At 44.6% G+C, this 132,976-nt stretch overlaps 8 protein-coding genes, 1 long non-coding RNA gene and 2 pseudogenes across 9 annotated transcripts; 5 read left to right on the top strand and 6 right to left on the bottom strand.

Annotated features, from left to right (window-relative positions):
- Window positions 2,725–3,315, bottom strand: LOC8062659 (putative cyclin-dependent kinase F-2). Its single transcript, XM_021462122.1, has one exon. The coding sequence runs from the start codon at window positions 3,313–3,315 to the stop codon at window positions 2,725–2,727; it is 591 nt and encodes a 196-aa protein (XP_021317797.1).
- LOC8071968 lies at window positions 6,331–9,187 on the bottom strand (annotated as a pseudogene).
- On the top strand, window positions 44,317–46,953 carry LOC8071967 (putative serpin-Z5). Its single transcript, XM_002450966.2, has 2 exons — window positions 44,317–44,769; window positions 45,784–46,953. Exons 1-2 carry the CDS (start codon window positions 44,317–44,319, stop codon window positions 46,684–46,686), a joined length of 1,356 nt encoding a protein of 451 aa, XP_002451011.1. The 3' UTR covers window positions 46,687–46,953.
- LOC110435681 lies at window positions 54,050–68,695 on the bottom strand. Its single transcript, XM_021461564.1, has 4 exons — window positions 68,026–68,695; window positions 67,568–67,729; window positions 67,262–67,484; window positions 54,050–54,290 (listed from the first exon to the last, which is right to left on the bottom strand). Exons 1-4 carry the CDS (start codon window positions 68,359–68,361, stop codon window positions 54,265–54,267), a joined length of 747 nt encoding a protein of 248 aa, XP_021317239.1. The 5' UTR covers window positions 68,362–68,695; the 3' UTR covers window positions 54,050–54,264.
- LOC8062658 lies at window positions 68,644–71,406 on the top strand (annotated as a pseudogene).
- Window positions 71,819–74,564, bottom strand: LOC8071966 (TORTIFOLIA1-like protein 2). The gene is made up of 3 exons (XM_002449702.2): window positions 74,429–74,564; window positions 72,636–74,080; window positions 71,819–72,483 (listed from the first exon to the last, which is right to left on the bottom strand). Exons 2-3 carry the CDS (start codon window positions 74,043–74,045, stop codon window positions 71,962–71,964), a joined length of 1,932 nt encoding a protein of 643 aa, XP_002449747.1. The 5' UTR covers window positions 74,046–74,080; window positions 74,429–74,564; the 3' UTR covers window positions 71,819–71,961.
- Window positions 88,488–92,793, top strand: LOC8062657 (putative pumilio homolog 8, chloroplastic). Its single transcript, XM_002450964.2, has 6 exons — window positions 88,488–88,696; window positions 89,480–91,047; window positions 91,130–91,292; window positions 91,591–91,754; window positions 91,916–92,171; window positions 92,240–92,793. Exons 2-6 carry the CDS (start codon window positions 89,558–89,560, stop codon window positions 92,369–92,371), a joined length of 2,205 nt encoding a protein of 734 aa, XP_002451009.1. The 5' UTR covers window positions 88,488–88,696; window positions 89,480–89,557; the 3' UTR covers window positions 92,372–92,793.
- Window positions 93,597–95,812, bottom strand: LOC8071965 (putative H/ACA ribonucleoprotein complex subunit 1-like protein 1). Its single transcript, XM_002449701.2, has 4 exons — window positions 95,514–95,812; window positions 95,263–95,411; window positions 94,585–94,700; window positions 93,597–93,958 (listed from the first exon to the last, which is right to left on the bottom strand). Exons 1-4 carry the CDS (start codon window positions 95,668–95,670, stop codon window positions 93,796–93,798), a joined length of 585 nt encoding a protein of 194 aa, XP_002449746.1. The 5' UTR covers window positions 95,671–95,812; the 3' UTR covers window positions 93,597–93,795.
- On the top strand, window positions 103,513–109,828 carry LOC8062656 (formin-like protein 14). Its single transcript, XM_021461593.1, has 3 exons — window positions 103,513–104,565; window positions 108,018–108,313; window positions 109,303–109,828. Exons 1-3 carry the CDS (start codon window positions 103,544–103,546, stop codon window positions 109,650–109,652), a joined length of 1,668 nt encoding a protein of 555 aa, XP_021317268.1. The 5' UTR covers window positions 103,513–103,543; the 3' UTR covers window positions 109,653–109,828.
- Window positions 111,493–112,070, bottom strand: LOC110435272. Its single transcript, XR_002452907.1, has 2 exons — window positions 112,002–112,070; window positions 111,493–111,751 (listed from the first exon to the last, which is right to left on the bottom strand). It is a non-coding gene; the product is annotated as an uncharacterized LOC110435272 (long non-coding RNA).
- LOC8062655 (bisdemethoxycurcumin synthase) lies at window positions 128,014–129,593 on the top strand. The gene has a single exon (XM_002450962.2). It carries the CDS (start codon window positions 128,143–128,145, stop codon window positions 129,355–129,357), a length of 1,215 nt encoding a protein of 404 aa, XP_002451007.1. The 5' UTR covers window positions 128,014–128,142; the 3' UTR covers window positions 129,358–129,593.

Here is a 132,976-nt window from a genome sequence, read left to right as displayed (position 1 = left end):
TGTGCTGCTGCAGCGCAAGGTTGTGCCTGCGCATGGCTCCAACCTGCTCCTCCTCGTGACTTCTCTTCAGGGTTGCACGCCGCTGTTGAGGTTGCCCCTGGTTGCTTGAGTGCTCGTCCATGGTTGTTTGCTCGGATCTGAGAGGAATCAAAGGAGAGAGAGAAGGGTGCGATCGGGTGGTGCACCAAGCGTGATAGAGAGGAGGGGTGTAGGTGCGGCCGCGTTAGGCATGGTGGAGGGGTGGCCACTAACTGCACTAGGAGCAGCGGGCAATGGAGGTGAGTTCGGCTTGCGACTCGGAGTAGCACACCTCACTCACAGTCATGGTTGCGGGAGATTGGGAATGTGGCGCGGGGGTAAGAGTAGGAAAGCTAGGGTTTTGGTGGAAGGGGGTGGGATGGGCTTTAGCACGCTATTCCTGGTACCGGGCCGCATCGGACCTTTCACTAATTTATGAGCCGTGCCACGCCTGCCCGCGGACCTGAGTAGCGGCCTAGGCATGGCCTGCTGCCTCGTGCGGGCCAGCCCGAGCCTGATGAAATTCGGGCTAGGCCAAATTTAAGGGCCTCGTGTCGGGCTATCGGGCCTCGAGCTGCTTGGACAATTATACGTGGAACACATCATGGGGAAGACTGATGCTCAAGAAGTGGTGGTGCTGTGGAAGAATAGGACCAGGCAATGATCCGAAATTGCAGCAATCCTGAAGGAGATAGAAGAGATAGCTTCGGCCTTCACTTCTTTCAAGTTAATTCATGTAAGACGGGAGGCAAATTTTCTACGCAGCATTTTGCGTCTTCTTCTCGATTCTCATGGCCCCCCTCCCCCCACCCCACCCCAGCTTCCAGTCCAATTGTAATGAACTCACCTAAGTAATGAAGCTTTCCCTTTTGGGCCCAGCTGCAATGTGAGGAGACAGCCAATGACGTACTCTCCACGATGAGCAATAAATTAGAAGTAATTAGTTTAGAGATATCCAATAAAGGATGGAAACATTTTTATTGTTTGAACTAGTGTCATGGTCGATCTATAAGACTATGGCTTTCTCTAATTTTTGTACAAAACTTTGTAATAATGGGCTGTGTACATCCCTGGATGTAGAGGCCGGATATTGTTTAATCCATTATCTAAAAAAAAGTAATGAAGCTTTTGTTCAAAAAAAACATTTATGTTCACTGTGGTCACGTGAGGATGGGGCAAGCGTGGTGGTGCACGCACTGGCACTGCGAGCAGATGGTGGCTATTGTGGAGGGCCACTGTGCGCAGGGCATCCACAGCAATGTGTTGCGCGAGTGCAGTGTGCGGTTAGTGGTGGCAACGGCGGCGGCGGGACAGGAATTCCTCGGGCAGCCGGTGGCGGCGTGGCGGCGCAACCTCGACTACTTGGACCTCGTGCGGCGGGGTGGGGAGGGGGAAAGGTGGAGGTGGTGGAGGGCCAGTGGAAGGCGCCCGCGGAGGTGAGGTTCCCGGCGAAGGCAAGCAGCGCGCGGAGGTCGTCCGGGTGGCACAGCGCCGGATCCGGGTCCGGGTCGGCGGCGGCGCGGGACTGCGGGACGAGCGCCGGAGGCAGGACGAGGAGGAGGAGGAGGAAGAGGAGAGGGACGCGCTTGGGTGCCATGGATTCGGGTTCGGCGGCCGCCGGTGCTCCGCTCGGCCGCCGCTGCCGCGGCGCACGGGCTGGCGGGCACGCGGAGCAGCTGCTGTGGCGCTGGGTGTCGCAGTTGGCCGTGCGGCGGGGTGGGGAGGGGGAAAGGTGGTGTGGGTCCCACGTGTAGGGGGCTGCCAGATTTGAGGGGCTCATACTAAAATTTGGGGGACTTGTAAAATGAGGGCTCAAGTAGGGACTCCATTGGAGTTGATTTTTTGTCAAAACTCCTAAAATTTAAGGTAGAGGTTCAAGTAGGGGCCTTGGAGTTGCTCTTAGTCGACGATGATGCTGCGGGCTGCGGCCGCACCCGCACCCTTCTCCCTTGGTCACGCCATCGTGGCCATGGCGGCTTCCTCCATGGTGGCGCCATGGCCATCCAGGGTTTCCAGTCAGCATCCTGCATCCCTACAGAAGGTAGTCGCGACTTCACCAGTGCCCCTTACTCCATTGGCACGACAGCGGCAGCTTCGTAGACAGGTTGTTACCGTTCCCGACCGACCGAGGGCACATCCTTCTGATGGTCAGGGAAGGGCCGTTCCAGAGTGGCCTGCTCCCTGCTGGGTGCTTCTCCCCGGTGCTTGATTACCTTCCTTTGGAATTGTTGTCTAGACTGATTAATGTCTGATGATTTTAGTCTGTTAGTCTTTGTTGGATTGAGAGGTTATCTTGTTTTATGGATATGGTAACTTCTGAATTTTAGCCTTTGTTAGTGGCTTTTGTTTTTCTGGTAGATAAGAGAAGAGTCAGCAAGCTAGCCAGTCAAACTCACTCAAACCAGTTATTTTGTACTAGCTGTACAATGTGATCTATGCATTTTTTTATGACTAAGTGACCTAATATAATTCTTGCTGTTGCTAATTTGCCAATTAGTGCTGATTTCTGTTGTTGCCCTATGCGAACATGTAGCTTGGAATTTCAGAGAAGTTGAACAATGTTTCTTCTTTTTTATTAATGTGAGTTCTTATTTGCAAATGTTAACTGTATTCAGATTATTAACTACGCCCTATCAATTTGGACAAACCCATGATACATATTCTACAAATTCAGTTTGTGCCGATGCTGTCATCATGACTCATGAGCTAGCTAGGCACTCCTAGAGACTTTAATTTGCTAGCTTTGACGTCCTCCTCGGTGAACCAGCGGTGTTTGAGTGCGTCTGCCGCGGCAGGCCTCTCCCAGGAGTCGAAGTCCAGCAAGCCAGCAAGCAGGTCACGCCCGGCGACCGACAGCTCCACCATGCCGTCGAACGCCTCCACTCCCATCGTGACAATGTCGTCTCTCAGGTCGATTGTCTGCTCCAGCAAGCCCTCCTCCGTGTCCGCCGAGAACAGGGGCGCGCCGCGGGTGAGGAGCTCGGCCATGACGCACCCAAGCGCCCACATGTCCTCCTCCGGCCCGTAGCGTGCGATGCCGCCGTACAGCTGTTCCGGCGAGCGGTACCGCATCGTGCCCATGGGCGGTTCCGCCTCTCCGACGACGCGCCTTGCCGCGCCGGGCTTCGTCGCCGTCGCCGTCGCCGTCGCCGCCGTCGTCGTCGCGCACCCGAACCCGCAGATCTTCAGCGCGTTATCATCATCGTCGGGGCCGACGAGGATGTTGTCCGGGTTGATGTCGCGGTGGGTGACCCCGGCGCCGTGCATCCTCTCCGCGGCGCCCAGGAGCTTCCTCATGAACGCTCGCGTCTCGGCCGCGTGATGAGCCGGCGACGGAGGGTGCACCAGGTGCCGACGAGCGGCTCGGTGACGATGAACAGGTCCCCGGTGTTCTCGTCGGCGGCCACGCTCTTGAGCTGCAGGACGGAAGGGTGGCCGCGGCAGGCGGCGAGGCAGCCGGCCTCGCGGACGACCGCGCAGAGGCTCGCTGCTGCGCCGTCGTCGCCGCCCTCGCTGGGACGCACTCGCTTGATGGCCACTGTCTCGCCCGTGCAGCGATCCCGCGCCCTGACGACGACGCCGCCGCACGACGAGCCGTCGGAGTCCTCGAGCATCTCGTAGTCGTCGATGCTGTCGAACTCGTAGTCCTCCTCTACCGTCTCGTAGACGTCGTCATCGGAGCCGTGCAAGTTGAACCCGTAGTAGTCGTCAGCTTCCTTGACCGTCTCGTGACTAAAGCGGGCCCTCTTCTCGCCGGCTTCTGCTGCAGGACAGACTTCGCCGTCGTCTGGCGCCGGGCGCTTCCGATGTACCACCGCCGCCGCCGCCGCCATGAGCGAAGCTGATGAATCGGTTGGAGGCTGGAGCCCTAGCCCCTAGCTAGCTAGGGCGCGGCGAGAGACAGTTCTGCGGCGGGCATGCACGGCCGCATGGGCCGTCGTCGAGTCGTCAAGATTTATATATGCTGGCCGACCGGTGTCGTCTTGTACTCAAGTCCGATCCTGGACTGGACGCGCGCGCGTCGATCATATCGGCGGACGACGGACGTCGCGGTGGGTCGACTCGTTGTGATTGAGAATCGTGTACGGCAGGGGCGATTATTGCGCTTTGGACGTGAGATACACACAGGCTCCAAGATTTTTGTACGCCTCTCGATCGGACTCGAATCTCTCGATGTAACTATGCTAATAATTAGCTAACTATTAGTGTTAGTGGATCTAAACAGACAAACAGTTCCTAAGTATACATATATAGTTTCACTTCGTATATAGGCCAACAACTTAATTAGGGCCTTGTTTAGTTCTTAAAAAAATTGCAAATTTTTTCAGATTTTTCGTCAAATCGAATCTTGCGACATATGCATGGAGTATTAAATATAAATAAATAATAACTAATTATACAGTTTGTATATAATTTGTGATACGAGTCTTTTTGAGCCTAGTTAGTCTATGATTGGACAATATTTGTCAAATACAAACGAAAGTGTTACGGTGTCTATTTTACCAAAAATTTTGGAACTAAACAAGTACATTACAGCCCACATGATTCTCTTGTTGTTGGGGGCTTGGGGCACACACTAAATCAAGGAGCAAAGAGGAAGACAAGTAATAATTTGCAGCATAGAAAATGAATTTCCCCTCCCAATTGGTGATGAGATTGAGATTAGATTTCACCTAGGGAAGAAAGAAGAGAAGAGAAGCACATAGTATACCAAGGGTAAAGATGTCGAGGGTACTTGCCGACCACATGATGGAGAAGAACTTCTAGTGGCAACAGCTGGGTGGGCAACAAGGGTGGTTGGTAAGATCCGGCTTACTTTGTATGTAGCTTACTGAGGAGGAATAATGCAGCAACTGTGGCAGCGAACACGATGAGCGGCCCGTGGAGGTAGAGTGGCTTTGGGGGCGGATCCATCTGTTTGCTGGTCTGCAGCTTCATGGAGAGCCCAGACGATCATCGTGGATAAGATTCACATAAATCCAACAAACACTACCAAAATGTTGGAGTTCTCCTAGTGTTTTTAGTTAGTAATAAAACACTACCACTAGTCAAAACACTAGGGAATCCTCACTAGGAGGTATTTACTAGGGAAAGTTTATACTAAATTTTGAATGCTAAAACACTAGGAGAACCCCACACTACTAGGAGAAATTGAAAAATCTGGTTGTGAAAGGTGATGTTGGGTAAAGAAGGATGCATAGCGGCAGGCAGGCGAGCTCGAGATGTGGAGCGCGATGGCGGTGAGGCGGAGGCATATGGCGATGCAATACCGACAAGGCAAAGACAAAGGATTGGTCTATTTTGCGTGTTGTATAGCCTACGAACCATGGCCATCTGAAACTGAAACGACAGAGCTGACTCCAAGACTTAATTTTCCGAGTTCTAAGGGCTTGTTTAGCACAGCCCAACTTCACTAGTAAAGCTGTTTTTTAGAAAATAGCTTCATGAGTGACTTTCTAGATGAAGCTGACCTGTTTTGGAAAAAGTGTTTGGCAAAATAGCTTCACCAACTACTTCATACATAGTTGAGAGGGAGAAATGAGGGAGAAGCTGCAATAAGCTACTTTTTTCCAACTTCATCCAACTTATGTTTTTGTGAGAGGAGGGGAAAAACAGTTTCACCTAAGCTGTTGTGAGCTGTACCAAACAGACCCTTATTTTCAAAACAGCTTCATGGGTGAAGCTGTTTTTCCCCTCCTCTCACGGAGATATAAGTTGGATGAAGCTGGAAAAAAGTAGCTTATTGCAGCTTCTCCCTCATTTCTCTCTCTCTCAACTATGTATGAAGTAGTTGGTGAAACTATTTTGCCAAACATTTTTCCAAAACAGCTCAGCTTCATCAAAGAAGTCACTCATGAAGCTATTTTCTAAAAAAACAGCTTTACTAGTGAAGTTCAGCTGTGCCAAACAAGTCCTAAGTGTTTGGTAAAAAAAACAGCTCACAACAGCTCATGAAGCTGTTGTGAGCTATACCAAACAGGACCTAAGGTCTTCTGGTTGTTCAAGGAACATAATTTTTTGCTTTGTATATAAATATAAGTGATGTCTACATAATGGTAATAAAGAAGAAGGCTCAACCTGATAATGACGAAGGTTCAAATTGAACAACAGTCCCAATGGAGTTATTATAAAGAAAACAACGAACGATACTAGTAAACTGATATGAATGGGGTATTATTTATTGAAATGTTTCCACGCATACATATATGTTTCTTGCTACACGCATGCCTGAATAATCAAACATTCAACAATGCGGAAACATGCATATGCTCCTACGAGTACTACCATACATGCATACCGTTCCGCCTGAGCTCAAGATGTGTCGGCGACGAAGTCCCGAACGACGGTCCGAACGGCAACGGGGATCCTCACCGAGTGCTTACCATCATCAAGCCATGTCAGGCTCCCAAACGCGTAGCCGCCCTGCACTCTCTGCTTCGCCACGAACGTCACCTTAAACGTCGCGTTCCTAGGGCCACCTTTCACGAAGGCGATCACCGGAGGCTCCACGGTCATCCTCACCCCCGCCGGCGCCTCCACCACGGCCCGGTACGTCGCCGCCGCCTTCGCCGGCCCGATGTTGGTCACCGTGCGGGTGAACGTGATGGAATTCTTGAGGTTGGGCACGGCGATGGAAGGGAGGTTGCGCTTCTCAATGTCTACTTCGTCGTTGATGTTGTTGTAGTCGTCTGGTTTGATGTCGTATACTAGGCCAGGATCCATGGCCTTGTCTGGCTGTATGTGGCCGCCGCCGAAGTCGAAGGGGTCGGCCGGTTTCCTTTGCACTGAGTTGGCTTGGATTGGCAGGCCGAATCGATCGGTCACCGATGCTGAAGCAGACAAACAGTAGCTTGTTAAAGTTAGGCTGACATGCATGAATAAATTGGTTAATTAGTGTGGTGAGGTTTCGGTTGAATCAATGATTAATTACCTGTGGTAACAATGGCGGACTTGATCATGGCCGGAGATCGCGGAGACATGAGGGCATGCCATGGATGTCCCGGACAGGAGCTCGTACGAGTCACGCTTGGCTGCCAAGATGCTCACTCCAGGGGCAGCTATGTCGGGCTGTCGTCCAAACACAAACAGAGAAGCCAAAGATATGCTCATATTTATCATTTCATTCAGGACAAAGGTCGATCAATGCATCACCCAATCAAGAGAAGGTATGTACATATCACCTTGAGTATACCAGGGAACTGTGCACTCGGGCCCCTGGAGGAGAACGTGGCGACTCTCGGTGAGGCAACATGTGCTCCGACCATGGTCGCCGCCGGAGATATCTTGGCCACCACGCTGGCAAAAGTTACACATGAGAAGAGGCCGGAACAGGAGAGGCCATCAATCATATAGTGGAGGACTAACTGAAGAAGAGTGAAGACGTACCTGTCATTACTTTGGATGATCCTGAATATGGTTTCTTTGTCCACCACGACGCAGGGCATGTGGCCTCGGCAGAACATCTGGTACTCGAGGAGGTCGGTGCTGTACTGCTCGAAGATGATGCCCTTGGCGCCGCCGGCGATGGCGGCTTGCGTGGCCCTGACAAACTCCACCGGGGGTGGATAGGTGGAGTGGAACGCCTGTGCAAAGCAGGCAAGGATTTTCCCGGTGATGTTTACGGACCCCAAGTTCTCCTCGGTGCAGCTGATGCAGGTGAGAGGATTGTGTTTGTTTAGTTATTATTACTCTCTCGATTCCAAATGATACGTCGTTCTCGTTGTTCTCTATGTATGCTCGGGTACTCCTCTTTTTCTAATGGACCAAGATCTTATTAAGGGCATCTTCAAGAGTATCCTATTTTTTGTTCCAAAAAACATATAGTTTTTGCAATTCCTAAAAAGGTATGGGAGGAAACAAGAAGGTCATCTCCAAAAGATTCTAATAATTCACTCCTAAAAATAGAAAACAATTTTACATCAGGAATTCTATTCTATTTCTAAATTATCACAACCACTTTTGTATATTCTCTCTCTTGTATATTTACATTAGGAAACCTTTCTTCTCTCTATGCTTTCTCACACCCTTCCACCTTTAGATTGACCAAGAAGACGACACGGGGAAGAGCGATTTGTGCAAGAAAGGCCGCGAGTATACTTTTACACATGATGCCGACTTGTTTGCCAATTGCCAAAAGATGAGGAAGGGATATAGGGTACTCTAGGAAATGAGTTTTTCTCTTTTTTCCAAAAACATGGATGGGGAAGCAATATGGAGTACACTTAGAAATGCTTAGCAAAAGAATAAAAATAAAAAGTCATTTTAAGCAAAAACACCTAATGTTCCTAGTAATAAAGGGCTCAAGGCAGGATGTATCTCTAACACACTAAAAAGTGATTTTTGGAGACAACTCGTTATTTCAGTTTCAAACAAAGGCGTAAAAGACCCATTTTTTAAAATAGACCAGTATATTACACTACTACAAAAAATATTTTGCGAGGCGTTTTAGAATGGGCCTCAGATGCGAGCAAGATTTCTAGCTGCCTCGGTTAATGCCTCAGATTAACCGAGACGGTCATTTTTTATTAACCAAGACAGTTACAAAAACCCGTCTCCTAAAATCTATTAACAGAGGCGGGTACTATAATATAACCGCCTTGGTTAATGCCTATTAACCGAGGTGGGTATTATAACGCAACTGCCTCGGTTAATATATTAACCGAGGCGGTCACATAACAAGGCCCGCCTCGGTTGAATAGAGGCCTAGACAGCCCATCCAGAAATGAGACAAGACCAACTAGCCCGATATCACTACCTGAGAACATATACAGTGAGGAAGTTAGAAACCCTAGCTTTTTCCTCCCCCACAGGCGCACCCTATCTCTTTGTCTCCTAGATGCGCTTGGCCTCTCCACTCGTGGCGTCTCTCTCCCTCCCTTCCCTCTAGACGGTAGCATCCATTCCCCTCCCCATCCTAGTGCCCCTCCCCTCCTGGTGCCCCCTTCCACTCCCTACACCCCCTACTAGTGGCGAGCATAGGGTGGATGCGTCCGCCAGCCTTGCACGGGCAGCGCGCAGTGGCAGAGCAGAAGCGCAGAGGAACAGCAGCAGCGGGCACCTTGGGTGATGGTGGCTCCTGGCAGCATGGATCCACGGCGCCCAAGCTGCCCGGTGGTGGATCCAGCAGGCTGTGTGCCCTGGCAGCGGATCCAGGCCAGCTGAGCTCCATGGCGGTGGATCCAGGAGGACGGTGTTGCGCACCAGGCATGAGGCGGAGCCATGGAACTCGAAGGCAGCGCACCAGGCATGGGGTAGCAACGTATCAGTGCCTACGGTAGCGTTGGTGGCGGCACACCGGGCATGGGGCGGCGGCAATAGTGGCATTGGGCTTGGTAGGCCCGTCGATAGGCTCAGTGAGCTCATTGGCAGGATTTTTCTTTTTTTATTTTTTCTGACTTATTTATTGAGGTGGACAAGAAACCGCCTCGGATAGGCCTGATTAACTGTGACCTTTTGTCTGAGGCAATTGCAAAAACCACGGTTAAGGCTTTTTGGCCCCCACGGTTAAGATCTATGTAATAGTGTTAGAGGCAGGGTTTCTAAGTAATTGTCTCTATAAATCATGTTTTTAGAGACGGGTGCGTATGTTAGTGGCGGATCTAGTGGTATGTCTAGGTGTGGTCTAGCATACCCTAAGAAATCCCACTAGACCCATGTATCACTTAGTAAAAGGGGGGGAAAGAAACACTTGCTAGTTTTTGTCCCACCCGCTTCCATTAGTCTCCTATGCTGACCTGAGTGATGACGATCAGAGAGAGTCTGACCAGTGGCCAAGTGCCATCGATCGAGGATCACATCGACTTCCCAAAGCTCTGCCTGGTGTATACAACTTTTTCCCACCCTTGGGCCTCTTCCTCCATGCATCTTGCAAGTTGCCCAACTCCTAAGTACCTAACCCTATCTGAAGTTGTGGGCAGCTATAAAACCGGTGTTGGCGCCTCTCTTTCGCTTAGTTATTACTCTTCCTTACCCCATGTGTAGTTGTTGTGGACCATGGAGGTGAAGTACTAGAGTGCCCCCAACTCTCTAGACTCTAAGGTATACATATAAACCTAAGTCCTTACCTTATTTGTTATTTAATTAGTAACATGTTTGTCCTTAAAAATTACTTCAATTGTTGTAAGCTTATATGGTGTATGGCTTTTTTATCCATATTTCCAACTATTAGCACATTGTTTTAACTTTCTATTGAAACTTATGCAAACTTGGAAATTCACTGTTGAATTTAAGACTTATTGTATTTTTAGTACTTTATCCCTAATTGTAGAGCAAACTTAACGATTATTTACTGAATTGCCAATTAAATGGATTTTTCCACACCGCAAATAAAATTATAGTGCGACAATACCCCATGAAAAAAAATCCTAGATCCACCACTGGCTTATGTGGTCGCCTTTGAAAACACCACTCTCTTTGTCCTGGTCTCTCCTTCATTCTCTCACCGGCAATGCTCCTCTCTCTCTCTTGATTCCTCATGGCGAGGGTGCTGACGGCCCTAACGAGGCCATCGAAGCCATAGTCTCTCTCTTGTTCTCCAGACAGTGATGCAATATGAGACAAGGACCGCAACTCACCAATCTCGTCCTCTCCCTTGTCACACAAAGTTGATGAGGCAAATATGATGGGAGCGAAACTTGTGCACGAGCTGAGGAGGTAGTGATGGATTTCATGAATGGGACAAGGAGGAGGAGGCCAAGGCAACTGATGAGGAGCGTTGTAGGCTTAGGAGCACCATGCTATCAATTGTGGTAGGACAAAACTCTATCGAGGTAAATGATTGCGTCTACATAAGGACAGTCCTACTCTCTCTCTCTCTCTCTCTCTCTCATACTCTCTACTCCTTTGACCATTGATGGGATTTATGCAACTCAAAGCTTGTTCTTGTCGGGGATGTCTTTAGAGCTGCCAACCTCGGCGATGGCGCACTCAAGTACTTGGCCTTGCTGGAGCCTCTAGCTCGATTGGTGATCGATGCTGTGGCGGCCCCCAAGATTGACGTAGTTAGGATTGATGCTATCGTGAGGCCTTGCCGTGAAGCTTAGGGAGAAAAATCATCTCGTTGCCGAAACCCCACCTAAGACAGTGCTGGTATTCAGGTTATATTTTTTTTATTTAGAGACTAGAGAGATAAATGTCTGATTTTTTACGGCCCGTGGATTAGAGGTGGTGCATCACTGTTTGGATAAATGCATGATTCCACCAGCAGTAAAATGACAGTTTTTTTTTGTGTTATATGATTTAATGTCTCAATAAATCTGTTTTAGCTGACTCTATAAATAATTTTCTGTAGTAGTGTACATAAGAATGGAGTAGTCGGTCGTTACTTTATTTTTGGATTTTAAACACCACAACCTTTATATACCTATTATTCATTGCACTTGGTTTGCCTACTGGCCCTGTTTGTTTCCACGATCGGCCAACCCGTGGCCCGATTAAGCGAACGCGTGCGGCTTTGAGGCTAGAGCCTTGTTTACTTCCGAAAAGTGAAAAGTTTTCGATACTGTAACACTTTCGTTTGTTTGTGACAAATATTATTCAATCATGGACTAACTAGGATTAAAAGATTCGTCTCGTGATTTACAGCTAAACTGTGTAATTAGTTTTTGTTTTTGTCTATATTTAATGTTTTATGCATGTGCCACAAGATTCGATGTGACGGGGAATCTTGAAACCTTTTTGGTTTTCAGGGTGAACTAGATGTGAAAAAATTTTAGATTTCGCTATTGTAGCACTTTCGTTTGTTTGTGGTAAATATTATCCAATCATAGACTAACTAGGGTCAAAAGATTTGTCTCGTGATTTACAGTCAAACTGTGTAATTAGTTTCTGTTTTCGTCTATATTTAATGCTTCATGCATGTGCTGCAAGATTCGATGTGATAGAAAATCTTGAAAACTTTTTGGATTTCGGAGTGAACTAGACAAGCCTGTGTTTCGGTAATCGTCCACACCGTAGTTTTTCTGTTCCACCTCATTGGTGACTACTAGACGAGCATTTGTCGCTGTGCGTTCCGTGGAATTATTCTGCTTTTCTCGCTCAATCGCAACACCAATGACGCCATCCCAAACACGGCCAAGAACTTGTTCAAATGGCTAAGAGATGTAATAGTCTATTCTTTGAGATATTATAGTCTATTCTCAACAAGAAGACTAATTAAAACTGCATAATCTTTGAGCTACTCATAATCTCGGTAACTGGGAGGGGTATCCAATGCAAATAGGCATCTAGTTGGTGCACGGGGGGCCACTGTACCTTTGTTCAAAAATGGGAATCTTTCAGTTGCTGGATTTGGAGTGTTTTGCATTGGTTTGCTCTTTCAATAACTAATACTACTTCATCCCAAATTATAAGTCGTTTGACTTTTTTACCCCAAGTTTGACCACTCATCTTATTCAAAAAATTTGTGCAAATATAGTCAAATTTAAGTCGTTCTTGAAGAACTTTTATTAATAAACCAATACACAACAAAAAAAAGTGATATTGTGTACAAAACTTTGAATAAGACCAGTGGTCAAACTTGATATTAAAAAAGTGAAACGACTTACAATTTGGATTGAGTAGTGTTTTGCACGTGTGTGTTGCTGCTCTCTTTTTTCAATATGTAATATAACATAATATGGCTTGTGGGTTGCACTGGTTAGCAAGATTTGCTGGCTGTCGGCTTCGAGAATTTAAATGGAAGGTACCCGCTCAAAATAAATCAACTCCTAGAATCATTCTAAGTTAAATTGTCTTGAGTTTGATTAATGCTCTCTTTAGCCTGTTCGCTTGGCTGATAAGACATGGATAAAGCACTTGCTGATTTATTGCGATAAAAAAATTATTAAATGACTGACAGATTCAACAGATAATCTAAATCGAACAAGCTACATTTCTATCGCTTAAGCTTATAGGCCAAAATGGCTTCACCTTTATCATTTTTAGCTTAGTTTTGGCATCGAAAACCATTTACACATGTGAATATTTGGCAGGGCTTATAATTTCCACAAATCTATAGGAGCCACATATAAAGTCCCTTTAGAAGACCTGCGAAAGAATTAAGGACCTAAATTTATTGTGAAGAATAACAACATTTATTATGACATGAAAATATGAAATACATAGATTATTTTATATATATATATATATATATATATATATATATATATATATATATATATATATATTTCATGGTCTATCCAGTTATAATAGTTTGATGTCATAAATATTAGACGAAATTTGTCAAATTTGCTCTGGTCACTGACAAATAAAGGCCTTGTTCAGTTTCAAAATTTTTTGAGAAATCGACACTATGGTACTTTCGTTTGTATTTGACAAATATTATCCAATCATGCACTAACTAGGCTCAAAAGATTTGTCTCGTCAATTCCGACCAAACTGTGCAATTAGTTTTTATTTTTATCTATATTTAATACTCCATGTATACGTTTAAAGATTCGATGTGACTGAGAATCCGAAAAATTTTACAAAACTTTTGGGAACTAAACAAGGCCCAAGAGCATGCAGCCGCAACAACACTGGTTTTGTCAGAAGGATAACATAAACATAAGCCAACACGAAGAACCTAGCTAGCAGAAAATAACAGCTCACGAGAGGGGAGAGAGAGAAAAAACGCTGCCGTTTGCATGCACTTCTGGCTCGAGAGATGGGATCGTAGTCTTATTTTTTTCGTTAAATACGTGGAGTCTCACTCGATCGTTGTGCGTGCCCTCATGGGGTGTGTGCGCACGACGAGCCAAAAGAGAGCCCTAGCCGCAGCTAGCTTTTGTAAAGCTAGCCATGGCCTCTGCCTCGCTCGATCAGGGATCTCATGGATCTCGATCTCACGCACCAAGGCCGTGTTTAGTTCGTGAGTCGAAATTTTTTTTGCGATATTGTAGTACTTTTATTTGTTTGTGGTAATTATCGTCCAACCATACACTAACTAGGCTCACAAGATTCGTCTCGTCAATTTCGACCAAACTGTGTAATCAGATTTTATTTTTATATATATTTAATATTTCATATATATATATAAATATTTGATGTGATGAGAAATCTTAAACAATTTTAAATTTTAGGATGGAAGTAAACAAGCAATAAAGCCGGCCGTCATGACATGGCCACATGCACACGTGCATGCGTGCATTAAGGTGGCGGCGATCGAGAATGCGCCGTATGTTATGGCCGTCCAATAATAGAGCACCAGCTGGACGTCCACTGAAATGGCATGAGCAGGAAAGTCCTTGCTGCACACCTATATATTTCTGCCATGAATGAACAAATAAACTTTAATTTGTTAGATGAATTTTTTAAACTTAATTAGTTTAAAATTAAAAATATTTATTAAATATAAATAACAATATTATAGTATCTATTTTGTAAAAAAAAATATAACTAAACAAAACCTAGCTATGTACAGCTCCTGCAACTTGCGATATGATACGGCCGTTACACTTACAACTCCTGCAAATGTGCTAGCAATGACTCTGTTTTGGTAGTACATGATTTTACAATATACCAACCGTGTACTAGTATAGTGTACATTCTTATTAAGCCGTAAATCCAGAAGTTTGGTCACGTGACACGATAGGACCGTAATGAGACGTTGCACTTGCAAAGCCCGAGGCATTTTTTTCTAATCCCTTTTTATTTTATATTTTCGCACCAGTCTGGGTAGCATGATAAAATCACGCTTTAGCGCCATGTGCGCTGATGCATATGTCCCGGTAGTGTAATCTTGTCGTGTCAGCTAGACTAGCACGAGGTCTTGTTTAGATTAAAAAAAATTAGATTTAGATATTGTAACACTTTTGTTTGTATTTCGTAATTATTTTTCATCTCATAAATTACAGATAAATTATGTAATTAGTTATTTTTATCTATATTTAATATTTTATGTATGTGTCACAATATTCAATATGACGGGATTCCTGAAAAGTTTTTGGATCTTTAGGTGAACTAAACCAGGCCTGACCCGACAAATAGATCCCTAAAATTTTTCTAAGAACTGTTATTATTAAAGGATCTGTCTATGTGATATTTAGTTGTTTTAGCCCCATTTGTCAACTGAATTTTTTCAATTCACTTACACTGTCATCTAATTATATTTACACTGTTTTATTACTACATCTACAATAATTTCTTCAGTGCAATTTATTTGACATAGTAGTGTAATTTGGGTATAATACAAATAGGATATGTCTAGATGATATTCAGTTGTTTTAGCCCCACTTGTTAACTGAATTTTTTCAATTCACTTACACTGTCATCTAGCCCCACTTGTCTAGATGATATTCAGATTGTATAGGATTGTTCACTCGGCAGCATAGCACAGACACAGCGCAGCACGCAGCAGCGATGCCATGATGGAGCTCAGTGTGCGAGGCACCGGCGCCGTGAACAGGCCAACGGCAGCGAGCAGCGCAACACGTCAGGGAGGGAAGGAGGCACAACTGAATTCAGATTGGGTCACACAGGGGGCAAATCAAACCATCCAGAATTTGGTTGATAGATCAACCAAAATCAGTCGGTCGACGTATAGAAAACTGTTATTAAAATATTGAATAAAAAGGATTAGAAATTAGAAACAAACATCCGCCGGGAGGAGTGTGGTACGGTACAGGCCAAGTGCATCCAGAGTTTAACGAACGATGTTGCGAATCATCGAGGAGAGAGAATTTGTCGCACGCACTGCACGCTGTCACGCTCAAAAGGCGGTCGTTTCCGGGACCTGTTATAGTCCAGCCATTCGGACAGGAACCACTGGCCAATGACTTCCCACGCAAAGTTTTGGCATACCTCGGCCTTGTTTAGTTCTAAAATTTTTTTACAAAATCGACACTGTAGCACTTTCGTTTGTATTTGACAAAAATTGTTTAATCATATACTAACTATATACTAACTAGGTTTAAAAGATTTGTCTCGTCAATTTCGACCAAACTGTGCAATTAGTTTTTATTTCCATCTATATTTAATACTTCATGCATGCGTCTAAAAATTCGATGTGACAGAGAATCTGAAAAATTTTATAAATTTTTTTGGAACTAAACAAGTCCTAACTCACCCACTATTCTATCTGTACAAGCGACGTCTGATATAACGCTGATTTTTTCGGACAAAATGGTCTGCGCTGGTCGGCAAAATTTTCGTACCTAATTAACTTGCGGTTGGCAGAGTCTGGTTCAATTCTTTGTTATTTCCCGGTGCTTCCAAAGCACATTATTTATGGATGGATATAATATATTAAAATAATATGACAATGCATGGTTTGCTACAAAATTTAAAAAACTATAGTTTACAAATTAAACATCTAAACTGAATTTCGATTACACCATTGTGTTCTTGTAATAAATCCTTCAAAACAAGACTCCACATGGATATATTTAGATAAAATTTTATTATCGAACATTTATTTTATAAAGAGAGAACATTCTATTTTATTGAATAGACACGATGTTCTAGGTTTAGCAAAAAAATATGACATCTTCAAGGTATTCTAGATCTTGAAGAATAAATTATAAGGGCATGTTTGGTTATGGACGGTAAAGTCTACCGTCCGTCACATCGAATATTTGGATACATGTATGAAGTAATAAATATAGACTATTTACGAAACTAAAAATATGGTTACAGAGTATTTGTGAGACGAATCTTTTGAGCCTAATTAGTCCATGATTGGACACTAATTGTCAAATAAACGAAAATGCTATAAACTTTAACAATTCTAACCAAACACCATCTAAGTTCAGAAGATAATAATATATATGATTTATATTTACTATCTTGTATATAAAGTTGAGTCCAACAATAATTAATGTTTTAAACTATTCACGAAAATATTTTAATAAAGAGCAACATATAAGGGAAACACTAATAAAAAAATACGAGATAGAAGAAGAAAAAAGAGCACAGAAATATTATTTGAACAAACTAATTATATCATATAACATCTCATGAATACTATATAAACACACACAAAATAATCGTGGAACATCCCATTTATATTATGTGATTATTCTAAGATGTATCATAAAACATCACATATATATTTTAGGAATATTATGCATATATCACAAAACATAGAAACTAAAAAAGAGTAAAATAAATAAGAGGACAAAAGAAAAAAGAAATAACAAAATGATATGAATATATTGAAAGAAATAAATAAGTTAATAAAAGATTAAACAAAACATAAAAGAGACTATATCACAGGTACTATATAAAAAAGAGAAAAAGAATACACAAGATAAAGAAAAAAAATTATCACATCAATAATACTTGCATAAAATAGAATATAGAATATATCAAAAAATATTGTATGATTACTTGAAGGTAATTATAGAACATCTCATTTATACAACATGAACATCTTAAACACATTGTAGAACATCACTTATATATTATGTGAATGTCACAAAATACATCATAAAACACCTCATTTATACTATATGAACATCACAAACATACATCATAGAACATCACATGTATACGATATGAACATCACCAAGACAATTGTGCACGTGTGAGTATGAGGTGCTCGATGCATGGTGGGAAGATTTTTTTTGTTCACTTGATTTGCGTGCACTGACATCATATATGTTTACAACTACAAAAAGTTATAACTACTAATCTGACCATCACTAAAAAATCACTTTACAAAAAAAACAAGAACACGTAATAGACAAAATAATTAGAAGAACATAACATGGATACTTTCTTAACACCTAATATATACTATAGAACATCATATGTACTCTTTTCAAACATCTAAAATATACTATAGAACATCACGCATTTACGTTGAATAAACAACATTAAGTGCATCATAGAACGTCACGAATACACTATAGAACATAGCAAATATATTACATGAATATCACTAAATACATCATAGAATATCACATGTATATTACATGAACAACATAAAAACATCATAGAACGTCACATATATGTGAACATCCCATGTATACTTCATGAACATCATAAAATACATTATAGAAGATCAAATATATACTATGTGAATATTACAATATACATAAAACATCACAAACATACATTATAGAACATTATATGTATATTAGAGAAACATCTCAAAATACTCCCTCCATCCATGAAAGAATCAATTCCTAGAATCCGTGTGAGTCAGCCTTTTTTAAGTTTGACTAACTTTATATAAAAGAGTAACCACATCTATGACATAAAATGTGTATCATATGAAAATATATTCTATAATAAATCTAATGATACTAATTTGATACCATAAATCTTAGCATTTTTTTCTAGAAATTTAGTCAATATTTAAAAAGTTTGACTTAGGACAACTCTAGAAATTGATTCTTTAGTGGACGGAGGGAGTATACCATAGAACATCATATGTATACCATGTGAACATCACAAAATATACCATAGAACATCATATGTATACCGTGTGAACATCACAAAAACATATCATATAACATTGCATGAACATAATAACATCACATGGAATACAAACAAATAAAAAATTAAACATAAAAACAATTTAATTAATTTCTGTAAAAGAAAAGGAAAATAAAAAATCTATAGAAAACATAAAGGCAAAAGATAAAACAAAAAAAATGAAAAATAAAAAAGAATAAGACATAAAAACAAAAAGTGAAAATAAAAATATAATAAAGAAAACATCACATATATACTACATAAACATCATAAAATATATCATATTTATACTATGTAAACATCACAAAAAATATTGTAGAACACCATAATCAAATGTATACCATACAAATATCGCATAATACATCATAAAACTTTGCATTATGTGACACGAACATCACATTTATATTACGTGCACACAACATGTATCTCATATAATATACAAAATATATAATATAAATATAAAATTAATTAATTAGTGTGAATAACTAAGTACAAAATTCACATAGAAAATGAATGTAAATAAAAATATATAGAGAAAATAAAATCAATAAATAACTTAAATAAGGAAACAAAAAGAAAATTTTGAAATACAATAAGATACATATATATATATATATATATATATATATATATATATATATATATATATATATATATATATATATATATATATATATATATATATATATATATATATATATATATATATATATATATATATATATATATACACCGCAAGTCTAAACTGAGTAGAAAAAAATACTAAACAGTACTGGAGAGTGTTCAGTATCATATTGTCCAACACCCAGGACCACGAAATACTCAACAATACTAAAACACGAATACTGAATTTTGCTCAGTATAACAGTTCGGTGTAGAATAGTATTTTACACCTAGGGTGTAGAATAGCACTTATATATATATATATATATATATCTTATGTAACATATAAAATAAAAAAAAATAAAAATAAAAATAGTTCATCAAGCAACTAAAAATGAAACATCGGAAAAACAGAAAAGAAAAGGAAAAATAAATAGAAATAGAAAAAAAGGAAATGAAATATAGAAAAAAAAGAGATCACAAAAATATAAACATATCAACCAACGGGTGAATATAGAAAAAAAGAGATCACAAAAATATAAACATATCAACCAACGGGTGAACATAGAAAAATAAAAATGAAATAAAAATAACTAAAGTAAAATAACAAAATAATAAAGAGAATAAAGAGAAAATAAAATAATAATAATAATAATAATAATAATAATAATAATAATAATAATAATAATAATAATAATAATAATAATAATAATAATAATAATAATAATAATAATAATAATAATAATAATAATAATAATAATAATAATAAGAAAGCAACTTAAGAAAACAAAAAAATATAAAAACAGTCAAAGAAGAAGCCTAACAAAGCCTACGTGGGAACTGCTGCTGCCCGTCGGACACCCGTGCACACACGCGTCTACACTCGACACGCGAAAAAAAGAGCAGGAATCATTGGTGGAAGGTTTCCGTCCGAGCGTTCGGACGGAAAGAATTCCGGTCGTTTTCCTTGGCCGCACAGCCAGCATCCGCCGCTGGGCAGGGTCGCCCGAATTAAAATCTTCTTGTCACCACGCCGAATGACTGTCCACCGCTCCACCGCAGACGCGCCTATGCTAAGGTCATGTTTGGATTATAGAACTAACAACTAGTTCACTAATTTTTAGTCCCTAAACATATAAATAGTCGCACTAGATATTACTCCGTAGTTTACTAGTCCGTTTGGAGAAACCAAGACTAGTTGTTAATTCCTAATCCATCCAAACAAGACTAGGTCTTATTCTAAAGTTGGATTTTGAAAAGTCTTATGATAGAGTGAGATGGAGTTTTTTAGAACAGGTTATGGTGGGTCAAGGATTTCCGGCTCTTTGGATTTCCTGGGTTATGAGTACAGTGAAAGATGGGAAGGTTTGCATCAATGTTAATGGGGAAAGGAGTCCCTATTTTAAAACTTTCAGAGGTTTAAGACAAGGGGATCCTCTATCTCCTCTCCTGTTTAACTTGGTAGCTAATGTCTTAGAAGTGTTTCTTGATAAGGCTTCAAAAAAGGGTCACATCCGAGGAGTCCTTGAGCACCTCATCCCGGGGGGCATTACTCATATCCAGTACGCGGATGACACAGTAATCATGATTGATGGGTCTGTTACTTCTATTACTAACCTGAAATTAATTTTGTACTGCTTTGAATGGTTGACTGGCCTGAAAATCAATTACCACAAGAGTGAGGTGTATGGGTTTGGAGTTTCTCAAGGAGAGAAAGAAGAAATGGCCAATATGTTGAATTGTGTTCTTGGGGAACTTCCTATAAAATATTTAGGGATTCCTATCAGTGATCACTACTTAGCCATGGGGGCCTTCAGCTTTCTTCCACAAAAGATGATGTCCAAACTTGATCCTTGGAAAGGGAAATTTTTGACATCTGGGGGGAAACAGATCTTAACTAACTCCTGTCTAAGCAGTATTCCTCTTTATTGTATGGGCTTCTACTGGCTCATGGATGGGATCCACAAGAAAATGGATAGCATTAGGGCTAAATTCCTTTGGCAAGGAGCCGAGGACAAATTTAAATACCACATGGCCAAATGGGAAATGGTGTGTAGACCAAAGGACCAAGGAGGTCTAGGGATTATAAATACTAGAATTATGAATGACTGCCTATTAGTTAAGTGGATCTGGAAGATTTTTCAGGAACCTGAGGAACTTTGGTTCAAAATTGTCAAAGCTAAATATATGGGTGAGGGGGGTTTCTTTAAATCTAAAACAAAAAGGGTCTCCCAATTCTGGCAAGGACTACATAAAGTGAAAAATCTCTTTAAATAGGGTGCTGTTTTTAAGGTAAGAAATGGGAATCACTGCAAGTTCTGGGAAGATTGCTGGGCCGGGGAAGTTCCACTAGCTGTTAGCCATGAACACCTTTTCAGGATAGTGAGAGATCCTGGCTGTTCTGTCTCAGATTGTTGGGATGAAGGGGAATGGGTTATGGATTTTAGGCGTTCCTTAACCACAGAAGAGTATATCAATTGGGTAGATCTTTCTAACTCTTTACCGGGGGTTTGCTTGGAGACCCAAGATTTTGATATGGTTTTCTGGGCTTTAGAGACAAAGGGTCAGTACTCTACGAAATCTCTTTATAGGTTCCAAACAGATCGAGGTATGCCTAGTAGAGTTGCTGGAGTTATTTGAAAATGCAAAATTCCTTTGAAAATCAAGTTCTTCCTTTGGCAAGTTTTCCACAATAAACTCCAGGTGGCTGGTAATCTCATAAAGAGAGGTTGGAAGGGTGATATAAATTGCTGTGTTTGTGACATTGTTGAAACCATCAATCATTTGTTATTTGGTTGTCACTTGGCTCGGTTAGTTTTGGGGATTTTACAGGATATCTTTGAACTAGAATATGTTCCTAGATCCATAGAAGATATGTCTATGACCTGGTTATATGGCACGGGGCCTTTACCTAAACGGTTGATGATGTTTTTCTTCGCGGGTTTTGCCTGGGCGTTATGGATTACGCGAAACAAGATGGCAATTGAGAGGACTTTTGTTAAAATGCCAACTGATGTGATATATGTGGCGATATCATTCTTGCAGAGATGGAGTATCCTTTTGAAGGAAGAGGACAAGGAGCGCGTGTGGCAGGTACTGGAGGCAATTAGAAGCTGGCTGAAGAACTTCCAACCCAAGACCTCCACTGCTACGGATGTCGTCGAAATTTAACAGCTCTGTTTTAGTTGTGTTCTAAAAACTGTTGTCCTTTCCTTCTTAGTTGTGGGCTGAGTTAGACATGCTTTGTACTGTGGCTGGTAACCCCAGCGAACCTGTTACGTTGTGCTTTCTTAAAAGCAGAGTTAATTCTCTTTAAAAAAAAATCCATCCAAACAAACCCTAAACCATGCACCGTGCTAGCTAGACCAAGAATCACGTACGAGTGCCTGGGCGGCTGGGCACTAGTGCAATGCACCGGCGGTATTTCTTGTTGTTCACATTACGTCCATAGCCTTTCCTAATCCATCCAAAGAAGGCCTTAATTATTTCCCTTGTTGCTGACATTACGTCCATATATAGCCTTTCCAAAAAACAATTTAAATTCATATTGGACGTGAACACGTGGATCCAGTCCATGACTTATGTAAGGAATTTCGATTCACTTAATTTTGCCCCCCTTTTTTTAGAAATTGGCCATCTAATCTTTTAATAGATAGAAAGAGATAATTTAGCACTGCCTTCATTGATTTGGTTTGTTAAAGTCCTTCATTGGTGTTGAACAACTCTGCTCCTGATTTTCAATAGGCTCCATGTAGCAGAGAATCTGTGTTACACTTAAAAAATACCGACGCCTTTTTTCATTCGTCTATGTTTTGCATGCAGCTGGTTGAGAAAGAGAGGGACAACTGCTTTGCAACTGTTCAAGGACAGAACATCCTCGCACCTCCACAGCTCCACTTCATATCTCTGTGATGAACTTGAACACGCACGCTCTCTCGGCTCAATAAGGTCTTGTTTAGATGCAAAAACTTTTTGGATTTCGCTATTGTAGCACTTTCGTTTGTTTGTGGCAAATATTCGTCTCGTGATATATAGAGTCAAAAGATTCGTCTCGTGATTTACAGACAAACTGTGTAATTAGTTTTTATTTTTATCTATATTAATGCTTCATGCATGCGCCGTAAGATTCGATGTGATAGAGAATCTTAAAAACTTTTTGGTTTTTGGATGAACTAAATAAGGCGACCGTGCATCGAGCAGCTCCAGCGTCTGCCGCGACCCCGCTGGCGAGGAGGTCGCGCCAAGGTGACGGCGCAGGTCCGGCAGCGGCAATATACTCCCTCCGTCCTAAAATAATTGTTGTTTTAGGTTGGTATCACAAGTTTAACTAAATTTATAGAAAATACATACAACATTTGTATCTTCAAATAAATTTATTAAAAAACTAGATTAAAAAGCTCTCCGGTGATACTAATTATGTACCATAAATATTAATACTTTTTAATATATATTTGAAAAAAAGTCTATATAGCCCCCAAAGTATCTAGAGTAGACTACTTTACCCCTTGGCTTGGGAAGATAAAAAAAATAAAAGTGTTATGACAACAGGTGCGTCTAAACTTTCTAGTGACATGTAGGAATCGATCCTTTTGTAATGGCCACTACTGGAAACTGCCTCTTTGCCGAGGGCTAGAAGCCCTCGGCAAAGGCCCAGAAGCCCTCGGCAAAGGCTTTGCCGAGGGCGGCCCTCGGCAAAGGGCTCTCGGAGAATTTTTAGACAGCAAAGATGGCCTTTGCCGAGGGCTGTTTGTCGGACACTCGGCAAAACCTTTGCCGAGGCCATACATGGCCCTCGGCAAAGAAAAGTAACCATAACGGCGCCGTTTCTCGGGATGGAGTCTTTGCCGAGAGCCTCTACCACCGGCCCTCAGCAAAGAAATTGAGCAGAATTTTTTTCAAAAAATTCTTTGCCGAGGGCTACAGGGAGGCCCTCGGCAAAGATCCCGTCTTTGCCGAGGGCCTCCTCTTGCGGTCCTCGGCAAAGAAAATGGCCAGTTTTTTTTTAAAAAAAATCTTTGCCGAGGGCTACAAGGAGGCCCTCGGCAAAGAATGCACGCAGAAATTTTTTTATAAATTTCTTTGCCGAGGGCTCTGGCGAAGGCCCTCGGCAAAGACCCAATCTTTGCCGAGGGCTATGGTCAAGGCCCTCGGCAAAGAGACAGAAAATTTTATTTTTAATTTGCTTTTTACATTCCATCGACATAAACATTATATATATATATATATATCAACCATCACATATGTATATCATGCACAATCCAATTTCTCACAATATATCACAACCATAATTATGAACCACAAATCATAATATCACAACCATATTACAAGTCTCAGCATGCTCATCATCATTCACATGTTTATTACAACAAGTTCATCAAATCCAAACACAAGTCTCAACTATAAACCACAAATCACGCTAAAGTCCAACCACATCACCTGCCACGAGTCCTCATCAAGGTAGCCTATGAGACGATGGTGAAGGAAAGGCCTGATCACCTGGTGACGCATTTGCAGGATGATTCGAACCCGCGGACGGAGGCTGCACAAAGAAGCAGAGATTGCATGTTTGAGTAATATGGGAAAACAATATTAAAAATTTTGGCAGCACCTCCCCTGAACAGAGAGGTTTACAAAACCTGCAAAAACAACGGCACGAAGGCCGACATCCAGAACGACACGAACGCCGACATCCACAACGGCACGAAGGCCAACATACATGCAAAGACAAGTGAAAAGCGGACTTTTATACTTACAGGAGTAGCTGTAGGAGTAGGAGGTGGAGGAGCTGAAAACAGCACAGGTACACCCTATGCTTGCCCAAGACTTTGCATGATCACCATCATCTCCGCCATCTGCTTCTGCGCTCCCTCGAACGCGGCCTTCTGTGCCTCTAGCTATGCGGTTAGTGCCGCGGTCTGCTCTTGGTTTTGCCTTTTTGTTTCTTTCAGCTCAGCCTACAATATTTCACTCCAATATATGAGTAATCTGCTTGTAATTTTGGTGTGTAAAAATGAACATACGATATCCATTACCTGGAGTGCTTCAACCTGCTGCAGTGCTGGAGTAGGGCGTGGGCGTATGGCCTGGCTAGAGCTCGTGCTCCGTGCTCGGATAGCGTCGAATTTTCGAACAGTGGAGGGGTCAATGGCACCATCTGCAATCCACAGTCACCCGTGCTTCTTGCCTCCTCCGAGCCTCATGATTGCCTCTGCATCAATGGGCTCAGTGCGCACATTGTAATCTTCCCCATGGATCTCCCTTACCGCTGACGTGTACTCTTGAACTTTAGTGTACACGTTCGGGTCGGAGTACACCTCTGGGGGGCAGCTGGATTGAAGGAGACAGAGGACAACGCCCTACCCATGTGGGACATAGCCCACACAGAGAACTCTGAGACCTCCTCGCCCGGGTGCGCAGCCTCCTGCAAGAAAGGCGGGAAGATGGTGAGAAATCTAGCATAATTGAGTCTCAAAGGAAATGAAAAAATCACTTACATATGCTTGTTTGTATGCAGGGAGGCTGCGGCTGCCTTGATGGTGAGTCGGACCTTGCCTCATAAGACGTTGTTCCCGCTGCCTCTCGTGTGTGTCAACATAGTCCTGTGACAACCATTTGTCCACGATCATGGCCCAGCACTCGGGAAACGATCGGCACCACCAGGGAATGACCTACAAATCATCAACAGAGTATTTGACACATTAGAAGATAAAATTGAACCCACTTAATATCAAAACGAATCATTGTGAATGTTATTCACCTACCTCAAGGTACTGGTCTCAGGTCAGCGTAACCTGTCTTGCTTGAGGCTTGGGGAGGGACTGGTGAAGTACCGACCTGTAGTAGTCTATGTGGGACTGGATGCGCGCATTGTGGTGCATCTCGGTGACGTACTTCCTACAAGCTGTAGTAGCCGCCCGATCCGCCTGGGCCTGAAGTCCTTCTTCGGCCTTGAAAAATTTCTACATACAAAACCAATGTATCCATTCATTATTTCAATAAAAGTTTTAACCAACGAATATGATGTATTAAGCAATGTTCTGCGAGAGAGACTTACCCAAAACTCTGCTAATACCCACTCCTGCTTGTTGCGGTAAGTGTCATCCGTGGCCAGCGCGTACCTATCCCAGTTGGAGGCAGGCTCCCGCACCACCGGCTCCTCGGACAGTTTCACAATGCCGGGGTACCATTTCCTGCACAAAACACCGAGGACGCTCGCAGGGGTGCGTGCTGTAGTACCCGACAAAACCAACCAAGTCCTACACAAGTGATTAAGAAAATTTATTAGTTTCTCTTATGATTTCCAACATATCTTATGAAGTAGCTGTGATGACATCTATAGTTACTTACCTCTTTGCCATAGGCCGAATCACTGCGCGGTTGTGAGGAAGCGGTACCGGAGGTAGGCTCGCAGGACCTCGCTCGTAGGGAGTCCAAGCAGTGGTACCCCCTCCATCGCCCTCGAGCGCCTCGCCTCCCTCGCACTCAAGCGCCTCGCCTCCCTCGTCCTCGGGCGCCTTGCCTCCCTCGCAATCAGGCACCAAGGCTCCCTCACCTTCCTCGCCCGTCTGCTGACCTGCCTCGTCCCCTGACGTGTCTATGGTCGTGGCCGTCATGTGATCCTCCTCCAGCACAAGCTCGCGTGGTGCTAGAGGAGACCGCTGCCTCCTACGACGGCTGCCCCTGGTCCTCCTCTCGTCACCTCCTATGGACGCTGCCCCGGACGAGGACCCCTCACCTCGAAGGCGCGGGCGGTCTCTCCCGTAAACCGAGGGCGTCTCACGGCGTGGACGTCTGCTCGCCATCTTGGTTCGTTCACCTGCAATCACAAATAATGAACAAGATTAATTAGTACATATATTAGAAATAGATTCAGAATATATAAACAAAACACAAAATAAAGAAATATAGTATTACAGGTATTAGGAATAATCTTCATGATTGGGATCATAGGTCTCATCATCACTGTCAAAATTGTCCAAATGGGTAACACTATCCGAAGGTTCTATGTTGTCATCATCATCATTGCCTAGAAGTAATTGCTCAAGCATTGCTATGTCCTTCGCATTTACCACCACATCTCCATCGACCTCGCCATCAACCATTTCGTTGTCCACTTCCATTTCAATTGGGCTAGGTAAGACGATCTCAAATGTCCCTGGTAGCCCATCTTCTTGATAGAACTGTCCATCATATGTGTTTGCATTGAAGTTGTAATCATCATCATTTGGTGCAGGTAGTTTACCAAGTGGACGGCCTGGACGGCCTGTTGAGCCACAATGTATACATCTTTTCCAGGATAGATGGAATCTTCCCGAATCTCGACTAGCCCAAGATGAGAGGTTCGTCTTGTTGATCGTGGATCGAACCAGTGACATTTGAACATGATAGGTTTAAGAGGTTTGTCTCCATGAAACGAGAGCTCAATGATTTCCTCAATTCTACCATGATAGTCGAGGCCATCCGTGCATATGTTTCGGCCACTAGGAGGCTGTATATCTTGGTTTGGTCTATCGCACAATATTGCTAGGTCCACTCTAGCCTTAACGTTGTCCTTAGACTTATCAGTGTCCATGAGTGTTCCCCAAAGCGCCTCAGCGATATTCTTTTTAGTGTGCATTACATCAATGTTATGTGGCAGAAGAAGGTCATCGAAATAGGGGAGCCTCGTCAAGCCAGACTTATGAGTCCACATATGTTCCTCACCATATCCCACAAAACCACCTTGTTCATTAGGCACGAGAGCATCTATCTGAGCACGAACCTCGGCACCAGTCCTCAAATGCAGTTTAGGGTCTATCACTTTGACACCTTTTGTAAAGCTCTTGATGTCTTGTCTGAATTCATGGTCTAGAGGGAGGAATTGACGATGTTGGTCGAACGATGAATACTTGCCACCCTTCTTCAACCAAATGAACCTCACAGCTTCCTTGCATATTGGGCATGGGAACTTCCCGTGAACACACCAGGCAGCGAATAACCCATATGCCAAGAAGTCATGCAGGGAGTAGTGGTACCAAACGTGCATTTTGAAGCTTGTCTTTGTAGCTCGGTCATATGTCCATACCCCCATCTCCCAAGCGTGGATCAATTCATCAATCACAGGCTCCATGAACACACCCATATTACTACCCAGATGTCTAGGAATTATCAACGATAGGAATACATTATGTCGCTGAAATGAGATGCCAGGAGGGAGATTGAGGGGGATAACAAAAACGGGCCAGCATGTGTATGGGGCAGCCATCATTCCATAAGGATTGAACCCATCTGTTGCTAGTGCGACACATACATTACGGGCCTCAGATGCTTTGTCAGGATGTTGGTCATTAAAGTACGTCCATGCTTCAGCATCTAACGGATGTACCATCTTCTCAGGATTATACCGTTTGCCATCTTTGTGCCATGTCATCTGTTTTGCGGATTCCTCGGTCATGAATAGGCGTTGGATTCTTGGCAGGAAAGGGAGGTGACGTAGCACTCTCACGGGGATCTGAAGCTGCTTCTTCTGACCATCACCAGAGTCTACCTCTAGGTACCTAGAGGATTTACACTTCGGACAATAATTTGCATCCTTGCGTTCTTTCCTAAATAGGACGCACCCATTCGGACAAACATGTATCTTGTCATGTGGCATCTTCAGCATACGAAGAACTTTCTCTGCCTTGTACAAGTTCATTGGCAAAGTATGCTTCTCCGGTAGCATGGTGCAAAACACGGCCAACATCTTATCGAATCCTTCTCGACTTAGGTTTAACTCGGCCTTCAACCCCATTAAGCGTCCAATCGCATCCAGCTGAGAAATCATTGTACGCTCGTGAAGGGGTTTCTGTGCCGAGTCTAACATTTTGTAGAAGCCCTTTGCGGAGTCCCCCTCTCCTCCCTCTCATGTTGTTTAGCAAAGTGAGCTTGGTGGGTGTCATCTAACATGTCTGCTACCCCATCATCATCATCAAAAGCCTCGAGCCGTGGTCTCACCACCTCCGCTCTTATACGATCTGCTTCACCATGGTAGATCCACCGATGGTAGCCAGGCGTATAACCATTGAACACAAGATGTCTATCCATGGTCTTCTTGTCTACCTTTCGCATGTTGTCACATTTCATACAAGGACACCACACTAGAGAATGTCCTCCTGCTGCTGGGCCAAATGCTTGTTTCAAGAAAAGATCAACCCCCTTCACCCATGCAACGTCATAGTCATTCCCGCTTCTCCAGCCCGTGTACATCCACTCACGATCCTCCATCCTTTAACATTTACATCACAGAGTATTGTGACCATCAATTGCATCTACGCGGTGTTCCTACTGTCTAATAGGTGAGGATAGGTCCTAATCCCACCCGCAGATACGTAGATGAGTTAGTTTCCATGGTCGGGTCCTGTCTGAGACAAAATTTCGGCAGCACCTCCTCGTCGTTCTCTCGATACACGTCCTGCAAAGGAGAGTGTGTATCCGGAGAACAACAGGGAGGTGATGTCGAAACTTTGTCTCGGACAGGACTAGACCATGGAAACTAACTCATCTACGCATCTGCGGGCTGTCCAAAAAATATGGACAATCCAAAACAGATACAGTCGAAGATATGCAAAGATCCACATACCTACGACCGTATCTCTTTCGGACGGGAGACGCCTAACTAGGTCACGTGATCTACGACAACAATAAGAAAGAGAGGCTATTTATACCTTGGGTGTCGGTGAAGTCAGGCTACCGGTGCAGTGCGAGTCGACGCAGTGGTGAGGCGACGCAGTGCAGGCAGAACCGCAACGCCGACAAAGACAAATGGCGTCCTCCGGGTCTCCTGCGATGTGCTCTTCTCCTACATAAAAAGGCAATAGGTGTCAATTGAAAATTTCGACAGCACCTCCCCTACATCGGGAGGTTCCAAAAAACCTGCAACAAACGTAGGCACGATGGCCAACGATCACACACACACACACACACACACACACACACACACACACACACATATATATATATATATATATATATATATATATATATATATATATATATATATATATATATATATATATATATATATATATATCGTCTCCATGCAATCACCAACACCGCTACTGCTAGGCTACTAACACAAAAATCATGCCACCAACACCACTACCACCACATGTATAATATCAAGGGAGAGAAGAAAGCGGTGCCATACCTTGCGATGGTAGACACCACGTCGCAACACTGGGATACTTCTCCTTCTCCCACCTCCTTCTCCTCTGTCCTCGGATAGGCGGTGGGCGGGGAAGCGTGGCGGTGGGCGAGCGGGCGGGGGAGGAGCGCGCGGCGGCGGGCGAGGCCACAGGCAGGCGCGCGGCCGGGGGCGCACGCGGCGAGGTCGGGTGTGCCCGCTGCCCGGGGCGAGCGCGCGCGCGGGCGGGCGTGCGTGCGGGCGGGGCGAGCGCGCGAGGCCGGGCGAGCGCGCGGCCGAGGGCGGCAGGCGGGCGGCCGGGGGTGGCGGCGGCGGTCGAGAGAGGAAGGGAGGTCGCGCGGCCGGGGGCGCGCTCGGCGGGCGGGCGTGCGCGCGGCCGTGCAGGCGCGCGGCGGCGGCGGCGGACGGCCGTGCGGGCGCGCGGCGGCGGCGTGCGGGCGCGCGGGTGGGGTGGCGGCGGCGGCGTCCGAGAAAGGGAGGTTTTGATTTGGTCCTTGGCCCAGGCAGGGTATATTTAGGGTTTTGTCATTTGCCGAGGGCCCAGATACAAAGCCCTCGGCAAAGGTTTTTAATTTTTTTTTTACAAAATTCTTTGCCGAGGGCCTTTCCTCTGGCCCTCGGCAAAGACCCCCTTTGCCGAGGGCCAAGCTTAGCCCTCGACAAAGATTTTTTTTTTGAATTTTGAGTCTAATTTTTTTGTGGGCACAAATCACATTATTTTAAACACAAATTTAAAAATTGGCACAAATTTCACTTTTTTATATATATTTCTTGAATTTATTTCAATTCGTCGTAATTTTCACACTGTTATAAATTTGAACTGCAGGTGCATGATATAATAAACTATAGTTTTTCAAAAAATGTTATTCATGTTATTTGATGTGTGTGGAGTCCCTGCGCACAAACCGGAATCAAATTCCGCGCAACTTTTACGTGTGACATGATTAGCCACTTCTCAGAAAAATGATTTAAAATTATATTAAATCTATACAAGGTCTAAAAATCACGAAACTTTACGAGGTTTCATATTAACACATGTGTAGGCTATGGTAAAAAATTCAATCGTTTTCGAGTAAGTTGCGACGTCAGATGTCCAAAACCCAGACATCTCCACATGTGATCACAAACTCTACTATCGAATAATTCTAGCTATAAAAACATAGAGTTTGTGTAGCACCCTTAGTTAGGTGCTTATCTCAAATATTTTTTTCCTCCAGCAAATGCATGGAGCTGAATATGGCTAAAAAACATGTAATAGAACGGTCTCAAATATGCCTTAGTGGGATTTCCTATGCCATAGGTAAAATTATGCAATCTCGGTTGTGAACGAGAAAGTATTATTTCTAAAATACGCAAGAGCTTTCTGCTAATGAAGTACATAGCCAATTTATATAGCCGACTCATTTTTATGAGTAGTATACTATATATATATATAATAATAATATATTTTATTATTCGACGGAAAGAACTAAACCAATACACAATAAATATAATGCACACTACTACAGAATGAGACATTGGTCGATGCCCAAAATGACCAAAAACCTCGGCCATTTTGCGGCCCGGGGTTAAAGACCCCTTTAACACCGGTTCGTAACACGAACCGGTGCTAAAGGGTCCTGCCCAACGGCTACTGACAGGTGCTGTCGGGGCAGAGACCCTTTAGCACCGGTTCGTATTACAAACCGGTGCTAAAGGGGTCCCTTTAGCACCGGCCATAGCCACGGTCCGAGGCAAACCCTTTAGCACCGGTTTTTGCCCTGAACCGGTGCTAAAGTTCCGGTTTATAGGCCGGCTCCCTCCTCCTCTCTGCCCATTTGAAACCGAGAGCACCATTGTTGTTCTTGGAGCTTCTTCTTGCTTGTTCTTCATTTGTTCTTCATCTCCAACGCCCATCGTTGATCTTCTTCGACTCTGTCATCGTCTCTTCGTGCTTGGAGGTGACTAACTTTTGTCTTTCTTCTCTTTTCATGTTGTTTTTGGCTTGTGATGTTCGCATTATTTTTAGCTCAAATCCACGTTGTTATTTTGAATCATTCACATGAATTAGTATCCATATATATATATATATATCGTATTTCATGGTTGACCTAGTATTAATGTAGTTTGCAAGAATGAATTATAGTATATTTTTATGATCTTAGAAAGTAGGATAGTTCAAATTAATTGGTTTGTTAATATCACTTGATTTATTTTTATTACTACATATAATGTCCATTGTATCATACATGTTTACTAGTAAATGTGGAATTTATAATTGTTTAAAAATTGAGTATGGATAGTAGATGGCAACCGTGACCGGGTCTTCGGTCTCTCAACGGGTTCAAAAACGATACCGTCCGGAACTCCCTCTCATTACTTGTGGCAAGTGTGGGCAGAAGATTTTGATGGAGTACAAAGTGTCGAAAGAGGGAGTAAACAAGGATCGTATATTCTACAAGTGTCCAGATCGTAATGTGAGTTATTTCCAGACATTTGCTTATATATGTGCATATTTTTTTAAATGATATTAATTAAACTTTTGATTCTCTCTTTTAATTTCAGTGGGACGGTACCGACGGATGTACAGGTTGGTACTGGGAGGAAGAATACATTGAACACATTAAAAAATCTTTTGCACAGGTGGTTGAGGCTGAAGGTGGTGAGGCAGTGAGCCGACGAAAGGAGTTCAATGATGTTGATCAAGCGAATGATCTATCTATTATAGTTAGGATCGGACGCGAACTAATTATGTTGCTTAAGTGCATTTTATTTTTGATTTTTTAGTGCTAGTTCCGATTGTATTTGTTGTAGCCAAGCTTTCCTAAATTAATCAATTATGTATCTTAGACATGTTGTGCAATAAGATGAGAAACTATATGTGTGCATTTTTTTCATAATATATATGTTATATTTAATGCAGATGGTAACACGTAATTGGATGTATAATGCCGATCGGCGCTCCGAAGAGTTCATTAATGGCGTGCACTATTTCTTAAGTGTGGCCGAGTCAAATAAGAGGGACGGTTTCATGTGTTGTCCATGTGCCGTATGCAAGAATTTGACGGAATATTCTAACTCAAGAACTCTTCATTCACACTTATTAAAGTCAGATTTCGTACCAAACTACATTTATTGGACCAAACATGGAGAAAGCGGGATTATAATGGATGAAGGTGAAGAAGAAGAAGAAGAAGAATTGGACCATGCCAATATTATTGCTCAGTACGGTGGCTTCAATGATGTTGCAATGGGGGGAGATAATGAAGAAGAGGTGGCGGCAGAAGATGATCGGGGCGATGATGCTTTTGGTGATGCCATCCGTGATGCACAAAGAGAATGTGAAAGTGATAAAGAGAAAGCCAAGTTCGAGCGCATGCTAGAGGACCACAGGAAATCGCTATATCCCACCGCTGAAGAGGGGCAAAAAAAGCTGGGTACCACACTAGAATTGCTGCAATGAAAGGCAAAAAATGGTACATCTGACAAGGCATTTGGACAGTTATTGAAGATCATAAAAAAGATACTTCCGAAAGGCAACGAATTGCCCACCACTACGTATGAAGCAAAACAGGTTGTCTGTCCTTTGGGATTAGAAATCCAGAAGATACACACATGTCCTAATGACTGCATCCTCTACCGTGGGGAGGAATACGAGAATTTGGATGCATGTCCAGTATGTAAGGCATCACGGTATAAGATTAGACGAGATGATCCTGGCGATGTTGAGGGTGAAGAACGTCGTAGGAAGAAAATTCCAGCCAAGGTTATGTGGTATGCTCCTATAATACCACGATTAAAACGTCTGTTCAGAAATAAGGAAAATGCAAAGTTGTTGCGGTGGCATAAAGAAGACCGTAAGATAGACAATATGCTGAGACACCCTGCCGATGGATCCCAGTGGAGAGCGATAGACAGAGAATTCCCAGATTTTGCAGATGATGCTAGAAACTTGCGGTTCGCCTTAAGTACAGATGGTATGAATCCTTTCGGTGAGCAGAGCAGTAGTCACAGCACTTGGCCAGTTACTCTATGTATCTACAACCTTCCTCCATGGCTATGTATGAAGTGGAAGTTTATTATGATGCCGGTGCTTATCCAAGGACCGAAGCAACCTGGCAATGACATAGATGTCTACCTAAGGCCATTAGTTGAGGAACTTCAACTTTTATGGAGCAAACCAGGAGTTTGCGTGTGGGATGAGTACAAACAAGAGCACTTTGACCTGCGAGCATTGCTGTTTGTAACAATCAATGATTGGCCAGCTCTGAGTAATCTTTCAGGCCAGTCAAACAAGGGATATAATGCATGCACACATTGTTATGAAGACCTTGACTGTGTATTTTTGAAAAAATGTCGAAAGGTCGTGTACCTTGGCCACCGTCGGTTTCTTCCTGTGAACCACCCAGTACGAAAGAAAGGCAAGCATTTTAAAGGCAAGGCAGACCACCGGACCAAACCTCTCAATCGAACCGGGGATGATGTACTCGAAATGGTCAAGGATATAAAAGTGGTATTTGGAAAGGGACGAGGCAGCGAACCTATTCCCAAGGATGCTAAGGGACACGTACCCATGTGGAAGAAGAAATCCATATTTTGGGAGCTACCTTACTGGAATGTCCTAGAGGTCCGCAACGCGATCGACGAGATGCACCTGACAAAGAATCTTTGTGTGAACTTGCTCGGATTCATGGGTGTCTACGGGAAGTCTAAGGATTCACTTGAAGCACGACAAGACTTGCAGCGCATGAAAGAACGAGACAACCTTCATCCAGAAAAGACAGATGATGGACGTCATTACTTAAGCCCTGCTAGCTACACTCTGAGCAAAGAAGAGAAGGAAAGCATGTTTGAATGTCTTAGCAGCATCAAGGTCCCATCTGGATTCTCCTCCAATATCAAGGGAATAATTAATGTGCCAGAGAAGAAATTCCTGAACTTGAAGTCCCATGACTGTCACGTTCTAATGACGCAATTGCTGCCGGTCGTTTTAAGAGGAATTCTACCTCCACACGTACGTCTAGCCACCGTAAAGCTATGTGCATTCCTCAATGCAATTTCTCAGAAGGCAATCAATCCAGAGCAACTAGCTACTCTGCAAAATGATGTCGTTCAATGTCTCGTCAGCTTTGAGTTGGTGTTCCCTCCATCCTTCTTCGATATCATGACACACCTCCTAGTTCATCTGGTCAAAGAGATTCGTATTCTCGGTCCTGTGTTCCTACACAACATGTTCCCCTTCGAGAGATTCATGGGTGTCCTAAAGAAATATGTCCATAGTCGTTCCCGGCCAGAAGGAAGCATTGCCAAGGGCTATGGAACAGAGGAGGTCATAGAGTTCTGTGTTGACTTTATTCCAGACCTTGACCCAATTGGCATTCCTGAATCTCGACACGAGGGCAGACTCAGCGGAAAGGGAACACTTGGGAAGAAAACATATATTGGTACGAGAGACGATTACTTCAATAAAGCACACTACACAGTTCTCCAGAACTCCTCATTGGTGGAACCATATGTTGAGGTACACAAAGATTTCCTACGGTCCCAGTGGCCCGGGAAGAATGAAGCTTGGATAATGCGTCAGCACATGGAAACTTTTGGCGATTGGTTGCGCAAAAAATGTCAAGGTGATGAAAACATTGATGAGCAACTTTATTTGTTGGCCAGGCAACCATCATGACATGTCCTCACATACAAAGGGTACGAGATAAATGGTAACACATTTTACACAGTTGGCTAAGATAAAAGGAGCACCAACCAAAATAGTGGTGTACGCGTGGATGCCACGGATCCAAATGGGAACAGACAAACATATTATGGACGCATAGAAGACATATGGGAACTAGTCTATGCAGCTAATTTTAAAGTTCTTTTGTTCCGGTGCCAATGGGTGAAGATGATCGGAGGTGGGGTAACAGTCGACAAGGAGTATGGGATGACAACCGTGGACCTTAACAATAGTGGGTTCAAAGACGAACCATTCGTCCTTGCTGCAGATGTGAGTCAGGTGTTCTATGTCAAAGATATGTCTACGAAACCAAAGAGAGGAAAAAATGATGACCACTCAATCATCAATGAGCCAAAGCGCCACATTGTCCTTTCTGGGAAAAGAAACATTGTCGGAATTGAGGACAAGTCAGACATGTCAGGCGATTACGAAAGGGATGATCGAATTCCGCCCTTCCTAGTCAACAAAGACCCAAGCATTCTGTTAAACAATGAGGATACTCCATGGTTACAGCAGGATCATAACCAAGGGTCATACGTCAAGAAGAAGTTCACTGTTGTGTCGGCTTGACTTTGTATGAAACTATATTTGAGAATTGTGAATTTTGATGTGTGTAACAAACTTTGTATTCATGACTTTGTATTCATGACTTTTCCAATTATTAGAGATCATCAAATGCAAAAACTTTTGAATACCAAGTTGTTAGATATCATCAAGATCTAAAATTTTTATATACACACCTCTTCCATTTGAGAAAGTCTAAGTTAACAATACCCACCAATTCTTGAATCTCACACAAACTATATGAAACTATATGTGTCAATTGTGGATTTTCAACTACACCTTCCCAAAACTTTGTCAAATTCAAAAATGGTCTATATATGAAATGTAGATTTTGATGAGTGGAACAATATTGGTATTCATGACTTTTCCATTCGAGACAATCTAGGGTTCCGAAACCGCTGCGTGGCTATGAGTTCTATGAAAATTCAAAATTCAGTGGTTCAAACTTTTACAAATGAAAAGTTGACCATTAGACAAAATGTAGAACTTGATGAGTGTAGCAATCTTTGCATTCATGACTTTTCCATTTGGGACAATCTAGGGTTCGGTCAAAGGGTGTGTTTGTAAAAACCAATGCTTTGACTTTGGTCAAACTTGGTCAAATGGCCCATTTGATGACTTCAAATGAAAAAAGTTTGAATACAAAGTTGTTAGAGATCATCAAGATCTATATTTTATATATTGTCCATTTTTCTATTTGGATAATTTTGAGCCAATCTTAATTACATTTCTATAAAATCCAAGACGGGTTTTGGTCAAACTTGGTCAAATGACAAACTAAATTACTTCAAATGAAAAACTTTTGAATACCAAGTTGTTAGATATCATCAAGATCTAAACTTTTTATATACACACCTTTTCCATTTGAGAAACTCTAAGTTAACAATACCCACCAATTCTTGAATCTCACACAAACTATATGAAACTATATGTGTCAATTGTGGATTTTCAACTACACCTTCCCAAAACTTTGTCAAATGCAAAAATGTTCTATATATGAAATATAGATTTTGATGAGTAGAACAATATTGGTATTCATGACTTTTCCATTCGAGACCATCTAGGGTTCCGAAACCGCTGCGTGGCTATGAGTTCTATGAAAATTCAAAATTCAGTGGTTCAAACTTTTTCAAATGAAAAGTTGACCATTAGACAAAATGTAGAACTTGATGAGTGTAGCAATCTTTGTATTCATGACTTTTCCATTTGGGACAATCTAGGGTTCGGTCAAAGGGTGTGTTCATCAAGATATATATTTTTATATGATTTTTTATTTGATGAAAATTATACCCAACTAGCATTCCTAGTAATAAATAACAAAAATAAAAAGTTTTACGTCAATATGATGTGAAAATAAATTTCCAGTTCATTGGATATAGTTTTTGTAAATTTATTGGAATAATATATTTTTGCATTAACAAAATACTAAACATTTCTTACAAAATCATTGCAAATTATAAAAATACAATAAGATATTTAAGTTTAAAAATTTTCATGTGTACATTTAAACAAATTACAATATATGTCACTGTTTAAAAAACATTATGCAAAATATTTAATTTACTATACAATTTATAATATAAACTGTATATATAAAACAAATGAAAAACCCTAAACTAAAAAAATGGGCCTTTAGCACCGGCCTATAGTGGGAACCGGTGCTAAAGGGTCAGGAGCCCGCCCTAGCGCGCGCTGGACCCTTTAGCACCGGTCTGTGGGTGGAACCGGTGCTAAAGAGACCCTTTAACACCGGTTGGTGTTACGTGCCGGTGTTAAAGGGGGACCCTTTAACACCGGCGTGTAACACCAGCCGGTGTTAAAGGCCCTTTAGCACCGGTTCCAGCCACAGACCGGTGCTAAAGGGTCCGCCTCTATTTAAGTCATGGGCGCACTGGATCTGAGCAGTTCATCTTCGTCTTCGTCGAGTTCGTCGTATCCAGCGCCGCCGCCCGTTCATCTGCCCGCGCGCGACCTCGCCGATCTCCAGCGCCGCCGTCTCCAGCGCCGCCGCGGCCAGCTCCGGCCACCAGCGCCGCCATCTACGCCTCGATCTCCACGCCCGGCCCCGCGCGTCCACTGCACACACGCCATGTATAATCCAAAACCGAGATCGATATATACATATATATATATAATAAATACTCCACTGCAGTTTATATATATAAAATAAATAAATGTTATGAATTATATGCCAATCACTTTGCAATTTTAATGATTTCTATATATTTTTACACAAAAATAATAATTATTGAATGCTAGCTAGTATTTATATTAAGTATATATATATACACTAAAAAATAATGCATGATGTTAGTATATTATTCTAGTAATAGTTTTTAGTACATTAGTATAAGTGTAGTATATATTAATCTTGTATTATTTTGTAGTATTATTTTTTTAGTATATTATTTGTAGTATTATTATTCTTGTATTATTCTTGTATTATATTTTATTTTCTAGTGTTTTGTATATATTATTGTTTGTACTATTATTCTAGTATTATTCTTTTAGTATATTATTCTAGTGTATTACTAGGCTTAAGATTCTAGTATTATTTTTGGAGAACTCCAGCACTTTCATTTGTAGTAGTACTAGTAGTATATAAGTCTCTAATATCTATTTTATTTTCTAGTGTTTTGTATATATTATTGTTTGTACTATTATTCTAGTATTATTCTTTTAGTATATTATTCTAGTGTATTACTAGGCTTAAGATTCTAGTATTATTTTTTAGAGCACTCCAACACTTTCATTATTTTTTTAGTATTCTTGTAATATATATTCTTGTAGTATTTTTAGTATATATTTGTAGTATATTATTCTTGTATTATTCTTGTATCATATTTTATTTTCTAGTGTGTTGTATATATTATTGTTTGTACTATTATTCTTGTATTATTCTTGTATTATATTTTATTTTCTAGTGTTTTGTATATATTATTGTTTGTACTATTATTCTAGTATTATTCTTTTAGTATATTATTCTAGTGTATTACTAGGCTTAAGATTCTAGTATTATTTTTGGAGAACTCCAGCACTTTCATTTGTACTATTATTCTAGTATTGTTTTTTAGTATATTATTCTAGTGTATTTCTTATCTTATATAGAATATATATATATGTATGGTTGCAGACATAGAAATGGCTGACCGTCCTCATGATGATCCTGATTATATGGAAGATGCCATTCAAAATATGATCGACGACGGTAGTCAGTACTTTGTTGATTACCACGAGATCATGCAAGGCAATCGTACTGAGCAACAAGAGGGCAATGCCCCTGAGCAACAAGAGGGCAATGCCCCTGAGCAACAACTTGTCGTGCAACAAGAAGAAAATACTGGCGAGGTATGTAAATGTAAACATATATAATTAATGCATCTCTTACATTAGGTTTTAGACTTATTACTTGGTTATTAATTTAGTATTTTTGTTTCTATATTTACGTGTAGCCTTCTGGATCGACCTCTACAGGGAGAAGCGTACCTCCACGAGGGCCAAAGAAGCCGTTGGAGGGCCGCTATGTAATCTCTGAGTTTGAGATAGCTACAGGCAGACCACTTGGTGAGCATGCAAATAAATATGTTAGTCACTCTGGATATCTTGTGAGAGATCAAATACCGATCAGTGCTCGTGAATGGAGAGAGAAGCGAGGTGCTCCTGAGATCAATTTTGTCTCTGATCGTGACAAGGAGTTAGTTTGGAAAGCCGTCACAGACGTTTTCACCTTCGACACCAACGATGAAGAGTTGAAGGTCCGAATTTATGACTGGACTATGAAGAAGATGGCAGTACTCTTCCAGAATTGGAAGAAGTCTTTGTACAATAAATATGTCAAGAAAAACGAGACTCCAAATTTCAACCTCAAGCATTATGTAAAGCTGAGGGCCTTCTGGGATGACTTTGTGCAGTACAAAACATCAGAAGAGGGCGAGGAACGAGCCAATAGAAACAAAGAGAATGCCAGTAAAAAGACATACCACCATCATATGGGATCAGGTGGTTATAAGAGTGCTGTTCCCAAGTGGGACCGAATAGAACAGGAGATGCTTGCTAGGGGGGTCACACCCGAGACAATAGCAAAGAATTGGAGCGAGCGCTCCAAGCATTGGTTCTACGGTCATGGGGGAAGCGTGGACCCAGACACCGGGGCGCTAGTTTGGGGCCAAGAAATCTCTAGAGCAGCAGAGAGACTAGTCCGTGCACGAGAGGCGGTTCAGTCTGGTGAGTTCAGGCCTAACAGGGAGAAGGATGAACTCACCTATGCGCTTGAAAATCCTGAGCACGGTGGGCGTACGAGAGGCTATGGGGCAGTTCCGTGGCTGCAATCATTCCAAGCCGATCAAGATACCTACAGAAGCCGTCAGAGAAAGAAGGATGAGGAGGCAGAGCGGATCCGCCGCCTGGAAGCTTTTGTTCTGCAGTCACAAGAGCGCGAGAAAGCTCGTGAAGAATGGATGCAGGCAGAGATTCAAAGGCAAGTGCAAGCAGCACTTAGTCAAATGACGAAAGGGCAAGGTACATCACAGCCTGAGGTCAATGTTAGCCCCCCAGGCCAGTTGAAAAGCAGCTGCGCATCCACGGAAGTACCAACCATTCAGGATGACACGAAGCTACACTTCCTCGTGGATGATGTCACAGAGGCTTTTACTACCTGTGAGCTGCATGTACCAGATGGGAATGCCACCAAAAAGGTGGCTATCGCTGTTGTCAACCCTATCGACCGAACGAGAACTCCAAGAATCCATAATCGACCAGTACCTGGTGGATATGCTAGCATCTCGGTTGATAGGGTTGAGAAAGGTTGTGGCAATGTGCCACTAGACATAGAAGGGGGAGACGGAGAGAAGACCTTAGGTGAAGCTGAGAAGACATTTATTTGTTGGCGCAAGCGCTTCATAATTATTCCTCAGCATAGGTTTGTGTGTGATTTTACTTCTTATATTATTTATTATGTATTGAAATTAAAAAAAAGTTTGCTCACAAAACTTGTAATTGTTTTCTTTGCAGGGACTCCTCCAACCTAAGTCCAGTTCTCTCCCCAGCGCATCATAGTGCTGCGGGCGGTGACAATGCTGGATCTCCTCCAACACCTGCGGTGGCCACACCGACCCCGCCACCGCCTCCACCACGGTCTCCACCGAGGTCTCCAACTCCTCCACCGAGGTCTCCAACTCCTCCACCGCGTTCTCCAACGCCAAAAAGATCGGCCCCACCACCTCCACCGCCTGCACCGCCCTCTCCAAAGAGTGCACGGTCGGTCCCCTCGCCTCCAAAGCGAGGTAGTAAGAAGCGGTCCGCCCAAGAAGGACCGAAGTCATCAGTCCCACCTCCAAAGAAGGCTGCCTCAGCAAAGAGAGCTAAGACGCCAGAAAAATTACCTTACGAAAAGAGTGAAGAGGAGGTAATTGCTACATCCAAAGCTGAGGTCCAACAATTTTTTGATAAAATAAAGGAGGATAGAAAAAAATGGCTTAACCCAGAAAAGCCGTACTTTTATGTGAAGCCATCAGAACTGAGGCAGAAGGTGGCGGACCATCAAAAGAAGCAACGCGAAGCTCAGAAAAAGCCAGCACTTTCGGACTATGAGCGGTCTCTGGTCAAGTCTTCACAGCCTACTAAGAAGAGAGTAGGAAAGGGGGTCCCACAGCTCGGAGAAGTATCAAAACCGGTGCCCCCTTTGATTGTGCCAAATCAATACGGCTCAAATGAAGACTTGATGCCAAAGAAATCCTTAGCGTTGTCTGAGCTAGACTCGCTTGAGCGTTACTTTGGACAGAGCGGTTTAAATATAGAAAAAATTGCCGCCATTCTTGGATGCCAAACATTTAAAAAAGCCGAGGTAGTTGATCAATGGAGGGCAAGATATGAACCGGGTAGGAGTCTATTCCACCCTAAGCGTTTACACGAGCTCGGCACACAAATGTTTGCAATAAACAAATGGTGCATTGAGGCGTCTAAAAGGGGAGATAATTGGATTTCTGTTCGTATTAGACAACATCACTACTTCCGTGGAGATGACCTCATATACGTGGAGTTCGAAGAATTGCACCAATTATGCCACCTCGACGCTCTTGACAAATCTCTTGTCAGCTACTTTTGTCTGTAAGTATTTTTTTTCTTTTTATTATACTTCTAACTTCTTTAATTACATGTATATAATCCTTACACACTTAGGATTTGTATGTATATATGCAGGCACCAAATGAGAGAGCTCAGAATGAAAAATGACAATAGTATTGGGTTCGTTGACCCTTATATTGTTTTCAAGGCTCCGCAGGCAGTGTGGACAGCAGATCATGAGACAAAAGTCTGCACCAATCTTATGAGGTTCTTTGTGAACCAAAAAGAAAAACAAAAAATACTCTTCCCCTTCAACTTCGAGTGAGTTATATAGTTATTAAGTGCATGCATATTTTATTTTACATTATAGGACTGACTATACATATGTGTGTAAACAGCTTTCACTGGATACTCATGGTCATTGAAATTTCCAAGAACCGGTTGATAATCTTTGACTCAATGAGAAAACCACAAGAAAATTATCAACAAATGGTAAATATTATTCAAAGGTACGTAATGTCGATCTCAGCTACAAAAATATCATAATATGACTCTGTAATTATTAGTTCAGGATCCACAATGGCTGTGTATAGGGTTTGGGAAAGATTCATTGACCGTGAACATCTCAGTGGATGTAAAGCGCCGCTTAACATAATACATCCACAAGTAAGTTCTACTAGCTAACAAACTTTCGCTAACTTTTAGCCTTCTTATTGTCGTGGTCGTGAATATTTTTATATATATATCGTACAGTGGTGTTTAAGATAAGAAGGGGGGAACAATCTATGTGCATATTACGTGTGCAAATTCATGATGGCACAAGTCAATCAAACACCCACAGAGACGCTCAGAGTACGTTACATGTCTCTTTTCATTATCTCCTGAATTATATTGAATAACTTAGATAACTAATACCTTTTTTATTTATTTCAAATTAAAGACGGAATGGCTGAGGGAAAAGGTCCTACAACAAGACCGAATCAAAGCTATCCAAGAGACGATAGCAGGATTTCTCCGGGACCAAGTGATCAATCCAAACGGCGAGTTTCACTTCAACGGCAACGAAACTCTTATTCCAAACAACGATGATCATTTGTATCGTTTGTAGACATTGGGAGAAAAAACTCTATGTATATATGTGTTACGAATTTTGTACATATAAAACTATATATATATAAAGCTTTTTACATATCTATTTAATTTTTGATGTGGTCTATTCATTTTATTATAGGCAAAGCTTAATTATTAAGCTAAGCCTATAATTTTCATTTATATATGCTTAATATGCGTGTAATATAAATATATTATTGTATCAGAAAAACATGTATTGAAAAACCTATTATTATATATTATATATAAACAATAAACAGAACCGAAGAAGTGAACCAAAAAAAAGAAAAAGAAACCCTTTAACACCGGTTGGTAATACCAACTGGTGTTCAAGGGTCCTGCAACGTGGCAGCCCTGGCAGGACCCTTTAACACCGGTTGGTATTACCAACCGGTGTTAAAGGGGGGCTTTAGCCTCGGTTGGCCGAACCTGGACTAAAGGGTGGGCCTTTAGTCCCGGAAGGGCAGCACCGGCTCGAGAACCGGGGCAACAGGCCCATCACGACCGGTGCTAATGCCCGAACGTGTGGCAGTGGCATATATCCAAATATCTATATATCCCACATCTCAGAATTAAAAACTGCACGTAATAACCCACTTTTATATATTGACCGCATCTATGGCACACGTCGCAAGGTCACGTCAAACGCCACGACTCCTCGTCTCCCATTACGCCGCCAACGACCATCATGGCCGCCGCCGACGCCGCAATCGCCGCCCGGGACGGGCAGACGGCCCTCGCGCTCCGCCTGGCCAAGCACCTCGCGCCGCCACCTCCTGGTGGTGGTGGTGCTGGGTACTCCGCAACCGCATCCGCCGCCGCCGCCAACAACAACAACGTCGCGTTCTCGCCGGTGTCCGTGCACGCGGCGCTGGCGCTGACGGCCGCGGGCGCGCGCGGCGCCACGCTGGCGCAGCTGCTCGCCTTCCTCGGCGCGCCGTCGGCCGAGGAGCTCGCCGACTTCGGCCGCCGCGTCGCGGACCGCGTCCTCGCCGACCGATCCGACGCCGGCGGGCCGCGCGTGCTCTTCGGCGGAGGCGTCTGGGTGGACGCCGCCCGCGGCGGGCTCACAGAGGCGTTCCGCGACGTCGCCGCCGAGGCCTACAAGTCAGAGGCCAGAACCGTGAGCTTCACCGAGGAGGTAAGGCCTTGTTCAGTTGGGCAAAACTTTTGGATTTCGCTACTTATTTTTATTTAACAATTAGTGTTCAATTATAGACTAACTAGGCTCAAAAGATTCGTCTTGTAAATTATAGATAAACTACACAATTAGCTATCTTTTTTATCTATATTTAATGCTTCATGCATGTGCCGTAAAATTCGATGTGACGAGGATTTTTGAAGATTTTTGGAGGCCTTCATAGATTAGAGTAGTTGCCTTTGTTTGTTATGTGGCATGTGTCGCAAAAGAGAGAGAGCTACCTTTTCTACACTTTAAAACGATCTCTCTCTTGCTTTGTTACTTGTAGATAGATGCTGAATGGATGTAGATTAGATTGGCGCCTGATTTCTCATTCTATTAGGACGGGGTAAGATGGAGAAAATTGCAGCCATCGTTTACAAATATTGTTCCAATGGTTCTAGAAAAAATTGCTAAATGAATGAGTTTTCTAATTCACTCAACTAAGCAGGTTGTATATTTGATAGCTTTCTGGAATCATTTTCAATATGGCTAATTTTTGCATTAGCGCTCTTGCAATCATTTTCAATCTCTCACTCCAAAATGTTTCCATTAGGAATCTTTTAATCATTTACAATATCTCACTCTAGAAGGTAATTTTATATTAGGAATCTTGGACTACTTCCATATCACCGTCACTTCTATACCTTTTTCTCTCTGATTCATTTATATTGGAAATCATGTCCTTTCATTTCTTCCACATGTCTTTCCACCTCGAGATCTATATGTTGGATACTTGTGTGCTTTTCCGTGCGATTGGGTCGATTTTTCTAAATGTAAAAAGATTGGGAGTTGACACAAGAAGTTGCTTGGAGATGTTTTTTAATATTGTAAAAAAAAACTCAAGATTTGAAGTGGTTTTGGAAATTCTTGGAGATGCTCTTTGTCATACTAGATTTTCAATCGCTAATCCACGCAAGTTTTTCACTAATAGCACATGATTGATGTATATATATGGTACGTACGTACGTGAAGCCCGAAGCCGCTGTGGAGATGATCAACTCATGGGTGAAGAAGGCGACGGACAACCTCATCAACTCCATCATCTCCACCGGCGACATCGACGCCAACACCGACCTCGTGCTCGCCAACGCCGTCTACTTCAAGGGCGCGTGGCTGGAGCCGTTCAACCCCTACGCCACAAACTGGGGCACGTTCCACCGTCTCGACGGAGGCCTCGCCGAGGCCGAGTTCATGAGGAGCGGCATCTGGTCGCTCGACGTCGCCTGCATGGATGGGTTCAAGGTCCTAAAGCTCCCTTACGAGCGCGGCGCCGCCGGTACTGGTAGCTGTCAGCTCAAGCGCCGCCGCGGGCAGCAGGTCGCCGGAAAGTCCAAGGCCACGGCGCCGTCGACGGAGGCCAACGAGGGCACGCAGTACTCCATGTTGTTCTTCCTCCCGGACGCGCGCGACGGGCTCTCGACCATGGTGGACTTGGTCACCGCGTCGCCGTCATTCCTGTACGGCATCTTGGCCGAGATGAAGGAGAGGCCTGTCGTGATGGAGCTGCCCAAGTTCGCGATCACCTTCAGCTGGGGAGACCTCAAGGGCGACCTCCGTCGGCTGGGTCTCTCGCTGCCATTCTCGCCGGAGGCCGCCGACCTGCGTGGCATGTGCAAGGGGGACGACGAGGTAGTCGACGGCGCTGGCGCTGCACGGCGGCCGACGTTCCTGTCCAAGGTTGCGCACACGGCCGTGGTCAAGGTGAACGAGGTGGGAACCGAGGCGGCCGCGGTCACCGTGCACCTGCGTGGCGGCGGCGGGCCACCGCCTGACCTTGTGGAGTTCAACGCCGACCATCCCTTCACCTTCTTCATCATGGAGGAGCGGTCCGGGGTGATCGTGTTCGCAGGGCACGTCCTTGACCCGACCAAATGATCGGTTTCAGATATAAACTCAGTCCAGCCTACACTACTCTACTCGCATATTTCTGCAATGACACTACTACTCGCATATATATACTGGCAGGTCAGCACACTCGTTATAGTTGTTGCTCATCCTATTGTTGCTGCCCTGTCCTGCAAATCAGTGGTTTTCATTACTCATCCTTTTTCTGGTGAGGTGACAATAAGCCGCTGTGCTTGCTCCGAGGTCGACTGTCTGTTTCTCGTTGCTAGCAGGGTCAGAGTCGTATGTTAATGCTTATATAAGCACGCCTGGTGCAGGAGGTTAAGGCCTAGTTTGGTTTGCAACAGTAAAGGAAAGTTTAACTTCTGTCACATCAAATTTTTGGACACATGCATAAAGTTCTAAATATAGATTATTTGCGAAACTAAAAACACAGTTAGAGATAATTTACAAGATTAATCTTTTGAGACTAATTATACCATGATTGGACACTAATTGTCAAATAAAACGAAAAAGCTACAGTACCTGTTACTCCCTCTGTCCTAATATATAAGGCGTAACCACTTTTTGGGCCTTGTTTACTTCCACCCAAAAATATAAAATTTTTCAAGATTCTCTGTCACATCGAATCTTTAGACACATGCATGAAGTAATAAATTTAGATGAAAATAAAAACTATTACACAGTTTGGTCGAAATTTATGAGATGAATCTTTTGAGCCTAGTTAGTCTATGGTTGGACAATAATTACTACAAACAAACAAAAATACTACAGTGTTGTAAAATTTTTCCCACAAGGAACTAAACACGGCCTTAATATACTATGTCCCACAATACAAGGCATGCCCTCTCACAGACATTAATGCAGTAGTACTAGTGCTGAGAAAGAGAATTAAATGCGTTTTTAGTCTGGTTACGCCTTATATACTAGGACGGAGGGAGTAAACTTTAACACCTCCAACCAAACACCTTTAATGTGGATCAAATATGGCTATGTACTTCCTAGCTAGTCATTCAGTTCAATATTATTGTACTATGTTAGCACCATTGTCTCCTCCAGATATAGCGAAGCAACCCTAGTTGTAACCATCAACCTGCACAAGAACATTTAATTGCAAGACTAAGAAGTAAAAGAACACTTAATTATCATAATTAATTATTTGACGGTTTTATCGGATAGTGGGCAGCAGAAGTATTCCCTTCCTTTTCAAATTCTTTTGAGCAAATGATATGGAATCAACAAGAAGCATGGATTTCTTCCTGTCAACTACTATACTAGTTGATAGTACATTAAAAAAAATCAGTTCGTGCTGGATAAAAACAGTCAGAAAACTCCTCTACCGTTCTCTACTTCTATATTTGAATACGAAAACGAAACAGATAAAACCAGACACAAAGTTAAACACAAACTTATGGAATATCGAGAATTTGTCCAGGCCACTGCCACCTCAGACTTCCTCGGCGATAACCAGGGCCGCCACGAGCAGTCAGAGCTCGCCGAGCAGACCGCAAAGCATGCACGCTGAGGTAGCAAGGCTCAGAGAAGTGCACACGTTAAGGAGTACGTCCAAATCATCGTTAAGCTGAAGCACCTCAACATTGACACCATTCAGCAAAGCTACACTTTGTAAATTCAACTCAGGCATTCAAGCCGATGGCGGTTTTATGTAGCGATCAAACTCTATCGGCTGCAGGAAGCAGAGACTATCGGCCGAGAGTTATTATTAGCACATAAAAAACCGGCTCCAAGCAGTATTGAAAGGTGTTCAGAGTTCGAATATTATGGCAGCCAAGATCAAAGGTATCAAGGCCTTGTTTAGTTCACTCCGAAAACAAAAAAGTTTTCAAAATTTCCCGTCACATCGAATCTTTCGACATATGCATGAAGCATTAAATATGGACGAAAATAAAAACTAATTGCACAGTTTACCTGTAAATCGTAAGACGAATTTTTTGATTCTAGTTAGTCCATAATTAGACAATATTTACCACAAACAAACGAAAGTGCTACTGTAGCGAAAACCAAAATCTTTTCACATCTATCTAAACAAGGCACAAGTCAATAGCCGATAAGATGCTGAGAGTATGCCATTGTTATGCTAGCCGATGCAAGATCATAATGATTATTCTAATAAATGGAGATCGGCTATTTTACATTGGTTTGCTATTCACGGATGCGTGCATGGCACAGATTAATGAAACGGTAACGATGTAAGGCCTTGTTTAGATCCAAAAACTTTTTGGATTTTAACACTGTAACACTTTTGTTTTTATTTGACAAACATTATCCAATCATGAAGTAACTTGGCTTAAAAGATTCGTCTCGTGATTTATAAATAAAATGTGCAATTAGTTATCTTTTTTATCTATATTTAATGTTTCATGCATGTGCCGCAAGATTTGATATGATGAGGAATCTTGTAAAGTTTTGGGTCTTTGGATGTATCTAAACAAGGCGTCCGGCACGTGGCTTCATCTTTGGACGAATGTGGCTCGCACTCCTCCACTCGGACTGCCTTATCCCTCTTCCGCTCCCGCTCCTCCACTTGTCCTACTCGTACTTCACTTTCCCCTGACACAGCTTCGCCTCGCTCTGTCCGCTGCCTCTGTTTCGCTCTCTCCCGCACTCGATCACTCTGCCTCCTCCATGCGTCGCTCCTCCGCCCGCTTTCCTGCTAGCTCTTTGGGCAGCCGCATGCCATGAGCTGGCTGTGCCCTAGCTCGCCGGTGCTTCCTTCCTCCCTCTGTCCTTTGTCCACTGTGACCCCCATGTATGCACCATTGTCCCTACGACCCCCGACTTCCGCACCACACCGAAGATAAGGATGACGGTGGTGGCTCCGACGAGGTAGGTGGTAGAGGGATCTAGATCTGAGACGTGCTCCTCCTCTAGATCCTCCTCTCTCTGAATCTGAGGAATGTGGAGGTGGCTAGAGTTTCGGTGAGCTCTCAAGGTTTAGATCTCGCCGTGTTGCAATGGTTCTCTTTGGATTTGGGGTAGGTTTAAGTTGATGTTGCAGTAATACTACTTTGAGATGTCTGCAGTATGTTTTAGTTGATTTCAATCTGCTTTAGATCTCTCGTGTTGCAATGGTTTTCTTCGGATGTTGTAGTAGGTTGTCAGTTAATGTTGCAGTAGTGTCACGTCCCCGGACACGTTCTGAAAGGATCAAGATGCCCAAGAGGGGAGGTAAATTGGGCTTCTCTAAAAATTTAAGTAACCTATAAGCTCCAATTCAACCCCTTGTGCCTAGTGTGTTCTAGAGAGCTACCAGATAAAAAGTTTTACAACATAATTCTAATCCTATTCTAGCATGGCAATTCTAGGAATGTAAATGCTCAAAGTAAATGTTAGAAAGTAAAGGAGGAGAGCAAAAAGAATACGGCGATGTTTTGCCGAGGTATCGGAGAGTCGCCACTCCCCACTAGTCCTCGTTGAAGCACCGGCGCAAGGGTCTTACTCCCACTTGGTCCGCGCAAGGACCAAGTGCTCTCTACAGCCTGATTCTTCGAACTCCGTCGTGGTGAATCGCCTAAAACCGCTCACAAGCTTGACACGAGCCACCCACAAGAACTTCGGACGGTCTTCGTGCCTCCAATCACCACCGAACCATCTAGGTGATGGCGATCACCAAGAGTAACAAGCAAAGAACTCTCACTTGACCCAAACAAGGCTTTAGAGAGTGGTGGATGCACACTTGAACTCTTGGAACTCAACTAGAGAAGGATTCACTCAAGAAATCACTCAATTCTCAATCCTCTTTAGGTTCTTGCTTCTCTCTTGCACCACAAGGTGTTTTTTCAGCTGATCAAATGGGCAAGAGACCTCCCATAGACGAGGTGAAGGAGTATAAATACTCCCCATCAAGTCCAAGGGCCGGCCACCCGAATTCCACACAAAACGGAAGCACCGGACGCGCTTGATGTTGCACCGGACGCACTGCACAGAGCGTCCGGTGCCCCATTAACGGCTAACTGTACTACCTCTGACAGTACACCGGACGCACTCACAGTGGGTCCGGTGCCAGCGTCCGGTGAGAGGGTGATCTGCAACCCTCTCTGGGTACGGGACCGGACGCACCCCAGTGGGTCCGGTGCGTGCGTTTGGTGCCCTGTCCAACTTGCAGACTTCCCTAGGTAAGGGACCGAACGCACCCCGGCGAGTCCGGTGTGTGCGTCCGGTGCCTAACCCTAGGCACCCAGGCACGCTGACCCAAGTCAGCACCACCGGACTCGCTCACAGAGCGTCCGGTGCGGCGTCCGGTGCCTCTTTAGGCACCCAAACTTCGTCGAAACACGATCTTTCCAAAACGAAGTTTATTCCTCTCGATCTAATGACTTTCTCAGAGCTGCCTAGTTCTAGGTTTACCAAGTGTGCACCACACCTAAACCTATAACCTTGCCTAGGTCAAGCTACCCGCTCAATGCCCCCCTTAATAGTACGGTCAAACGAAAAACAAAGTCCTAAACTACTCTAAGTGTCCTTCTTCACCATATGGCACTTAGACCTAGTCTAGTTCTGACGATGTATAATCATCCTTTGAAAACCGAAACGATTTCCATCATTAAGTCGGCATGAACGATTTAGTCCATCGATCAACATTACCATGACCTAACTTAAATGACTTTGCCTCTGTAAAATCAACATTGTCATTAATCACCGAAACTCATTAGAAGCCTAGATACTTTCACGTTCCACTGGCTCGACGGAGGCCACGTCAAGGTGGATTTCTTGGCGAAATACCAGACCACCATGGACATATAGACTCACGTTAAAAGCAGGACTTTGGAACTAAAACAGACAAGTTAAAACTGACTGAATTTTAGTCTAAAAAATGACTGAAATTTGTTTAAAATGATTTAATACATCAAGAAACTACTCGGTGCACCACATGATCGACATGTGAGCCCACATCAGAGTTCTGTCTCATGGCTGAGGCTGCAAGCCTTGCCTTTGCTTCAACTATCATCGACAGTTTGAATCTTAACAGCATAAACTATTTGTCGGACTGTGAACATCTGGTTCACTTCCTCAATGAGGCTTATCATGCCAATCCCCCTGAGTGGAGAATTAAACATTTCACATAAATATTCTCCAACCACACAATAAGCAGGGAATCCAAGATCTTCATCAAGATGCGACTAAATACCTCAACAGATGCACTTGCGCGCCAAACTACCTTAGACTCAAGCTCTCAAAACACAAATTTGGAACGTCTTCATGCTCTTATGAGCATCATGTACACCAGTGCACTCTTTTACAAGCTCTACAATCTCAAGGCTTGAACGATGTAATCATCCTAGCAGCTATATTGGTGCTAATAATACATTGATTTGTTGTAAAAAAAACATGTGTGAGCCGTCAGAGTTAGACCCTAGAACTAAAACTTTAAACTTTTAATGAAATTGACTGAAATTTATTAATTACAATTCCAATGTCACGTGGATTTGTTTTGGGCTAGACATGAGCATTTTTGTCCCGGCCCGAGCCCAGGGGCTGGAAGTGAAATACAAACCCCAAAAAAATTATCGACCTTCAATTCTTAAAAAAAATATCGGTCTAAACTTCACCTGATTTATCCAATTAAATTATTTTCACACTAGAACAACATAATGAGGGTCTGCCTAGGCCTGGTTCGCTCCAAGCCCAGCCCAATCTTGGGATTTTTTTTTTTGTGGTCTATCTCAAGAAATGCTCAAGTCTACTTTGTCCCAATTAGCGCCGTAAGACCTGCACGTGGGTTCTGCAACACAAGTTGGATCCTGGAACTAAAACCATTTAGCGAAATTGACAAAAATTTATTACAAATGATTTAATATGATATACTCCCTCCATCTCAAATTATAAGACGTTTGACTTTTTTTTACAGTAAATTAGACCATTTGTCTTATTCAAAAATTGGTGTAAAATATCACTTCTTTTATTGTGGCTTAGTTTATTAATAAAGTTCTTCAAAAATGACTTAAATTTGTCTATGTTTACACAAACTTTTTAAATAAGACGAGTGGACAAATTTAGAGTCAAAAAAGTCAAATGTCATATACGTAATTTGGAATGGAGTTAGTATGTGCCAATTTGCACGGCGATATCATTATACGAGAGAATTATAAAAAATTACGACAACAAATAATTATACGAGAGAATTATAAAAAAATTATGATAACATATAATTAATGAATAATCTAATGATACTTAGTTAACATTATAAATGTTATTATCTTATTATCTAAATTTGATCAAACTTGAAATGTTTTAACTTCAAAGATTTTTAATATGACTTATAATTTGACAAGACTATGAGAGTAATAATAACGTGTCTGCTAGTATCTCCAGCAATTTGTCAAATGACTTTTTCATCCATAATTTTTTTTAGTAAAATGAGGAAAAACTCTCTCTTACAGTTTGACATCTCAATTCCTTATCTTTTTCAATTTGACATATCTCCCCGCTATCTACTGCGCAAATATACGCACAAGCCCTGTGCTTGGTATGGGTCTTTCTTCTCATACTTAGTGGGGCTCTTCGTTTAGCTAGTTAGCGAGTTTTTCGGTTTTTGGAAATAAAATTTGCCAAACTCCTATATTATTTTGAAAGTTGACAAACAAACAAGATTTGGAAAACGAATTTTGCTAAACAGATGAAGATGCTCTAAAGCGAGTCTGAGCTATCGCGTCGTGGCCTCCACATGCAGGGGCTGTTTGGTTCGCGTAGCAGGAGAGCCAGGCTCGTATTTGCAACACAGTTGTGTTTGGTTGACTGTATCTATTCAGTCTGGCTGAGAAGAGATACTATTTGGTTGTCTGTATGAAGATATGTTATATGAGATAAAAAAATATAAAGTCATGATTATGATTTTTATTTTTTAGAAATATGCTCTAAAAATTCTTGTTTTACCTAATTATATCTTAAACATCTTTAAAACATATTAATATCACTTGATATTTACTAATCATACACTAATATATCATTAATCAGACTAACCCCTGCAGCCAACGAGCCTGGCCCGGTAGAAACGGCCGATTTTGGCGTTCCTGCCAAGCCTGGCCACGGCCTCCTTTCTGCATGGCTAGAGCCTAGCTCAACGACGTGAGCAGGCAACTGCCCTGCATCCGGGTAGCCTGGTTCTGCCGGATGCAGGCAACCAAACAGCCCCGCAGTGATTCGGACTCGGAGGACTCCATCCGGACGTAATGTGACTGTCGAGAACACGGCATCGTCTCGCCGCCAGAGCACCAGCGGCGTTAATAATTCCGGTGCGTTGAGCTCCCAGAGGGCGGACATTCATATATGTGAGAGGCTGCTCGGGCTCTCACCAATTTAAAGCCATGCCAAGTGACTAGTGGTAGTAGATAATATAAGGTTCAAATAAACCAAGTGAAAACAACGACCCATTCTAGGAAAGAAACCGACCCAGCCAAGTTTTCAACAAGCAAGCAACACAGGTCTAGCACAAGTGCAGGACATGTGAACTTCTATTATGAAGTAACATACAGCGTGCATGGTCTGACAGTATACACAAGGCGACATCAGTTATCCTCATTCTCGGTCCAAATGCATTCAGAAGCGTTAAGAGTCTCAGTGCCTCAGATCCGTCCACAGTACATGTAACTAGATCTCCTGCTCGAAGCTGAAACCTGCACGAACATGAATTAGGCACATTAAGCAGTTGGAACCAGAATAAAGAAGGTTCGATTGCTCAACAAGTGACCTACAGCTTGGAACCTGATGCAACCAAGGCAAAAGCTATACAATTGTGGTTGTAACCTGATGCAACTATGGCAAAGCCATATAAACCTGTACTGTTTGAGCTTTGTGATGAAAAAACAAATGCAGTATATATATACAATTGCAAGGCTAGAAGTTTCCAGTTAAACTTCAGGAGATTGCTCGATGTATTTTGATGGAACAATGGAAACCAATTCAGATCAGAACATGAAGATATCATTAGTTGGAAATGGACAAATTCAGGGATTTTTTTCTGTTAAATCCACATATGAGTGGTTAACTCAGACTTGACTCAGGTTTGTCCCACCAACATATCTGGGAAGCTAAAATCCCCCAAAAAAGTCAAGTTTTTTTTGTGGCTTTTAGACACTGGAGCAATCTTTACCAACGATAAATCACTGGCGAACAGTAAACCAAAAACAAGGAGGGGCCAATTACAAAAGCTGCTGCTGTGTTAACTATCACAACTTCTCAGACCATGACTATAGATGTAGTCCTATAAAGCATTCATGAGAATTATAAACTAATAAAGCTAATGGTGTCCTGCAAGAGGGGGGGATGGCCCAGTTTTGCCTCCATGAAGCCTCCGCCCCTGACGATACATGATACAAAAAAAGTGGCAAGGCAATCCTACTTGTTGCTTTTGCGAATGTGATGAATCCAGCAATCTTTTTTATAAGTCGATGCATGTTCTATTAAATTCAGCTATTTGCTGATCAACTTGGAAGTGTCGAAAACTCGAAATAGAGCATGTTTGAATAAAAATAAAAGAATCAAACATCCTCTAAAAGTAACCACAAAAGCCTGTTTTTTCTTATATTTTGTGCAGGGTTGTTGAGGCCAGGTCTCAAGGATAAGTGGCTGATGGAGCTAACATAATTCTGCGCACCACCATCCAGATGATGATCACAATGCCAAAACGCCCTCCCCTGAGAATCACTGCCATTGAAGAGCTGGCTGAAGAGGAGAAGGGTAGTGCTCATCTGGAGGAGATCTGATATTCGACACTCACTCCGGAACTATGATGCTGCACTCTGGAACTCTGATGTTTCAACTACTTATCTGCAACTCTTATGTTGATACATGTTGTATTTACTTTTGTTCATGGGATATGTCCATGCGTAGGCTGCGTACTAAGCAGGTTGGTCACCTGAGGCAGCTGATCCCATCTTGTACTACATTCTTTTGTTGCCTAAATCTGAGTCCGGCCTTTCGATGTACCTATTCTCTGTTGCTAATGGAATCCGGGTTTATCCTGGTTCATAAAAACACAAGGCAAAGCTACATGAAAAACCTAAGTTTCACATCATATCTGACGGTAGTAGCTTTTGAGTGCCTTTTATACCACCCCATCCCAACTTATAACTTATGAAGAGCCTCTAAAGTGAAAGTTATGCAAGAAACCTGAGATTGCCTCAGGTGAAACCATCTAACTTTGATAGCATGGAATGGGCATAATACAACATTCTTTCCTAATAGTTGAAGCCACAGTTACTTGAGGCATGAATGTGTTGTAGTTGCAGTCACCTCATGTTCTGGTGTCCTTGAGTTGCCTTGTGATGGTCTTGCTCCTTTTGGTATTCTTGGCTAGTATATTATTTTTGTAGCTGTAAGCCCTGCTTCCAGGCACATTTAGTGTATTTAAGTTTTTAGTTAATCTATGTCATTAAGTCCTTGGGTAGCCCAAGAGTTGTGCGGGTACCCAGGCAGCTATTCTGTCTAGTTAAAGCTCTAGTGAGTTGTATGAAATCAATGCAGTACTTATCCTATATATATTGCAATGCAGTCGCCTGGGATAGTTGGCCTCTGACTCATTATTTCTCTGTTACCTCCAACAATTGGTACCAGAGCCTAGGTTAGACACCTTCTCAACTTCTCATCTTCTCATCTCTTCTCCATCCATGGCGTCAACCTCCTCTGAGCGCCGGGCCAGGAAGGCCAAGGGAGCCACTGAGGGAGAGCTAGGCGACCCCTCAGGCAAGGCTGCGCGGCTGAAGGCAGCAGAGGAGGCGGCGGCGCTGGCTGTCAAGGCGGCACAGCAGGCTGCAGCAGCTGTGAAGGCGGCGGCCAGAACAGCACAGGAGCTGCGGGCGGAGATAGCAGCAGAGAAGGGAGATGAGGAGGTGGAGGAGGAAGAAGAGGAGGAGGACTTGAGGAGCCAGAGGACTCCATCGCGGGACAGGCGCCGTTCGCAGTCACCTCTGCGTGACAGAAGGCGTCGTGGCGGCGGCCGCTATGAATCACTGCAGGGCAGAGTGGTTTACCGCGACTCCGGCAGCGGCACATCATGGCCAATGCTGGACAAGACAAATTACTATGAGTGGAGCCAGACGATGAAGCTCAGGATGCAGGCGCGCGATCTCTGGGAAGCTGTCGAAGGAGGCCCAGTGCAGTATCGCGACGACATTGTCGCGTATGTGCCCAAGGAGTTGGGGCTCCCGCTCCTTGACAAGGCGACAGCAAAGGAGGCATGGGATGCCATCGCTGCGACTCGAATCGGTGTGGACAGGGTCCGCCGAGCGACGTTGCAGCGGCTGCGTCGGGAGTGGGAGAACATGGATGTCAAGCCTGGCGAGCTGGTGGAGGATTTTGCCCTGCGGCTGTCAACTCTGCACTAGCAGCTTATTCTTCATGGTGACAGGGACATCGACGAGAAGCGTGTTGTGGAGAAGTTTCTGCGCACGGTGCCTGCCAAGTACGCGCAGATTGTCGTCGCCATTGAGCAGTTCCTCGATTTCGAGGCGCTCTCGCTTGAGGAGGTGACAGGAAGGCTCAAGGCGGTGGATGAACGTGAAGCGCAAGCTGTGACAGAGCCGGTGTCCATCAACGGCAAGCTGCTGTACACCGAGGAGCAGTGGCGTGCGCGTTTGAAGAAGGAGAAGCAAGGCGCAGAAGAAGCTGGCGGTTCTGGGTTTCGAACCAGCATGGCGGTGGCGGCGGACGCGGCCGTGGTGGTGGACGCGGACGAGGCAGAGGTGCTGGTCGTGGTGGCGGACGTGGAGAAGGCAAAGCCATCAGGAAGGGCATTGGGCGCGTGAATGTCCCCAGCCGCACCGTGTGGAGCAGAGCGCGGCGGCGGGGGAGGAAACAGAGGTGGACGCGGTGGCGGAAACCGTGGAGGAGGCCGTGGCGGCGGAAACCAAGCTGGGCAGCAAGGAGAACATGAAGGGTGTGTCCAGTTTGCTGCGGATGAGGAGGATGCGGCTCTGTTTCTGTCTCACGGCTCCATTGAGATGGAACAGAGCACGCCGGAGCTCAACTATACAATGCAGCGCGCTGAGCTCTTTGAGCCGCGTGCGCGTGCTTATCTGGGAGCAGATGATGAAGAGATGGCTGGCGGCTGGTACCTTGATTCAGGCGCAACACACCACATGATTGGGCGGCGTGACCTGTTTTCAGACCTGAACACGGACGTTTGAGGCACGGTTCGGTTCGGGGACGCGTCCAAGGTGGAAATCAAGGGCGTTGGCTCATTTGTTTTTGAGGCAAAGACTGGTGAGCATCGTGTTCTTCATGGAGTTTATTTCATTCCGGCATTGAAGAACTCGATCATGAGCCTCGGTCAACTTGATGAGAATGGCTCAAAGGTGGTGATTGATGATGGAGTACTACGGATTTGGGAACGCAGCAGCGGTCGCCTACTGGCCAAGGTGAGGCGTGGCGCGAACCGGCTGTATGTACTGCATATGAAGACAGCACAGCCAGTTTGTCTTGCTGCGCGCAGGGATGAGGAGGCGTGGCAATGGCATGAGCGTTTTGGGCATCTGAATTTTGAGGCCCTGCGGAGGCTTGGCAAGGAGGAAATGGCAAGAGGGATGCCAAAGATCGATCATGTTGAGCAAGTGTGTGACACTTGTGTCACCACCAAACAAAGGAGGCGATCATTTCCTGCTGCAGCAACATATCGTGCTTAGGATCACCTTGAATTGGTGCATGGTGATCTCTGTGGGCCAGTTACGCCAGCAACTTCGGCAGGTAATCGCTATATTCTGCTGCTTGTAGATGATGCCACACGATTCATGTGGGCAGTGCTGCTGTCATCTAAGGATGCTGCAACAGATGCTATCAAGACGGTGAAAGCTGCTGCAGAGGTGGAGAGTGGGCGTAAACTGAAAGTTCTGCGCACAGATAATGGAGGAGAGTTTACTGTTGCAGAATTTGCTGCTTATTGTGCCAATGAAGGAGTCAAAAGTCATTACAGTGCTCCTCATTCACCACAACAGAATGGCGTAGTGGAGCGTAGAAATCAAACCGTGGTGGCCATGGCACGTGCCTTGCTCAAGCAGCGCCAGATGCCAGCCAAGTTTTGGGGGGAGGCAGTGATGACTGCTGTGCATATTCTGAATCGGTCACCAACCAAGGCTCTAGGTGATGTCACTCCCTATGAAGCATGGCATGGCCGAGCACCCACTATTGGCCATCTGAAGGTGTTTGGTTGTGTGGCATATACTCGCCGTTTGTCTCAGCTCAGGAAACTTGATGATCGTGGTGAAGCTGGAGTATTTATTGGCTATGCTGAAGGAGCCAAAGCCTATCGAATTTTTGATCCAACATCTCAGCGTGTACGTGTCAGCCGAGATGTGGTTTTTTATGAAGGAAGAGGTTGGGATTGGACATCACCAGCAGCAGGTACGTCTGGGGCAGCTGGTAGTGATTTTGTGGTGGAGTTTCCTTGGGAGGAAGAGATCCCTGGAGCTGGAGGTTCAGTGCAGTCACACTCATCTCCTCAGCCCCATTCTGCCTCACCTGAAGCTTTCCCAACTGCAGAATCGGTGCTTGATGCAGGAGAAGAGGTGTCTGAGACACCCAAAACGTCTTCACCACCACCAGCTCCAGCCAGCCCACAAGTGGAGCACGTGACTCCCTTGGAAAATGATGAGGAACGGCTGGACGCTTATCACAACGACGAGCAGCTGCGCTATCGTACCATAGATGGCATATTGGGTGGGGAACAGGAAGCTCCGCTGTCGGCGCAGTGCTTGTTCGCAGAGCTCCACCTCACCCACTCTGGCGAACCCATTTCTTATGCAGAGGCAAAAGATGATCCTGCATGGCAGGCAGCAATGAAAGAGGAGCTGTGTGCTGTTGAGCGCAATGGCACCTGGGAGCTTGTGTCTCCCCGAGCTGGCCATCGGCCAATTTCTCTAAAATGGGTCTACAAGCTGAAGAAAGATGAGAAAGGAGATGTGATGAAGCACAAGGCTCGGCTTGTTGCTCGTGGGTTTGTGCAGCAAGAGGGTGTTGATTATGAGGATGTGTTCGCTCCTGTTGTGCGCATAGAATCAGTGAGACTGCTACTTGCTCTAGCTGCCCAGGAAGGATGGACTGTTCATCATATGGATGTCAAGTCAGCTTTTCTCAATGGAGAGCTCAAGGAAGAAGTATATGTCCAGCAGCCACCTGGTTTTGCCATTCCTGGGGAAGAAAGCAAGGTATATCGCCTGCACAAAGCTTTGTATGGGCTGAAGCAGGCACCCAGGGCGTGGAACGCTAAGTTGGACTCTACTCTAAAGGAAATGGGGTTCAAACAGAGTAAACATGAAGCAGCAATTTACAGGAAAGGTTCAGAGGGCTCAGTGTTGCTGGTTGGGGTCTATGTTGATGATATGATCATCACTGGAGCAGTCAAAGATGAAGTAAAGGCTTTCAAGGAAAGGATAAAATCCACCTTTGAGATGAGTGACTTGGGTTTGCTCAGTTTCTATCTTGGCATTGAAGTGCAGCAAGGCAAGAATGGGACCACCATGAGGCAGACTCACTATGCCAAGAAAATCCTAGAACTGGGAGACATGTCTGGTTGCCATCCAGCGGCTACACCAATGGAAGAGCGCCTGAAGCTCAGCAAGCATAGCACTGCCAAGGAGGTGGATCCAACTCAGTACAGGAGGCTGGTTGGAAGCTTGAGATACCTGGTTCATACCAGGCCTGATTTGGCTTTCTCAGTGGGCTATGTGAGCAGATTCTTGGAGAAACCGACCACTGAGCACCAGCAAGCAGTCAAGAGGGTGCTGAGGTACTTGGCTGGAACATTGGACTATGGTCTGCAGTTCAAAAGAGCCCCAAATTCTGCTAGGTTTGTGGGCTACTGTGATTCAGATCTAGCTGGTGATATTGACTCCAGCAAAAGCACAACAGGTTGTCTGTTCTTCTTTGGCAACAGCTTGGTCAGCTGGCAATCTATCAAGCAGAGGGTGGTGGCTTTGTCTAGTTGTGAGGCTGAATATGTGGCTATGACTTCAGCAGCCACACAAGCCTTGTGGCTGTCAAGATTGTTGGCTGATTTGTTGGGAAGAAAGGTGGAGACTGTGGAACTGAGTGTTAGTCGCTGGATCCTTGCTCTAGGTGTGAGCAGGATCCTTACTCTCATTGAGAGGATAGCACACTGAGTTGGGGCAATTTTCTGGGTTTATTTCTCACACAATGCTATGCCAACCTGAGGGGTTGGGGATACATATTTATAGGGCTGCTAACCAGCCAGCATATGCCAAGATGCTAGTCTAAGATGCTAGTCTAAGATGCTGTCCTACAGATGCTAACTGTGTCCTAAAAGCAGTCAAGATGCTGTCCTACAGTTGCTAACTGCTGTCCTAAAAGCAGTCAAGGATGCTGTCCTACACAAGGACCATGTGCTGCCTACTGCAGCCCACAACCACCAGCCAACAGAGACTTATCCATCATTCTTCCCCTAAGTCTTGTGTGGCTCCTTGTGGGGTATCTGAGCCATCCCGATCCTGGTGCGAAATTCCTGGAACTTGACTCGCCCAAGGGACTTGGTCAGAAAGTCGGCGAGCTGGTCTTGGGTGTTGATGTAGTTGGCCCGAACGCTCCCTTCCTCCAGGCAGCTCCTGATGAAGTGGTACCTCACCCGGATGTGCTTGCTGCGCTCATGGAAGACTGGATTCTTCGCCAAGGCCAAGGCGGACTTGCTGTCCACCCTGAGCTCCACTGCCTCTGCGTCTCTGCCAAGGAGATCGCCAAGCAGCCGAGCCAGCCACAGAGCCTGAGTAGAAGCGGTAGTGGCTGCGATGTATTCTGCCTCGCAGCTGGACAGAGCCACCACCTGCTGCTTGACCGACTGCCAGCTGATCGGACACTTGCCGAGGAAGAAGAGCGTCCCGCTGGTGCTCTTGCTCGTGTCGATGTCGCCGGCGTGGTCGCTGTCACTGTACCCGATGAAATGTGCCGCACCGGGGCACCTCGGGTAGTGCAGACCGTAGTCGGAGGTGCCCGCGACGTAGCGGAGGATCCTCTTCACGGCCTGCTGGTGCTCCGTCGTCGGTCGCTGCATGAACCGGCTGACGTAGCCGACGGCGAACGCCAAGTCCGGTCGCGTGTGGACAAGGTAGCGAAGGCTGCCCACAATACGCCGGTACTGCGTCGCGTCCACCTCTTCCTTCGTACTCTCCCGACTCAGCCTCAGCCTCTCCTCCATAGGAGTGTGGGCTGGGTTGCAGTCGGTGAGACCGCCCAGCTCCACAATGCGCTTGGCGTAGGAGAGAGGTGCCGGAGCTGTCCTGGTGGACCTCGATCCCCAGGTAGAAGGAGAGAGGGCCCAAGTCGCTCATCTGGAAGGTCGCCCTCATCTTCTCCTTGAACGCCTCGATCTCCACCTCCTCGGTGCCGGTGATCACAAGATCATCGACGTAGACACCCACCAGCAGGGCCTTTCGTCCCCTGCCCCGCCGGTAGATGGCCGCCTCGTGCGGGCTTTGCTCGAAGCCCATCCCCTTCATTGTGGAATCCAGTTTGGCATTCCACGCCCTCGGTGCCTGCCACAAGCCATAGAGGGCCTTGCGCAGACGAAGCACCTTGCCTTCCTTGCCGGGAATCACAAATCCCGGCGGCTGGTGCACGTAGACTCCTCCTTCAAGTCGCCGTTAAGGAACGCCGACTTGACATCCATGTGATGGACACGGCCAGCCCTCCTGGGCAGCTAGCGCAAGGAGAAGTCGCACGGACTCCATCTGTGCTACGGGGGCGAAGGCGTCGTCGAAGTCGACCCCCTCCTGCTGCACGAAACCTCGAGCCACCAAGCGAGCCTTGTGCTTGACGATGGCACCGGCTTCATCCCTCTTCAGCTTGAACACCCACTTAAGGGTGATCGCGCGGTGACCACGAGGGAGATCAGCAAGCTCCCAAGTGCGGTTCTGCTCGACCGCGTCCATCTCCTGCTGCATCGCGGCACGCCATGTCGCGTCTCCTTCCACCTCAGCGAAGGAGCGAGGTTCACCGTCCTCGTGTGCCAGGTGCAGCTCCGCCTCGAAGTCGTGTACCGCTAACCCAGGGACACGTTGGTTACCGAGGATGTTGTCCATGGTGCGGTAGCGTAGAGGCTCATCGTCGTGGTAGGCGTCGACGCGATCCTTGTCGCCGGACAGTGGAGTGGCGAACTCCACCGAACGCTGACGGACCAAAGCTGCTGGTGCCGACCTTGGCCCCGGCTCCCTCCAAGTGGACGTAGTCGACGACGAAGTCCCTGAGGGTCGAAGCCGAGCCGTCGTCCACCGCCTTGTCCCAAGTCCAGCCTCGCCCTTCATCGAACACGACGTCCCGGGAGATGCGGACGCGCTGTGTCACAGGGTCGAGGATGCGGTAGGCCTTGGCGCCCTCGGCGTAGCCAATGAGCACTCCTGGAGTGCTCCGGTCGTCGAGCTTGCCGACGTGAGTGAGCTCCTTGGCGAACGCCAGACAACCGAAGATGCGGAGGTGGCTCACCACCGGCTTGCGCCCGTGCCAAGCCTCGTACGGCGTCATGCCGTCAAGCGCCTTGGTGGGCGAGCGGTTGAGGAGATGGACAGCGGTCATCACCGCCTCTCCCCAGTAGATCGCCGGCATCCCTCTCTGCTTGAGGAGGGCGCGGGCGGTGGCGACCACCGTCTGGTTGCGGCGCTCGACGACGCCGTTCTGCTGCGGGGTGTACGACGCGGTGAAGTGGCGCTGGATCCCCTCGTCGGCGCAGTGCGCCGCGAACTCAGCCGCCGTGAACTCGCCGTCGTTGTCCGTGCGCAGCACCCGAAGCTTGCGGCCGCACTCCTTCTCCGCAGTAGCTTGGTAGTGCTTGATGGCGTCCGCGGCTGCCCCCTTGGTGTCGAGGAGGACAGCCCACATGTAGCGGGACGCGTCGTCGACGAGGAGGAGGAAGTAGCGTCGTCCTCCAGGTGTAGCCGGTGTCACGGGGCCGCAAAGGTCGCCGTGCACGAGCTCCAGCTTCTCCTTGGCGTGGAAGCTTGCTTGGCGGGGAAAGGGCAGCCGTCGCTGCTTGGTGAGGACGCAGGTGTCGCAGAACTGCTCCACGTGGTCGACGCACGGCATGCCCTGCACCATCTCCTTGTTGCCGAGCTGCTTCAGGGCCTCGAAGTTGAGGTGCCCAAAGCGCTCGTGCCACCGCCAGGCTTCATCGTCCCGCCGAGCTGCAAGGCAAAAAGGTTGCGCCACCTGTACGTGAAGGACGTAGAGGCGGTTGCTCCCCCTGTTCACCTTGGCGAGAAGTCGGTGACGAGGATCCCAAATGCGAAGCACGCCGTCCTTGATCTCCACGCGCGAGCCATTCTCATCCAGCTGTCCCAAGCTGATGATGGAGTTCCTCAGCGCGGGGATGTAGTAGACGCCGGTGAGCAGCCGATGCTCACCATTCTTGGTGACGAAGATTACGGAGCCGGCGCCCTTGATCTCAACGGCGGAGGCGTCCCCGAACTTGACGGAGCCTCGAACGTTGGAGTCGAGCTCGGAGAAGAACTCCCGCCGGCCTGTCATGTGGTGGGTGGCGCCGATGTCGAGGCACTACCCATCGATCTTGTCGCTGCCGCCGGACCCGCTGCTGAGGAGGGCGTGTGCCTTGGCTTCATCGAGGTGGAGAAGAGCCGGTGCTGCTGGAGATGGCTCGGCGCTAGCATGTGCCATGAACAGAGCTGGCTGCTCCTCCTCCTCTGCCTGCGCGACGTGGGCCTGGGCGCGTCGTGGCTGCCTGCAGTCCTTAGCCCAATGGCCAGCAAGACCACAGTTCCTGCAGCAGTCATCTTGTGCCGGCTTAGGTTTTTCGGCGGCGGCGCCTTGGACACCTCCGCGGGCGCCTCCGTTGGCACGCCCTTGCGCCCCGGCCTGGGCGCCTTTGCGTGACTTGCCGCGCTTGCCACGCTTGCGGCTGGCTGCTGTAGCAGAAGGCTCCCCCTTCTTCTTGTCACCTTGCCCGGCAGCCCACTGCTCCCGGGTGAGAAGGAGCTTGGGCCCCGAGGAGGGTTGTGGCTCGTCAATGTCGACGACCTTGAGGCGACCTATCGCCTCCTCGATCGACATCGTGGAGAGGTCTAGCAGGGACTCGATTGAGCGAGCCATCTGCTTGTACTTCTCGGGGACGCAGCGGAAGAGCTTCTCGACAGCTCTCTCCTCGCTGTAGGTGTTGTCACCAAACTGCACCACTTTCCGCAGCAAAGTGTTGAGACGGAGAGCAAAATCATCAACGTCCTCACCTGGCTTGAAGGCCAAGTCCTCCCACTCCTTGCGGAGTTGCTGCAGTGTGGACTTGCGGGCGCGATCACTGCCGATGCGTGCTGCAGCAATGGCGTCCCAAGCATCCTTGGCAGTCTGCTTGCTGGTAAGCGAGAACTGCATCTCGGTCGGGACTGCAGCGATGAGGGCATTCAGTGCCCGTCGATCCTGGTCGTAGTCGACGTCGTCGTACCAGACTGCCTCCCACATGTGCAGCACCTGAAGTCTCACCTTCATCACCGCAGCCCACTCAACATAGTTGGTCTTGGTGAGGGTAGGCCACCCACCACCAGGGCCAACGTCCCTGACAACAGCCTGGTACCCGTGGTAGCCACGGTACCGGTCCGGGGAGAGAGAGCCACGCGGCCTGCGAAGGCCGTGCTCTTCCTCGACCCGTCCACCGCCGTTGCCATGTGCGCCTCCTCCAGGAGCGTCGCCGGCTCCACCACGGTACCGGTCCGGGGAGAGAGAGCCACGCGGCCTGCGAAGGCCATGCTCTTCCTCGACCCGTCCACCGCTGTTGCCGTGCGCGCCTCCTCCAGGAACGCTGCCGGCGCCTCCACGCCTGTCTGGACTGCGGCCACGCTCGTGGGCGTGCACAGCTGCCCACTGCGCCGCTCGCCGGCGTGCCGCATCTCTCTCCAGCAGCTCCAGGTCTGGGTCAGCACTGTCATCAGCAGCGATGGAGCTGCTGTGACTGCTGCGCAGGTCCTCAACCTCCGCTGCCGTTGCACGCGCCGCATCTGCAGTTGCTGCTGCCTCCACCTCCGCTCTGGCTGCTGCCAGCTCCGCTTGGGCCAGCCTCGACGCCCTCGCTGCTGCTGCAGCGAGGTCGGCCTCCTGCCGACGCCGCGCGCTCGAGGTGCCCGAGTGCTGAGACTGCCCTTCTACGGCCATTGCGCGCTGCTGCGCGGAGAGCAGAGGCAGCCGGAACAGCTGCTCCTGCCAGCTGGGGCTGCTGCGAGGCAGGGAGCTTGACTGGAGAAGGGATTGAGCAGGAAATGCTTAGGCTACAGGATACTACAGCTCCGATACCACTTGTTAGTCGCTGGATCCTTGCTCTAGGTGTGAGCAGGATCCTTACTCTCATTGAGAGGATAGCACACTGAGTTGGGGCAATTTTCTGGGTTTATTTCTCACACAATCTTATGCCAACCTGAGGGGTTGGGGATACATATTTATAGGGCTGCTAACCAGCCAGCATATGCTAAGATGCTAGTCTAAGATGCTAGTCTAAGATGCTGTCCTACAGATGCTAACTGCTGTCCTAAAAGCAGTCAAGATGTTGTCCTACAGATGCTAACTGCTGTCCTAAAAGCAGTCAAGGATGCTGTCCTACACAAGGACCATGTGCTGCCTACTGCAGCCCACAACCACCAGCCAACAGAGACTTATCCATCACTGAGGGTTGACAACAAGTCTGCAATTGCACTTGCTAAGAATCCTGTCTTCCATGACAGGAGCGAACATATCAGAGTTAAGGAACATTTTATCAGGGATTGCATTGAAGAAGGCAGCATCAAAACTGAGTACATCCCTACAGCTGATCAATTGGCAGACATTCTCACTAAGGCTTTGGGCAAGGCCAAGCTTGAAGATATGAGAAGCAGAATTGGCATCAAGCAGATCAAGAAGGGTTGAAGCAGGTCTTAAGGGGAGAACTGTAGCTGTAAGCTCTGCTTCCCAGGCACATTTAGTGTATTTAAGTTTTTAGTTAATCTATATCATTAAGTCCTTGGGTAGCCCAAGAGTTGTGCGGGTACCCAGGCAGCTATTCTGTCTACTTAAAGCTCTAGTGAGCTGTATGTAATCAATGCAGTACTTATCCTATATATATTGCAATGCAGTCGCCTGGGATAGTTGGCCCCTGACTCATTATTTCTCTGTTACCTCCAACAACTTTGAGTCCATGTTTTCAAAAATATATATATATAGAGTCCAATTAGAGTTACTGTGTTTGTCTCCAATTCTGATCCTAAGCAAATAGATGGCATAGCAGGCCCACATGTCATATCATAGTATTGAAAACGTTTAGAATGGCTACATTCAGAACACCATTTTTCTGCAGTAATTTTGTCACACCCCAATTTTGACAGCCGCAAGACACATCATCTTTTAGCTCTAATTTTGGCAAAGCGCCAACTTTGGCCATGGCCAATATCTGGTCAAGCCTTTTCATTATATTTTATACATACAGAAATAGGGTTGTACCAAATATAGTACTTCCTCTGTCCCAAATTATAAGATGTTTTGACATTTATAGATTCATAGCCTTTACTATGTATCTAAACATATATCTAGGTGTGTAGCAAAAACTATGAATCTAGAAAAGCTAAAACGTCTTATAATTTAAAATGGAGGGAGTAATTTTTTAGATTGCCAACAGAAAACTTACTTTCAGAAGTCCAAGTGTTATCAAATCGGGCCCCAGTCACTTTTGGAGGTTGTTGGATCTTGATTTTCTCAGGGGGTAGACCATAGGAACACAAGACATCTAAGAATTTGTGAATCTGCTCATCACCATCATCACATTTAACTTCAACAATAAGGTCCTTCAATACAAGGGAATGCTTCCTTAGGTCATAACTTGCTCCTATTTCCACTAATCTCTCATGTATCTGTCAGAAAATGTATGCCAAATTAATTCATCATACATGTTTACTTTAAATAGACAGGTTATAATAACAGAGAATTCATGCACCTCTGGAGGCTCAAACTGAATAATGAGCTTCTCTAGAACCGGTGAGTGCTGGAGAAAGCATATTAATGCACCAAGGTTATTAGTAATGCACCATTCATTGAGTAACAAAGTTTTTAACTTGCTAAATACAGGGCATCGCGTCAAATCCTTCCTGAAAATGAACTGCATAAAAGAAAACTGAGTAAGAATAACTCAACATCTTAACTTGTGCAGTACAAGAAGCATGATGATGGGGATGCAACTGAAGTGAATAAGAGCATTGAGTATGTATTTAACATGCAAAACGGACTAGGCAAAAGCACTAGAGAAAATGTGCACCCATGACATGATTTTGCCACTGTTAGCTACACAGTACATATTTCCCAATGGCTATTCCACGTTCCAACTAAAGAAACAAATGTAAGGACAGAATGGAAGGTGAACAAAGGAAAACAATTGAGTGCTAAGGGAAAACATACCGGTGCTGTTGCAGCTGTTAACTCCAGATTTGTACAGCTTGACAAACCCTGAAGAAGAATGCAGTTACTGTTTCCATAGTTGTTCTCACAGAAGTGGCATCCCCAGCATGACTCATCCCCGCAATCACCAATCTCATAACTATTTTTACAAAAATCATCGCAGTCTCCAAGTCCGACAAATGCCTCCACTAGATACGGCATGCTCCCGAGCAATGGAGTACGTCTCTTACAGTCACCTAACAGAAGGAGAATGAGATTCGGGACAGATATTTGGGTACGGACACTAGCAAGGAAGTGACATTGCATGATGATAAGACGCTTAAGTGATGGGGACATCGGACATGATTCTGTCACAGTAAATGCCACAATCAGTCATCTTCAGATCCTTTAGAGACATACAACTTGAGAAATCCAGATCGTGATGCGTCTTGACCCAGGTAAGCTCAAGCTGGGTCAGGTGATGATAAGTCCCTTGGGAAGCAGCCAACGTACAGCTTCACCGTGGATGGTGACACAGAGTTCGGCAACACGGCATGATAAACTGTACCGAATCCAAAGCTCCAAATACTGGACAGCCTCATCGAAATCGCCACCTTCATAGGAGTTGAGTTCGGCGACATGGAGGGGCAACTGATTGCGGAAGAACAGCAGGCAGTTGACGAACTTGTTGTTCAGGGCACTGGCGCCCCAGTACCTGGACGTGGTGGCAGGGGTGATGCGGAGAGCAGGCACCCCCTTCCACAGGTTGCGCCAGCGGCGGGCAAGCACACACGTCTGCACTGCGTCCCTCGATGGAAGGAAGGACAGAATGTCCAGCAGGAGACCTTCCGGGAGCCCAGTGAGTCGGTCTGTACTTCCATCCGCAGTCATCCTCGCAGCCTCACTCACTTGAGACATTCCGTCGAACAGGTAGTGGCCGTCCGATCTAGAACGGCAAATAAAGCAAGTCCTGAGGTGTCCCAGAGAGAGAGCTAGAGGGAGAGAGACACACACACGCGCGCCCCCGCGTCCCGCCGCCGCCAACAACAACAACCACAACCGCAACGTCGCGTTCTCGCCGGTGTCCTTGCACGCCGCGCTGGCGCTGACGGCCGCGGGCGCGCGCGGCGCCAGCGCCACGCAGGCGCAGCTGCTCGCCTTCCTCGGCGCGCCGTCGGCCGAGGGGCTCGCCGACTTCGGCCGCCGCGTCGCGGACCGCTCCGACGCCGGCGGGCCGCGCGTGCTCTTCGGCGGAGGCGTCTGGGTGGACGCCGCCCTCGGAGGGCTCACAGACGCGTTCCGCGACGTCGCCGCCGAGGCCTACAAGTCGGAGGCGAGAACCGTCAGCTTCACCGATGAGGTTAGTAGATTAGATTAGCTGCTTTTTTTCCCCTCGTTCTAAGTTTCGAACACAATATTATTATTCCCTGCTAAAAGATATTTAATCGTTGTGACATTTGGATATCTGTGCTTCAACTCTCAATGTGTAAATCAAGATGCTGAATGAATTTAGATCAGATTGGGCGCCTTATTTCCTATTCTATTAAGATTGGATGAGATGGAGAAAATTATATGCCATCATATTTACATACAAAATTCTTGTTATCATTCATTTTTACATCACTAATCATAAATCGTAACAGTTTAACCCAGGGTTCATTTGTTCATTTTACTATACCTTGCATTGATCATCTTGAACATTCACTAATAACACAATGTGTGGCATGTGCAGCCAGTGGCGGAGCTCGGTCGAAATTTTAGGTGAGGCAAACTATGGACGTAATCTTTTGATGACATCATTCAAACTATAACAGTTCTTTTTTGACAACAATATATATGACACATTTAAAGATTGGTTGAAGAATGATATCTCGTATTAGTGGTTTACATTTATCAACCAAAAGTAATCCAGCAACCCAACAAACGTCACGGCGTCGTTGGAGACTGAACGCCGCTGCTCTAACCATGCCGCTTGACTGCCGTCCTTAAGGAAGAAGAGAGTAGTAGTAAGGGCTCCCGTGCGGCAGTAGGTGGGGCAGCTGCCCCACCCTGCTGTATGGGGAGCTCCGCCTCTGTGTGCAGCCCGAGGCCACTGTGAGGATGATCAACGAGTGGGTGAAGAAGGCCACCCACAACCTCATCGACTCCATGATCTCCACTGACGACATCAAGCCCGCCACTGACCTCGTGCTCGCCAACGCCGTCTACTTCAAGGGTGATTGGATGGAGCCGTTTCAACTCCAATTCACGTCCCCGGGCACGTTCCACCGGCTCGACGGTGGATTTCATGAAGAAATACCAGAGAATGGACGTTGCCTGCATGGACGGGTTTAAGGTCCTAAAGCTACCTTACAAGCCCAGCGCCGCACCACCGGCTCATGGCCAGCTCAAGCGCCGCCGTGGGCAGGTCGCCACAAATTCCAAGGACACGCCATCGATGGAGGTCAACGAGAGCACACGGTACTCCATGTTCGTCTTCCTCCCGGACGCGTGTGGCGGCATGGCAACCATGGTCGACGTGGTCACCGCGTCGCCAGCGTTCATGTACAGCATCTTTGGCCGAGATGGAGTTCTGGATTGTGGACCTGAAGCTGCCCAAGTTCAAGATAACATTCAACTGGGGGAACCTCAAGGAGAGTTCTGCCAGCTGGGTCTGACGCTGCCGTTCTCGCTGGAGGCTGCTGACCTGCGGGGCATGTGCAACGGGGACGAAGGTGAGGTCAAGTCACGGCGTGGTACGTCCGTGGTGGTGGCGGGCCACCGCCTGACCTCGTCGAGTTCACCGCCGACCATCCATTCACTTTCTTCATTATGGAGGAGCGATCTGGGGTGATCGTGTTCGTAGGACACGTTCTTGACCCTACCAAGTCATACTCTGTATTCTGGAATGTCACGAACTGCTTCCTGGATCAGTTCGGCTGTTGCTCGTGAAGTACTGTAATTACTGCTTCCTGGATCAGTTCGGCTGTTGCTTGTGAAGTACTGTTATGATCCTATAATTTTGGTGTTACTGTGGACTCGGTTCAGTGATTCCATAGGATACTCAGCAATGCACGAAATGTTTTACTGATTGCACCTGAACATCCATTTGGTATTCTGTTTGACTTTTCAGAATATATAGCCTGGGTGAACATTTACCATCACAGTTCTGGAACTTAATTAAAAACAAAAAAACCTGCAGAAACACTCACATTTCAATTCCATGTGATTTTGCAAATCAAACCATTTCTATGGACAGCACAGCCCTGTTAAACTGACTCAACTTAATTAAAAACAAAAAACCTGCAGAAACACTCACATTTCAATTCCATTTGATTTTGCAAATCAAACCATTTCTATGGACAGCACAGCCCTGTTAAACTGACTCAACAGCAACTCTTGAAATCAAAATACAATGTCACTATAAACTTAACTCACTCAAAATATCTGACAGTTTCTGAACAACAAGCCAGGCTCAGTGGACAAAATCCCTAAAAGTATTGCAAACTGAATCTGGCTAAACCATGTTTACTATCCTGCAGAAACACTCACATTTCAATTCCATGTATTTTTGCAAACCGTGGCTATCCTGCAGAAACACTCACATCTCTATGGACGCTACAGCCCTGTTAAACTGACTCAACAGCAACTCTTGAACTCAAAATACAATGTCATTATAAACTTATTTACTCTAAGTTCATTCAAAAATAGATGACAATTTCTGCACAATAAGCCAAGCTCAGTGGACAACAAAAGCATTGCAAACTAAATCTGGCTATAACTGTGTTCACTAAGCGCTTCACCACATGAGTGAGACTGCAGAGCACTGTAAACATATTGTGAACATGAAAATGACAATTAGATTATTTGCTGTCATTCATGGATAGATGACTGCAAAATAGTTCAGAACACAAACCACTCTATAGTGGTACAACAGATGTATCAACCTGAACAAACAGCAAGGAAACCCACAAAACATCAAGTGGGGACAAGGTACACTGAATCATCATAATTCTCTATCCTAATAAACATGGTTATGATCGCCAAAACGATCACAATAAAACTCAGAACAAAAATGAATTTTGCTCTGTACTTCCTCGTGTTCCCTATGCTGCTTGTAATACAGACATCATCCTCTTTGAGTTCAATTTCAGGGGAAGCCTTGGTCGATATGTTCTCAGCCTCGTTAGTGGAAAGTCCTGATTCATCGGCACTTGATAGAGTCTCAGTCCTATGATTGCTGTTCTGCGTGTCAATGGTTTCATTCTCATCCTTCATCTCATCAGCCTTGCTGTCTGAATGCAGAGACTGAATCTGTTCAGATGACATCCCTAGTTCCTTATGTTCCTGATCTGGTGACCATAAGCCACTGGGCTTTGCAGTGGATTGTCCCACATCGCTAGCGGAGTCAGAGTCGTATGAGCTTTGAAGCAATCGAAAAAGCTTCCTTGGTGTTGTGTATATCTTCACGTCATCAATACTGATCGGCTTGTCTGAAACCTAGGGGGGCAAACAGAACAAGTTAGTTACTTGCTCAACTGAGGTACTGTACAATGCAACTCAGGAACACATGTACACATTGTACAAAAAGAACATAAAACAATCTTGGAAGATTTATTAAAACAGTTGAGATACTATGTAAACATATTTACCCTGGGACTGGGAGTCTTGTCTCTTGAAATGGAGCCATTTGGGCTTGGTGACACAAATCCTGCAAATGTATTAGTGCACTCAAAGTTAGCATCAGTGACTTCACTGTCACAGACCTCGCCCAAGTCATCTTCATAGGAATTGCTGTTTGAGCAAAGCTGAATGAACAAGCCATCCTTCAGAGAAACATCGACGCCATCATTGTTCCACAACCTCCTGTTCGTGCGCCGACTCTGATCAAAGTTGCAAGAGGACTGGCCGACTGAGACCGGTGACTCAGTGAGTGTGCTGCCATTCATGATGGATGAATCCACAACCTGCGATTCCGGGGATCTGAACTGGGCTGGAGAAGCAGTCACGGTGGAGACTGCAGGGCTGCCCTTGGCACTCCAGAGGCTCCGGTATGGGCTCTTCTCCCTTCTCTTGTGAAAATTTGCACCAACCATTGGGCTTGTGCCAACCTCATGTCTTGACCCCTTCTGCGCAGCGATGTTCTTCGCACTCTGTGACGCCTCAAACGCAGCACCTCGCACGAACGGCATGCGGTCATTCTGGCACTTCTCCATCACATCAATCACCCTGCCAAGCTCTGAAGACAAGCACCTGGGGTCAACAAACTTCATGAAGAAGTTGATCATCTGGATCGCCGAGAGGCGTTTCTGGGAGCTGCTCTCCGCCGTATCCCCATCAAGTATCTGCAACCCTGACCGCACGATGGACCTCGCGTACGCCTCGGCAATCAGGCCATTGTGCTTCACCAGCGCCATGGCGAGGCCCATGTGCGCGTTGGAGCGCGTCGCCCTGTCGTGCATCGCCCCGGCCACCTTGAGGCAGACCTCGTTGACCATCTCCCCCGACGCGAACCTCCAGTTGGTGGACTCGACGAGCGCCTTGAGGCACAGCGCGGCCCCGGACGCGGCGCCGCCGTCCTGCCCCATGAGCGCGCCGCAGAGCGGCCTGCAGAGTGACGCGATGATGGCGGCCTTGTCGTCGTCGGGCGTGGACGACGACGGGTCGATGCTGTAGCGCGCGATGGCCGGGACAACCTTGGAGCAGGCCTGGTGGAGCGGGAAGGACCCCCCGCTGGAGGAGAGCGTGCGCATGATGGTGGCCATGATGTTGCCGATCTGCGGCACGATGTTGCGGCCGTGCACCCGCGCCAGCACCTCGTAGAGCGAGATGGTGAACTCGCCGGCGGGGGGCATGCCGCCGCCGCCGCCGCCGCCGCCAGCGGCGGCGGCGGTGGCGGTGGCGGTGGTGTCGGAGACCTCGGCGAGGAAGTGCGGGATGGACTTGGAGTCGAGGTGCCTGGCGTAGGACTTGAGCGCCTTCATGGCGGCGCGGCGGCTGTCGGCGTCCTTGTCCAGGTTGTCCAGCTCCTGCCGCAGCAGCGGGCTCAGGCTCCGGCCCATCGGCGGGCCGCGGCGACCACGGAACGCCGCTCGATCTGCAACACAAGCGATTCAGACACGGCAAAAGGGCGCGTTTTTTAGGCGGCTCTGGACAGAATCGAGCGCAAGAACCACGGAATCGGTGGCCGCGTCCATGGATTCTCGACAGGCGTCAGAAAAAAATCAGTAATTTTGCACTCATAGCGCAGGGTAGGGGAGAGTTAAAAGAGGAAATGGGTGAATGATAACCAACCAAACCAAACCAAAACCACTCAATCCAGAGACCCGCTTTGGACGAGCACTAACCAACCGCGCAAGAAGAAGCGCGCGATGTTCCAAGAACTGGAGAGACTGAGGAATCAACAAGAGCGGGAAAGAAGGTTTGGGCGCTGCACTGAACTCACCTGGATTCAAGAACTGGACTGCACAGCAGCCTACACTCTCTCTCTCTCTCTCTCTCTCTCTCTCTCTCTCTCTACACAGGGCTCGAATTCGAATCGCCAGGCGGCAGAGGACGAGAAGGAGTGGAGCGAATCTCAAATCAACGAGCACCAGCAGGTGAGCTGAGATCCGCCGCGGGGGGGTTAAAACTTTTCTCACTCACAGTGTGCCAGCCACACGGAGGAGACGAGTCCAGGAGGCCCACCTGCAGCCACAGCCACAGGCGCGGGTGCGGGTGCGGGTGCAGGAGAGCGGGGTGGGCGTTTCCATTCAAGGTGAGGCGGAGCGGCCGCGGAGTTTGAATTTGGGGGGTGGGGTGACGGAATGACCGTTCTACCCCCACGGTCGCTTTGACCGTTCGTTCGTGTTTCTGCCACGGTCAGCCAGGGCGCGTTTGAATCCATGTACCAATGGGCCCGAATGGACAGTGGGCCCATTCTCAGGCAGGGCAGTGCCTGCTGCCTGGGCGGCCATGCACGACACGATGTTTCATTAATAGTGGCCCATTCTCAGGGTCAACTCGCTTTTCTAAATTATTATTTAGGGAGCTATTATTTAAACAAAAATCGAATTTTCCACTCACTAATAACTTTTCTATATACACACCAAAACAAACAAGTTTACGTCCCAGCCACGAGCACAGTCTCAGCTTAGCCTAGCAGTGCCGCCCCCTCCCCCCCTCCACCTCATACCACGTGGCGCACCACAGCGTGTAGCGGTGTACTCCACGGCATGGAGCTATTATTTTGAATAAGACGGACGATCAAATAAGAAGTTTGAAAGATAAAAACAACACTTTCAATAGCATGGATAGAGTAGCTTAATGTGCAGTCACCGAATCGCTAAGATTATACGTCAGTAGGCCACCGCGTCGCGTGGCACTGCACCCTATTGTGTGCCACGGCACTAGCAAAACTATAGATGGACATCGGGTCGTGCCAACTCGACACGGCGCCGTGCCTCCACGAGCCGCTGTGCCTATCGGGCGTGCCTCGCCATGCTTCGTGCCCGCCCATTGGCCCAATGCATGGCCCATGGGCTGTCGTGCCATCGTGCCAAGCTCGTGCCAGGATGGCTGGAAGGACCAGCAACAGGCCAGCAAGCCTATATTTTCTTTTTTTAAGAATTAGCAGACTGCATTTCTTAACAGGCCACTTAGAATGGCTGGATGAGCCAACAGCAGGCCTATATTGAATTAGTAGACTATATTTTTTACTAGACTATTAAGTACCAGACCGTCGATCTGTGCATGAGCCGTGCCACAAGCCACGTTGGCGGCCTAGGCACAACCTAGTGCCTCAGCTGTGCTGGCCTAGGCCCAATAGCTGCAGGGCCATGCCATGTCTGGACCGGGCCAAAATACCATGCTGACAGATCACGGGCTGCATGACCAACTACAAGCAAAACCCAACCCATCCGGACAAGTGTGGACTGGAGCAAACAGTGCAGAAGCCGTTCGGACAACGTCGTGGTCAGTTGTGGCAACCGGAAAACGAGTGGTAGCTAGCGGCGGGTCACACCGGTCATCATCAGTCTAAAATAACACAAAAGTCACGGTTTCTCAAAAGGGAAAGCGTGAGCGTGTTTGTTTGCAACATGAGAATTTCCAGGACCATGCACAGTGCATCCATGCTGCCGTGCGGGACCAACCATGCTAATATATAGGTCGGTCATTTGGGAGCATAGGAATCCATTAATAATAATGTACTATTGGCCGTGTTCGAGAGACCAATTAATGCTAATATAAAAATCATATATATTATAATGGCAAATTTTGGGACGCTTGACTATCAATTCGTGTTGCTGCCAATGCAATTAGAATTTTTTTTGCTGATAAGTTATGATAAAAAATATTGTTAGCTGATTTATTATGAGAAAAAAATAATGCTAAATGGCTAAAAGATTTAGCTGATAAGCTCAAGCGAATAAGTTGAATGTCCAAGCATGTGATTCAACCATACTATGCGATGGTGTAGACGGGTTCTACATTCTTTTTCCGGGGTCAGGTCACCATACCATCATCTACACCTCGCTCGATCTCCACTGGCTTCTTCGCAAGTCATCTTGTGCCTCGCGGTCTCGTGGTAAACTGGTAATAGTCATCTGTGGTGTGCTACTAGCTTTTTTTCGCTCCCCTTTGAATGATGATGATGGGATGGAAGTTGCGCTACCGTTTGCATGATCTTCATTCCTTTTGCTTTTGGTTGCTTTGAGTTATGGCCTTGTTTAGTTCGCAAAAATTTTCAAGATTCTCCGTCACATCAAATCTTTGGTCGCATGCATGGAGCATTAAATATAGATAAAAATAAAAACTAATTACACAGTTTAACTGTAATTTGTGAGATGAATCTTTTAAACCTAGTTACTCCATGATTGGACAATGTTTGTCAAATAAAAACGAAAGTGCTACAGTAGCCAAAAACCAAAGTTTTTGCCAACTAAACAAGGCCTATATATGCAGAAGAAGCCTAAAAGTTACAACTATTATTACAACTATTATTATTATTATTATTGTTATTATTATTATTATTATTATTATTATTATTATTATTATTATTATTATTATTATTATTATTATTATTATTATTATTATTGTTGTTGTTGTTGTTGTTGTTGTTGTTGTTGTTGTTGTTGTTGTTGTTGGCATACATCACCGGTTGTTTAGGCGCTGACTCACTAGCTAAGTGATTTCTGTGGACCTCATCGTCACGTCTTGTGGGCTTGTGGCAGCTGATGTTGATGCTGTGACACTGGCGGAAACGGGGGGCATGTGCCTGGCCCCCTAATATAGTGAAAAGTGTTCAATAACAAATATTTAGCACAAAATTTCGTTTCATCTAATTTATGATAAACTATGATTTTTTGCTATGAATACAAATATATATGTAAAAGTATTGAAAAAAACTATTGAGACATATATTTGTCATATTTACAAGGGTGTTATTATATTGTCCGGCCTCCTTAATCAAAAGTTCTGATTCCACCTCTAGCTATGGTACGGTCATCTGTCCCGTTAGTGTCCGCTTCACACAGGTAGTTATTTGTAGTGAGCGAACTTACAATAGTTAGCAGCGCACGCTTTTGTCATCTCTGTTCACTATTGGCGATATATCGATCCCGTTTTGCGAGCTGGCCGGGAATCACATTCACATTCACACGGAAGCTTTGTTTGTTCATGGATAGGAGGAGGGTAACTTAGGCCTTGTTCAGTTTGTGAAAATTTTTTGTTTTGGCTACTGTAGCACTTTCGTTTGTTTGTGACAATTATTATCTAATTACAGAGTAACTAGGCTCAAAAGATTCGTTTCGCAAATTACAAATAAACTGTGCAATTAATTTTTATTTTCATCTATTTTTAATACTTCATACATATGTACAAAGATTCGATGTGACGGAGAATCTTGAAAATTTTTAGAAACTAAACAAGGCCTTACTTTTTATCCCCCATATGCATACATGCATGGGTCAAAGGGTCAATGATGACCTACCTTTTATGTTCATTCATGGGCCGGCCCTGGTGTCATTGACACTTTGTGGCGGTTCATAACATGTTTTCAAGCGAGTGTCCATCGCTTATCATGAGATGAAAAAATGATGATATATATACACAATACAGTGCCTCAGATAATAAGTTGGTATAAGACTGATGCAACAGCTGGATTAGAATTTCATTTGCATACTACAAGGTAGTCCTCCACAAGAAGGAAAAAGTGAGCAGTAAAGTTACTATTCCCTAATACTAATATCAAGCATGTGTTCAACCATATTACACTACGGTGTGGACCAATTCTACTACTGCCTTTGCAAAGTTATTTTGTGTGGACCGGTTCTACTACTGGCTCTGCATAGTCATTTTGCGTCTCAGTCTCGTGGTAATATTCATTTGTGGTGTGCTAGCTGCTAGCTTTTTCTTTGATATTGAGGATGATGAGAAGTTGTGCTATCGTTTGTAGGGTCCAATCATGGCCGTCTATCTATGTCTGTCCAGGCCTCCACGGCGAGCCTGTTTGCTTATCCGAAAAGTCATAGCAGAAAGTAATATTCACTAATTTATTATAAGAGAAAAACACTGCTAATAAATAACTGGTAGATTTGATACATAAGTTGAAGCGAATAGGCAAGCAGGCAGAGCTTCTCCTACCATCAGGCAGGCAGAGCTACTCTAATGCATGCAATGCAATGCAACGCAAGCGAATATTCAGTCACCGAATCGGCAAAGATGTCAGCAAGGCGCGTCGTGAACCACTGTGCCTACCACCGCACTAGCAACCCAACCCCATGAGGCAAAGGCAACGACGACCGGACTGGAGCAAACAGAGCAGAAGCCGTTCGGACAATGTCGTGGTCAGTTGTGGCAACTGGAAAACGAGTTGCCTTCACACAAAAAAAAAAGGAAAACTGGAAAACGAGTGGTGGTAGCGCGTGTCGCTGGTCATCAGTCTAAATAAGAGCCACGGTTTCTAAAAGGGGAAAACATGAGCTGTGTTTGTTTGGAACATAGGAATTTCAGACGATCATCGTGCCAAAGCATGGCGTGGGAGACCATCCATGTTAAGGGTTTTTTTGGACTCACTAGCACTAAAAATTAGCTAGCTAATACGATTGCTACTAATTTTTAGTAAGATGTTGTTTGGATCCATCTACTAATAGGTGGTTGGTTAGTGAGTTAAAGGTATTTATGAGCTATTCACACATATTAATAACTCTAAATCTGTAAATAATAGAACTAATAGTTCTTTTAGCTAATAATTAGCAGATTTATTAACAGATCTATTTGGATCCAAAGATTCCTTACGACTTTATGGTCTATATATAGCCGTAAAGCTACCTTAAACTGTCTCCAACAGAGTGGACAAAACGTGACATAAACGCAAAATGCGTCCTACACAGTGGTTTGCCTGTAAGAAACATGACTCCAACGGAAGACGCAAACACAACCCCCATTGTGCATACCGAGCAAAGCAAAAGGCAAATTTGTGTTGCCTTTGTGCGCGACGCATATCTCTAGCGCCGGGGTCCTCCTCCATCTCCCTTCTCTTCTCCTACCCTACTACGGTAGCGGGAGCGCGCAGAGGAGGTTTGGCAGCTGTGGACAACAATGTCAAGGCAGGATCGTGGTGCCGGTGGGGCACGGCCGCCGCAGCCAGACTGGGGCGCTCGGCCAGGCGGGCCTGACGACGACGAGGCAGGGAGGGAGGCGGGCGACGCTGCTAGATCTGCTCGCGGATGACGATGGCGAGGGAGGGGGGCGACGACGCTCGGTAGGGAAAGAGGCGGGCAGCGCTCGGCGAGGGAGGGAGGTGGGCAACGGTGCTCGGCGGGGAGGGAGGCGTGCGGCGCTCGGCGAGGGAGGGAGCAGGCGGGGCTTGGTGGGAGGAAGGCGGGCGGTGCTCAGGGCCCTTTTTGCATTTGTTGTTGCAGTTTGGCAATTTTGGGTGTCTTCTTCTTCCATCTTGTGTGACCCAAACGGTGAGATAGGTCTTAGTGTTTGGGTCGGCTCTCTTGAAGATAGTCCGTATTACCAATTTAGACTATGATACTAGTCCTCTTTTTTCTTTCAACTTTATTATCCGTGTGTGATGCCGGTGTGTTGTTTCAATGTCGTTTCTCTGAGCAAGTATTCATAGTGGGATATGTTCTTTCTCATAGATTAATTAACGTTGAGGGAGAAAAAAAAAGCAGTGCTCCTAATATTCCAGGCAGCTGCAAACAGGCCGCCGTGTCGGCGTCACCGCGTCAGCATCAGTCCGGTGAGGCTGACTCCAGGTGATTTCTGTGGACCGGACCCGACCTCTTTGTTGGCCGTGTCAGGCGTCAAGACGGCAGAGAGTTGACACGGCCAACTATGCCGTGGTCTGCTTGCTCCCAATTTTCCGCTCCCCGTTTGACCCATTTGTCACTGTTGATATATATATGGTCTGGTTTAGTTTAAAAAAAATCAAGATTTTTTTATCACAATAAATCTTACAGCACATAAATAAATACATAAAGTATTAAATATAAATATAAATAACTAATATTAGATAATAATTACCAAATACAAACTAAAACAAAAAAATTACCAACTAAATAAGCCCTATATCACACACTACAGTGACACATGCAGACACAGAAGCTTCGTGGACAGTACTACTCTTTATGTGTTGTACGTGCGTGGTTCAAAGGGTCAAATGATGGCCAAAGTAGCTTTTTTATGTTTGTGGGGCCCGATGTCATTGGCACCTTGTCCTGAGAGGAAGAACTAGGCCTTGTTTAGTTCGCGAAATGAAAAGTTTTCGGCCACTTGGAAGGTCTTAATATGGCTAGAGGGGGGTGAATAGCCTATTTAAAAATTCTACAAACTCACTAGAGCAAGAGGTTAGTAAATAACAAAGCGAAGTTTTTTACTCTAGCTCTAAAGGGGTGTTTGCAAGCCACCTATCCAACAATTCTAGTTGATATAATTACTAAGCACACAAGAGCTATGTCTCTACTTGCACTAGAGAGCTACCTAAAGTTTCTATACAAGTATGTAAGCTGCTCTAGTTTGCAAGAAAGTAAGAGAGAAGGTTTGATCTTTATACCACGCGTAGAGGGGATGAACCAATCAATAATATGAAGTCCAATCACCGGGAGAAATCCAAAGTACAATCACAATGGAGACACACGATTTTCTCCCGAGGTTCACGTGCTTGCCGGCACGCTACGTTTCCGTTGTGTCGACCAACACTTGGTGGTTCGGTGGCTAAGAGGTGTAGCACGAACCTCGTCCTCACTAGGACACCACAAGAACCTACCCACAAGTGAGGTATCTCAATGACACGAGCAATCCACTAATGTTGCCTTTGGCTCTCCGCCGAGGTAGGCACAAACCTCTCACAATCACCGGAAGATGGCCACGAACAATCACCAACTCGTGCCAAAGCTCCTCCGCTGCTCCAAGCCGTCTAGATGGCGGCAACCACCAAGAGTAACAAGAAAACCGCAGCCAAATCGATCCCCAAGTGCCACTAGATGCAATCACTCAAGCAAATGCACTTGGAATCACTCCCAATCTCACAAAGATGTTTAATCTATGAAGGAGATGAGTGGGAGGTGTTTGCTTAGACTCACAAGGATGTCAAGTATGTTAGAATGCCAAGAGAGTGAGCCCTAAGCCGGCCAACAACTATTTATAGACCCCTCAAACAAATAGAGCCGTTGGCTCTTTCACTGGGCAAAACTCGGGGTCACCGGACGCTCTTAAAGGGGCACCGGACGCTCAACACCTACGTCCGGTGCTCCAACAACAGCCACGTGTCGCATTTTGAACTTCTCGTGTCAGAGTCTAATGGTCACCTGCAGTACACCGGACGCTGAGCAAGTTAGCACTGGACGCGTCCGGTGCACACCGGTCTTAAACACAGAGAGGTCTGCAAGTTCGTGGGGTCACCGGACGCACACCACAGGACGCTCCAAGCTGCGTCTGGTGCTCACCGGACTTAAACTCAGAGAGTTCTGTAAAACGCTCAGGTCACCGGACTCACACCACCGGACGCTCCAAGTTGCGTCCGGTGCCTATCGTCCGGTGCCTAACCCTAACCGAGTCAGGTTGCCTGCTCACCGGACGCACAGGAACAGCGTCCGGTGAGTGTTCCTTAGCGAGAAACACTCCCGCGACTTCTCCAAATTTCCCACCGACGCAATAGAAAATATGCACTTCATTTTCTTAAAAGCGCCGAAGAGAGGAACCCATCCTCTCTCTACCTTTCAAACTCCACCTCCTTCTCAAAGTGTGCCAACACCACAACGTGTGTACCAACAAGTGGGCACGTGTGTTAGCATTTTCACAAATATTTTCTTCGAAGGAATTAAGTTAGCTCACTAGGTTCTAAATGCATGCACATGAACAATAACACCTAGTGGCACTCGATAACCGTTTAGCCAAAGAATTTCCCTCTTTATAGTACGGCTATCTATCCTAAATGTGATCACACCCTCTATGGTGTCTTGATCACCAAAATCAAAACCCTAAGCAATACCTTTGCCTTGATCTCCATAGGGTTTTGTTTTTCTCTTTCTTCTTTTCTAAGATGAGCACTTGATCACCTTGTGGTCATCACCATCATCACCATGATCATCACTTGCTCCATCACTTGGCATGTACCAACCTCATTAAGTCTACACACACTTAGTATAGAGGTTAGTACTAGGGTTTCATCAATTATCCAAAACCAAACTAGGGTTTTCACCACTGTAGCACTTTCGTTTGTTTGTGGCAAATATTATCCAATCATGGATTAACTAGGGTCAAAAAAATCATCTCGTGATTTACAGGCAAACTGTGTAATTAGTTTTTGTTTTCGTCTATATTTAATGCTTCATGCATGTGCCGCAAGATTCGATGTGACAGGGAATATTGAAAACTTTTTGGTTTTTGTTGTGAACTAAACAAGCCTTAGAATTTCGTTTGCATGTACTGCTATACTCCATACAAGGAGAAGTGATTATAGTAAAGTTAGGCCTTGTTTAGATACACCCAAAAACCCAAAACTTTACAAGATTTCCTATCACATCGAATCTTACGGCATATGCATGGAATATTAAATATAAATAAAAAAGATAACTAATTATACAGTTTACTTGTAAATTATGAGACGAATCTTTTAAGTCTAGTTGCTCCATAATTGAATAATATTTGTCAAATAAAAATGAAAATACTACATTGTCAAAATTCAAAAAAAATTTAGATCTAAACAAACCCTTATTCCTTAGGGTCTAAGCATGCGGTTGAACTATTACACTACGGTGTGAACTGGTTCTACCCTTCCTTTCCAGGGGTCATTTTGTGCCTCGATCGGTCTCTCGTGGATCCAAACTAGTAGTAGTATTTGGCTTTAAAAACCCCCCAGGTGTTATAGCTTTTTCTTTAATTTGATGATGGTGGATGGAAGGTGTGCAATCTTTTGCTTGATCTTTATTGCTTTTGCTTTTTGGGTCTTGTTTAGATGGGAAAAGATTTTGGATTTCGCTACTGTAGCACTTTTGTTTGTTTGTGACAAATATTGTCTAATTATGGACTAATTAGGATCAAAAGATTCGTCTCGTAATTTACAGGTAAACTGTTCAATTAGTTTTTATTTTTGTCTATATTTAATACTTTATGCATGTGTCGAAAGATTCGATGTGACAAAGAATCTTAAAAATTTTTTAGTTTTCGAGGTGAACTAAACAAGGCCTTGCTTGCATTGAGTTATATACAGAAGAAGCCTGAACTTATAATATATTTTAATGACTCAAGTCATTGATTAGTAATAGCATCTTCATCCTTTGCAAAGAGCCCATGATGCCATTTTTATATTCCTGGCGTACAAACAATGCTTCAACACTCCCCTCGTGGGGCAGTCCAAAAAGCGCATGCATGTCTGACCCATGGTCTCAAAAAAAAATGTCTGACCCATGCAACCAGAGGAGTAAAAAAAAAAGATTACTCCAATATGTGCTAGCAAGTCAATTGAGAGGGCATGATTTGTTGGAATAAATAAAGATTTCCGCGGCACACATGGAGGCGCAAGTGCAATCAAAAAGGATTTCTCTTTAGATTCCCCCTCTAATTTTTTAAGATGTTTTTCTTTAAAATTTTTAAGATTACATTGAACAGGCTTTTGCAATGCTAGAGCATCTCCAAGAGTTTTACATTTAGACTTTGCATTCTTGTAATTTGCTAAAAATTACAAAAAGAGGTATCTAATAGTTTTGCATCTAGAGTTTGCATTTTGGGCAACTTGGCAAATGAGAGAGCAAACTTGGCATATATGTCAAGCCGCGCACGGCTTGGCAAAAGGCCGATCGTGCGCGTCTTTCGGTCCCCCACGCGACTCGGACTTTCTTCGCGCCATATATGGTCCATCAATCGCGACAGAAAACCCCAGCCCTCCATGCACCGCCGTCCGCAACTGGTCGTAGTCGTCAGGGACTCCATCGCAAGCACCGGCCCTCCATGCGCCGCCGTCCGCTGCCGATCGTGATCGACTCCGTATCGTGCAGAAACTCCCTCCCCACCCGCTGTTGTCCACTGCCGATCGCGAGCGACTTTACGCACGCGAAGGAAAGTCGCGTGGGAAGACGATCGCGAGCGTGCACGAAGGAAAAAAATTGCGGCCAGGTCCACTTTGGCTAATTGTCAACTCAATTATGCAAAACCCTTGGAGATGACCTATTTTTAGACTTTGCATTTTGTTTTGGAAGTTTGCAAACAACAACAAATGCTAACTCAATTATGCAAAACTCTTGGAGATGCTCTATACTAATATTTATCATATAAAAAGATATATATTCATAATATATTTATTATTTACATATACAAATGTTGATATTATTTGATATATTTTTAGTTAAATTTAAAAAAGTTTGATTTCTTTAGAAATGAGACGTATATTTATTTATGGATGGAGGGAGTAGACTTTGATATTAAGCTTTCTACGTTTTGTGTACTATATTTTGACGGATATAAATGAGGATACGATGTTTGGAGCTCCCCTTTTTATATGGCAGAAGAAGAATCTAAGCTCATTCATATTTTCCTTGACTATGTATTCTTTAAAATGCCCTTATTGCTGCCGATAAATGAGATGCATCTCTATCTCGCCCTCTCTTCTTCCAGAGGTGTGTACCAGTCAAACATGAAAAGGTAGGGTGTGTGCCTGAATTAATAAATGCTCCAATAAATAAGTTATTAGGCGATATATATATATATATATATATATATATATATATATATATATATATATATATATATGGGCTTTGACCGGTGCTTCCAAAGGTGTATCATCAGTCAAATCAAACGTATAAAAAGGTAGAGTATGTCTGACTTATAAACGCTCTACTAAATAAATGACTAAATCTCTCATCAGGAACCAACGAACCGAATGTTTTGAGGCGTTCTTTCTAAAACTGTCATGTCATATAAAATAAAATATAACTAAAATAAAACTTCTACTTTAATGGAGAATTTTATCCTATAGTTTAAAAAATATTTAATTTCAAGGCTACAGAGAGTAACTATGCTAAGAGAATTTCATCTAAATAAAATTTATTTATTATCTCTCTTCTTAAATACACTGTCATGTCATCAAAAAACTTTGACTAGTGTTTATTCAATTATTAGTATTTATTTATACAATATTATTAAATTAAATTAATTAAGAAATAAGCATTTCATTTTATATTTGTGGTCTTTGACGGGGTAAGCTTTCTTGTATTTTAGAAGTGGATCATACAAAATAAACCAATTCATGCACTTTTTAGTCCCTTTTCAAATCTAATCTAATGAGTGAAAATAAAAGAAAGAGTGAGAGAAAACACACGATTTTGACATGAATACAAGTGATAATATAGGTACAGAGAATGGAGAATAATATTCCCTTCCTCCTAATTAAATTACACGATTTTTCTAGATGCATAACGAAATGTTGTGTCTAGAGAGAATAAATAATTTGAAACAAAGCAAGTACATGAGATTGTAAGTACAATTCGCAAGCAATGAAGGAAACAAAGATCATTTTTCTCCAAGGGAGTAGGCAGCAGGTGCATCATTTTTATTAATATAATTACAGTATTAATTAAAATAAAGATACAAAAGCGTAAGGACGCACCCCTCGAACTTTCTGAACAAGTACTTGTAAAGTTTGTACTATGTCAAGCTATACTGTCCGATGATATCCATGCATATACAATACTTCCTATTATGGCTATTTTCAAACAAGAATATAGCTTGTGGGTGTATAAATATCTTCCTTGGAAGTGCATATATAGTGAAATTTTATACCTAATCACTATTTTTATAATTTTTGGAGGGTGCATTTGTTAAACTCTGTTCTACAATTTTCAATAAATTTCCAGTAGGGGGCAACCCCTCCTGTTTCATTAAAAAAAACCCCTAATTAACATATCGCCATTGAAAACATCCTATCTGCAATTTAGTAATCCTATCTGCAATTTAGTATTTTTTATATTATCTCCAATTTGGTAATTTGAGTACGAACTTAAACACACAAATTCAAACAAAACTAAAGTATGCATATGTTAGCTGCCAATGCAAGAATTTTTTGAAAATCACATGACAAAAAAAACTGATATAATCCTTGATTGGTGGTTGTCGTTCTCATTCCTTACATTACATCTCAAGATCTCTGCTCCGTCGTACAAGGCAAGGAGTATAAAGAGGCAGGGATAGAAGTGTCCATTTGCAAAGGAGAGAGAGAAGGAGTCGAGAGCAAAGGTAGAATAAGGGTTTTTATCAATGTTTACTTATTACTACAACATCATAATAACGAGTATGTACCATTCAATTTCAAATCCAGTTACCTTTTTAAATTTGGGTTGCAAAGTAATGTGATAGAGTAACCATTTCTTAAAGGTTTTATCCTTCGTATTTTCAAAATGGAGACGCTTGGTTTTAATTTGGAACTTGGTGTTTGCAAGCTGCGATGAACGGTTTTTGGATTTTTGTTTCGTGCGAATAGGAGTTCGTAAAGACGGTCTGAACCCTATGTGTTCATTCCAATTTGGTTTTCAGTAGGTTAGTTTTGGTTGGCTGTTTGTTTTTCTGTAATCAAACTTTTGTAATTTCGTTGTTTTGAGTAATGAAATTCGGCTTTTGCCGTTGTGGAAAATTAAGATGATCGAAGAGAAACCATTATAATTAGTCCTTTTTGAAAACTAAGAAAAATAGGAGCAAGAGAAAACACATGATTTCGACATGGATACAAGTGAGAAGAAGAGTATATATATGGAGAATACACGAGATTGCAAAGAGCACGTGTACAATTCACAAGCAATGAAGGAAATGCAGAATTGGAAAAAGGAGATAATGGCAAGAAAGTTTCCCTTTTTTCCTCTATATAATAAGGGTGTCGGATCTAGTTAATTAAGTGCAAGAATGCTCCTCAAACTTTCTGCATGATTCTTGTGCAGTTGTATATTCCAAGCTACTCTCTTTGTTGATAATCCATGCAAATACTCTGACTTAGAATAAGCACAAGGAACTAGCCAATCAATTTCCCATAAGCCACATCTCCACTGCTGCATACTTCCTCCGTCCCTAAATATCTGTCATTCGCTTTCCGAGAAACAACTTTGACTAAATATATATTAAAATAATAATATTTATGATTCACAATTAGTATCATTGGATATATATTTGAATCTATTTTTTTAATAAATTTATATTAGAGATAAAAATATTGCACACACTTTCTATAAATCGAGTCAAAGTTGCCGGCACGCAAACCGTGACGACAAACATTTAGGGACATAGGGAGTAGGAAGCAAAGTTTGAGATAAGTAATATAAAGTAGTTAAAAACCACTAACTTTAATTTTCGCACAACAATTTCATTTCCAAATGAACTAAGAAATAAAAAATATCACGCTACAAATAATGTCTCTCAAATTAACTTGAGCCTACAACGTACATGCCTTCTAAAAAAATTCCGTCTTCCACTTCTATCCTTCTCCTTGAGAAAAAGAGCCCCACCTTCGTACGTATGGATGGAAACACCCCCATATCCAATTTAGCAATTCACAACCGATTTCAACACGCAATCTCTAACCCAGATTCGTAATCTTAACTACCAAGAAATCCCAAAAACTACTAATGTGATGAAAAAAACCCAGCTTATAAAGTACACCTCATTCTCTATTATATTCATCCAAATAGTGACCGGGACTTGTTTAGTTCACCCAAAAAAATAAAAAAAAATTAAGATTTCCCGTCACATGTATAAAACATTAAATATAATAAAAAATAAAAGCTAATTGCACAGTGTAAATCGCGAGACGAATCTCTTAACCCTAGTTAGTCTATGATTAGATAATATTTACCTCAAACAAATAAAAGTACTACATTAGCCGAAAACTTTTCATTTCGTCAACTAAACAAGGCCGTATATACATAAGAAGAGATAAAAAGACAGGGGATAAAAACGTCCATACACTGAGAAGAGAGCAAGGCAAAGAGTCCATCCAAAGGAGAGGTAATGCACTGCACCACACCACCACCCGGAAGGAAACGCACGCCCCCCGGCCCGGCCCCTCCCTCTTTCCATCTCCAAGCCGCCGCCTCCTGCCCTCCCCTCCTCCTCCTCCTAAAATCTCCGTCTCCTCCGCGACTTCTCCAACCCCCATCCGATTCTCCGCGACCGCTTCCTTGACCCCCGCCACCCGGCTCCGTCGAGATTCCGGAACCAGCCGCCGCGATCTCGCATTAACAAGGTATATACCACAACTACTACTCTGCTGCTGCTAGTAAAAATTCTGCGCTGCTGCTGCTAGTAATTTCGTTCCGGGTTTTTTTTTTTTACTGCCGGATCGTCGATCGGATTAGATCGGCTTGTTCGTCGCTTCAGTCGGTATCTTTTGCCTGGTTCGTCGAAAGTTCGGGGTTTTTTTTCAATCTTGAGGGTCCGTCGTTTCCTCTTCTTGACGGATTGCGAGTGATCGGGGCCGGGGTTGGGGTTTTCTTGGGTTTTGCGAACCTTGAACCGCGTCGTGGTGTCAGGTTACACCGCGGCGGGTGGGTTCCCGGAGCTCGATTCCGCTGCATTCGGCGGCGTTTTCGTGGACTCCGGTACCAGAATTGCGGGTTCTTTTTGATTTCTCCTCCCGGAGCTCTGCTAGTGTTACAGGTTTTGGTTATCTGTATGTATGAACTGCCTGGAGTGTACTTGTGCGCGTTTTCTTTCCCCCCCCCCCCCCCCCCCCTTTGCTGGATTGCCAAAATTCAGTCTAGATACCGCGATTATTGGACCGTTTGGATTGAACTTACATGAGCATGCCCGGATCACAGCGATTCGGGCTTCTTTTTAGTTTGTTGAGGTCTTGCTGTCTTGTGTAAAGCTATTTGTTCTGCTCCCGTGTGGAGCCTTTGCCTCCCCCGCTTTTTCTGCTGGTGCATTGTCTGTTCCAAGTATCCGAAAAGATAGCGCTTTTGTTCATGTCTGTTTCATCGGAATTTCGTGATCTCTGATTGCAGTATTGGAATGGGTTGTGTTGTAGGGACAGTGAAGGAACCTGCATTGTGTGGATTGATTTGGCACCGGGAGTCTGCTGGTGCGTAGTGTTCGGCTGATCATCATGGGGGAATCGCAGAGTAGCCAGGATGCTTCCAGGTTCAGAGCTTTGGGCAACGGTGTCTCCGGTGCTGGGCAGGGGAGTGCTGGTGACAGGGAGCTCCACAATGGGAGCATTGCTTCTCAGGCTGCCAGGGCTTATCCGAATGGTGGGAGATCATTGGTTTCTGAGTTTGGGTTGTATGATATGGGCGTTGGAAACAATCAGCATTTTGGTTTCTCTCACAGTGGTAATCTGTATGATGAGCAGTCCTTGGCATTTGCTTTTGAGGGCATGAGTTTCAGTTCCCGCACAACTGATGCGCCTTCCAGTCATCGCAATGTGCCGCTGACAAATGGATACTATCCAACTGGACGTGTGGATGGTACACTGAACCAGTACCATGCACCTGCAACACTCCAAGATGATTCACTGCATCTACAGTTCAGTGTGCAACATGCCATGCAGCACACTGATGTTGAACACCAAGAACAATCTCACAGATTTCCACTGCAGCTGGGGAAATTTTCAAGAAGCTCTGGGCACAGCTTTGATAGCAATCTGGGTGTTCCTTGCTACCCATCAACTGCATCAGCTTCACCCTTCCACCAAATGTGGCAATCTCAAATGTACACACCCCATGATCAGACTCTTGGCTCAAACTTCATGTGGCAGAAAAATATGGGTGCACAACCATACTCTATTATGCAACAGAGTTATGTCTGTCCACAATTGCAACAAGTTTCTGGGTTTGGTGCTTCTCGACATAGGAGCAATGAGCAGTCTGCAGTTTCCCCCCCTGCGAAGGGCCCATCCTCATCTTACATTGGAACACCAAATGTTCATTGGCTGGAAAATGGGTATTCTTACCTAAATGGTGCAGCTTTTCAGAAAAGAAGAAATAGCGGCGGTCTGAATAATACATTTGCAGACAGCTTCCCAAGTACATCTTACACTGGCAGTTCATGTGGCAGTGGGGATTTTCGCCATTTTCAACGGGCTGAAAAGGTTTTGAATCCATATGGACCGCATCACCAGCAAGCTGATAACCTCACTCATCCATATGGCGTAGGTTTCTCACACCATCAAATATCTGATAAACTCAACACAGCAAGTTACCCGGAAAGGATCCTAATGAGGCCCGACGTTGGAAATTCAGTAAACGATTTTGATTTCTCTCCCTATGCTCACTTGCTGAACTCACCATTCTTGTCCTCCAAATCTGAGACATATAAATCTATTGATGAAGCGATGGGAAGAGTATGCATCTTGTCAAAGGATCAAGACGCCTGTCGCTTTCTGCAAAAAGTATTAACAGAAGGCACCCAAGAGGACATTGATAAAATATTTTCTGAAATAATTGAAAATGTTGGTGAACTTATGGTGGATCCAACTGCTCACTATTTGGTGCAGAAGATTCTTGAAGTGTGCACCAATGACCAAAGGACATATTTGATTCGTGAAATCACTAAAGCACCCATATCGCTTCATAAAGCTTCTTGCAATATGCATGGGTATGAACACAATAATCTTTACTGTTTCATCATCCCTATTTGTTGCTTTTTTTATCTCTGATCTTCTAGCGACAAATTTCAGGACTCGTGTAGTGCAGAAGGTTATAGAAACTATGAATACCTCTGACCAAGTGTCAATGGTGGTGTCCACCTTAAATACTGGAATCATGCGTTTAATGACAGATTCTTATGGGAATCATGTTGCACTCCATTGCCTGGAGAAATTGTTACCTGAACACAAGGCAGTAAGTTCTTATATTCATGTGATTTAATTGTTCTTTTTGTGTGTTTTCAGCAGTACTTGTACATGTACATGTTGGTTGTATTAAACTTTTGTGCCGAAAAGTACTTTTTATACTAGAAAACGATTTCTGTATTCAATTTCTTTGCTATATAATGTTGTATCCTACACTTAGAATATGTAGCCCACAACTGTATTTCTAGCAGAGAAAATACTAGTTTCCTTGAACACTTTGTATATATGATTGCCCATGCCACAATTCATCGGTCTGCATTTTAACACGCACTGTGTTACTGTTGCAGTTCCTTCTTGAGACTGCCACATCACGCTATCTTCAACTAGCAAGAGATCGTCATGGCTGTTGTGTCCTCCAGAAATGTATTGAGAATTCAAGTGATGAACAGAGAAACAACTTGTTGTGCAAGATTACATCCAGTGCCCTTGTACTTTCAGAAGACCAGTATGGGTATGCTCGTTCACTTTTGCTTTATCTGTCTTAGCAGATATCCTGATCTAATTTGAATGACACTATTGTTATGCCTTTGCGTAATACACTATACAAGCAGAGATCCTCATATAATATGAATGATATCGCTGTTATTATGCCTTTGCATAATACTCTTGCAGGAACTATGTTATTCAGTTTATTCTGACCCTCAACATTGAATGGGCAACAACCAGAATAGTGGATGAGCTGGCAGGTCACTTTGGAAATCTATCCATGCAGAAGTGTGGTTCCCATGTTGTGGAGCACTGCCTGAAGCTACCACGGCCGATCTGTGATAGGATCATCAACGAACTCATGCATGATCCTAAATTGCTGCATATCATTCTTGATCAGTATGGGAACTTTGTGATTCAGACAGCACTTAAACAGTGCCAGGTAAAGAAACTTAATCCTCAGCCAAAAGAATTCCATGTGCAATCAATTAACGGTTTTTAATGTTGCAGGGTGAACAGCATGCTGCTTTTGTTGAAACTATCAGACCGCACACTGCTGTACTGCAAAGTAACATGTATGGGAAGAGGGTTCTCTCAAGGACATGCTTGAAGAACAAGAATTGTCGATATGGCTTCTATTAACCTAACATTTTTGGCGAACATGTCTTCAGTGACAGCAGGCGGAAGCATTGTACAATTCTGTGATAACTTGCAGATCTTACAGATAGTGTGTATCTTCGCTAAAGGAAAAAGGATCTTTTCTTTGCAGGGAAATTTTGGTTAGGGGAAGCATTTGTCTTGGCCACTTTAGTGTAATTTCGTATGTAGAATCATTATAGTTGTGATGATGGTGATTTACATTGCCGGCATCGTTGTCAGTCATGTAGTTTATTGTACCTGTCAAACTGTAATAGCAGTAACATCGTGTAATGTGATAGTTGTATGGTAAAACCTGAAGTGGCACAATATAGCCTGGTCTTTTGTCTTCTAGAAATTGAATTGAAACAGTTGTTTAACACTTATTTGGGGCCACCAGCCAAAGGTGGACCAACGTGTAAGGTTTTTTGTCGTGTCATTGGCGCTTAGGCCTTGTTTAGCGGTGTTTGGTTTGAGGTGTTAAAGTTTAACAGTACTGTAACATTTTTTATTTGATAATTAGTGTCTAATTATTAACTAATTAGGTTTAAAAGATTCGTCTCGCAAATTACTCTCTAGCTGTGTTTTTAGTTTTGTAAATAGTCTATATTAGTACTACATGCAAGTGTCTAGACATTCGATATGACTGGCGGTAAACTTTGTTAAATGTAACCAATGTAACCAAACAGGCCTATAGTGAAAAATTTTGGGTTTGGCTACCGTAGCACTTTCGTTTGTACGTATTTGATAATTATTATCCAATCATGAACTAACTAAGCTCAAAAAATTCTCATAAATTATAAACAAAATGTGCAATTAATTATTACTTTTATATATATTTAAAGCTTAATGCATGCGTCTAAAGATTCGATGTGATAGAGAATCTTGAAAAATTCTAAGAACTAAATAAGGCCTTGTTTTTTATTTGAGCTTTTTCATTCACAAAGGAAAATTATAACGTGCTGAGAACAATGCTGCCTTTGACGAAGTTCTAGCTGTGTTGGTTCGGAATTTCGACAAGGGCTGCTCTCAATCAAAGGTGAATTTAAAACCGAGACAGCCAACTCAGAATCAACACAAGCATGGAAAAATGTACTCCCCAGCACGCCAGCAGCCTAAGAATAACACAGCGGCCTAAGAACTTCCCCAGCACAGCCTAACAATCAACAAGGAGCCTATGATCAACACAAGTTGAATTCAGAACCAAGGAAACATATATAGGCAAGTTGAATTCAGAGCAGCACAAGTTGAATTCAGAACAAGGAAGAACTTTAGGAACAGAACAGGTACAAAATACTTTGTTTCAATTGAGAATCCAAGTTCCACAAATAAAGTGCTCTGCTACCTTAAACATATCAGGTTACAAGAACATGGAAGTTTCCAATTGGGCAGCTATGATGCTTCAAGAAAAACATCAACTCAAACTACACCTAGAACCTGCCTCGCCCTCTAAAACCACCACGACCTCCACCACGACCTCTGCCACCACCCCTTGGTGGTCCTCTGCCGCCACGGAAAGAACCACCACCGCGGCCTCTGCCACCACCCCTTCCACCACGGCCGCCACCTCTAGGTCCTCCTTGGGATTGTCCCCTGTTTGAAGCAAGCAAAAAGGGAGAAAGGATTAAATAACTTATGATGCTTGATATAATATAACTACTTAGATGTCAGAAACCTATTCATATTTTTTTAATCTAAAATGACACAGGAGAGTTGTGCGTCATTTCATTTATCATTAAGAGAGAAACAAGTTACAAACAAGGTGAGGCTAACAGTGCCCACCCCAAACACACCCCTAGGTTCACTACCTATTACATTGGAACTTTCCTCAAATTTATATGATCGACAACACAAAAGGACTAAAAATAAGCTCGACTCTAACACCATTTGGTGACTTAGAAGCAGCATTCCGGTGCAAGGTAGAAATGCATATTAAAATAGTGGCATTATTGACTTAATGATGATGTCATAAATTTTAATGATTTCTTAACAGCAAGAAAAGAAGGCAACAATTAGTATCTTAACAGAGAGGTTTTACATTTTTGCACGATTTCACACAATTCAAATAAGTTCAAACACAAATTGTTTGAAGTAGTAGGTGTGAGCTTATCAATTTACTATCAAGTACAAAAAAAACAAATGAATGAGGCATCTTGGTTCCATTTTTCACAAAACAGCAAGCAATCAATGCAGGAAACAAGAGATAGATCGGCTCATACTTTGGTTGCGGCAGGAAGCGCGAGAGAGGGAGCAATTTCATTGGGTCAATATAGAACTTGTCGCCTTCCTTGTAGGATGTTGCAATGATCCCATCCATCATCTTCACAGAGAAATACTACAGAGAGAGAGAGAGAGAAATCATATTCACGACAACAGTATAGTAGCATAGTTAAAGGAGTAACTTGAAAGTACCCTTAATAAGAGTTGTCTTACTAGATGACACATCAGAACAAGTAGACCAGGAACTACCCTTAATAAGAGTTGCCTTACTAGATGACACATCAGAACAAGTAGACCAGGAACGAGAGCAGGGACCAACGATAATAATTTTAAAATGAACACCCTGCTCCGTGGCATTTTACAGTTCAAATGTGACAACATATCCCAAAATCCTGGTACAATGCTAGTACCAAAAAGACCTCTACCACAAGACTAAAATCCACAAAACCGCGCACCGAGTCCTCACGGAACTAGCCAAATAATCAGTGCTCTCTCTAACCAACACACCTTCAACAAGCTATGCCAGTACTATTGCTCTTGCCACACTAGAGATTCACCACAACCTCAACTCAAGTACCCACGAGAACATAATAAAAAAAGGGCACTTATTTTGTTTTTATGATGTTCAGAGAGATTAGGGAGGCTGGCCGGGGGTGGCGGCGGAGATAGATGCTCACGGATTCGTTGATGGGGCCGAAGATCTCCTCGACCTTGCCGATCTGGGTCTTGTTCTGCAGATAGATGGGCGCGTTGAAGTAGGGCACCTTCTCGTTGGTGAGCTTCGTCACCGCCTCCCCCTCGCACGCGTGCAGGAACGTCGACACCTCTGCGCAACCACGCAAGACAGAAATCCCACCACAAGGTCAGAAAAAAAAATTCACCCCAGCAAAGGACTGAGTACACTCGCGGGAGCAGAGGTGGCACCGACCGACGACCTCCGCGGGCGGGCCCTCGTCGCGGAACCCGCCGCCGAACCGGCCTCCGCCGCCACCGCGGCCTCCACCGCCGAACCGGCCGCCGCCGCCACCCCGGCCTCCGCCGCCGCCGAAACGGCCCCCGCCGCCGCGCCCTCTCGGTGGCCGCATGGCGCGTGCGGTGCTCTTGGGCTCGAGGAGAGCTGGGGTGCGAGAGGGATGCGGGAGAGGAGAGTGTCTTGGCGGCGCGGGAAGGGAGGGAGGGTCTTGGCGGCGGAAGGAGGGGATGGGACGGAGGGTCAGGGTTTATTAGGGTTTTAGCGCGGAGGAGGGGGTGGGGTTTTGGTGTGGTGGGTTGGGAGGATGACAGGTGGGGCCGAGATGGTGGAGCGAGGGACGGCCGTTGGATCGGTGGCTCCGGTGGGGAGAGGATCAGTGGACGGTGATGCGGACGCCCAGACAGAGCTTTTTCTTTTTCTTTTTCTTTTTCACACAGAGTCGTTCTTGCCGTTGATTGTCAGTTGTCCTCCACTATCGCGTAATCAACCCAAGAAGCCTCTCTAGCATTCTGCAGGTAGCAGTGAACTATGCAAGCCAGGAACAAATGGCCACGTAGTTTCAAAGCTGAAACGTACCTGCCCAAAAGAAGAGTCAAATTTTACAAAGTTTTATTTATGATGCATGATACTATCATTAGATTGGCATGTATATCTAGTAAAGCTTAAAAAAGTTTGATTCATTCGTATATGTGACATATATTTATATCTATATCTTTTATAAAGATAAACTCTATTAAATATTTTTTTTTTGTCATGCAAAGTGTTCATATCAACATCCGCTATAATATCCCACTAGCACATAGCATATTCAATTATCTCATGCAAAATGTCTACATCACCATCCACTAACACATTAAACTATCACATACCATTATTTTTTCATTTAAACTATTCATATTAGCAAACCATATCATTTATTAACATATATTGTTGCGTTACCTACACCATACATATACTCCCTCCATATAGAATTTAGAAGTCGTTTTGGACAAGGTTTGAGTCAAACATTAGGAATATAAATCATTAATATCTTTTAAATTGTTGAGTTTGCAAATGTGAAAATTATATGAATAGATTTATCTTAAAAATACTTTCATAAAAGTATACATATATCATTTTTCTAAATATTTTTATAAAAACAAGAGGTCAAGGTTATATTTTGAATACCATGTCGCTGTCCTAAACGACTTCTAAATCCTATACGGAGGGAGTACATCTCTTGATCCTTAGGATTAATATTATAACCTACTTGTATTCTTTCTTCATACCCACGGCAACACGCGAGAAATCCTTCTAGTTTTATATATAATAAAGGGAGTACTAGGAATAAATTTGAAGTCTGAGTATTCGTCTAGCATTGCAAGCCATGGTGAAAATACTTGTATTCACTGAACTAGGTGATTGCCCGTGCGTTGCAACGGGATGGACAATCTCATATTCAAACTTTTTTCACACGAGTAGAGCTACTACTTATGGCATCCAAAATTATATCGACTTGTAGGATCATACATGTCTCATGCGCTGTATTTATTTATCATGTTGGTCAAAATATCTAATGATACATTCATGACTCAGACTATTAGAGTAGTAAAGACAAGGCTTTTTTATTGAAAAAATATTCATTACAAACATCTATATATATTGTCAGGTGAATGATAGAAATGGCAAGGCTTGACATATGGGAAAGCTAAAAAAAGACTTGAGGTTGCATACCACACCTTAAAGAACTAACTGTGGCACAAAACTGAAGTTCACAATCATGTGAAATGACTTGGGAAACAAAAAGCTCATACCCAAACAATCAATAGACAACAGAGAAATGTATTAATTTTGAACTGTTTTGATAGCACGAAATACATAAATGATAGCAGAGGGCTGGAAACGCCTAGGGAGCAACATCTGTTGCGAATGTAAAAGCATCCAATCTGCAGCCTCCAGTCCTGTAGGTTCATATGATAAAGCTCAAACCTAGAAATGGATGCATCACTACTGATCAAGGCAAATGTTAGTTAGGCATAGAATAATCTAAAAATGTGTCTTATTAAATGGTAGTACCATACATAACCTAGTAATCTAGTATCCATAACACTAAATATGGATATCATGTACATATTATATATAAAGAAAAGGGATATGGCAAGGGATATTTGAAGAACCGGCAGGGCAAAAATAAACAAATAATGTTGATATACAGTAGGTTCAGTATGGGGCATCTGAAGACCTTTTATCATCCCTTTCTTTGAGATAGTGGATATCTCAAGAGCTATCTAAACAAACATTGGGTTGGGTGACACTAGCAGACACTGAAGAAAATAATATAGAGTGCATTACAATGGATATAGATTCCATGACACATCTAATAGCCATCCTTTTCTGCTGTACTCTCTGATCTACGTTACCTGCAGAAAAGGACTAAGATTAAGAACCAGAGACCGATTAAACGGAGAACTTTCACAAAGATAAAAAGGACCATATAATCTAATAATATGACCTACTGCCCGAAGAACTAACTAATACTAATTACAGTAAAAAGATTGTTGATGGCCATGCTCATTTGGTTCCTGTATTTGTCCATGCTGCCAGCTTATGGCAATAAAAAAAGTTCATGTAGGGGTGCTTGCTAGTCATTTTTTCCATGGAGTTATGTTTTGGCTTGATTATCTTGTCTTGGCAAGGATTTTAGATATTCAAGACAGATTTACTTAAAGAAACTACAGTTAAATATCATTGCCAGCATATAAGGTACTTGAGGAATGAAAAGAAAAAAATACCTTCATGAGATTGGTGGTATAGCCTGCGATTCTGAGTTCACATCCCCCTTTTAAAGTTGGCAATATGCCCTTCATTGTATGTTCCCTTCCTGGTTTCCAAGCATAGAAAATAGACTCTGAGTTCAACCTAGAGAAAGTGCTAACCTTGTATCACCACATCCATTGCAGTAGTAGGCCCCTCCCCCTCCACACGCACAGAAGGCAAAACGACCGGATTGAGAATAGCATTTCACTGTGCAATGTCTTCACAGCAAAGTGCAAATGCACAACTATTTCTGCAGCAGGATACGATAAACAACAATACAATCATAATAGCAATCCATGTGTCTGAAACCCTAACATAATTAGTTAACAGATAAAACTGAAATTTGTTGCAGCCCTCCCCAAAATAATTTGCAGGTTCCACAGCACCTGTTATTGGCACTGAAAATTTGCTCACCTTTACTCGTCACCTAAACTTTTATACATGTCTTTATCTTTATCCAAGGCAAAAATCTGTACAAAAATTAGATACACCTCAATATCTTTGCTTCAAGACATTGGCATCTTTGATAGAACTAAAACACCATCATCACCACAAAATGAAACGAAATCCAATATTCATGTGTGTGAGTTTTCAACAAGTATATAAAATAATTGCCAGACTTTTTATTAAGCAATTTTGTACTACTCTTTTACCATTTGAATTGATGAAAGCAATTGATTAAAATACTCCTGATAAGCGTTTCCTTTCTTTACTGAAATAGCAAACAGGCAGCAGACATCAACTTCTCAGCATGAGGTGATCGAAGAGCATTAAGTAATCCAAAAAAACGGAAGCCTCCAATGCTCGTCCTCCTCGCGCAGCCACCCACGACGTGTTCTCCGTGGCCTCCTTCTCACCGAGCAGCCATGTCTCGGCCTTCTCTAGCTTCTCCACCCACCGGAGCAGCTCCTCCACCTCTTGCTGCTTCATGGAGGACACCACAGATCTCAGAGAAGAAATAGTGAGGGAGAGGGACATGGACAGGGAGTGGAGGAAGGAGGGAGGTGCTCACATCGGCCTAGGGTTTGGCATGGTGACCAGCAGATCCTTCCTGCCTGACTCTGCCACCGGGATGTCGCGCCGCATCATCCTCCTGTACACCGGATGTCGCGCTGCCTCCGCCATCGGGATGCTGCATCGCAAACCGCCCTCTTACTGCTTCATGGAGTTCACCATGAAGAAGAAATAGTGAGGGAGAGGGACATGGACAGGGAGTGGAGGAGAGGGAGGGAGGCGCTCACATGGGCCTAGGGTGTGGTGACCTCAGGATGTCGCGCTGCATCAGCCTCCTGGACACAGGACGTCGCGCTGCCTCCGCCATCGGGATGATGCACCGCAACTGCCGTCGGGGAAGAGTCGTCATGCGGGGTGGGTGTGTGGGTGTGTGGGGAGGGGAGTCCGCGCAAGACTGGGCCCACTGCACGCGGGAGAGAGTGAGCAAGGGAGCGCCAGGCGGGCCATTGAGCGAGCGAGCGAAGGAGGGTGTGGACGATTGTTCTACCAATGTTTTAGTTGTAGAGACTAGCCCTTTGTAGTCTGCAAAGAATTGATATTTTGGACAAGGACATGGTCTCCAAACACATAGCTTCGACCATTATTTATCTTGGAATATAAACCAACATTCTAAGTTATACTTTTATGGAAGCATTTAGAGAGTTATTTTAACTGCAGTTTTATAAAATTGGCTCAAACCTTGTGCAAAACATTAATTATTTTCGAACTAGAAACAATATATAGTTTATTTTAGTCTCGTTCTAAGTCAAACGTCTTTAATTCTAATATTTTTTTAGAAACTATCTTACCATCTTAAAAAACACCAATTAAATAGAATATCAAAATATTATTCATGGTGGATTTAACGAAACTAGCTTGATGACATACATATTAGCACTTTTTTAAACTTGGTCAAAGCTAATGATATTTAAAGTTACCGGTAATACGAAATGTTTGGAGTAGCTAGCTAATAGCGGGTGTTGGATGTATGCTACAGGCTCGAGAATGGGACACACTACGTTTCTTTGTGTCCTTCGAGTGGGCTTCTTTTATTATAATTGAGTTTTGAGACCGTTTTATAGATTTGGTCCAGTCGTTGTGCAGTGATGAATTGTAGTAAGTTCATATCAATCCTTTAATAAAAGAAGTTTTTGTATGAATTCCCTCCCTATAGGATGAAGCTGTGCGTTCTTTCGTTATTAAGAAAAGACTATGGGAGAAAAAAAAAGGTCCATCAAGGTGAACCCTTGATCATCTTAGGTAAGTAGCTAGTTTCACGTCGCGATGAAGTACGTAAAACTACCTAGTTCGTTGTCTAAGGTCACAACTTGTTCTTCCTGTTTAACGGAGTCAATTTGCAAATTGACTTCAATGTTGCCGCCAACTAAGCAACAAACATAAGCAAAATGAAGTCACGGGTTCGCATGAGCTTGTAGCTTTGATTGTTGAGATATACAATCGAACTCAATGGGGTGTTGTAGTAACCAATCTATATAATTTTTCATCAACAAAAAATTTTGCATCTAAGTTCAAGTTTGAAGGACTTAATTGTGTGATTGGATGCATGACCACACCTATGAGCTACCCAAATGCATATGGGCTTGACATAAGGAGTGAAAAATATTAGGGCTAGAAGTTATTTGAATGTGCCGTGTGTAACACAGATGCCAAATTTGAACGTATTTGAGGCCTTGTTTAGTTCCAAAAAATTTTGCAAAATCGACACTGTAGCATTTTCGTTTGTATTTGACAAATATTGTCCAATCATGGACTAATTAGACTCAAAAGATTCGTCTCGTCAATTTCGACCAAACTGTGTAATTAGTTTTTATTTTCGTCTATATTTAATACTCCATGTATGCGTCTAAAGATTCGATGTGACGGAGAATCTGAAAAATTTTACAAAATTTTTTGGAAACTAAACAAGGCCTAATGTCTCGCCTCATCTTTCTAGGCTAGAAGTTAATTAAAACAAAAAATGTTTGGATTTCCTTAAGCAGGTTTGGCTCATCTGCGCTAGCAAGGTTCGCCTAAGGATCCTTTTGGTTGGGCTTTTGAACCTGCTTTTGCTTTTGTAAAAGCCAACTAAAGAGCCCAAAGCCATAAGTGTTTTTGCCCAAAAGCAGCTTTTATCGTAGTACAAATCCAAAAGCACCTCTCTCTCCTTTCGCTAATTTTAATGTTTGGGATCTGTTCAGTTTTTTCCAAAAGCCACGAGTGACCAACCAAACAGCTTTTGGCTTTCTCAAAACCAACATCCCACAACATCTTTTCGAAGGCTCAAAGCTCACAACAACTCTTTCAAAAGTCACGGGCCAACCAACTACCATTTTAACAGGAAAGATTGGACTCATGTGCAAATCCATAGTGCCATAGCAAGTTATGTGGAACATACTCCACTACATCCAACCCAAACATCCACTTCCTTTTAGCAATCACTAGGTATGAATTCTTCGCTTATACAGGTACCAAACCCTGCAGAAACAAACAGGCCATATCTCTGTTCCAACCTTATGGCACTTCAGGGATCACGATGCTATGTAGATGTCTCCAGGGTGCCAGACGATCATTCCACAGCCGACTCAAATGCTGGCATAGGTATCTTCATTCTTAATTTTCATATACAATCAGCCCAATCCTTCTACATCAAGGCCAGAATGCAGAACTGTCACTCAGTTCTTATGGGAGAGGCGACTGCACTAGCACTCGGCGCCAAGCTGGTCCAAGCCCTGCAAATTCCCCCCTGCACTTTTCTCTCTGACTCACAGCAGTTGGTACAGTTTCTTCACAGCGCCAACCGGGAGCACTCACCCCACTGGAGAATGAAACCGTATACCCAGACGTATGCTAACGTTGCAGGGACTATTTTTTGGCACTCTCTTCAGGATCAGCAGAACTCTAAACTCTACAGCAGATACTCTTTTTTTTTATTTTTAGATCAAAGACCGATTGGTCCTGCTTTTTATAGAAAGCAAAAGGTATTGCTGGGGTAACCAGCTTACAAAAAGGTTCAAGAAACATGCAGATTGCACACTCCTCTTAACAGTAACACTTTAGGAAAAGGAACTTAACAAAAGATTACACCAAAGCTTTATGAACTTTGACACACTTCTTAAGCAATAAGCTCCACTTCAGAGACCAGCCCTTTCCTCTCTTTTTCTTGAGCATTTTAACTCTCCACTTCTCTGCTACACCACTAATCTTGGACGCTTTACGTCAAAATTCTTGAAAGTCGTTCCACCGTCTTCGAAATCCAGCCTTTTTCTTTCTCCTTCAGTAGAATGCTCCATTTCTGCATGAAGATAATTGATCGATGCACCACCACATTAGGGTTCGAAATAACCTTGTTGTTGAAAACAAAATCATTACGAATTAACCATAAGCTCCAGCAAATACAAGCAAGCAAAAAGATCATCTTCAAACTAGGTGTATCTCCTCTACCACAACTATAGTTCAGAGAATGTTGGAGATTAGTTGGTGTTTGTGTCCAGAATAAAGCATCATGAAAAAACCACCAACAATAGGTGGCATTCAAAGAAAATATGTTGAGTTGTTTCTAATTTTCCACACATTTTACAAAATTCATCTCCCGGCCAATTTCGTTTAACTAGATTCTGTGCTGAAGGGAGACAATCTGAATAGATAGACTACAGAAAAAATCTAATTTTCAGTGGTATTCTGGCTCTCCATATGCTCATAATCTCTCTATTTTCAACTCCAGGAAAAGTCAATTCTTATATAAAGAGGCTGTTGTGAATTTCCCATTTTTATCTAAAGCCCACATAACTGTGTCTGGTTCATTTAGTAACTGAAACTCTCCAATACTTGCAACAAGTTGCTGCCACTCTTCAATTTCTAGAGGACCAAACGATCTTCTAAAAGTGAGATTTTGATCATGTTATCTTTAAGTACCTCATATACTGTATACGCTTGTTCATTATAGACATTGAAAATTCTATTATACAGCAGATACTCTTGCTAAACAAGCGCTTGTTTCCACACTTATTGAGCTAGATCACTCCTGTAGCAGACTGGTTTGTGGCTCTCTATGTTTAATTCTTTGGGCTCTATTTTCAGTTGCAGCTTACTGCTGTGTTTAATAAAAGTCGGCTTGTTTCTTGTCAAACCCCCCCCCCCCCCCCTAAAAGTCGCCATGTTAGCCTTGCTCCGAGTCCCGTTGTTCCCTTCACGTGTCTATGACACTTGGTCCCACTCGTATGTTGCCAGTCCCCTTCTCCCCTCCCCTCAAATCGATTTCCCAATCCCGACGAAACCCTAGAAAATCCTCCGGCATGTTGGCCGCCGCCAATCCGAAGGCCAAGCCCACGCCGATGCCTCCGCCCGCGGCGCCCACCGCGGCGGCGCAGAACCCGCAGGCCGCTGCCTCGAGGGCGTCCTCCTCATCGTCGTCCGCTGCCGACACCAACCCCAACAAGCGCACCAACCCGGGTAACGCCGCCGGCGCTGCCGGTGTCGGCGGCAGTGCAGCCGCGGCCGCCGCGGCCGCGGCCGCGGAGCCTACCCCGAGCGTCAACGGGGAGGCCAGCCGCTCGCCTCTGATCCCCGCGCCGCACCCTCACCCTCACCCTCACCCGCAGCAGCAGCACGCTCCGCCCGGCGCGTCGCCTCTGCCCCCGCCCCCGCCCCCGTCGCGGCCGCTGCTCACCGTGGCAGCGGTGGAGGCGGTGATGGCCGCCATCCCGCCGCCGCCGCGGTACGGGCTGGAGGACCTCGACCGCCGCACCGTCGCGCTCTCCGATGGCACCGTGCGCACCTACTTCGCTCTCCCGCACGAGCCGCCACCGCAGCTCCGCCAGCCGCCGCCGCCGATACCCGCGCACCTCTTGGCGCCGCCCCCGTTGCCGCCCCCGCCCCAGCTGCCCCTGCTGCGCCCGCCCCTCGAGCGGTGGGCTCCTCCGCCACCCATGCCCGCACTCCTGCCCACTGCCGGGCTGCTTCCGGTGCCTGTCCCGAAGCGGAAGTGGGAGGATCAGGTCAATGGTGGTGTGCCCGGGGAGTCCTCCGGACGCAAGCAGCAGCAGAAGTCTGAGATGCGTGCTGCGAAGCAGGTGAAGGTGGAGGAGACGGGGGTGGACCCGAAGGTGCTGAAGAGCGCCTTTCTTAAGATGGTGAAGCTGATGAATGAGAATGAAGCAGATAAGAAGAATTACCGGACCAATGGGAAGCTTTCCCAGCTGAAATGCCCTGTATGTCAAAGGTATGCTGAAAAATCTGAAAGCCCTGTTGGTTTGATCTTATGTTTGGATGTGTTTATTGAGTGTAGAATCAAGAAAATTGAAATGTTCAGACTTGATGTACATGCCTAGCATGGTACAGCGTATAACAATGATTGATAAAAATAATTTTGTTGCCCCCCCTGCGAAGAACCTGAAGGATGTTCTTTGGCTATTTAGTTGAAAAGCAAAAACCTTCCAGATTTATATGACATGTCTGCCCTGTTCCAAAGGTGTCACCTAGGCATACCCAGCTTGCCTTGGGAAATAGTGGCACCTTGTCACCTAGGCATCCAGGTGGACCCAGCACTCACTTGGACACCTAGTCACCTTTCAAACCATGCATGTCTGTATATTCTATACTGTGTACTTGTGTAGGCCTATGACTGAGTGGAAGCTATGTAGCATTCCTTGTCCAAGAAGTGCTAGCTATGGAATACCTTGTTGTAGGCTTATTATTATTTTTTTAAAATATTTGTATTAACGATCTGTTATAAATGAAATCATCACAGTTGTTTCTTCTCATATTCTATTAGTACAATAAATGGAAGATACTTCAATTAAAAATGAATTTAAAACAAAGGACCAATAGATGGAAGAAACATAGGTAGAGAGTCAACTAAAATTCAATTTAAAACATGCAGACCTTGGCTGGCCTTTGCTAGTAAGATTCTTAATTGTTGCAGTATCATATTTGATCTGATAGGTCTGCTAAAGGGCGAAACATTCACTAAATATTTTATGCAGTCCATGCTTCTCCACACAGTTCAAGTTCATACCATTTTTTTTTGAGAAATATGACTGTACCCTTTGCCTGCCTCTGCTCTCTTTGATTTTGTTAACTGGCCTTCCTCTACCCCTGTTCTTTGTTTTCCTTTACTTTCCCAAATGGGAATTGTGTTTTGTATCAGATGATGTTCAACACAATGGAACTATTCATGTTTTTATTCAGTAACTGAGCTCCATTGCTCAATATTCTATATACACTAGCAACGCTCCTAGAGTCTTGTCAGAATAGCACCTACCCTTGTTTATTCCTGATTTCACAAGTGACTGGGTTTTTATGTTGGCTTACTAGGCCTACAACAACTCTTCTTCTTCACCTGGCTTCTTTTTAGCTCTTGTTTTGTCAGCTCTAGCCTGCCCCAACTTGCTTGGGAAAAATGACTGTATGTTGGATAAGCAGTTAAGTCTGGCCATTTTTTTTGGGTACCTTAGGTTTGGATTTGATCTCTATCTAAAATATCTTGGAAAACATTTTCCGGTTACTTTTTTAGTCTGATTCTTCTCTCTAATTGTGAACATGTAATGTCATGTTAGTTGACTTCTAAATATGAAATTAATATACCAGCATTATAGCATACTAGACTTTCAAATTGAGAAAGCCCCAAGCTCTGGAATACCTGGGTTTTTCAACATTTCCTTGTGTTAAGTCAATGATTGTTGGAAGTATTACTATTAGTCTGACGTTTCATGTTATTTATTTCATATAGTGTTGGTTTGAAGAATGAGATAGAGAGAATCCATTTATTATGAACCTAGGCCTCTTGTTTAGTTTGAGGAATGACATGGACTGAATCATTAGGCACATTCTAGTTGAAGTATAGGAATAATCTCTACTCAAAATAATGGGCTGATCCCATGGAGGACTATCTCATAAAGGATGAGTTACTAATACGAGCCATACACCTCATTTGAGTCTGCCACAACAAATATAAGGATGTTGGGATGATCAAACCTTCTAACAGTTAAGTAGCGTTTGAGCCCGCTTCAACACAAAATCTGCAGTTCTTACCAGGATTAGTTCTACCTCCTTTTTTTTTTCTTTTGCCATTTTTCCATTTGTGCAGCCTAAGGCTTAAAGGTGGCTAGTTTTGCATTTCATGCACTAAGTTTTATTTGGATTGTTAACTTTTCATTCTGTAACAAAATACGCTCCATCTTTCTTGATTGTTGACCACAAACACATACTAGTTTTTCTCTTTGGTGGATACACACAGGTCGAAAATAACACAGGTAGTTTTTGGTCGATGCGGCCACACCAGCCCTCATTGTTTTCTCATACAGGGTTGTACTCGTGCCCATGATATTCCCCTAATTAATGCAGGCAATGCCTCATATTATCTGCCCATTAATCTCTTTTAAAAACTAAAATCTGGCTAGCACTGATAGCAATCAACATACACTACTTGAACCTTGACACACAGGATTATTTCTGACACATACTATACTAGCGATATTGTGGATTATCCATCACTGGGAACTTGGTACACTGCCACATTCCTTATCCCAGAAACAATTTTCCTGTTCTGGAACACAGGAGACCTGTAGTGGAGAAATCTTTCCCAAAGAGTGCACCATGTTCCTTACTAAATCACTGTTCTATGACCCAATTGACCCAGGAACTTGGTAACTACGGGATTGTCTTAGGCAAGTACCCAACTCATTTCTGTGTCATAATGTTGGTAATTGTCATATATTTGTTAGAAGTATGAAATCTGCTGCCCTACTGTGTTGTGTATTCCAGTCAATTGCTCCATGTGCTGATGAACACAACTGATTGGCCATTGTCCATTATCAAAGGAGGTTTTTCATAGTACTACAAAATTTAAAGCTTTAGGGGGTTAAGTGGACCCTATATTAATTCAGGTGGTTAAGCTATGGTACTAAAGAGAATTAAAATGCACTTTCCTTCAACCAAAAAACATACGAAGAATCACACTTAACTCCAAACTAGCAGAGTTTATCTCAGGACCATGCTCTCTTGAAAACTCTGTATCATACTACCCCATTTTTTATTGTGGAACTGTGTGTGCCTGAAAAGCTGTAATAATTGTTTTTGGTTATTTTTGACATTGCAAATACAAATCAGTTTTGGAGCAAATAATCCAACAAAAGAAGAGAAACACAGTACATACTTTGATTTGAGGCATGTTTACATTGGAGAATTTCCACAAGATTTTCACAGGTTTCAACCACTTTATATGAAATTACTTCATTGTGAAGAGATAACCATACAACGTATCTTGTCCTTTATGGACTTAATATGCAAACTCACATGTTGCACATTTGTGGTGTTCTTTCCATGAATGCATTCATGCTTGGTTTTTGCTTTCTCGCCTTGTCATTACTGCCTCGAACTATTTTGTTGTGCTGTGAAGCAAACTTATTTTGCTACATGGGTGGTTTGTTGAATCCCATTTTTTGTTTTGGACAATTATTATGGATGTGTATTGATCCTTTGTTTCGTTCCTATGTTCCAAAAATGTTTCCCCTACTAATTGTACTTTCCTGATTTCTTTTATGAACCATTTAATTCACACAATCAGTTTTAAAAACCATAGTTTTTCTAAGAGTGGCATGGATTATTGTCTGAAGACAATGTTTTATGCATAATTTTCATTTGAAGCCGATTGTATGCATGGTTTGATTACAGGGATTCTGTAGATTTGCATGCGCTCCTCAATCATGCATACTATGCAAAGAATCAGGAGCATCGTGCTGATCACCTAGGGTTTCACAGAGCTTTATGTGTTCTTATGGGTTGGAATTATTCCGTAGCCCCTGTTCACAAAACCGCTTACCAAGCATTATCAACTATCGACGCTGAAGCCAATCAAGGAGACCTTATCTTATGGCCACCGACAGTTATAATTGAGAACACATACAAGTCAAAGCACGATGGACAAAAGGATGGCATGAGTGATAAAGATATGGAGAGCAAGCTGAGAGGTACTTCTTCAATGCTTGCTATGTCACTGTGATCTTGGTAGTTCTTAACTTCTGATTGATTACTCTGTTTGCCTTCTCTTTATTCTTTTGGATGGATAAGTTGGGGGAAAATCATTTGGTTTGACCAAAACTTGTTATTTGGTTTCTTTAAAGATGACTGTCCTTCAGAAGCTTTAGATAGAAATGAAAAGAAATGTTGAAAACTGTATTGGCTGACAGTTGAATTCCTCAGTATTTCAGTTTGTTACTTATCAGTTTACATAGTTTGTTGGACCTGCCATAAGAATTCTGTCTATAATATAAATATAGCAAGTGTCCCCTTACTTCCTATTTTGTGTAGCAGAGTATGATCTGGCTGGCGCCTCAGACGCTATCTGCTAAAATATATTTACAAATTTTCTTTGAATTTGGAGGCTATGGTTCTCCTTTTACTATTATTATTACCAATGCCTTTTTCACTTTATTTATTTATCTGCTTTTTTTGGGTGGTTCTTGTTCGGTTTCATTAGAGCCTTAGGACCCAACTTGCTTGGGACTAGAAGGCCTTGTTGCATCATTACACCTAGTGCAGGAACTTGATAAACTAGCGAATATTGTCTTCTTCCATATTATAGTTAACTACGTGTTAACTGTTCAGCTGCACTTCTAGTGATGCTTCCCCATTGTATGGGCGTATTTGGATAGCAGTCTGGGAAAGCTGCCTCTGCCAGGCATTGCTCCCAGGCGTTATGCGTTCGATTTTGAGTACCTAGGGTCAGATGCGCATGCCTGGCAGGGGCTCCCAGCCCAGGGCTGCATCCGAACTCGCCATATATGCCTGTGATGTTTTAATAGTCCATAGGATGCCGATACATCTAAAGGGCTAGGAATTTGGGTGGGCAATAATTCATGCCTACCATGTCCATCTGTGAATCTTATAGTTATTTTGCGTTCTCGATAGACATCAATCGGAAACTGACATGCTTGCCAACTGCCGTATGTTTTTCCAGAAATGGGCTTTGTCGGTGTCGATGTGCAGCCACTCCCTGGGAAGGACGGGCAGAGGTCCATGCAAGCTAAGTTTCCTGCCAGCCTTGATGGTCTGAACAATGCGTCACTGCTCGTTGAGTTTTTCGAGCGCCAAGGCCACGGGCGAGCAGCTTGGGCTCGCATCCGGAGCATCGTCCCTGCCAGTGATGGGGGCAATAACAACCCCATGCTGGTCAAGGTGGACGGCAAGGGTGAGCGGACATGGGTCCTCTACGGTTACCTTGCCACGGCATGGGACCTGGACATTCTAGACCCAGAGTCGAAGCAGAATGCCACTGTAAAGAGCAGAAAGGAGTTGGATTTAGATTAGGACTACCTGATCCTGCTAGAGCTGTGTATGTTAACAGATGAGTTATGAATCCATATATAGACAGTATAATTTGGAGTGTTCGTGTTCATGACGCAGAGCTCGAGTTCCAGAAATTCTTTTGTTGAGAAATTGGCTTCCTGAATAGTGCAGTGCAAATAATGGTTATCTTTATAATTCCTAGGTTGTGAATAGTGCAGTCACCTGGAATGTCAGTTATGCTTAGTATATTTATTTGCTTTGGTAGCAGCGGGCTCTGATGATAGCTATGGTTCCGATGTTCAAATGGCCCCAGGCAGGTTGATATTGACCATATCTTCCTCCTTGCCCTCGTCTTTTCTCTCCTGCGGCAAGTTTAGAAATTAGACAGCCGCCGTTTGCAAGCACATGCCATCTCTGAGACTCTTTTATAGACCGTAACGGACAATACCTATCTATTTAATTGATGCATGGACCTATATCATCAAGATCTAAGCATAAATTTGTTCTTTATATAATGCCATTGTTTTGCTTATTTGAGAGAATGCACTGTGAATTCAATTTGATCTCATGTTCGACATAAAACTGTAAATATGCATCAATGTTCTGCTGCTGATTTGATGTGAGAGAAAAACATTGTTCCTGTCTGCTTAAAAAATAAGGAAAGAAATGAATAGATACTCATCATAATACATAACACGCCAACAGATTTACTGGAGTTCAGAATTTATCTGTAAATGGCAACCAAGTAATAAGACTCCAATTCTTCTTCACCTTCGAGATAGTCATCACACCACAAGTGCTGACATCTTCTTGAAAAGCACGCCTGACTCCTTGGCCCTCTTCCTCTTTTTCCCCTCTTCAGACTTCTTCACCACATCAGACACTCATGTACCATAACTTCATCGCTCAGAGGCACATCAAACATTCAGTTTTTTCTTTTGGTTGAGAAACATCAAACACTCCAGTACCGTCACTGCCAGTTCCTTATGTCACTAGCTTGCTAATCAGGCCCCCCTATAGTTTTATTAAGGCCTATGAGTGAAGGCCGATAACAAAAATGTGGAGAAGTCGACAAGCAGAAAAGGGGGAAATCGTCCCATGCCTGCCCCTGACCGCGCCGACCGTCAAGGTGGCCTCCGCCGAGGCGCCCATGGCCCACCGCGTCATGCTCTGGCTGCCGGACGACCAGGGCAGCAAGTGCTCTGCTGCGCGTAGCCCGGCAGCGCCACCGCGGCAGCGCCCACCCTCCACTGACTTCAGCACCATCGGCCACCGGCCTCCCAATGGGTTAATTTGCAGCTAACTAAGAAACTCCTAAACTTTCTTTTGTTTATCTTAAAATTTATCTGTCACTACTTTACCGAATTAAAAGCTCCTTAATAAATTAATGAATTTGCTGTGTGAGTAGTGACACTGAACGGTGAAGAATCCGATGAATGATTAGTAGCGTTCAGTAGTTACTACTGGAAAACAGGACTTCGCCAAGTGCCAAATCCCCACTTGGCGAAGATGACGGCAGGTGGCTTCTCCGTCCTCTTCGCCAAGTGGGACCCTGGCACTTGGCGAAGAAATGTTTTATTTTTTTTAAAAAATATTCTTCGCCAAGTGCCACGTGGCAGGCACTTGGCGAAGCCCCTGCCTTCGCCAAGTGCCAGCCACGTGGCACTTGGCGAAGTCCCTCAGCCCGTGGCTTTTACACTTGGCTTTCCCAGCTTCGCCAAGTGCCGCACTTGGCGAAGCTGGGAAATTTTATTTTTTTTAAAATGTCCGGGCTATTTCCGCGCAATCCGCTATTAGGACAGCGTATCCATCGACATGTACTCATCACATATATTTAAAACTAGACCACATTCAGAACCAATACACAAATTGGCACATCAATAATATTCTCATTCATCCATATCAAATGTGTACATATATAGTCATGTCACTAGCTTAAGATGCTTGCCATCAAGCCAACATACAAGCATGCATATAGCAGCTGAAAATAAAATCTAGCTAAGTCATCCAAAATTGATCCAACATTGATCAAAAAATATGACCATCATATAAGACCTTGTGTATTCTTCAACAAGCAGGTCCAATTTCACAATGCATTATATCCTCTCAAGCACAACAATCTGTAAATTTGAGAAATTACTACCATTAGTATAGTACTTGAAGGCTCAAGCAGTCAAGCATTCTAGCCTACTTCTCCCATGTTAGTCTGAACATTGACAATTGCACAAGAACACGGCTGCTGTCCTACAGTGCGACATACAATGATCTCATCTTTTCTAGAGGACCGCTAACAGAATAGAAAACATGTGAGTGCTTTATTATTGAACATAATGATAGCAAATGGGACAACAAAATAAGAAAAACTCCAACCTTTAAGGCATACTCCATTAAACACTTGGTCCACCATGCTGCTTCTTCTGAACTTCTCGCACGCAACTTGAAAACATTGGTCAACAGAGGGGAAAAAAATCTTACTATCACAAACCAAGCAGAGCAATACAAGTTGTCCAATGAAAAGAGCAAAACATCACTCATTACCTTTAGTTGATCATAATGAATATGTAAAAGTCCTGTCAAATAAATGATCATGAAAAAATTGGTTAAGATATTGTTTGCATAAACCTTATGTATAATTTGATAAACAAACAGAATAGGTCTAGGTCTTACACTCCTATGTATATTTTTTTTGTGCCATTGTCAGTTAGATATATATTTGGATCAGAGCACTGATTAGGAAATCCAATCGATGGATCATTGTTGCAGACAAAACTAAAATTATAATTCACTAATCCTGCTTTCATTGTGGCCAGACATAAACACAAATACCTAGCGTGCAGGCTGGGTATGGTGGATCACCTTGCTCCTTGGCCTAGATACAGCTTGCGATCATGGATCATGACCACGCACTGGACGAGGACGAACGGCGACGACGAGCGGATGGGGTCGAGCGCAGCCGGCGGGTGAAGCAGGGCCCGCGCCGCCGTTGAGGGAGCAGGGCCACCGCCGCCTCCATGGATCCCATCCGGGGCAGTGGTGAGCTCGCTCTCGAGAGCTGTGGCCTTGTTGCTGCTGTCGAGAGGGAAGGGCAGCGCGGACGGCGGCGGGCCGCGCGGGCAGCGGCGCGCAGACGGCGGTGCGCGCGGGCGGGCGAGCGGGGCCGACGCGGCGGAGTGCTGTCGCAGGCGTGCGAGCGGGTGGCGTGGCGCGGGCAGCGGCGTGCGCAGACGACGGCGCGCGGGCGAGCGAGCGGGGCTGGCGCGGCGGGGCGCTGCCACAGGCGCGCAAGCAGGCGGCCTGGCTGAGTGCGTGGGGTGGGGAGCGGCTGAGCGTTTTCTTTTTTTAACTGAAACACGCACTTCGCCGAGTGCCAGATCGGCGGCACTTGGCGAAGAGGGGGGTGGGGACGGCTTCGCCGAGTGCCAGATCGGCGGCACTCGGCGAAGAGGGCGCATGGGTCCGCTTACCTGTTCAAACGTACGTATACACTTCGCCAAGTGCCACGTGGCAGGCACTTGGCGAAGGGGTCTTCGGCAAGTACCGGTCACGTTGCACTCGGCGAAGAGGGAGAGGGAGCGTGGGCCGGCTGCGGCCTTTTGCATGGCACACCTCTTCGCCGAGTGCCACCTGGCCGGCACTCGGCGAAGGCCTCTTCGCCAAGTGCCACGTGTCTGGCACTCGGCGAAGCCTCCTCTTCGCCAAGTGCCAGACGGAGGCACTTGGCGAAGCCGACGGCAAGGGATGGGGATGGATGCCGTCAGGCTTCGCCGAGTGTCTTTCTTCGCCGAGTGCTTGGCACTTGGCGAAGAGGCCATTTCGCCAAGTGCGTTTCTTCGCCGAGTGCTTGGCACTTGGCGAAGCCTTCTTCGCCAAGTGCTGGCTTCGCCAAGAGCCAGGCACTTGGCGAAGCCTTCTTCACCAAGTACCCGATTTTTGACACTCGGCGAACTCTGGGGCATTTGGCGAAGCCTGGGTTTCCTGTAGTGTTAGGAGAGTTCAACACAAGATCACCAAGAGTTTTGCACCATTGCCATGGTGAAGCTATGCAGGTCCAAGCTTGCAGCTGTGTGTTCAATGCAAGGTCCAAGTATATACTGCAAATCAAAGCGGTTCTTTTTTTTTCTCGAAAGATGCTTTCATTGATAAGTTAGAGAATAATTCTTGTACAACATCCGGCACAAGGAGCGCCAGCACCTATCTTGCTTGAGCTCATCGAATTGAGGTCCCAGCCATCCCTGATTTGCATGACTAATTTGCATTTTGGAAGGAGTCAACTACAACATTCAGGCTAACCCCATGATGCAGCCCTTTATTCCCAGCATATCCCCATGCTCTTGTTTCATCATATATGCCCTCCACCCAGTGGCGGAGCTCGTCTACTTTGAAGCCTAGGGCCATTATCAAAACATGTATGCTACTCATATCGGGTTAAACTTTACCAATCTAATACCAATTAGATAACAAAATTATCTTATAAATACATAAATTTAGATGACATATGCCAATTTCATGTTTAAATCCACAACATAATAGATAGAAATATAAATAATGATAGTTTGGTTTGTCCCCGTCTTTGATATCTCATACGAGGCATAATGAAAGGATTTTAATGTCTTGGTTGCAACTATACAAAACAGGTGTCGTATTGTTGATGAAACCGTTAAAAGCCAAATATCAACACAACTGTTCAAGCAAGATACACATCCGAACAGCCAAAACATATAGCAGCAACCTGATTTCAGATCAGAGAGAACAAGAGAATGGATTTAAGAATGGGAATCAAAATTTACCACTCGACGGCCAGGTGGCCAATGCAGCTGCAGCCTGCAGCCAGGCCCTAGGCGCCTAGGCGGGCAGCCAAGCCAGTGTGCTACGACCACCAATCGCAGAACTCGGAGCCACGAACAGACCCTTGTGGCGGGTGAGTTGCCGGCTGGTGGCAGCTGCTTGCTAGGTTAATGGGCATCGGAGGGAGAGACAGCAGCACACGCCACATCGGAGGGAAGCTCAGGGGTTCTCTCCTCTCTTGGCTAGGCCTATGGGAAGAACAATTTGGCCCAATACCTAGAACCACTTCTAACTGGACCAGAAAATCACATATACTATAAGAGGTATCTTGGGCCACGCCTAGGGCCGCGGCCCTAGCGGCCCTAGGCCCATATCCGCCCCTGCCTCCACCATCTGCTGAATCTGCTTGCTTTCTTTCCTGAAGACCCTTCTATTTCTTTCACACACCACACTTCCCAAATAACAAGCATGATCAGCGATCTTAGCCCTTGCTTCGTAGCTGACGGTAGTGCGGTTATCATGTGGATGAACCATTCCTGGAGCGTCGTTCTCTGCCCCCAATTAACAGGCCACAGGCTCGGCGTTCTGAACCAGAATGCCACTCTTTCCCATATCGAATGGACCATCGGGCAGTCAACGAACAAATATAGCGCAATCTCTAGATTCCGCACACAGAGCTAATAGAAGTACTCGTTTGGCCATTGCCTAATATGGAGCCTGTCTGCTGTCCAAATCTTATTCTGTAGTTATAGCCAAAGGAAAAATCTGCACTTTGGTGACGCTTTCGTCCTCCACGCAAATTCAGTCGTAGCACAGACACTGACACCCTTAAATTGCAGGCTATACGCTGATTTGGCTGAGTATTGTCCGTTTGATGATTGTAGCCATGTTATTCGGTCTTCTTGCAGTGGTATGAGCTCTACATTTTCTGGCCTTCCCCAGAGATCCAAGAACTGGGTAATAACCTATTGATTCATGTTATGGTCGATGTCTCTGATCCATGTTTGTTCTACCAACGCATTAGCCACCGAGCGGTTTTTTCGCTTGCTATGCCTAAAAAGCTCTAGGAATAACTCCACTAGGTCATCACCGTTGAGCCAACTAGAGTTCTAGAAGCACGCTCGACGTCGATTTCCCAACTCCACTCTAGTCGCAGAGTTAAAGAGGCGTTGGTCTATATTGTGCACTGGGAGTTCTAGGCCCCTCCATGGCCGATCTTTGTCATCCCATTCAAACCAAAGCCATCGCAGCTACAGTGCTCTACTGAAGCATTCAAGGTCCTTGAAACCATTTGGAGTTGGTGTGCAAACTTTTGTCCATGCCACTTTGCACTTTCCACCAGTGAGCTGCCCATCCCCAGCCCAAAGGAAATGACGCCGAAGTTTGTCAAATTCCTTGAGGAACTTCTTTGGACTCTTAATGACAGTAACCAGATACACTAGTAATGAACTAAGCATGCACCTATCCTTTCTTCCTGCCACTGTGACCAATCTTCCTTGCTAGCGAGCCGTCTTGGACTTCGTGCGAACTTGAATGTATTGAAGGTGCACCAGACGAGTTCTCCCCAGAGTGAGAGGCAACCCTAAGTATCAGTAAGGGCCCAAATGAGGGAAGAGGGGGGGGGGGGGGGTTCCTCGTGCCAGGGTGTGAAACTCGGCAACAAACACTCATCATCAAAGTAAAACATGGAAGCAACAATAGCAACCAAACTTTAATTAGGATAGGTTCCGTCGCAATGTTTCTGTGGAGCCACAAAGGATCACCATGACTGATAAACCAAGTTTATTACAGCAATCCAAAAGCATCATTTATCCAATATATTAGGTTCAAACAAAGCAAGATTACCTAATGCCACGCGTGATTATCCGATAATTGCCTCTTCATATTTTCGTATATGCGAGTGCTACGGCCTGCCATGATTCTCAGAATAGTTTATTCTGTGTGTATTGATACATATGGAACCAAATATATGATTTCCACCCTTTCCTCCCTGGTAGTGCTTTAAAAATACTAGCAAAACATGCCCGTGCGTTGCAACGGGGTATAGAATTTATTATTTGATAATTGTACACTTTTTGTAATATTTAAATGAGTTTAGTCCAACCTTGAATCAAATAAATATAACTCCACTAAAACAAACAAAACTACCAAACAAATATCGGAAATCACGTTGAGAAGAAATAGAAAAAAAATCATGTCCCATAAAAAAAATCAGAAATCTTCGTGTATAGTGGAGGAAAAAGAGTAAAAAATAATATAAAAACATATATAGAAATTAAAAGAGGAAGAATATTACGTAAAGAAAGCATAAAAGCATCACATGAGGGAACAATTCCATCAAACAACACGTCAGATCAGTCCACTTTTATTGTCGTTCAGTGCAATCCAAAGCAAAACCAGCGGCGCAGTTAGTGGCAAAAGGCCACAGCCACAGCCGCCACATAATAATACAATTAATAGGTAACAGTTCTCAACATCCTTTCATCACAACATTTGTTTGAGACATACATGAACAAAGCACATGTAATTCCGTATGATTAAGAGGAAGTACCTTGTGGCCAGCGTTGATGCATCACGAGAGAAGGAACAACCAATGAGAGGGCGATCATCTCCAATCTCGCTACACTCCAGGACAAACTCCACAGCCTGCTTCACGACGAGTTCGGCCTCCGCCTCTAGGTCCTCATCGGAATCCTCGTGGCAGCACTTGTTCATCTCAATCCTGGCCTTGGCACGGGGCAGCGAGTACCGTGCAATATCGACACGCGCCTTGAGAAGCCCTGCGTGCCCTTGGTGAAGAAGGGGTATTGGATCTGCTCCTCCTCGCCGGTGCGTGCAGCGTGGTCGTCCTCCTGCGCGCGGAGGAGACGGTCGACCTGGCCATCGGCCTCGAGCCGGACCATGAGGGCTCGGAGGCGGTTGTGGCGCTCCATTTCGCGCTCGCCAAGGCGGCGGAGGCAGGCCCGCACGGCCATGGCGTAGGCGCGGCGCCGCTAGAGGAGCTCCTGCACCGATTGCTCGTGACGCTCCCACGCGGCGTGGTGGTCGTCGGAGACCTCGTAGTCGGCCTCGCCTCCGCCCCCGGCGGAGGAAGTGGCGGCGGCGGGACGGGGATGGGAGCGATTGGCGGGTGGACGGGGACGGGGAGCGGAGCCATGGGAGGAGTGGGGGTCGGGGGCCACAATTTTTTTTAAAAAAATTGCTTTTCCTCAATTTGGTAATATTGCAACGGAAGAAAAACATCAAATAACTCTAGAAAGTGATGACATAATGTTACATATCTATTTATATTTATCTTTTTTATAAAATTTAAAGTCCATAATTTATTTTATTGATAACCATAACATCTATGGTATTAGATAGTTAATATTTACAATAATACGTAGCTTAAAGACATATTTATTTAATAATAAAAATGATGGACGGTTTATTCGATTTTAGGCCTCCTGAACACCCGGGCTTTACCTCCGGCTTCCTGGGCCTAGGCCACGCAAGTGCGTTGGTGCATGCTGCCCCGCAGGCCCATTTAGCTATTGGCTTGATCCGAATCGTTGATTGCAATCTGACGGATGAGGACCCTCGTGCCGGGAATAAAATCCATCAGCCGCAGCTGTAAAAAACCCTAGCTTCACTTTCTCTTACTCCTTCTTTCTCAAGCCGCGTAGCTGACAAAGCAAAGCATACATGGGCAAAGAGCCAAGTTGAGGGCACCGCCAGCGGGAGCGAGCGCTGCTAGCTGACCTGCGCCGCCACCAGGCTGCTCGGCAGAGCTCACATGAAGCGTTGGCCGTGCGCGGCTTCGTCGAGCCGGACTGCAGTGGCGCTCAGGCGTCCAGGCATTCGCGAGCGGCGACCCCAAGCACCCTGGCACTACCGCGTGGCCCATGTCCCTATCAGCCGCACGCGCGGCTCCATGGAACCGCCCTGCAGCGGTGCTCAGGCTATGTTTGTGTTTCCCATAATTTATTTGTATATATAGTAAATAAAGAAAATTTTAATCTTGTACATAGTATGTTTGTGTTTCCTATGATGTGATGTGTGCTGTAAAAAATCTTGCTGCTTTTCTATTCGATTTAGAGCTCCTTTTCAATTTAATTTGGATCATTGGACGATTTTTCCTTTCGAGCGAGTTGGAGTCGGTCGATCTAGGGGAGAGGCCAGACGAAAATTAGTCCAGGCGAAAATTTTGGCTGAAATTTTGTCTCTTTAGTATTAGGTATAGATTTGGATTTGTATCGTATTGGATAGAAGGCATGAATCGTCTGATTTCGGACAGAATTCCTAGCAGACTAAAACTTTGATTTCCAAGGAGGATGGCGCGGACAGGCAGAAGAATAGGGTGGCAGACTGAAATTTTGGCTCTTTATAGATAGGTATAGATACACCATACATATACTTGTATGTATATAAATTAAACCCGGCCGTGTGTATGCGGACACACAGGCGTATCGTCCAGTGTATTTTATACGAGAAGTTTTGCTTGAGCTGTGTAATTAACAGTTGCGTGAACGGATCAGACAATATCTCAATATCACAATTAAATAAACGCTTTACAAAAACTAAATATACATGTAGTGATCGAGCAGCAAGGCAGACATTAATTGCAGGTTCGTTTGCCATTTGTTTTATGTGTACAAAGACAATTAAGCAAAACTGATCAAACAGAATCATGTGAAAAGATACACAACAGAGAAGTGAAAGAGAAAAAAAGATACACCTGTGTTTACTAGTAATCACATGCGATTATATAATTTTATACAAACACACGCACGCACGCACGTCGTTGTCCGCGCGGAACGCTAGCTGCGAACTGAAGGAGACAAGCACGTCGTACATAGCACTTGTAAAATTTCTATAAATAGATCGGACCTCCTCCTGCTTGTCCAAACCACGAAGACGCATACATAACACTTGCGACCACGCGCAGATCGGCTGGTCAGCGGTCACGGCAGCATCACGCCTTACGCGCAGATCGTGCACGGATCCATCGGACAAGTGGAGAGGATCGCGGTTCAAACTCTGTCATGCTGAGCCCTAGCCTGAAAGGCCAAGCATCTATCGTCGGCTGGTCAGCGGTCATGGCAGTATCACGCCTCACGCAGAGGCTGGAGGCGGAGCCGTGGAGCCATGGCGTCGAGTCGAGGCTACATACTGCAAAAGGGTTTGCTATTTAAGATCTGCATAATATTGCACTTGCAAGAATAATCTTGGCATTGATTGTTTTTTAAAAGCAATGGCAGGAGTTCTGCCTTTCAATTAAGGTAAGAAAAAGAGTTCATTTACAAGCAGCTCTTCTCCAAAAGGGAGTTAGGACCCAAGGAGCAGCAAAACACAATTGATTTGCCGAGTGGTCGCCGTCTAAAAATGCTTATGAACTATCTATATTATAATTTGACTTACTATATATGCTATTTAGTAATTGTATACTGGATTCTGAGCAATTTTTATGATAGTTTACTAAATCGTTAAATGGTTCTACCGGTTTAGATATAAAATTTTGATCTGGCATACCCTACATAAAAAATCCTAGATCCGCCACTGGCCACCGGCCTCCCAATGGGTTAATTTGTAACTAACTAAGAAACTCCTAAACTTTCTTTTGTTTATCTTAGAATTTATTTGTCACTACTTTACCAAATTAAAAGCTACTTAATAAATCAATGAATTTGCTGTGTGAGTAGTGACGCTGAACGGTGAAGAATCCGATGAATGATTATTAGCATTCAGTAGTCAGGTGAGTTCAACACAGCATCACCAGGAGTTTTGCACCATTGCCATGGTGAAGCTATGCAGGTGCAAGCTTCCAGCTATGTGTTCTCTTTTTTGATAACGGCATATATTATATATTAAGCAGCCATTTTACACAAAGGTCCTCTAAGGAAGACTGAATTACAACGAGGTCCAACGACCGGATAAGAACAACAGCTATGTCAGAGACGTTGACGACGACGGAATCGCCGGCGAGGGGCCGTAGAGGCACCGATGGCGCATATACCCAGATGGAAGATTGCGCCAAGCGTCAGTTGAAGGTGGGGCGACGGAGCCGGTGAGGAAGCGTGCGCCGAGCGACCAAAGGATAAGTTTGTTGCTGTCACCGGAGGTAGAGGATGAAGCTCCAAGTCGGGTCCCAGGTGGAGACGAAGTCGTCGCGCCAACACCGGATAAGGAGCTATCTGGATTGGTAGGATCAATGGCTGCAAAGTAGAGGTGGAGGCGAAGGCGAGATGTGGTGGATGCGGGTCGGAGGAGCACGGAACTGGGAGGCGACGCGAGGTAGGCGAGGTGGAGGTGGAGGAGGGGAGAGCCGTGCTGCAGAGGAGCGGATGTATTTTATTTAGACGTACCTATGTTGGAGCCTCGTCGGCGACGACAGGAGCTGCAGCAACGGCGACAGGAGTTGCAGCAGCAGCGACGGCGACGACGAAGGCGACCACCAGGGGAGAACCCATCGCAGAACTTCTAAAGGATGTATAGGAGGGTGGGGCCCCTTTCCCTGCCCGGTGCGGCGAGGATGCCGGAGCCGAGAGGGAAGGGGCCAGCGAACGGCGAGTACTGAGGCGGCGGTAGTGAGATTTGGAGCTGTCCGATGGGAGAGAGGAGGAAGAGAAGTTGGAAACGACTACTACTCAGAGCAGATACTACTCGCGAGTGCGAGCGAGGGCTCGAACACAGCTATGTGTTCAATGCAAGGTCCAAGTATATATTGCAAATTAGAGCGGTTCTTTTTTTCTTGAAAGATCGCTTTCACTAATAAGTTAGAGAATAATTCTTGTACAACATCCAGCACAAGGAGCGCCAACACCTATTTTGCTTGGAGCTCATCGAATTGAGGTCCTAGTGAAAGTTCTAATATGGCTAGATGGGTGAATAGCCTACAAAAATTAATCTACGAACTTAGTAGAGCAAGATGTTAGTAAATAACAAAGCGAAACTTTTACTCTAGCTCTAATAGGGTGTTTGCAAGCCTTCTATCCAACAATTCTCGTTGATATGATCACTAGGCACACAAGAGCTATGTCACTACAAGCTACACTAGTGAACTATGCTACACAAGGCAAGATTAGCAACTAAACTAGTTACACTACTTTGCGGTAAATAAATGGCGAGGAAGAGATATTTATACCGCCATGTAGGGGATGAACCAATCACCAATATATGAACAATCAAGCATCGGGAGAACGCCAATCGAACACAATTGAGACACCGATTTTCTCCCGAGGTTCACGTGCTTGTCGGTACGCTACGTCCCCGTTGTGTCGACCAACACTTGGTGGTTCGATGGCTATGAGGTGTAGCACAAACCTCGTCCTCACTAGGACACCGCAAGAACCTAGCCACAAGTGAGGTAACTCAATGACACGAGCAATCCACTAGAGTTATCTTTCGGCTCTCCACTGGGGAAAGCACAAACCCCTCACAATCACCAGGAGATGGCCACGAACAATCACCAACTCATGCCAATGCTCCTCCGTTGCTCCAAGTCATCTAGGTGGCGGCAACCACCATGAGTAACAAGAAAACCACAGTCAAATCGATCCCCAAGTGCCACTAGATGCAATCACTCAAGCAAATGCACTTGAAATCACTCCCAATCTCACAAAGATAGTTAATCTATGAAGGAGATGAGTGGGAGAGGTATTTGCTTAGGCTCACAAGGATGTCAAGTATGCTAGAATGCCAAGAGAGTGAGCCCCAAGCCGGCCAACAACTATTTATAAGCCCTTCAAACAAATAGAGTCGTTGGCTCTTTCACTGGACAAAACACAGGGCCACCGGACGCGCTGTAGGTGAGCCACCGGACGCTCGAACCCAGCGTCCGGTGCTCCAGATGACAGCACGTGTCAGCTCTTTGAATCTCGCGTGTCGATCTCTAACGGTCATATTTAAACTACCGAACGCGGTCAAGTAGGCACCGGACGCGTCCGAAACACACCGGACACGTACGTAGAGAGGTTGTCAAACGCGCGGGGTCACCGGACGCAACCACCGGACTCTCTCCTGAGCATCTGTGTTCTTAGTCAGAAACACTCGCAACTTTCTTGCTGATGTCAACCTTCACCGGATGCGCGAACAGTGTCTGGTCCGTGTCCGGTGCCGAATGTCCAATGCTCGCTGTTAACTTCACCAGAGACAGACAACACACCGGACGCGCAGGCACAGCGTCTGATGCCTACAGTCAGAGCGTCCAGTGAGTGTTTTTTAGTGAGAGACACTCCGGTGACTTCTCCAAACTTTCCATCGACGCAATAGAAAATATGCATTTCATTTTCTCAAAAGCACCGAATCCTGCCTCGCAAGCTCGACGGGAGGGAGAGAGGAACCTAAACTCCTCTCTACCCTTCAAACTCCACCTCCTTCTCAAAGTGTGCCAATACCATCATGTGTGTACCAACATGTGCAAGTGTGTTAGTATTTTCACAACCATTTTCTTCGAAGGAGTTAAGTTAGCTCACTAGGTTCTAAATGCATGCACATGAACAATGACACCTAGTGGCACTTGATAACCACTTAGCCAAAGAATTTCCCTCTTTATAGTACGACTATCTATCCTCAATGTGGTCACACCCTCTATGGTGTCTTGATCACAAAACTAAAACCCTAAGCAATACCTTTGCCTTGATCTCTATAGGGTTTTGTTTTTCTCTTTCTTCTTTTCCAAGTTGAGCACTTGATCATCTTGTGGTCATCACCATTATCACCTTGATCATCTCTTGCTCCATCACTTGACATGTACCAACCTCATTAAATCTACACACTTAGTATAGAGGTTAGTACTAGGGTTTCATCATTTATCCAAAACCAAACTAGGGCTTTCACCTAGCCATCTCTAATTTGCATATATAGACTAATTTACATTTTGGAAGGAGTCAACTACAACATTAACCGAAGGCAGGCCATTCAAGCTAACCCCATGATCATCAATCAGTGGCAGCACCAGTTGCAGCCCTTTATTCCCAGCGTATGCCCATGCTCTTGCTTCATCATATGTGCCCTCCACCATGTGCTGAATCTTCTTGCTTTCTTTCCTGAAGACCCTTCTATTCCTTTCACACACCACACTTCACAAATGACGAGCATGATCTGCGATCTTAGCCTTTGCTTCATAGCTGACGGTAGTGCGGTTATCATGTGGATAAACCATTCCTGGAGCGTCGTTCTCTACCCCAATTAATAGGCCACAAGATCCACATTCTGACCCAGATTGCCACTCTTTCCCATATTGAATGGACCACCGGGCAGTCAACAAACAAATGTAGCGCAGTCTCTATATTCTGCACACAGAGCTAACAAAAGTACTCGTTTGGCCATTAATTGCCTAATCTGGAGCCTGTCTGCTGTCCAAAGCTTGTTCTGTAGTAATAGCCAAAGGAAAAATCTGCATTTTGGCGACGCTTTCATCCTCCACGTAAATTCAATCGTAGCACAGACACCGACGCCCTTAAATTGCAGGCTATATATTGATTTGGCTGAGTATTGCCCGTTTGATGATTGTAGCCACGTTATTCGGTCTTCTTGAAGTGGTATGAGCTCTACATTTTCTAGCCTTCCTCAGAGATCCAAGAACGGGTAATAATCTGTGGATTCATGTTATGGTCAATGTCTTTGATCCATGTTTGTTCTGCCAACGCATCAACCACCGAGCGGTTTTTTCGCTTGCTACGCCTAAAAAGTTCTAGGAATAACTCCGATGGGGCATCACTGTTGAGCCAACTAGAGTTCTAGAAGCACGCCCGACATTGATTTCCCAACTCCACTATAGTCGTAGAGTTAAAGAGGCATTGGTCTACACTGTCCACTGGGAGTTCTCAGTTCCTCCATGGCCGATCTCTATCATCCCATTCAAACCAGAGCCATCACAGCCGCAGTGCTCTATGGAAGCATTCAAGGTCCTTGACACCAAGACCACCATCTAGAACTGGTGTGTAGACTTTTGTCCATGCCACTTTGCACTTGCCACCAGTGAGCTGCCTATCCCTATCCCAAAGGAAACAGCGCCGAAGTTTGTCAAATTCCTTGAGGAACTTCTTTGGAGTCTTAATGACAGTAACCAGATACACTGGTAATGAACTAAGCATGCACCTAATCCTCCTTCCTGCCAGTGTGACCAATCTTCCTTGCTAGCCACCCATTTTGGACTTCGCATGAACTTGAATATACTGAAGATGCACCAGTTGAGTTCTCCCTAGAGTGAGAGGCAACCCTAAGTATTGTATTGGGAAATTTGCTGTAACTCCCGTGAAATCCCTAAGGACTTCATCCATGTCTATTCCTCTACATCTAATCATGGCTACCGAGCTTTTGGCCATGTTGATCCTTAAACCAGTAGCCTCTCCAAAGGCTTGCATTACCTGCAATCCTCTCTTTTTGGATCTGTGAAAATCACAACATCATCTGCATATAAGGACAATTTAAGTCTAGCTTGGCATCCTTTGAGAGGTGATAGGAAGCTGTCTTCTGTTGCCAAGTCAAATATTCTATTGAGCACATCCATGGCCATGATGAAGAGATAGGACGACAATGGGTCGCCTGACGCAGGCCTCTCATATGTTTTATTTGCAGTCCTAGGCATCCATTGAGCAGCATAGAGGATGATGAGGTTCTGAGCAGCGCCGCTAGCCAATCTGTCCACCTCGTGTTGAAGCCTCTTTGCGCTAGCATTTTCAGGAGGTATTCCCATGACATAGTGTCAAAGGCCTTGTTGATGTCCAGTTTGATCAAACATGTCAGAGTATTTTCTATCTGTGGTGGTGCCAGGCTAAGCCGCATACATAATATAATTGTCCTGGATACACCGCTTCCGGATGAAGGTACTTTGAGCCGATGCAATCAAGCTGTCAGTGTACACAAACAACCTGATGGCTAACACCTTGGTGAAGAGTTTGGTGAAGGAGTGTATCAGATTGATTGGCCTAAAATCCTTTGGTTCTGTCGCAACCTCAACCTTCGGAATTAGTACCACCTGAGCACCATTGATGTATTCCAAGGCACCACAGTGATGGATCTAGATGTAGTGGAAGGCAGCTAGGATATCGAATTTAATGATAGTCTAGCAGGCCATGTAAAAGTTGCTTGTAAAGCCGTCTGACCCTAGCTAGAGCCTTCCCATTCGGTAAATAGCGAACTGCAATCTCCACTTCTTCTTCACAGAATGGTCTGTCAAGCTCTAGACCTGGTATTTGTTGCAATCTAGTCATAGCCAATCTGTTCCAATTGAATGTTCTGGAGCGCAGCACCTTAGTGCCCAAAATATCCAAGAAGTAATCATGTAGTTAAAAAAAAAGATGAAAACGGTCGAAAAACTCCTAAATTGTTTTCTACTTTTATATTTGAAATGCGAAAACGAAAATGGTAAATTCGCACACGAAAACGAACACGAACTTACGAAATATCGAGAATTCCGAAAACGAACCAATTCGAGCGGATTTATGTCGAACACGGCCGATATACGAAAACTCAGTATGGAATACCGACTCGTAATACCAAGTGCATTACAAAGTACATGCATGATCAATTTCAAGTGCATATAATAATTAAAAAGTGCATGATCCTTGGTCTTAGGAATTTAGTACAATAGCCCACATATAAATACAAGTCTAGAACAAGCAATTAATACATGTCTTCTTCCTCTACAACGAGGGGAGAGGTCTCACCGGTGAGCGGTGACGAGGTCTCCAGGATCAGCAGTGAGCAATCCCCTACAAAATCTCTCTCTTACACTCCAATGTAACCCCGATTTTAGGTGCTTTTGAGTATAAAGATCATCTGCCGCTGGTCGTACTGTGCATCCTCTCTATGATCTTTGTGTTTTTGAGTCCACCGGAGCCACCGGAGGCACACACTAAATAACACCTATCGAACAACTATGCTTGCTGCAGTTCCAACCAAGCGACAGCCGTCATATGATGTTGTGCTTCAATTAAGATGAGCCCTTCTCCTGCTGCCACAAGTGCAAGCACTTGTTCGACCTCACGCTCGTCAGCGACTATGATACCAGCAACATCGACGCCACCCTCATGATGATGATAGGCGCCCATAACCCATTGTGTGAGTGGTTGGCGCACCATGTTCTGGCAGGCGACGCATTGGGGAAGTGAAAGGATCTAGTAAGGGCCCAAAGGTTGAACGTGCCAGAGTGTGAAACTCAGCAACAAACACTCGTCACAAAGTAAAATATGGAAACTACAACAGCAACCAAACTTTAATTAGCGCACTCACAATGCAACTATGCAAGACTCTATCATAGAGTCCAAAACAATTAATTACATATTATTTATGGTATTTTGCTGATGTGACAGCATATTTATTGAAGAAAAATGTAGAAAAAATAAGACTCCAAGTCTTATTTAGGTCATCCGCAATGGTTATCAAATAGCTAGCTATAAGGAATTCTATTGGCTCTGAATAACGCTTTACAAATAGCTAGCTAGATGACGTATAAAAATAATAAAAAAGTAGCATTCTCATTGGCTATCGAGGAGAGAGATCAAATAGCTAGCGACTCATAAATAGCTAATCTAGCACAATCTTCTAGAAATAACTCTCTCACAATACTCTCCACAATAGCTAGCGACTTTCTAATAGCTAGCGACTTTCTAAGCTAGCTATTTGCAAATTGCTAATGAGAGCCAATAACATTCTTCTTAGAGATCAAATAGCTAGCGATTTGAACACCATTGCGGACGCCTTTAGACTCTAAGTCCACATTGTTCGAGATAATAAATAACTTTAGACTCTATGATAGAGTCTGTATTATGAGTGCCTTTAGGATAGGTTCCATAGCATTGTTTCTGTTGAGCCACGAAGGATCACCATATGACCGATAAACCAAGTTTATTACAGCAACCAAAAGCATCATTTATCCAATAAATTAGGTTCAAACAAAGCAAGCAGATTACCTAATGCCACGCATTATCAGAAAATTGCCTCTTCATATTTTCGTATATGCCAGTGCTACGGCATGCTATATGATCCTCACAATAGTTTATTCTGTGTGTATTGATACATATAGAACCAGATATATGATTGCCACCCTTCCCTTCCCTTCCCTTCCCTCCCCTGGTAGTGCTTTAAAAATATACACCATATTCTTGCATTGTATGTATATAAACCCCCGGCCGTGTGTGTATGCGGATACACAGGCGTATCGTGCAGTGTATTTTAATTATACGAGAAGATTTGCTTGAGCTGTGTAATTAACAGTTGTGTGAATGGATCGGACATATCTCAATATCAAAGTTAAATAAACGCTTTACAAAAACTAAAAATACATGTAGTGAGCAGATCGAAGGGCAGACAATAATTGCAGGTGCGTTTGCCATTTGTTTTATGTGTACGAAGACAAGCAAAACAGATCAAGCAGAATCATCTGAAAAGATACACTACGTACAACAGAGAAGTGAAAGAAAAAAAATTAAAAGATACACTTGTGTTTACTAGCTAGTAATCACATGCGATTATATAATTTTATATAAACACACGCACGCACGTCGTTGTCCCTGGCGGAACACGCTGCGAACTGAACGAGACAAGCACGTCGTCGTACACAATACACTGTAATAACGTTTCTTCTATTCTATAAATAGGACGCAGGGTCCTCCTGCTTGTCCAAACCACGAAGACGCACGCAGCCAGCCATCCATACATCCCTAGCTAGGGCGCCCGGCCTCTAGCTAGCTAGCTAGCTGCTCTCGATCTGTCCCTTGATCAGCCACCACCAGTCCACCACATGGGGAGCGCACCGCCGGCGGCCACCGTCCAGGAGATGAGGCGTGCGCAGCGCGCGGATGGGCCGGCCGCCGTGCTCGCCATCGGCACGGCGAACCCTCCGAGCATCATGCCCCAGGACGATTACCCCGACTACTACTTCCGCGTCACCAACAGCGAGCACCTCACGGACCTCAAGGCCAAGCTCAGCCGGATCTGCAACCACAACAAGTCCGGCATCAGGCAGCGCTACCTGCACCTCAACGAGGAGCTGCTGGCCGCCAACCCGGGCTTCATCGACCCCAAGCGGCCGTCCCTGGACGAGCGCGTGGAGATGGCCTCCGCCGCCGTCCCGGAGCTGGCCGCGAAAGCCGCCGCCAAGGCCATCGCGGAGTGGGGCCGCCCGGCCACCGACATCACCCACCTCATCTTCAGCACCTACTCCGGCGCGCGTGCCCCGAGCGGCGACCGCCGCCTGGCCTCCCTCCTGGGCCTCCGCCCCACGGTGTCCCGCACCATCCTCAGCCTCCACGGCTGCTACGGCGGGGGGAGGGCGCTCCAGCTCGCCAAGGAGCTCGCCGAGAACAACCGCGGCGCGCGCGTCCTCGTCGCCTGCTCTGAGCTCACGCTCATCGCCTTCTACGGGCCCGAGGGAGGCTGCGTCGACAACATCATCGGCCAGACCTTGTTCGGTGACGGCGCCGGCGCCGTCATCGTCGGCGCCGACCCCGTCGGCGCCCCTGCCGAGCGCCCGCTGTTCGAGATGGTGTTCGCGTCGCAGACCACGATACCGGAGACCGAGGACGCCATCTCCATGCAGTACAGCAAATGCGGCATGGAGTACCACCTCTCCAGCCGGGTGCCCCGCGTGCTGGGGTCCAACGTCGAACGCTGCCTTGTTGACACGTTCCGCACGCTCGGCGTCAGCGTCGCATGGAACGACCTTTTCTGGGCGATCCATCCCGGCGGCCGTGCCATCCTGGACAACATCGAGGAAGTGCTCCGTCTGGAGGACGGGAAACTGGCGGCGAGTCGCCATGTGCTCAGCGAGTTTGGCAACATGAGTGGCACCACGGTGATCTTCGTGCTCGATGAGTTGCGCCGCCGTCGGGCAGCAGCGGCCAAGCAGGGAGGGCAAGCGCCGGAGTGGGGAGTGATGATGGCTTTTGGACCGGGAATCACAGTTGAGACCATGGTGCTCCACGCCCCAAGCAACCTGGAACTGGAGGGAAATTGACAATTCAAACATCGACCAAAAAGACTATAACTTCTATATACGGAATTAATACAAAGCATGATATAAACTATAAACCCGCCATAGAAGTTGCCCTAGTAAAATGAGCTCCTTGTGGCTAATTCATGGACCATAAGGCGGTGCGTAAAATTTGTTCCTTAATTGCAAGTGTGTTATATTGTATTTGTGCCTATATAATATGACATTAAAAAGAAAAAAAAATTATCGGTTCATCATCACTTTCTTCCCTAACTGTCCATTCGTCACTCCCACCTCTTTTTTTCATCCCTCAATCCGATTCCTCTTGAGCAAAACCTGCACTATAGAGCTTGCCCTAGCTAAAATAAGGTCAATATCTCATGTTTGTTAGTGATCACGGTTGTTAGCGAGATCTCATGTTTGTTAGTGATCTGTATATCTCTTGTAATCAACTTGTTGTACAAGTCTAAGGGCACTATATTAACATGTACCGAGTACCAGATGAGGTATCTCGTTCCAGTATATTTTACATGATCTCTTGAACCGAGAACCATCAGTAATAGACGAATCCCCCCATCACTGCCGATCTCACTGGGGCTGTGTTTTAAGAAGTCCTCGTGTATGGTGGTCAGTGCATTCACCGATGCAGATTGGGTAGGTTGTACTGATGATAGAAGATCAACATGGGGTTTTGCGGTGTTTTTGGATCCTAATTTAGTTTCGTGGAGTGCCAGAAAACAGTTGACAGACTCTAGGTCAAGCATAGAGGCTGAGTATAAAGCATTGGCTAATGTCACTGTAGAAGTTATGTGGGTTCAGAAGTTGCTTACTAAGTTAAAAATTCCACATTCAAAAGTAGAAAGGTTATGGTGCAACAACATTGGGGCTACGTATTTATCGTAGAATCCAGTGTTTCATGCAAGGACTAAGCACATTGATATAGTTTTCCATTTTGTCAGAGAAAGGGTGGCACAAAAGCTGTTAGACATTTGGTTCATAAGTTCAAATAACCAAGTAGCGGATGGTTTCACTATGTCGGTTCATCCCAATGTCGGTTCTCGCCTTTGAGATAAAATTGCTCTTCTTTCTCCTGGTCTTGCACCAACATTTAGTGAGTTTGGGAATGCAATTTTAGTAGATAAGAATGACAATTCTCATCCTACTAACGGGGCGTCTAGTACCTTGATTGCATCTGATACTGCAGGATCAAGTTTGGAAGAAAATAATGAAGAAACAGTGTCAAACTCTCATGATCTCATGTGTTTGGGAAGCCTAGAGACCAGCGACGCGAGTCCCAGAGGTGATTCAGGTGGGAACTTTCCCCTAGCGTCGTCTATGCCATGACAGGGATCGTCTTTAGGATCAGCGATTGAAGTGGAGGTCAGTGATCCTATATAGGCATCATCCACTGTCCCAAGCCCGAGATCCTCTACACCGTCGCCTGAAGCCACCTCTGACGAATCCGCTTCTAGGCTACCATAGACTGATCCCACGACAGGTTCCCAGACGAAGATCACCTTGGTGGATCCTCTATGGAGGAGATACATGCTACCTTTGTTGAGGCTCCTATGACAGCTCCATCACCAAAACATCTCTGGCCCTCCAAACGTCTACAGCATGGCATCACAAAACGGAAGGTGCACTCAGATGGCACAGTTTGATGGTGTATGGCAAGTGGTGTTGAACCAGGAGAACCAGCTTCTGTTAATGAGGCATTTGCTGATCAAAATTGGGTTTCTACCATGGACAGTGAGTATTTTGCGTTGATGAAAAATCAAACCTAGCGTTTCGTACTGCCTCCATAAGGTAAAAATGTGATCGGTTGCAAGTGGGTATATAAGATCAAGTGACATGCTGATGGCACAATTGATCGATATAAAGCTTGTTTGGTTGCCAAGGGCTACAAGCAAAGGTATGGGCTTGACTATGAAGACACCTTTAGTCCTGTGGTGAAGGCTGGCACTATTCGGCTCATCCTTTCAGTGGTTGTGCCAAGGGGTTGGTCCCTATGATAGCTTGATGTTTAGAATGTGTTCCTCCACGGTGTGCTTGAGGAGGAGGTATATATGCATCAACCACCTGGATACAGAGATAAGAACAGGCCTGAGTTTGTTTGTAGGCTTGATAAAGCTCTTTATGGGCTCAAACAAGCACAACGAGCATGGTATGCATGACTTTGTAGTAAGTTTGTTCAGTTGGGCTTCACACCTTCTAAAGCTGATATGTCGCTATTCTACTACAACAAAGGACACATAGTCATGTTTGTTCTGGTTTATGTAGATGACATAATAGTTGCAAGCTCATCCCATGAAGCAACATCAGCTCTACTAAAGGATCTAGAGAAGGAATTTGCACTCAAAGATCTGGGAGATCTTCATTACTTCCTCGAGATGGAGGTGAAGAGGACAGAGTAAGGCCTAGTTGTGTCACAGCAGCGGTATGCAGCAGATGTACTAAAGAGAATAGGGATGAATAAGAGTAAAGCGATTGATACACCTTTGTATGTATCAGAAAAGCTAAGTGTGAATGATGGTTCTCCTCTCGGCCTTGAAGCTGCATTAAACTATAGGAGTGTTGTCGGTGCTTTACAATACTTGACTCTCACTCGACCTGATCTTTCTTATGCAGTTAACCAGGTGTGTCAGTATCTGCATGCACCAAGCATAGTTCATCGGAGTGCAGTCAAGAGGATCCTGAGATATGTGCAGGGTACTATCTCACTGGGGCTATGTTTTAAGAAGTCCTCCTATATGGTGGTTAGTGCATTCAGTGATGTAGATGGGGCAGGTTGTACTGATGATAGAAGATCAACAAGGGGTTTTGTGGTGTTTTTGGATCCTAATTTAGTTTTGTGGAGTGCTAGAAAATAGTTGACAGTCTCTAGGTCAAGCATAGAGGTTGAGTATAAAGCATTAGCTAATGCCACTTCAGAAGTTATGTGGGTTCAGAAGTTGCTTACTAAGTTAAAAATTCCACATTCAAAAGTAGCAAGGTTATGGTGCAACAACATTGGGGCTACATATTTATCGTAGAATCCAGTGTTTAATGCAAGGACTAAGCACATTGATATAGTTTTCCATTTTCTCAGAGAAAGGGTGGCACAAAAGCTGTTAGACATTCGGTTCATAAGTTCAAATGACCAAGTAGCGGATGGTTTCACTAAACCGATCAGCACTGCCAAGATGAAACAGTTTAGGTTCAATCTAAACCTTGTAGGAGGTTGAGATTGAGGAGGAGTGTTAGAAGATAGAGTTAGTTGAGTCACCTGAAAGGTCCTAATATGGCTAGAGGGGGGGTGAATAGCCTATTTAAAAATTCTACAAACTCACTAGAGCAAGAGGTTAGTAAATAACAAAGCAAAGCTTTTTGCTCTAGCTCTAACGGGGTGTTTGCAAGCCACCTATCCAACAATTCTAGTTGATATAATTACTAGGCACACAAGAGCTATGTCACTACTTACACTAGAAAGATACCTAAAGTTTCTATACAAGTAAGTAAGCTACTCTAGTTTGCGGGAATGTAAAAGAGATGATTTGAACTTTATACCGCCGCGAAGAGGGGATGAACCAATAAATAATACGAAGTCCAAACACCGGGAGAAATCCAATGAACAATCACAATAGAGACACACAATTTTTCTCCC

This window comes from Sorghum bicolor, chromosome 5, assembly GCF_000003195.3.
Source record: "Sorghum bicolor cultivar BTx623 chromosome 5, Sorghum_bicolor_NCBIv3, whole genome shotgun sequence".
Taxonomy (NCBI): domain Eukaryota; kingdom Viridiplantae; phylum Streptophyta; class Magnoliopsida; order Poales; family Poaceae; genus Sorghum; species Sorghum bicolor.
The sequence above is the reverse complement of the archived record's forward strand: the minus strand, read 5'-3'. Positions and strand labels throughout refer to the sequence as shown.

Excerpts from the sequence above, each read along its gene's own strand:
- LOC8071965 (XM_002449701.2), bottom strand. The coding sequence starts at position 95,670 with ATGCGGCCACCGAGAGGGCGCGGCGGCGGGGGCCGTTTCGGCGGCGGC. Across the intron at positions 94,701-95,262 it reads TCGGCCCCATCAACGAATCC|TATTTCTCTGTGAAGATGAT; the intron begins GTGAGCATCTAT and ends CTCTCTCTGTAG. Across the intron at positions 93,959-94,584 it reads CGCTTCCTGCCGCAACCAAA|GGGACAATCCCAAGGAGGAC; the intron begins GTATGAGCCGAT and ends TGCTTCAAACAG.
- LOC8071966 (XM_002449702.2), bottom strand. The coding sequence starts at position 74,045 with ATGGGCCGGAGCCTGAGCCCGCTGCTGCGGCAGGAGCTGGACAACCTG. Across the intron at positions 72,484-72,635 it reads ACAAGACTCCCAGTCCCAGG|GTTTCAGACAAGCCGATCAG; the intron begins GTAAATATGTTT and ends TTGCCCCCCTAG.
- LOC8062657 (XM_002450964.2), top strand. The coding sequence starts at position 89,558 with ATGGGGGAATCGCAGAGTAGCCAGGATGCTTCCAGGTTCAGAGCTTTG. Across the intron at positions 91,048-91,129 it reads GCTTCTTGCAATATGCATGG|GACTCGTGTAGTGCAGAAGG; the intron begins GTATGAACACAA and ends GACAAATTTCAG. Across the intron at positions 91,293-91,590 it reads TGTTACCTGAACACAAGGCA|TTCCTTCTTGAGACTGCCAC; the intron begins GTAAGTTCTTAT and ends TTACTGTTGCAG.
- LOC8071967 (XM_002450966.2), top strand. The coding sequence starts at position 44,317 with ATGGCCGCCGCCGACGCCGCAATCGCCGCCCGGGACGGGCAGACGGCC. Across the intron at positions 44,770-45,783 it reads CCGTGAGCTTCACCGAGGAG|CCCGAAGCCGCTGTGGAGAT; the intron begins GTAAGGCCTTGT and ends ACGTACGTGAAG.
- LOC8062656 (XM_021461593.1), top strand. The coding sequence starts at position 103,544 with ATGACACTTGGTCCCACTCGTATGTTGCCAGTCCCCTTCTCCCCTCCC. Across the intron at positions 104,566-108,017 it reads AAATGCCCTGTATGTCAAAG|GGATTCTGTAGATTTGCATG; the intron begins GTATGCTGAAAA and ends GTTTGATTACAG. Across the intron at positions 108,314-109,302 it reads TATGGAGAGCAAGCTGAGAG|AAATGGGCTTTGTCGGTGTC; the intron begins GTACTTCTTCAA and ends ATGTTTTTCCAG.
- LOC110435681 (XM_021461564.1), bottom strand. The coding sequence starts at position 68,361 with ATGTCCCCATCACTTAAGCGTCTTATCATCATGCAATGTCACTTCCTT. Across the intron at positions 67,730-68,025 it reads TAACAGCTGCAACAGCACCG|TTCATTTTCAGGAAGGATTT; the intron begins GTATGTTTTCCC and ends TCTTTTATGCAG. Across the intron at positions 67,485-67,567 it reads TTCAGTTTGAGCCTCCAGAG|ATACATGAGAGATTAGTGGA; the intron begins GTGCATGAATTC and ends ATTTTCTGACAG.
- LOC8062659 (XM_021462122.1), bottom strand. The coding sequence starts at position 3,315 with ATGAGGAAGCTCCTGGGCGCCGCGGAGAGGATGCACGGCGCCGGGGTC.
- LOC8062655 (XM_002450962.2), top strand. The coding sequence starts at position 128,143 with ATGGGGAGCGCACCGCCGGCGGCCACCGTCCAGGAGATGAGGCGTGCG.